The sequence below is a fragment of the Mustela lutreola genome, chromosome 15 (assembly GCF_030435805.1).
Source record: "Mustela lutreola isolate mMusLut2 chromosome 15, mMusLut2.pri, whole genome shotgun sequence".
Lineage (NCBI taxonomy): Eukaryota > Metazoa > Chordata > Mammalia > Carnivora > Mustelidae > Mustela > Mustela lutreola.
Genome location: NC_081304.1, coordinates 48,037,546 through 48,177,967, shown reverse-complemented (window position 1 = coordinate 48,177,967; position 140,422 = coordinate 48,037,546). Strand labels below are relative to the sequence as shown.

Here is a 140,422-nt window from a genome sequence, read left to right as displayed (position 1 = left end):
GAGTGAGCTGGGAGCCCAGAGAGGGTCCTGAGCACAGGAGGGTCTGAGGTTTGGGGCACAGGTTGAGGGAAGGAGGCAGGTATGGGGGCACTGAGGATGGTATTTTAGGAATCATCAGGGCTTAGTTGGTGTCTCCAGATTGAGGTCACCCTGGGAGTTAGTGTAGACAGAAAAAAAGACCCAGGATGTGCCCAGGGGTGCCCCAACACTAACAAAGAAAGAAGGAGGAACAAGCCAAGGACCACCCCTCCCTCACCCCCAGGGAACTGGGAGGAGAGATCACTGTAAGGAGGGCCAGCTTGTCGCACACCCACGCCATCCCACCACTGACGCCCGCTGGCTGGCCACTGATGTCTTCCCCTCCCTGTGAAGCCACCCCTGCCCCATCCCACCCAAAGTATCACCTGCACCACGCTGGGTCCCCCTCCCAGCTTACTTCTATAGAGCACTATAACTGCAATTGCGCTCTGTATTTGTTTATTGTCTGTCCCCTCCCTGTCTGCTTCCTGAGGCAGTAACTTTCTCCTTGCTGTCACTGCTATGTTCCCGGTATCCAGCCCGGGATCTGAACTATCACAGGAGACAGGAACTGGTTGGGGAGTACACTTGGCAGAAGGGAGAAATAGGTGGAGACAGAAGGCGATTTGCCACAGGTTACATGGAGAGGGCAGGGAAGGGATTTGGGTAAGGCCTGGGCTCCCAAGATCGAGATCCACCTAGCCCTCTTGCCCCGCTTCTGGACTTATTTGGTCCCTCTGGACTCCAGGGTCCAAACTCCAGCCCAGAGGCGGGCTGGGTTCCAGGCGGGCGAAGACCACGGCGCGATCTGGGAGCCGCCGCTAGAGGGCGCTGCCGACGCGCGTCGGCGCCCCGGGAGGAGCCCGGTGGGCTGAGCCCGCGGAGGAAAAGGGAGCAGAGGGGTACGGGTGCGGACGCCATGGGGACAAGGAGGCCAGAGTGACGTTATGGGCGCTCCTAGGAAGAGCTTTACGGGCTTGTGGAGGGAAGCAGGATGAGGACAGTCTTCCCACGAGATGAGTTTTTAACCCTATCCTGAAAAATATGTGGGAGGTGGAGTCTGAGAAGGACAGGGGGTTCCTGGTGGGGAGGAGACAGTAAAGACCCCAGCAGATCTCTAGGAACGGTTAAGTACAACTTGGTCAGGGGCCATGATCTGGTCAGGAAGGCATGAGCGGCCTCGATGGGTCTTCGAGCAGATATACTAGAAAAATAGAGGAAGGGCTGGGCAGGCTACCCCAGACCTGTTCACACCCAGGCCCCCTGGCACTTCCTGGGAGCATCAGCATTTAGACTTTTCTGGGTGCTCATGGTCTCTGTTGTGAGTGTGGGAACATTGGTGCCTCCCACAGAGCCTGGCAGGGGGGCAGACACCCTGGATGGCTTCACTGAGTGGCGAGGACCCAGGGGCTGCATCTACCCAGGCCTCAGTCTCCTCACCTGTAGAATTGGACTCCAGTGGAGATCTGAGGTACCCTCCAGGCCCTGGGTCCAAGGTCAGCAGGAGGGACTGGCTCCTAGGGGCCCACTCCCAGCAAACAGTCCCTAATGCTAGAGTTTCTGGGGGAAAATGTCAAGAATAATAAATAATAACAATGGCTTTGTTTGGTGTTTCTATATTCTGAACTTTTCTTTCTTATTTTTTAAGTTCATTTGTTTATTCATTATTGAAGGATTTGCTTTATTCCTTTTTAAGAAATTTTATTTAATTTTTAGATTTTATTTATTTGACAGAAAGAGATCACAAGTAGGCAGAGAGAGAGAGAGAGAAGGAAGCAGGCTCCCTGCCGAGCACAGAGTTCAATGCAGGGTTTGATTCCAGGACCCTGAGATCATGACCTGAGCTGAAGGCAGAGGCTTAACCCATTGAGCCACCCAGGCGCCCCCCAGGAACTTTTCTAAGTGATGTATGTATTTCTTCAATCAGTTAATGCCTCACAATACCCTGAATAAGGAACGATTACCAATTTCTTTTAACAAATGAAACAGACTCAGAGGGGGACATGACTTATCCAAAGCCACACAGCTGGGAATGAGCAGTCTGGGTCCCTAAGGTCATTTGAGTGTCTCAGCCCCAAAGCAGGGATAAAGAGACCCCAAACTCAGCCCTGCTCTGAGCATAGACACATATGCAGCTCTGGAGGTCTTCTCCCAGAGTGGGGCCCCCTTCATTCTGGGGACCGCTAAGCCCCAGAGCTCAGCTGGACATGTGTGGTCAGCCCTGGGTTGGGGGATGGTGGCTGTGTGGGCTAACATCCCAACTGACCACTCTCTGCTGTGTGATTCCAGGCAAGTCTCTTAGCGGCTCTGTGACTCAGTTTCCCCTTCTGTAAAATAAAGATAAGAAGAGCATCTCCTTTAGAAGATTGTTGTGAGGCGGGACGCCTGGGTGGCTCAGTTGGTTGAGCAGCTGCCTTCGGCTTGGGTCATGATCCCAGTGTCCTGGGATCGAGTCCCACATCAGGCTCCTTGCTCTGCAGGGAGCCTGCGTCTCCCTCTGACTCTGCCTGCCACTCTGTCTGCTTGTGCTTGCGCTCACTCTACCTCTCTCTCTGACAGATAAAAAAATAAAAATAAAATCTTTGAAAAAAAAAAAAAAAAGGAAGATTGTTGTGAGGGGGTGCCTGGGTGGCTCAGTCAGTGATGCCAGTGACTCCTGATCTTGAGGTCATGGGTTCAAGCCTAGAGTTTACTTAAAACAAAGGAGGGGGGTTGGGACGCCTGGGTGGCTCAGTTGGTTGGACGACTGCCTGCGGCTCAGGTCATGATCCCGGAGTCTTGGGATCGAGTCCCGCATCGGGCTCCCAGCTCCATGGGGAGTCTGCTTTTCCCTCTGATTTCTCCTCGCTCATGCTCTCTCTCTCACTACCTCTCTCTCAATAAATAAATAAAAATCTTAAAAAAAAAAAATAAAGGAGGGGGGTAATGGGAGGATAGAAAATATAGGGAGTGGGTGCCTGAGGGGCTCAGTAGGTTAAGCATCTGCCTTCATCTCAGGGATCATGAATAAAATAATAATAAAATAATTAAAAAGGATCTTCTGTGTGTTAACTCCCTAAATGAGGGCAGAAAGAGGGAAATACATACGTTAACATGGGGGCTCGAACTCTAACACCATCAAGGGCAAGGCAAGAAACATGAATGAGGGTGCTTGGGTGGCTCAGTGGGTTAAGACTCTGCCTTTGGCTCAGGTCATGATCTTAAGGCCCTAGGATCGAGTCCCGCATCAGGCTCTCTGCTTGGCAGGGAGCCTGCTTCCTCCTCTTTCTCTCTCTGCCTGCCTCTCTGCCTACTTGTGATCTCTCTCTGCCAAATAAAGAAATGAAATCTTAAAAAAAAAAAAAATGAATGAGTGAAGCCATCAACTTTAGGAAGGGATAAGGGACTATAACAAACAGAGTCTTTTTTTTTTTTTTTTTTTTTTTAAAGATTTTATTTATTTATTTGACAGACAGAGATCACAAGTAGGCAGAGAGGCAGGCAGAGAGAGAGGAAGGGAAGCAGGCTCCCTGCTGAGCAGAGAGCCCGATGCGGGGCTCGATCTCAGGACCCTGAGATCATGACCTGAGCTGAAGGCAGAGGCCTTAACCCTCTGAGCCACCCAGGCGCCCCACAAACAGAGTCTTATTCTACCTAAAAGGGCAGCCCTAATCAGAATCAACAGATTGTTGCCTTATGCAAGTGGGGGCCTTGAGCGGTCTGAGCTCCACTTTCCAAGGAGAAATGGGAATGTGGTGGCTGGTGGGAAAGGGGGGAGGTCAAGGCAATTGAGCCTGGCCTGGGAGTGATGGAGCTAGGGAGAGGTTGGGGAGGAGTGGCAGACACACCAGCTAACCCACCTATCTGCCATTCCTAATCCCCCGCTCTGCTGTTGCATTCCACTTCACAGAATGGAAAAGACACATGACTCACTTTCCCACTGTCCTTTGCAGCCAAGAGTGGTCCTGTAACACAGCTCTGGCCAGTTAGTCTTGTTGGGGGTGGGTGTGAGTTCTTCAGGATAAAAAGGGACAAATGCTTTCAATTAACCCTAAACTTAATCATTCCTCTTCCTTCTCATCTTAAATGTGAATGCTGATGAAATGTCAGGAGCCTTGGCAGCTATCTTGTAAAGAAGAGGGAAAAGTCAAGGGAAATGCAGAGACACCAGCCCTGACACCATCCACCTGGTAAAACAATGCCAGCCAGAGCTTATCTCCAAGTTCACACTCTTAACTTTACCAAGGATAGTTATTTTTTTTTTTTAAGATTATTTATTTATTTATTTGACAGAGAGATCACATGTAGGCAGAGAGGCAGGCAGAGAGAGAGAGGAGGAAGCAGGCTCCCTGCTGAGCAGAGAACCCGACGCGGGACTCGATCCCAGGACTCTGGGATCATGACCTGAGCCGAAGGCAGCGGCCTAAACCACTGAGCCACCCAGGCACCCACCAAGGATAGTTATTTGATAGAATTCAGAAGAGGAGGGAAAATGAGAGGCTGGACAGAAGTCAGTGGAAAGCAAAGGTCAAGGCAGAGACGTTTTGTTTGAAAGTAGATGTCGGAGCATGTTTTCATTATAACTAATACTTATTGAGTGCTCAGGAAGTGTGGGGCATAGGGATTCACACAGATAAACTTATTTCTCATCACAATCTTCTGAGCCAGGAGTGGCTTTATCTCCCACCATCCTCAGAGAATGTTGGCCCAGAGAGACAAAGCAAATTGTCCAAAGGTCCCAGAGCTACTAGGCAGGGGAGGTAGGATTGAACTCCAGTACACGGAGTCCAGCCAAAAATGGAATCTTGGACTCAATGGATCCAGTGAGAAAGGATCTGCCCCTCTTAGAGCCTCAGTCTCCCACTGTGTGAAATGGAGCTGATTGTCTCACCTTGTGTTGAGGCATCAGGAACCTGCCTTTCTGTGGGTGGCCCTGGTGAGGACCGAGGCAAGAGCGAATGGCATTAGGGTACGGGATGGGTGCTGAGCTGGGCCAGCAGGATGGACTGGCATCAGGCAGCCCCGCAGGCCAGGGGTGGCAGGCGGCTATCTGGTGCTGGGGGGTCAGTGAGGTCAGTGCTTCCCCTTCCAGCTCTGTCTCTGCCTCCCTCTGCCCCACCAGGAACCCTGCCAGGAGCAGCGGGCTACCCACTGGGGTAGGAGTGTGTAGGCAGGGACAGCTGGGGGCAGGGGACCTGGAGGGAGCAAGCTGGTCCTGCTCCAGGGTCAGCTGAAATGCTAGAGGCTCTGTGACCCCGTTGGCCTTATCTGGGCCTCAGTTTCCTCCTGTGTAAAATGGGACTGGAACTGCACCTTCACTACCTGTTGAAGATTCACAGATCATTGCAAGGCCGCAGGGCGGTGCAGGGAAGCGCGCGCAGGGAGCCCCAGAGCGGCGGGTGGGGAGGAGTGTGCGGGCTGTGCAGCGAAGGGGTCCCTCCCAGACTGATGTCACTCCGGGTCCGCCCCAGTTCCCGCCCCGAGCATTTCCGGGCGGCCTCAGGAAATACCAGACCCCCGCCTCCACGCGGTCCCTGTGGGACCTCGCGTCACCGCCCTCCCCCTCCCTCCCCGCTGAGCCGCCGGCCAGGTCCTCGCCCGCCCCTCCTCCACCTCTTTCGCGCCGGCATTTGCTCACATCTCCGTCCCAGGGGAATGCCAGCTTTCTGGGGGCCCGGCGGGCCTCGAGAGTGGAGATTTGCTCGCTGCTGCCATCCGAGCCTTCTAGATGGTCTGCATCTCCTTCGTCCTCCTCTAACTCTTTACTCCCGCGCTGGGAGAAGGCAGGTGGAGGGCAGGGCCGGGGCCGGGTTGGGGCACCGGGACTGGGCTGCAACACCCTCGAGGCAAGGCTGCTGTGATGAAGGGCGGGCAGGGGGGAGTTGGGGACATTCTGGAAACCCAGAAGAGGAATCAGCGAAGTAATTGGGGAAAGCTACCTGGAGAAGGTGACCTTTAAGTCTGGACTGGAAGAGCAAAGCGTTAACCAAGGATAAGTATTTCAGACAATAATTCATTTATTCAAGAAGGATTTATTGAGTACCTAGTTAGTGAGAGTGCTGGGGGGGGGGGAGTCCCTGGGGTTTGGGCAGGAGGCATGGTAGTTTTGTGCTCTTGTGGGTTTTGCACTGGGGGAGTCCAAGGAGGAAGGAAACTGGCCAACTGGGCACAGGGCTACTGAGGAAGAGGACAGGGAGGGTTGGGGCCGGGGTGTGTGTGCGGGGGGGGGGGGGGGGGGGGAGCTTGTACTAGTCTGAGGTAGGTGGTCAGAAGGGCTTCCCTTCCCTGAGGAAAAGGCATCAGAATGGCTGGAAGCATGAGCAAGGTTTAGCTAGGCAAAGAGGGAGGGTGGGGAGGCTCCAGATTAGTGGGGGGTGGACAGGAAGTGCAGGTTGGAGGTTGGGAAGACGCAGGAGCCAACACTGCCAGGTGGCGCCCGGACTAGTAGCTCCATTGGATCAACAAGGGCAGTGGATCCAGGGAGTGAAGTGCCTTGCCCAGGATCACACATGGTAGAGCCAGGATTTTCAGTCTGGAGTACAGGGGCAGGAGCTGCTAACCATAGGGGGCCCCATGGCCCCTTGAAGCCGACCCACCACTGCACACCCCTCTGGGAGCCAGGGCCAGCCTCCCCTACCTGCCAGGCAGGGCCTCCAGGGGCAGGTGCTGACAGAGGGGACAGCCAGCTGTCGATAGAAGACACTGCCCCGGGGGGTGCCTGGGTGACTCAGTGGGTTAAAGCCTTTACCTTCGGCTCAGGTCATGATCTCAGGGTCCTGGGATTGAGTCCTGCATCAGGCTCTCTGCTCTGCAGGGAGCCTGCTTCCCTTCCCCTCTCTCTGCCTGCCTCTCTGCCTACTTGTGATCCCTGTCTGTCAAATAAATAAATAAATCTGAAGAAGAAGAAGACGACATTGCCCTGGGACAGGCAGGGGCGGAAATCGCCGTGGGATGGTGGAGGCTGTGGTGGCCATGATGTGGTTTCTCCAGGGCCCCTGTGGTCACACTCAGGACCCTGTGCCTGCCTCCTGTGGTTTCTTCGCACACAGAGAGTCCTCCCCAGGGCTGGTTCTGTTTCCCAGAGCTTGGCCGGGGAGTCTGGATGGGACCCTCTTTAGTCCCTGAAGACCTCCCTCCCTTTCTCTCCTGGGATTGGTATTCATGTTTTGTAGAAAAGGAAACTCGGCTTCAGAGAGGGACAGTGGCTGGGCTGGAGTCACACAACAGAAGACCTGAGCCAGGAGCCCTCAGCCCTTGGCTCCCTGCCTCCCTCCCCCGCCCCTGGCAGTCTAGACGTCAGGCCTCCTAAAGGTGAGTCCTGGGATCCCATCCAAACAAAAGACTTGAACTTGAATCCTGTTCTGTGCATTTCTGGGGATTCCAAATGAAGACATTCCATCAGTCTTCAAACATTTGAGCTCCTACCCCAAGCCCGGACCCCTTGCGCAAAGGATGGGCCCTGAGAGTGTTATCTCTGACCTCCATTCATAGATGGAGTGGGTAAGGAATTGGGGTTCACATACCCTCTACCACCGGCTCTCTGTGCCCATTTCAACCTTCTATGCCTCAATTCCCTCGTTGGTGAGATGGGATCATGATGGTGCCTTCCTCATTGGGTTGGTATGAAGGTTAAATGAGATAATATATGAAAGAGCTTAGGAGAGGGGCTGCTATGGTGTCTGTCTGGACTTTGCTGCTATTATTAGGCACCTACTGCATGCTGTGACCCTGCACAGACCTGTCCCATCCTCACAGTCACTGATGAGGGCAGTATCTCCACAGCTCTTGTTCACAGATGGGAGATGGAGATCCCACGGGTGCTAAAGTTTGCCCAGAGTCTCGCAGCTGGTGAGACGTGGTGTCAAGACAGAAACCCAGGCCAGGCTGACTCAGACATCCCCCGAGGCCCTCTGCCAACAGGGAGGCCCTCTGCCAACAGGGCGGGTGTGACTCAAGTTTGCAGGAAGAGGGGGAGGAGGGTGGGGTAAGTGGGTGCCGAGGGGAATCCAAGGCCTCTGTTTTCTCAGAAGTAGAAGTGCGTTTGGTGAGGTCTGGTGGAGCCAAGGAGAAGCCAGTAAGGGACCCCGGGAGTCTCCTTGACTCAGCCAGCTTGACAAGACTGCCGGTAAACGCGAGCTCCGTGCAAGGGCAGCTTTATTTCCACCTGGGCCTCTGAGGCCCCTACCTGGGCTCAGTCCCCAGCACCAGGGAGGACATCCAGGCCGGGGAGTCCCCAGTCCTCTCTGGCTCCGCCCTAACCTGCTGGATGACTTCAGGCCCAGGCAAGACCTCTTAGGCTCCTCCAGTACCAGGAGAGGGAGCAGCTGAGAAAAGAGCCCCTGCTGGCCATCCTGCCCCTTTCAGAGGGGCGAGGGACGATAAACAAAGACATCAGTGTGTAACATAAGTCAAGCGGTGATGGATGGGGCGAAAGTCCGCACAAAGCAGGGAGGGGTGGGGGAGAGCGATGTGGGGGTGGGGGGAGAAGGGCACCATCCTGGGGGTCCGGGAAGACTGACCAAGCACTGAACAGGAGGGAACGCAGGACAGGGCATGTGGGTAGACATCTGGGGGGAGAGCATTCCAGGCAGAGGGACAGCGTCGGGGACACCCGTCTGCAGGGGGATGGCTGGGGTGGGGTGGGGCAGGATGGGCAGGGCCTTCTAGTCACGGGAGGGGCTGGGGATTGGATTCTAAGGGTCCTCCCAAGTCCTTGGAGGTTTCGAAGGGGGTGGCGCAATCTCCTTTGGAATTCCCAGCCACCTTCCCCTGCCAGCAAGTAACAGCGCCCCCAACTGGAGGGAGGAATCCGAGCTAGTCTGAGGCCTTTTTCCCAGGCTCCTGAGTCCGCTGTGTGGGGGGAAAGGGTGAGCTACAAGCCCCTCCCCAGGGGACCACAGTCCATTAACCCGGGGCTTCTATCACTCAACAAACATATTTAGACACTACCCCTGTGGCCCGAGCCTTGCCGGGGCCAGTATCAGCCCTCCCTCAAGAAGCTGCCAGACCACGGAGTGACAGAAACAACTGTGTCACCATCTGGGGCCAGGTGCTAGGAGGGTCTGCAGCCTGAGAAGGCCCTGAGCAGGGCCCGTGGCCATCACGGAAAGCCTCTAAGGCAGGATGCCTACCGAATCCTAAAAGCCTATCAGCATTCAGCCAGTCGACTGTTAGAAGGGGCCCGAGGGGTGGAGAGGGAACTCCAGGCAGGGGGAACAGCACACAGGGAAGCTCAGAGGCAAGAATGCGCAGGTCATCTTAAGGGACCCCAGATGATTAGTGGGCCTGTGATATGGGATGGTGGGGGAGCGGTGATCCCAGATGAGCCCAGACAGGGTAATGCCTTCCTCACTCTGGAGCTCAGTTTCCTAATCTGTTTAGTGAGTGATCAGAAGGAAGCAGGAGACCAAAGATGGGAAGGGACCTCATACTGGTTGGGCAGGTCCCAGCTGGCCCACTTGTCCCTCCTGCCTTTGTCTCAGTGTGTGGGAGGCTCTGATCCAGCAGCCTGGACCAAGAGAATGGAGATACAGTTTTGTTCTCATCCTTCTGCTTGGGGCCTCTCAGCTGAGAACAGTTACAAAAATTAATAGCAATATGGTTTTATATCCTTAAGTAGCATTTCCTTTGGATTAAAGAAAGAAGTCGAGAAAAGAGAAGAAGGGAGGGAGGAAATAAGGACAAGGAGGCAGGAAAAAAAATAGATTGGGAGATTTGGTGGTCCCTGGGACCATCCTGTTTCAGCACCAACATCACACAGTCAGGGCTCCAAAAAGGAAGGTTACCCCAGTGAGCGGAGGTGAGGCGAGAGAAGGCAGCAGGGAGATCTGGTCTAGAGATGCGGTCCACAGTGTCAGGATAGCCTGGTAGATCCTGATATTCCACTTGGCCCAGGGCCCCTTCCAGCACTGAAGCCTGCTCTTGCCATTCTTCCAACAACACTGACTTATGAGTTTCTGATTGCCTACTCTGTGCTGGGCCTTAGACTACATGATTTCCATCTGTCACCTGAGCACAGAGAAGCAGGCATTACTGGCCCCATTTTATAGGTAAGGAAGCTCAAGGTTCAGAGAGGAGAAGTGACTTGTCCAAGATCGCCTAGGTGGCAAGTCACCGAGTATGGATCCAAATCCAGGTGTCTCTGTCCCCAGGACCTATATTTTCAACCACTGACATGGCCCCTATAAAGGACCAGATTTGGTGCATGTCTTCGCAAAGAGAAGAGCATTCCCATGGAAAAGCTGGAGAACTTAAGTACTTCTCCCACATATTGCAAAAGGTTATTCCTCTCCACTTCTAAAAAATTCTGAATTCTCTTAGGGCTTCAATATGTTCATCTGTGAAATGGGCCAGTAACCTGGCCTGATGTGAGAGAATCCTGCCGGCTGATTCGCCAGGAATCAGCCAGGTTTGGGGCTTCTGGGACCAGTTCTGCACAGCTCTGTGCAGAGCGCAGAGCCTGACGCAAGGCTCAATCCCACTACCCTGAGATCACAACCGGAGGCGAAATCAAGAGTCAAGGCCCACAACCAATGAGAAAGCCCCAGCACATTTATACACACGTATCCTTTGTAATCTTAGGTAGAAAGGCAGGCGTTATCACTACCCTGTCCGCTTTGTAGTGAAGAAAACTGCAGCTCAAAAAGGCAGAGTGAGGGGGAGCCTGGGCGGCTCAGTGGGTTAAAGCCTCTGCCTTTGGCTCAGGTCAGGATCTCAGGGTCCTGGGATCAAGCCCCGAATGGGGCTCTCTGCTTGGTGGGGAGCCCGCTTCCTCTTCTCTCTCTGCCTGCCTGCCTCTCTGCCTACTTGTGATCTCTCTCTCTGTGTGTCAAATAAATAAATAAAATCTTTTTTAAAAAAAGATATTAAAAAAAAAAAAAGGTGGAGTGAGGTGTCTGAGTTCATGCAGCTGCCAAGTCTTTTGCCCCCAGGTCATAGGCATTCCAGATTTCTGTGGCTTCACCCACAGCACTGTCATAGCACTATTTTCTGCCAGCTTCACCAGGTCCCTCTGTCCTCTCCTGAATTCTCCAAGCTGCAGGCTCTCCACTCAAGGTACTCTGTTTTTCTTCTGGGGAACAAGGAAGGGGATCGGGACTCTGAAACTGGAGTGGAAAGCAAGGAGCAGAGCAGTGCGGTCTACGCACCTGCCCCTTATCTGCATGTGGGCTCTGGCAGATGTCTCATGATGTATGTGGCGCTCTGGTGAAAAACCCGTAGGACAGGAAAACTAAGATCCACAAGAAGGTGAAATTGATGAACAGGAGGTAGGACTTGGACCCTGGCTTTCTGACTGCCAATGTCATGCCCTTGGCATTGGAGGGGGCTGCACCCAGAGGGTCGAAGGTCATCTGAGTCTTGATTTGAACTTTTCGCCTGGAATGATTAGCTGATGCTGACAGAAGGCTGTGATGGCAGGCCAGGAGGGAGCAAGGCAGGACATGAGTCTCGGGGCCATGATGTCGTCTATTTCTTCCTCTCCGTATGGAAGACAGCAGTTTTTGGGGGGATACAAGCAGCTAGTGGTTTGCTATTACACGTAAAATGTGGTTGAGAGGGCACTAGATGAATACAACTCAGCTTTAAGGATGACTTTAACAAATTATTTATTCAGATCCAAATTGATATCAAGAACTCACAGAGAGGCACTCTGATTGGGTAAGTGTTGCCAAAGCTCTAAGAGGTTGGCTACGTTCCCTTCTTAATGACTTGAATGGAGGTCCAGGGTGGGGATGGCATTTCATTGATCTGGGATCGACAAGGTATCCCATAGGGAGTCTTTGGTCATGAGAAAAAAAAAAAAATGGATTCTGGTTAACTAAAGAAAAAAGTGGAAGGAAATTTCTTGGAAGGAGATGGAGTAGCTCAGAGAGTCAAAGGCAAAGCTTGGAAAGACCACTATCCAAGGCAGCTCCAGGATCTTAGAAGGGAGAACTGATGGGCGTGACACTACTGTGGGGTGTTCCATGAAGGAAGAACAGATGCTGGGCCGTTACTCCAATGGAGGACCCTTTCAGGAGGCAAGGATGTTAGCTAATCTTATCCAAATTCCCAAAGATGGCACCTGTGGCTGGCAGGTGAGACCAGACTGAAGGAGAGGCATTTTGCAAAGGTTAACTTCAAATTCTTCCTTGGCTCTGAGAACCCAATATAGGTTGGGGCTATCTGGCATCCCAGTAACCTTGAGACAAGACTAGGATTGACCTTTCAGAGCCCCTGTAAGGAGCCCGCAAATAAATTTACACAGGAGTGCAAAGACATCGATGATCAAGGACGCACATTAGCATTGTTTCTAGAAACAGAATGCAGGAGATAAGATCCCATTTCCCTAGGGACTGATTAAACACACTAAGCCATTATGAGTGAGGGAGTTCTTTTTATGTTTATATGGTAGAATCACCAGAAGATATGCCAGTAAGTGAAGGGGGCACAACACTGTGCATAGAGGAAGTTGCCCTATGTGCAGAGATTGTGGGGGGCAGTTTGCAGATACATAAGAACCTGTAACTAGCGAGAGAATCCATATGACACGGTGACAGTAGTGGCCTCAAAGGAGGGGGACTGCAGGTCTGGGTAGACAGCAAGAGGAAGATTTGTTTTTCACTGTATATCCTGACAAACGGTTTGAAAATTTTCTGTGCATGTCTGCAAAAAGACCAACAACACCTTTTATGGCTTTTATGGCTGACTCAGAGGAGTGTGCGATCTGGTCTCAGAGTCCTTAGTTTGAGCCCCACGTTGGGTGTAGAGATTACTTAAATAAATAAAAAATTTTTCTTTTCTTTTTTTTTTTTTTTTTTTTTTTTTTTTTAAGATTTTATTTATTTGACAGAGAGAGAAGGAACACCAGCAGGGGGAGTGGGAGAGGAAGAAGCAAGTTCTTCGGTGAGCAGGGAGCCAGATGCAGGGCTTGATCCCAGGACCCTGGGATCATGACCTGAGTTGAAGGCAGACACTTAAATGACTGAGCCACCCAGGCGCCCCCAATTTTTTAAAAAATAATAAACAAATAGACCCTTTTACTTGGACTGGTTTTATTTATTTAGTTAGTTATTTAAAGACATCAATCTATTCACTTGACAGAGAGATCACAAAAGCAGGCGGAGCAGCAGAGGGAGAGGGAGAGGGAGAAGCAAACTCTCAGCTGAGCAGGGAGCCCAAAACAGGGCTCGATCTTAGGACCTCAGGATCATGACCTGAGCTGAAAGCAGACACCCAACCAACTGAGCCACACAGCCTTCCCACTTGGACTGGCTTTAGATTTACAGAAAAGTTGCAGAGACCATTCCCCTTACCTGTCACTCAGCTTTCCCCTAGTTACCATATATTACCCTTATCCATTTGTCAGAACTCAGAAATTAACATTTGGGGGGCACCTGGGTGGCTCAATGAGTTAAGCCTCTGCCTTTGGCTCAGGTCATGATCTCAGGGTCCTGGGATCAAGCCCCATATCAGGCTCTCTGCTTAGTGGGGAGCCTGCTCCCCCCCTTCTCTTGCCTGCCTCTCTGCCTACTTGTGATCTCTCTCTGTCAAGTAAATAAATAAAATCTTAAAAAAAAAAAAAAGAAATTAACATTTGGTACAATACCATTAACAAGTCATAGAAATTGTTTGGATTTCACCACTTTTCCACCCATCTCCTTTTTCTGTACTAGAATCGAATCTGGGATACCACATCACACTGAGCTGTCTGGTCTTCACAATCTCCCTTTCATTGGTGAGAGTTTACTGGTCTTTCTTGTGTTTCATGATCTTAACAATACTTTTGAAGAGTGCTGGTTAGATATTTATAGGATTTGTGCACATACACTTTTAGGATTTTTTTAATTAAAATATTTATTTATTGAGAGAGAGAGAATGTGGGGAGGGGCAGAAGTGGAGGGAGAAACAGAGTCTCAGGCAGACTCCTTACTGAACATGGAGCCTGACGTGGGGCTCGATCTCTTGACACTGAGATCAGACCTAAGCTGAAATCAAGAGTCAGATGCTCAACCAACTGAGCCATCCAGGTGCCCCTAAGGATGATGATGATTATTATTATTATTTTAAGATTTATTTATTTGAGAGAGAGCTGAGGGGAGGGGCAGAGGAAGAGAGAAACTTAAGCAAAATCCATGCTGAGCACAGAGCCAATGCAAGGCTCGACCTCATATCCTAAGATCATGATGTGAGTCCAAACCAAGAGTAGGATGCCTAACCGACTGTACCACCCAGGCTCTTATCCCCAAGATTATTTTTTAAAGATATTTATTAAATACAAAAAAAAGGGAAGAAGATAGAAACAAAAAGAAAGAAAGAGAGAAATATGGAAAGAAAGAAAGGAAGAGAGAAAGAATGAATAAATAAAAGAAAGAAGAGAAAAGGGATAGAAAGACTTTGGGGTTTCTCTCCAAAGAAAATTTTGCTTGAAGCAACGGCGAATGTGCTAAGAAAGGCACAATGATGCCAGTCTGACCCAACAGCTCTAGTCACCTGGTTCCTAGGCTAGTCTGAACTGCTTTGTTAAGAATTGTTTCTGTGATACTGTTCATGATAATAGGTGCAAAAATCGTCAACAAAACAGTAGTAAATCATATTTGCCAATACATTAAAAGGATCACACATCATGACCTAGTGAGATACATCATTTCAGAGATGCAAGGATGGTTTAAGCACCTCAAATCAATCACTATGATATACCACATTAACAAAACACAGGATAAAAATGATGTGATCATCTCAGTAGATGCAGAAAAAGCATTTGATAAAATTCAATGGCCATTTATGTTAAAAACTTTCAACAAGGTGAGTACAGAGAAAACACATTTCAGCATAATAGAGGCCACATATGACAAACCCATTGCTAACATATTCAATGGTGAAAAGCTAAAAGCTCTTCTGGGGCTCCTGGGTGGCTCAGTCGGTTGAACATCTGCTTTTAACTCAGGTCATGATCCCAGGGTCCTGGGATCGAATCCTGAGTTGGGCTTCTTGCTCAGCAGAGCCTGCCTCTCCCTCTGCCTGCTGCTTCCCCTGCTTGTGTTCTCTCTCTGACAAATGAATAAAATCTTTTAAAAAAAAAAAAAGCTAAAACCTTTTCACTAAGATAAGGAGCTGGGCAAGGATGCCCACTCTCACCATATTTACCATAGTATTAGAAGTCCTAGAAACAGCAGTTAGGTAAGAGAAAGAAGTAAAAGGGATCCAAATTTGGAGGGAACTAAAACTGTCACTCTTCACAGATAACATGATATCGTATATAGAATACCCTGAATATTCCTCCCAAAAAACTATTAGAACTGATAAATGAATTCAGTAAAGTTGCCAGATAAAAAACACACAGAAATCTATTGTTTTTCTATACATTAGTAATGAACTATCAGAAGAGAAATTAAGAAAAACTTCCATTTATAGTTGCATCAAAAAAAGAATAAAATACCTGAGAATAAATTTAACCAAGGAGGTGAAAGACCTGTATTTTGTTTGTTTTTAGGATTTCATTTATTTATTTGAGAAAGAGAGAGTGTGTGAGAGAAACAGCACAAGCGGGAGGAGCAGAAGAGGGAGAGGGAGAAGCAGATTCCCTCCTGAGCAGGGAGTCTGATATGGGACTTGATCCCAGAACCCTGGGATCATGACCTGAGCCAAAGGCAGATGCTCAACTGACTGAGCCACTGAGGGACACCAGAAAGACCTGTATTTTGAAAACTATAAGACACTGATGAAAGAATTTGAAGATGAAACAAACAAATGGAAAGATACACCATATTCATGGATTGGAAGAACTAGTATTGTTAAAATGTCCATACTACACAAAGCAGTCTACAGATTCAGTGCAATCCTCATCAAAATACGAATGGGATTTTTTTCCCATAGAACTATAACAAAAATAGTCACAGGAATGTACTGTACAGCATAAGGAATAGTCAATAATGTTGCAATTACTTTGTTGATGACAAATAGTAACTGGACCTATCCTGGTGATCATTTTGTAGCATATAAAAACATTGACTCATGATCTTGTACACTTGAAATGAATATCATATTGCATATCAATTATATTTCCATTAAAAAAATAATTTTCTCTGTGGGATGACAAAGAGGGCTCCTGGCAGCTCCAGACTTCCCCAGTCCTTATTGTCTACAATCTCAGAAGCTGAGAGGGCCACTTTGTTGTTAATTTTAGGTAAAAATCTTGGAGAAAGTGCTCATTGGCTGGCTTGGATCAAATGCTCATCCCTGAACCAATCACTGTGGCCAGGGAGATGCAGCACTCTCATTGGCCAGCCAGGGATAAGCCTGCCCCTGGACTGATACTGGGGGCGGGGGGGGGGGTGCTGCTCTCCACAAGCTGCACCAGATAAAAGCACTTTTATTACTTTCTCTTGTAGGGGGAAGAGTCCCATGCTACCAGAAGCCAAGTAGCCAAGCTCTAACATTCCTAGCATGAGCATCTAAGGGCTACTAGCTTCTACATGGAATCACAGGTGGCTACTGTTATGGGTTGGCAGACCTGTGTGCCTGCCATCATCGAGATCAAGCTCACCACACTGCATCCATTGAAAATCCCAGCCTCCACTCACCCCTGTGCCTCCAGCTCTCTGATTGACTTATTTCACTCAGCATAATACCTTCTACTTCCATCCACATTGTTGCAAATGGCAAGATTTCATTTTTAAAAATATTTATTTATTTATTTGATAGAGATCACAAGTAGGCAGAGAGGCAGGCAGAGAGAGAGGAAGGGAAGCAGGCTCCCTGCTGAGCAGAGAGCCCCCATGAGGGGCTCAATCCCAGGATCCTAGGATCATGACCTGAGCTGAAGGCATAGGCCCCAACCCATTGAGCCACCCAGGTGCCCCGATTTCATTTCTTTTGATGGTTGCATAGTATTCCATTACATATATATATGTATATGTATATGTATATGTATATGTATATGTATATAGATAGATAGATATGTAGGTAGGTAGATAGATAGATAGATAGATAGATATGTTATATATATAGATAGATAGATGTAGATCTCTCACATCTTCTTTATCCATTTATCTGTTGATGGCCATCTAGGCTCTTTCTATAGTCTGGCTATTGTGGACATTGCTGCTATAAACATTCGAGTGCACGTACCCCGTCGGATCACTACATTTATATCCTTAGGGTAAATACCCAGTAGTGTGATTGCTGGGTCATAGGGTAACTTATTTTCAACATTTTGAGGAACCTCCATGCTGTTTTCCAGAGTGGCTGCACCAACTTTCTCACCAACAGTGTGGGAGGGTTCCCCTTTCTCCGCATCCTTGCCAACATCTGTCGTTTCCCGACTTGTTAATTTTAGCCATTCTGACTGGTGTGAGGTGGTATCTCACTGTGGTTTTGATTTGCATTTCCCTGATGCCGAGTGATGTTGACCTATGCCTCTATCTTCTCTGTGTCACACTCCCGCATACACAAAAATAAAAATAAAAAATAAAAAAACGGAGTGTCTTTTTTGTACTCTTCACCATTATAGAGGAAAAAGCTTGAAGATTAATAGCCAACAAGGAACAGAAACATTGTGTCATAAGGTCAGAAACTATATTTAAATGGATGCTATGTTTTTATTGTTGCATATGATGCCCTAGGGAGGAAAACTGATGAAGGCCATTGAAACTTGTTTATGAGGTGTAATGAGAGCTTTGGAAAAAAGACATTGTGTAATCCCAAGCAGAATGATCAGTTTATTGATTGATTTAGTAAGTAGTACAAGTATAAAAGCACAGAATTGTCAAAAATTTAAATGTGAACTGGAAATGAGGTTGATGATCATTATTGTCGGGAATCTAGGTATGGAGTAATGAAAACCCAAGTCAACCAGCTGAAAGAGGAAAGGGAGTTTATTAGAGTGGCGAGCATTGCTATATACCTCCCCAGCATCAGTTCCCCTCCCATGAGTGCCCCCCCCCCAGCTCTGGGGGTGAATTCCTCACCTCACATTTCCCACAGTTAGCTTGCTCATCAGCAGGCAATCCAAGTTCTCCTGATCACAGCAAGCCTTGAGTATTGGTTTGCTGGTTGCGAGAAATAGATTGTTTGCTTCTGGGTGGTAGGGCTACAGATGTGAGACATTGACCTGCTACCACCAATTTAGAGTCAGTCAAGACACCAGCCAAGGAAAATAACAACATGCCTTGGGGGCATATGGCATATGTGAAAGAAATGGAGCCAGAACCTTGATCATACTGTACCAGAAGCCCTTACTCTGGAGATTTTAGTTAAACGAGCTAATTGATTCCAATTATTATTTGATTTGATTGATTGATCCAATTATTAATTGATTCCAATTATTATTATGGTTTTCTATCACAATGGTTCCAACTGATGTATTGGCTTGTGTGCTAAAAAGTCCAGGGTGAAAGCTTCAGGAATGGCTGGTTCAAGGTGCTCAAGTAATGTCAGTAGAAATCTATCTTTTCACTCATCTCTGTGCTACTTTCATTCTCAGCCTGAGTCTCCTAGTGTGGAGCTGCTCCAGCTTTACATCCCAGTAGTTCAGCAACCTATGGGAAGAGAAGTGTCCTTTCAGTGGCTTCTACAAAAATCCTGGGCTTGAGTCTTATTGGCCTGTTTTGAGTCATGTGCTGGTTTCTGAGCCAATCACTATGGACAAGGAGGGATGCTCTGATTGGCTCAGACATTGTTATACACCCACCCCTGGAGCTGGAGTGTAGGGACAATCTCTCCCCTCAGCCTATTCAAATTCCTCTCAAGAGGTTAGCTTTGGAATCAGGAGAACCTGGGTTTTCCAGTACTGTTGCCTTTTAGCATTATGATCAAGGACAAATTGAATCTCATCTATAAAATGGGGATAAAGATGGTCTCAAAGTCAATCAAAGCTGTTAAGAGGAAGTGAGATGATCTATGCAAAGCATTTGCACAGTGCTCACTGCTTTGTTGTTATTACTATTACTGTTTCCTAACTCCAGTACCTCTACTTCCAGGAAGGCTGCCCTGATTACTCCCTCCCAGGAACTAAAGGAAATTTTCTCCCTGTGAGCTCTCACAGCTCTTCGTCTTATGATTTTCTATGCAGTGTTTCAGCTTGTGCTCCTGTTCATGATTCTTCTTTGCCCTTTTAGACTTCCAGCCCCTAGAGGAGCAGAAGCTTCACCTCCACATCTTAATAAGAACTAATGCTAACGCCCATCTAGGGCTGGTTAAAAAAAAAAAAAACAAAATTCAACCGAGTAAGTTTTAAAGGTCTACTGGACTTTTTAATTTTTTTAATTTTTAATTTTTTATTTTTTAAAGATTATTTATTTATTTATTTGACAGACAGAGATCACAAGTAGGCAGAGAGGCAGGCAGAGAGAGAGAGGAGGAAGCAGGCTCCCCACAGAGCAGAGAGCCTGACGCGGGGCTCAATCCCAGAACCCTGGGATCATGACCCGAGCCGAAGGCAGAGGCTTTAACCCACTGAGCCACCCAGGTGCCCCTCTACTGGACTTTTTTAAATGATTCATGAATTAAGCAGCACCTGACCTGGAAGCAGAGGGAAGCTCCAGGGCAGGTGTCCAAAACGGAAGGTTAAGTGGGAAACATCATTCCCACTTCACAGATCAGGAAACTGAGGCCTCGGGGGACCAGTGAGACAGCCAAGGTCAAGCAGCATATCAGTGGTAAGAAGTCAGCTATTTCTGGATTCCCAGCACAGGGCCCTTTCTGCTGGCCAAGGGATTTTGAATCTAGAGTTCAAACCTTCGGTGAAGATCCTTGGGACCTCCTTCTGCACCTCTACAGGGTGACTGTTACAGGATTTCTTTTCCCTTTAGTCCCCTTTGTTCTCGGTCATATGCTTTGAAGAATGAAGAGGTAGACCAGATGAAGAGTGCTGGGCAACAAAGCAAGGTTTACTGATGGATAGCTATCGAGCAATGGCACAAATGTCCCAGAGAGGGAGGGGACCTGATTGGGTTGCCACCAAAGTTTCTAAGTCTAGGGGTGTGTGTGTGGGGGGTTGTTTTATAATGATTAACCCTCCCTGCTCCTGTCATCCAGTCAGGGTTTTGTCATCTACCTATCAGAGGGGAAAGGGTGGAGGATTCCTTCTAGGTTGGTGTAAAATCCTTCTAAGGGTGGTTTCCTCTTAAGATGGGTTGGAGGGCAAAGGACACTTGTCCCCTCCTGCCTTTCTTCCCACTACCCTGCATTAATTCTTTTCACTCAGCATGTTCTCCTTCCTAAGACATCCCTTGGCCTGCATGGCCATCTCGATGCTTTTGGAACACCGCTCTGACGGGCCCCAGTCACTGCCTCATTATGCATCTGGAAGCAACCTCCAAATCCTAGTGAAAGAGGATTTTACCCCCATTTTGACCTCAAACATTCTAATTAAGTTCTTTCCAGCTTCTCTTAAAAGACCTGCAAAGCATCCCCTGGGGGAATGGAAGCTATCCCCTTCAAGCAATAAGGACTGCCCTGAGCCAGCAAGACCTCACCCACAGGTGATCCACTCCAAGACAGTGATGGATGGATCTTCTTTACTGCACACCTGCGGGGACCCACTGACCTTTGTCCTACATTTTCTTTGCATAAACCTGGAAGTATTTTCAGCACTTTGGAGACAGTTTTTGAGAAATGAGTCCACTGTCTTCCTGGTTTGGCTCAATGAAATAAATTCCTTTCCTGCTTTAACTGTGCTTGTCTCTCTGCCTTTGGATTTTGTCAGTGGCAAGTGATGGGACATGGTCTGTTTGGGAGCCCTGGAGCCAGGCGCTTGTATATCCCTGGGCTCTGGTTCCATGGGGAAGGGCGGATGAAGTGTCAGCTCCACCCCTGTGCCCTGGGACTGCTTTGGGTTTAGGCAGTGTCTGGCTTATCCTGCAGCCTCTTCTGTAAGACTGTTTCCACGCTCTGGACCAGAACCTGGATCTGAATCGCAACATGGCTGTCTGCTGCATCTGTTTCCTCATTTGGAACTAGGGGGACTAGGACTGCTGACCGACCTTAAGGGCTCATGGTGAAGGTGTAATCAGAGAGGGACCATGAAAGACAGTGAGATGCTTCACATCTCAAAGCAGTTTGGGAAGGAGACACCTCTTGGAGGAATGCAGGACTGTCCCCTCTGACCTTGCACTTGAGTGGTGGTCTTTCGGCCTCAGTTGGCCCTGCTCCACTCCCCAGCCTGGCTCTTTCTCCTGCTCTCCGATTTACTTCCTGGGTTGTACTTAAGATCATCCTCTCTCTCTCTCTCTCCCTCTTTTTTTTTTTTTTTTTTTTTTAAGTCTATTTATTTACTTGTTATTTATGTATGTGATCTCTACACCCAATGTGGGGCTTGAACTCAACCCCAAGATCGAGTGTTGCTTGGGAGGGAGACAAACCATAAGTGACTCTTAATCTCACAAAACAAACTGAGGGTTGCCGGGGGGAGGGGTTGGGGAGAAGGGGGTGGGATTATGGACATTGGGGAGGGTATGTGATTTGGTGAGTGCTGTGAAGTGTGTAAACCTGGTGATTCACAGACCTGGGGATAAAAATATATGTTTATAAAAAATATATGTTTATAAAAAATAAAAAATTAAAAAAAAAAAAAAAAAAAAAAAAAAGATCGAGTGTTGCATTGCTTCTCTAACTAAGCCGGCCATGCACCCCGCCCCCGCCATGGTCTCTTTATCTGTATCCAGGTCTCTCCTCATAATTTGCATGTTTATGTCTGCGACTAGGCAGACTTGTTAGCTGGGTGCAGAAGGCAATGGGCTCTACACGCGGGAAAATTGGCCTCGATGACCAAGTCCTGGCATCTCTCCGAACCTCAAATTCTCATCTGTAAGATGTGGACAATAAGACTGCTCACCTTGTGGGGCTGTGGTGAGGTTTAGGGCGGGCGCTGTTTAGTGTTTGTTTTATAATGGTCCAGCATCCAGCCGTACGTGGCTATTTAAGTTAATTAATTAAAGTTAAATAAGGTCTTAAAGATTCAGCTCCTTGGGTCACATTAGCCACATCCCAAGCGCTCATATGTGGATGGCACAGCTAGAGAACATTTCTATCATTGCAGGAAGCACTACGGGGCAGCTCCATCTAGGGAAAGCCCTAGAGCCTGCACCGGGCACCTACAGGGTGTGTAATTCATAGGAAGCTTCAGACTCGGGGGACAGGGATCATGGCTTCATGAAAAGCTCTCCTCTTCCAGAAGGCCCAGCAAAGAGTGAGTTGCAGCTTACAGGGAGTGTTGGACTGGTTGAGGGCCTTCTCCAGCAGAGGGGCGGGCTTGGGTTCCTGCCACGAGGCTAATTAACTATCCCGGTGGAGAAGGGACATTGAGCAGTGGGAGAGGGTTGCAAACCCTGGGGAAGAATTTCTAACATCTGGAACCACCAGTGTTGGTCTTTGTAGAGGAAAAATGGCCACGTGACTTCACAACTGCATTAGTCTCTGCGTTTCTCTCTCCTCATCCCCCCTCTCCTTCCCCTCCCTCTCCTTTCTTTCCTCCCATTCCCTCTGTTTCTCTCTCTCTTCTCCCCTTTCCTTTTGCTCTTATCTTTTTCCCTGAGAAAGGAAGTCTAGATTTCAGCTTGGAAGAACAGAAGGGAGGTCTTCATCCATTGGACTTCTTCATGGAGAGGAGGAATAGAAAGCTCAGAGAAGTGCAATGACTTGTCTAAGGTCTCTTAGTAACTGAGGGCAGAATGGGACTCAGAGACGCAACTTCCCGAAAACCAGAGCTTGGCAGAGTGTTAATGTCACCTGGGCCTCCTTAGAACACAGGCAACAGGGATGGCGCTGTCTGCCAACCCAGGGAGCTCTGAACCACACCCCAGAATCTGCTCTGAGGGGTTTCTGCTGATGCCACCCTGTCTGGAGTGGGTTAGTCAGCCGCAAGGTCCCAGGAACCTCTCCAAGGTCTGCCTCTTGTCCAGCTTCTTCTTCGACTCCTTTTGAGCCTTGCACAGAGCCTGGTGCCTCATGGGCCCTGGATGAACCAGATGGAAGGGGCAGCTGTGTTGCTTTTGTGAGTTTCAGGTCGTGTAAATTCCTCATGCGAGGATGACGGTGGGCCAAGGGCTCTCCATTTTTAGTGTTAAGGATCTCTCTGGCTGTCTAGCAAAGCCGATGCATCCCTTCTCAGAAAAATTTTTGAGTGTGTTTGATTGAAGAATTAACACACATACGGAAAAGGGCACACACCTGAAGTGTACATCAGTGAATTTTCACAAAGTGAACACACCTGTGACAACGGCACTCAGCTCAAGAAACGGAAAGTGACCAGCGCCCCAGAGCCTCTGGCCCCTTCCAGGCTCCACCTCCTGAGAGAAGCCCCTGTGGGAATAATGTTTTCAAGTGCACACTGCAAGGTTCAGAACGGAGTTTCCGAGCTGGTGGAGGACTCCGTGTGCGTGCCTGAGGGTGGGGAGATGCTTGTGGGAGTATGGGGTGGGGGTTTTGTGGGGAGGTGTCTGAGTGCGTGGGTTCGGGTATGAATTCGCGAGGGTTTGTGGGCGATTGGAGGGTCCTTGAGATGCATGCGTGGAGTTTGGGGGTACGCTTGAGGGATTTGGGCGTAGGTCGAGCGTCACCGCGGGAGTGTTCGGCACTCTGCGCGGGGTCTTGGGTTTGTGGGGGGAGGTCGCGGGGGCGGGCCCTCGGCGGGGGCGGGGCCTCGGCAGGGTGGAGGGGCGGGGCCGGCGGGCGCGCGCACGCCGCCGGCGCGCCCCCTCCCGGCCGCCATGTTGGCTGGTGTGTGGGTGTCAAACGGAGCCAGACGCGGCGGCGGCGGCGGCGGCGGCGGCGGCGGCTGCGGCGGCTCCGCAGGCTCCGCAGGCTCCGGTCGCTCCCGCCTCACCAGCGCTACCCGCGGCCGCAGCCGCGCACCCAGGCAGGCTCGGAGGAGCGGAGGTGAGCCGGGGCCGACGAGCCTCGGGGGACGGGAGCCGGGCCCCGGGACGCGGACCCTCCCCTCCCCAGGGCACGGACTCCCTCACGGCGCCGCTCCCCTCTAGCCAGCCCCCCAGAGCATGCACCCAGGTGCCCCAGCTGGGTCCCACTCAGGTGGGACCCCTTTCTTTCCCACCAGGCCCCGCCCCACGGGCTGGAGCATGGCCCCCTCCCCATCTGGATCCCTCTTTCCGCTGCAAGGACCCCCCCCCCCCCAATTTTCCCATCTGGAAGCTCTTCCTTTTACATCCTCCGGAGTCTGGGGCTCTCCTCTTACTCCCACCCCAGATCTAGGATCCTCCTCAGGCCCTCATCCTCTACCTTTCAGCTTGGAACAACCCCGCCCCACCTCCCCAGAGCACTTTCCTCCCCTCCTCGGGCCAGGCGCCTCTTTCCTCCCGAGCCGAGCGCGATCTCCCTCCCGCCCCCGTGCACCGCCCAGCCCCTGTTTCCTCCAGGAATCGGGGGAGGGGTCCTCTCTGTCTTAGGATCCGGTCCCGTCCTCCCTCACCTTCGGGCTGGAGCGGGGCCCTTTTCCCTCCCCAGGGACCAGGTTCTCCCTCTCCACCCCCGACCCCCACAGCACAGCGGGGACGGGGGCGGCAGAGCCTGGTTCCAGCTGCCTTTTGTTCCGCGTGGGATGGCAGAGACCCCGCCCGACGGTCCTGTTCGGCTAATTCGGGTGGGTGAATGGGTGCGTGGGGCCGGCCTTTTCAAGGAGACCCTTCCTCTCTCTGCCCGTGGGGCGGTTCCCCCTGAGCTGAGCGCGTTGGGAGAGGCTGGCCCTTCCTAGAGGAGTCCGTGCCAACAGGTTTTTGTTTGCGACCTGAAGTTGGCCCAGTGGCTTTGCGGGGAGGATTGGGGAGGATGGGGGCAGCTTGCTCTCCCCAGAAACCCCAGCAGGGGCCTGTGAAAGTCCATTCCGCCACTCAGGGGGCACGGCCTGGGGTCCCTTCACTGATTTGTCCAGGGGATGCATCTGAAATCCGCGCTTTAAGAGAGGATGGCTTGACCATGTTGGGCTTCAGGTGGGGGAAACTGAGGCCCAGAGATGTAGTGATTTGCCCAAGGTCATGCAGTGATACCGTGTCATTGCCAGAACTAGAAGCTTGGTCTCCGGGGTGCTCTGTCCACACATTTGAGAAATTTTTTTAAAGAGAGATCTTCAGGATAACACCCCCTCCCCCTTTTTATTTTTAACATTCACACAAGATAATGGGCTGGGAAAGATGTGAAGTATGAGTTCTACCTTTCTACCTCCAAAAAATGCCCTGTGAAAGAAGAGGTTGGAATAGGAGGTTAACATAATTGAAAAAGGTGAATTTTAATTACCTCCCCTCCCAATTACGTAAGATAATGAGGATTTGGCAGAAAACATGTACGTCTTGTAGCTCTAGATACCAGATGATAGGTACTGGCAAAATCATATACTGAATGCCGCACAGCAGTGATTGAGTTCGTACTGATAATTAAGTTTTCATCTGTATTTAAATGAACATCAGAAGGGACTACAGGTTTTTTTTTTTTTTTCCCTGACTTGTTCTTATTCCAGTGATTGTATTTGGGATCAGTGATGGTGTCAGAGAAGCCACCAAGATCTGCTCTTTTCTCTATCTGTATTTTTGCTTTTATATTTTTAAAGCTTACTAGTTTCTTTAGTTTTAATATGGGCTTAGTCATGTTACCACTGGGCTTTCTTCTGTAAGCGTTGCATGAGATAATACTGGCCAGTAAAGAGTTAGATAAAGGGCAAATTATTGTTAAGACACGATTCAGGATTGCATCCCACAGGGCCCTGGACCTAGAGCAAGTTTGGATGGTCCTGTGGGATGTACTGATCTCTCCCCCTTTACGCAAGCTTTTTGCTTCCTTGAACCTTGGGTGGTTTGATGGAGAACTCTGTCCCAGCAAGGTGTGTTGTGTAAAACACGGTGGCCGATGTGCAGAGATGTAACTTGCAAGTGATGATACCTAGCTTGGTGTATGCAGCCTTGGAAATGGCCCATCCCTTGTAAAAAAAAAAACAAGCCTTTGTAGAAGTATAATTGATGCCTCCTAACATAACTGTCTTCCCTGGTAAGGTGTGAATTTCCTAAGAGTTGGGATTCTGATAAGAGTCCTCCAAAAGTAGATGGAGGGTTTTTAGGACTTTGATTTGTTTTAATGGCTTGATTTGTTTTAATGGCATCAGAACTTAAAAGTGCCCCCCCCCCCAAAGATTGCATTAAGATGAGGGTAACTTCCAGTTCTTTGTGGACTAAAGTGCCAAGAAATTTTCGTGCACGGAACTGTCCTTTCATACTCCTGGAAGCGCATTAAAGTTTTTAAGGCTTTTTGGCAGTTGTTCCTCCTGTCTCCCAGGACCTTCCTATCATATTGACAGATCATGGATGACTGTGGTGTTTGTCGTTTCATGGCATGAGTACCTGGTGACCCTGAGCCTTGCAGAAATGAAAGGGTTTGGGGCGCCTGGGTGGCTCAGTGGGTTAAGCCTCTGCCTTTGGCTCAGGTCATGATGTTAGGGTCCTGGTATCGAGCCCCACATGGGGCTCTCTGCACAGCGAGGAGCCTGCTTTCTCCTCTCTCTCTGCCTGCCTCTCTGCCTACTTGTGATCTTTGTCAAATAAATAAATAAAATCTTAAAAAAGAAAAAAAAAAGAAATGGCTTGCATTTGGGGAACTTGAGGTTGGGGGATATGAGGAATTTTCTAGTTCAGACCCTGCCACCCATCTGTCTGCTGAACTCTCTTCATCTGTTCAGTTTAAAAGAACATCTTCTGTGTAGCCCTTGCCAGCCAGTGCCACCAGTGCTTCTCTCCAAGCCTCAGCGCCCCCCAGCAGTCTTTGGAGCAAGCACATAATCACTTGATCTCTGTATCTGGGGCTCTTGTGGCACTGTGACGTCTTGAAGGCCAGTCTTGCTCTACTTCTCCAGCACCTACCCCAGTCTCTGACACATGGTAGATGCTTAGTGAAAGTCTGAGATGTGGATGAGTTGCCCTGGGCAGGGGCGGAGGAGCAATCTTTTATTGATCCCCTACTACAGGGTTCACGGTTCTCTCTTGCTCTTGCAAAAACCACTACTGTTGGTCTAGCCGTCATGTGTCATATGGGTCTGTCATGTTACGTAACACACGGGTGTCATCGGCCACAGGCATATTATCCCGCTTCTGCAGTTGAGGAAGCTGAGTGAGGCTCAGAGGCTTAAGCCATGTGCTCAAGGTCACACAGCTAGTAAATGATGGGGCCTGGATTCGAATGGGTTTGTTGGATTCGGAGATATTCTTATACTTGCTTTCTCATTTGAGAAGCCAAGTTTCACAGAGACGAGGAAACCTACATCAAGGCCTACTGCAAGTTGATGGCGGACTGAGTCCTGTGGGACAATGCAACTAAGATTGAGGAGGGCGGGAGAGAGCACATTTTGTTTTTGTCAGCTACACTGTGAAATGACTGTTTATGTCCATCTGTTGAGTTTTTGAAAATTGACACACTTTCTGATCACTTTGTCAATGGAATTTTCTTTGGTCTGATTGAGCTTGTTCGCGGTCTCTAAGAATAGAAACTTACAAAAACAAATAGAGTGAAGTAAGTGTCAGCCCTTCAGTGAGTGTATTGAGTGTAATCCATCTATGGACTTTTTGACTAGATCTATTTTCCTGTCATGTGGTTAAGTTTTTTATGTCTTGAAATGCAAAGTTGTGTCAGCAGACTTTTTTAACGTCATTTCATTTTGTCTTCACATCAACATAGAAATAGGAAAACAAAAAAGGGCATCTGCACGGATCAGCCTGTTAAGTGTCCTTTTCTTATCTCAGCTCAGATCTTTAAGTGACCTATTCTTGATCTCAGCGAAATCTTGATATCAGGATTGTGAGTTCCTGCCCCCTATTGGGCTCCGAGCTGGCCAGGAAGCCTTCTTTAAAAAAAAAAAAACCCCACAAACAACCATATAAGATGGGATTACCCCACCCATCTTCGAGGGAGATAGAGACCCAGAGAGGTTAAGTAACTTGTGGGGAACTGGCACAGCTGGGAGTCAAACCAAGGCCTGGGTGATTCCCAAACCTGGCTTCCTACCCCATCAGCCCCTCTGTGTTAGGTATGCTTATCTAAATTATGGCCTACACTTGTGGTCTTGAAAATCACCACCAAGTCGATGTAGAAGGCTGGGAATGGCGAATGAGAGTTCTTTTTCCTAACCTAGGATCTGTGAAAGCCCTGTGGGTTGAATGTCAAGAGTTTAATGAACCACTTGAACTGATAGATGCCAGATTTAGGATTAGATTAAAAAAAAAAAAAAAAAAAAGGTTTGCCTCCTTTGAACCAGATCGGCAACATTGTTAAAATGCCCAGTGTACATGCATTGGATTCTTTCTGGTGACTCATTCCCAGCATCCCCAGGTGCTGGAACCTTTGTGCCTGGGCACCGACAAGCCTTCCTGTCGGTCAAGGCTGCACTTCAAGCGCTCTGGAGACAGAACAGGTAACTTCTTCTCTTTCTGTTCAAAGCAGTGCTAGGCAGCGGGTGCACAGAGGCCTGTAAATGAAGGGACCACCCCCCCTTCTTTTCATGGCAACCCCGCTGATAAATGGAACAGGGAAAATCAGGCTCGTCCTGAGGGATGGCTGACCGTCTAAGGCTGATGCATGATGTGGATTTAAAAGCATCTATAATTAATCACTTCTGAGTGCAGGCTTCAGCCTTCCTCTCACTCCCACCCCTCTTAAGCTAATGTCATCGTCGCATCACGGTGGCTCAGTAGCCGAGGGCACCAAATGGTACAGACAATTTGACTACAAAGGCCATGTGAGAAATAGCTTTGGATTCAGACGTGGGTACAAATTGGTCTCCTGGCTGGGTGGCTTTGAGCACTCTAATCACTGAGCTGCGTTTTCCTCCTCTCCCAAGTGGGGCTAATAATAACCATCTTGCAGAAGAGACTGGTGTTTCTCAGACTCCAAGCGTGCATTGGAATCACCCAGAAGTCCTCTTAGACACATTGCCGGGCTCCACCCCCAGAGTGTCTGAGTCAGTAGGTCTGGGATGAAGTCTGAGAAAGTACATTTTCAGCCAGTTTCCAGGTGCTGCTCACATTCCTGGCCCTGGACCCAGATCTGGGGACCCTGGCCCAGAGGACTGAATACGAAGGGGGTGCCTGACTGCTGGGATACTCAAACACAGCGGTGCTTTTCTGCCTCTGAAATGTACCTGAATCGCCTACAAGATGATGGCATGACCCTTGAGAAGAGAGTTTCATTTGTCAAAGAGATGTTTTCACATTTGTTCTTCTGTGATCAGAACCGGGACTGTGGTCCCAGGCATCATTGTGTGAGTTAGTTGGGGTGTGTTCGTTCATGAAGGGGCTGTAAGATGTCAGTGCCCTTCGGAGGGGCAGTAAATCTAGGATTCTGTTAGAAAAGCCAGTTCATCGTTCCCACACATCAACAAGACGTTCACTGTCAAGGCTTTTTAGAAATGCAGCTGAGAAAGGGCAGGGCACCAGGAGACTCCCACGGGGCCATTAGGGATGGCCACTGGTGTTAATGGAAGTCACTCCTCCTCCCTCCAATGGTTCAGATTGATTAAATATTCTTCGGTGTTTAGAGTTTGGTGGGGGGTATTGTTTTCCTCCAATAGTAATTATCAGCTTGTCCATCAAAACCAAAACTGTGTATGTGTGTGTGAGAGAGAGAGCCCTGACAGTTTTTGAATGTCTTCTATGTGCCAGGCCCTATGCTACTCCTCTTATGCACAATACTGAATTTCTGCCATCCTGCAGGGTCACTGTTTCTCTTTTTGCATATGCAAAAACTAAGGCTCAGAGGGGTTCAGCTGCCTGCCTCAGGCCACACAGCCAGTTAAGTTACCCCAGCTGGTATTCGCTGCCACCTGTGTCAGATTCAAAACCACATTATTTCCTCTCCCTCACTCTACAGCCCTGCCAGGTGCTCCCACTGCTTCGCTGTACCTGGGAGGTACGCGTTTTACAACAGATGAACAGACTGTGGTTCGGAGGGGTCAGGCTTGTTCCTGTGCCCCCAGCCAGTCTCATACCTATCCATCCGGTGTTGGAGCCTCATGAAGCTGTTTCTATGACAACCCCTCACCTCCCTGTCCGAGGCCACGGAAGTAAATTCAAAGACCTGTGTCTGCCTTGTTGCGTACAGTAGGAACCTGGGAGGACCCCAGCTGGGTTGGCTGGGAGGAAGTCTGTGTGGGCTGGTAAGGGTTTTTGTGTTTGCAAAACTGTGTTAAAATAATTGCCCAAATTGCTCTGAGGAAAGGGCTCATTTCTTTTTTACTCTGTAATCCTAAAGCTCTGCACATTGGCTCTGTAAACATGACACATGGGGATTAAGGACTAAAAAAAAGTCTCCTGGTTAATGCCGGTTGTTAAAACGTGATCGGGTTCCTGCAGAATAACTCGATAGTCTTAAAAAGTTCTACAAATAAAAATATAAAGTGTCTCCTTCCTCAGCGGGCAATTAACATATGACTTACAGCAACTGGGTGATTTTTCTGGTCTTAACAGTGTATGTGGAGGTTGGGGTGTGATCGCTTTCCCAAGGTTTGAAAATGGCCTGCAGCTCCCAAGCTAAGGAATGGTAAACAGCTATGTGTCAGTACCTGCCCCGTGCTCTCGGGAGGCCCGGGAGGTTTGGACTCAAATTTGTTGTTTTGTAAACTCTTTGAGGCTGAGGTGAATAAATCGTGAGAGCTAGAAGCTGGGCTGTTCAGAGTTTGCACCCTTCCCCTCCCTCCCCGCAAAAGTCGTAGTGGAGGAATAGTGACAGCCTGAAAAGTCATATTTTTACTTGAAAGCAACCTCTCCATGAGTGCCTGTTTGATATCCGTTGCTATCCTGGGGTACAGTGACTGTACTTGGGTCCAAAAATTTGGGAAACAGGACAAGGGGAAGAATTTTGATAGCGCTTTATGAGAAGCAGTCCAGTTGATGTAGACTTATGGGCGTCAAGTCAAGGACAATTTCATGACATTAGAGCAGAATATTTGAGGTCGGTGTCGGCCTGGAAAATATGCAGCATGTGGTCTCTAGTCAAAATGATGGGTGTAAATGAAAGGCCATGTTTCCTGCCACCGATTGAGAAGACAAAGTTAACGTTTGTGAGACAATTAGAAGCTGGTGGTTTGCTGAGTCGTGATTTTGATTCTTTGTCAGGGCATCGAGAATGGAGAAGAATCTGGAAGGGTCAGGGAAGACATCAGGGAGAAGGTGGGATTTGAGGTGGACCTCAGAGGACAGGGGACAGGGTCCAGGTACAGAAGACAGATGGGAAGGCATATCAGAAGGGGGGAACAGCAGGGGGCAGAGCTTGGGGTGGGTTGGGGCATCCCACATTCACAGAGGCAGTTCTGCTCTGTGGATGCCCGGTGGGAACAATGAGGACTAAGGTGGCCCGATGGCTGTAGACTCTGACGAGGCAGCGGCCCCGGGATTCGGTGCTGTTAGCAGTAGGGAGTTCAAGTGTTTGGGGAGGGACCCTGGGGCAGGGCCTGACCGGGCAGGTTGGTGAGACTGGATGGGTCGCAGTTCCAGAGAGAACACAGGTGTGTTTCAGCGCGAAGGGAGGTCCTGGAGCCCTGGTCTTTTCGGGGAGAGGCAGGGGCCCTGGAGGCCTTGGTGCTGGCTGGGAAGTGTGGATGGGACAGCCTTCAGGCCCACAGTTTTCCTCCTTGGCTGCACCTGCAGATCACGTGGCCTGAGAAGCTTTTTTAAAATGCTTGTGCTGGGGCCCCACCCCAGACCCGGGAGGGAGAGCCAGGAGTTTTTTTAGAAGTGCCCCAGATGATTTTCATGGTTTGCGTGGGCTGACAAGATGAACTGTGTGCTCAGGGGAGCCTCTGGGAACGTCAGGGATTAGAAGGTGGGAGAACAGTGGAGCCAGAAGCCTGTGCAGCGAGGAGATGTGGGGTGCTAGGTCCTGAGTTACTGTGGAGGAACTGAGGACAGGCTGCGGGAAAGAGGGAGGGGGCATCAGAGAAGGTGGAATCGTGCCAGGGACAGATGACTCCCCAGGCTGCTGGAGTGTGCTTTTGAGCTGCTTTGCTAGCGGGAGCTGGTGTATAGCCACGACTGTAAACCCCGGTGAGGGCAGGAGAAAAGATTGGGCCCCACCTGTTTGCTGATCCTAAAGATAGTTGTGGTTCAGAGTACCCAACTGAGGCAGATTCACTTTATCCGTGGACGATCAGAAGGGAGGTTTTACCCCGTGCATCTGATGCATGTCACCATATCACAACTTGGATGTTTCCAGAAAAAAATTAGTTTGTGGTCCAGTCCATCTTTAGTGTTTATTGAGCACCTATGTACTGTGCGCCGTAGGATGGGAATGCATCGGTGAAGAGCTGTGTGTTCCTGACCCGAATAGCTCGTGTTCTGCAGAGAGCTGCTCCTGATGGAGAGAAAGTAATGGCAGCCCAGGGAGGGAGGAATGGAAAAAGTGGTATCAGACCCCGAGAGTGAATCTGGGTGTCACAGAAGGCTTCAGAGGAGACGTTAGGTAGGAAGGAAAAGTGGGAGCTCTGGGGCACACCAGTGAGAGGCCTCCGGGCCAGAGAACTGCGCTGCTGAGGGCCTGAAGGGTGGCTCTAGCCTGGCTGAGCAGGGTGGGCGGGGTGGAGGGAAGGGCTGGATATGCGGCAGAACCTGCCCAGTGCTGAGTGCGCCCAGTCGGCCGTGGCTTGCGCACAACCTTTCGGTGGTTGAGTGGGCAGTGCTCTGGGTCCTCCACTTTGCCTCTGATCAGAGCAGCTCTGTGCCGCTCTGAATGTGGGAAACTAAAAAGAGCTCCTTTGAAAAGTGTTCCTCTGCTGTTTAAAAAAACCCAAAGTGATCTCATTGCTTTAGGTGCTGGGGAGTCACTGAGCCAGAGGGTGCTCTGTGGGTGGCTGGCTGGGGGGGGGGGTCTGGAGGCTTCCCCAGGGAGCTGCACAGCCCTCTCTTCTCCATGCTTGCAGGAGAAGGCAGAGTTGAGAAGGGTTCTCAGCCAGTCCACGATACTGTAGGCCAGTGTCTCAGGTCCTAGGTGAGGTCTGGGCATGTGCCTGCATTGCTTATGGCTAGCAGGTCCTCTGGGAATGGAGCTCCCGATGCTTATACTCAAGCAGCTTTTATTTTTCGTTTTTCTTGGTGAGGAAGCTTTATGCCCAAATGAGGCTTGAACTCGTGGTCCTGAGAGCAAGAGTTGCATGCTCTACCCACTGAGCCTGCTAGGTGCTCCAGGCAGCTCTGTTTCTCCAGAAATCCCTGGAGAATTTTGTGAGTGGGTTTGAAGGTAAGGTACCTAGTGGTTAACCCTGGGATGCGTGTCAGAGAGCTCCTGGGCCAGGCACTGTGCAAAGTACCCAGGAGATGCCCAGCCTTCAACTCTTCCTTGGAGTAGACTAGATGAAGTCGTCCGTGGGCCCCATTCAGCCCACAGATGTGTTTTGTTGGGGCTGTACTGTCCTTTTTTAAAAAATGAAATTTGGTTGTTGTATTAGTTTCCCGTGGGTGCTATAACAAATGATCACGAATGCAGTGGCTTAAAATAGTTGTCCTGTGAGTTAGACTTCCAACACAGGCCTCACGGGGGTAAAATCATGGTGTAGCCTGGACTGTGTTCCTTCTCGGAGGCTTTAGGAGAAGATCTGTTTCCTTGCCTTTTCCAGCTTTTACAGGGTGTCCACGTTCCTTGATTCATGGCCGCTTTTGTCTTCAAAGCCAGCAGTAGCTGGTCCTGTCCTCATACCGCATCACTCTGACACTGACATCTGTCTCCCGCTTCCGCTTTTAAGGATCCTTGCCATTACATTGGGCCCACTGGATAATCCGGGCTCCTGTCCCTGTTTTGAGGTCGGCTGATTAGAAACCTTAATCCCGTCAGCTATCTTAATTCCTCTTTGCCGTGTAACTGGGATTTGGATGTGGACATCTTTGGGAGGCCATTATTCTGTCTACCAGAGTCGCCAACATGAAAATCAGGAGATCTTACATAGCAATCCAAACTTGGAGATTCATTGACAAATCAGAACACTTGGCAGCCAGGGGCCTGCACGGTTGCCTGGCAACAGTGGGTCAGCGCCAATGTCGGCGCCATCTCTGGATGGGGTTTCGTGTGCCCGTTCTCCATAGCCCCTACCCCTCCCATGATGCCTCCTCATTTCCCTTCATTCCCTGGGCCCTGCTCTGGAGACCAGGGCCTTACACAGCGTTGGTCATGGACACGTCTTGGGTTCAGGGTGGTAGAGCTTGCCAGCCTCTCTGTTTGATGCCTTCCTCCTTGCCCTCCCTGCTTTAGACGTTCGCCTCACACCCTCCTCTGCCTGGCACACAGCCACCCCTTCTCTCCACGCCCCCCTCTCTGTGACCCAGGGCTCTACATTCCAGAGCATCTCTGATGCTATTTTCGGTGGTATCGTTTGTACCATAACCCCTTGTCTCCTGTCTTCTCCTTTTCTGGCACCCAACACTGGTACATTCTGGTGCCTTCCATTTGATGTCTTGCACTGGCATTTTTGAATAGCTAGTCTTTATGATGCATCTTTAGAACAGTATCCATCAGAAGTCAGGATCGGACAACATTTAGTCGAGCACCTACTACAGGCCACGCACTTTCCTAGATACTGGGAAGAGAACAGGGTGGGAGGGAGGGATACCTGCCTGGCCTCCCACCCCTCATCTAGTTCTGGAAGACGAAGGAGAAGGAGGAGAAGCAAGTGGATAGGCAATTGAAATTTTAGCCTCCTGTTGTAGCATCCTGAGATGAGATGAGAGCCTGGCAGCATCCTGCTTCCTTGGTGCAGGGAGGTGAGCTCTTTCTGCAGCGGTGGGGGTTCCATAGCTCTGTTAAAGGCATTCCAGTGAAAGATTTCCCTGTTTCCTGACCCTAGCTGATAGCTGAATTCGGGGCAGGTATCTTGGAGGTCTAGATAATGTATCGATTTGCAGGGTGAAGGATTAGGTCAGATGAGTCCATGTGTTGCTGCCTGGCAGTGGGAACTGGGGCTCTGGTTCTTTACCAGGGAGCCCTGTATGTGGCCTCTTGTGGATGGGCCTGCCCTGGTGACCATAAACTGTAGGGCACAGGGGGAGGGCCCAGGTAGAGCCACCAGAACTTGACAGCCTTGGAGCATTTAGTTCTTTTTACCTCTGCAGAGCATTATCCAGAATATGAAAGATTCGGGAATTGCTTGAAAACAAAGCACAACTTACCATTATGGAGAATTTCAATCATATAAGTATAGAATATCTGAGTGTGCTCATCTAGGATCCTGCCCCCTCCCCCCTCTTTGATTATTTCCAAAGCAAATCTCAGACTTACATCACGGATAAGTGCTTTGATACACATCGCAAGCAGATATGGGCTCTTTGGAAACTTGTTTTTAAGAGAAGACTGATCACCTGCCATCCTAATTTTGATTTTTGAATGCTCTGGGATTGAAGCTGACTTTCTGCACATGTGGAATAATGATGCACTTTTTAAAAAAGATTTTATTTATTTATTTGGCAGAGAGAGAGACAGCAAGAGAGGGAACACAAGCAGGAGGAATGTCAGAGGGAGAAGCAGGCTTCCCGCTGAGTATGGTGCCCGATGTGGGGCTTGATCCTAGGACCCTGGGATCATGACATGAGCCAAAGGCAGCCACTTAACAACTGAGCCACCCAGGCGCCCCAATGATGCATCTTTATACAAAATCTTAATGTGGGTTGAGTTTTTTTTAGCACTTCTATTGGGGCAAAACAATGATTTAAAAAAAAAAATTTTATTTATCTATTTGAGAGAGCAAGGGAATGGGCACGCGCAGCACAGGGTTGGGGCAGAGGATGAGGGAGAGAGAGAATCCTAAGCAGACTCTGTGCTGAGCATGGAGCCCAATGTGGGGCTCGATCCCACAATCCTGAGAACATGACCGGAGCCGAAATCAAGGGTTGGATGCTTAACTGACTGAGCCACCAGAACAATGAAGCATTTTCCCATTTTAATTTTTTTATTGTAAAATACATGTGACACAAAATTTACCCTGGTAGCCATTTCAAAGCGTTAAGAAGGGGCATTAAGTATATTTACGCTGTTGGGCAGTGGTTACCACAGTGTCGTTGACAGACTTTTTTCATCACCCCAGAAGGAAACCCGTACCCATTAAGCAGTTGCTCCTGATCCTCCCATCTCCCAGCCCCTGAAAAGGACTGATCTGCTTTCTGTCCCTAGGATTTGTCTGCGCTGGGCGTTTCACATGCATGGCGTCCTCCATATGTGACCGTCTGTGTCTGACTTCTGTCACTTAGCAGTGTTTTCCGGGTTCAGCCCTGGGGTCACGTGTGTCATTCCTTTTTATAGCTGAATAGTATTCCATTGTGTAGCTCGACCTCAGTGCATCTGCCTGTCTGCTGATGGACACTGGGGTTGTTTCTGCCTTTGGCAATTGTGAGTAGTCACCGCTGTAACTTGTCAGTGCCCACTTTGAAACGTGGTGATGCAGTGCACGGACCAAAAAGAAAATGTCATGAATAAGGGGTAGGAGGGTGGTCACTTCCTGAGGTATATCATACATAACAGCAAAGTATACTATGTGTAAGGGACTCAGAGGCCTCTGTTATTTTTTGGTTTTGGTGGCCATGAGGCCTGCTTACCAGCTGCCAGTCTTGGGAGCTCTGAGAGCTGAGAGATACCAGCAGTGGGTCTGAGGGTGAGCAGTGGCCTTTCTCTGCATTGGCATTGAGGGAAATGCTTGACTCTTTCCGCTCCTGCATTATGGGGACAGTCTCAGTGTTCTTGGTGTTTTCATGAGTCACTTCCTTTATTTCTCTACTTCAGTAAACAGCGTCTGTGCCCTTCTGTTGTCATGACAAGGCGCTGGTGTTCAGGGGAGCAGGCTAGGTATGTCGTGGTCAGGAAGACAGCGTGAACTTGGTGACATATTGTATGTGTGGACCTTGATTTCGGGTAGGCTTTTATTTCTAGCATGGATTTCAAGGGCAGCCCAGGATACACCCATTGCGGACCGGTGGGCACCCTTCCGTAGGCTGCCCTGTGGGGTGAGAAGTGGCATATGCTCTCGTTGCAACACGGTGTGTGTCCTTCAGAGGGTATCAGGGAGGTGTTCATCTCAGGCCCCAGGGCAAGGAAGAACTTCTGCGAATCTGCTTTATTTCTTGCTTGTGGACAGAGAACCCTCTTTGCTTTGGCCGTCAGGAAGCTCAGCTCAAAGTCAGTCTGTGCTAGCTCCGGTGTGGCCTGTACTTTGGGTTCTAACCCAGCACCCCCTCCTTTCCTCGTTGCCTGGATTTCTTTGTTGAGGTGCTTTTCATTGTCCTCTGGGCTTCTCTAAGCCAGTGGTTTTCTGCTTGGCTCCTATGTTTTGTCGGAATCGCCTGGGGAGCTGCCTTTTTAAAAATTTTTTATTTTTTTTAAATGCCATTGTTTGTGCCCCACCACCTTCTGTTTTAATTGTTCTGGGAGGGGGCCTGAGCCCAAGTATGTTTCCAAAGCTCCCCAGAGATTCACATGTGTGGGTTGGGAACCCGCTACTTAAGGCCATTTCATATTTGTTTAGCAAACAAGGGAGGGGGGGTAAATAGACAAGGAAGGAATGTGGGAGGACAGCCTTCCCCAGAGTAAGGTGGTTTAAGCTCAGAGATGCTGGGTAAAGAGGATTATGTGGTGTCCAGTGGTTTTCCTGCCAGTGGAACCAGTGGGACAGCTCCGAGGGACTTCTCTCCAGAACCACAGAGGCCCTCACTCCTGGACCAGGGTTGGGGAGGAGCCATGGGGATTTGACTCTGAAGATCTCAGGCCTGCCTAGGGGGTACAGCTTTTTAACCAGGTCTTTTGGGCCATTCAGGACCCACATCCCATGCTTGGGACCTAGTTCGTGCTTAATTTTGATTTGTATTTCAGTCTGCTCTACCAAAATAGACTGTCTGTAATACGATATTTCCAGGTTGATTTTCTTTTTTATCCTGAGTCTTGGAGAATATTTATGGTGCCTTTTTTAATGGTTATCGAAGAAAATTTGGAAGTAGGAAGGATCAGACTCAAACTTGACCTGTGGCCTTGTCACTGCAGTTGCTGTTAGTAGCTAGGTTTGTTTTCTCTAAATCATTGGTTTGTTTAGTACCCAGGGGTCTTGACAGTCTGTGCAACCATCACCAGAATGGTACAGAGCTTTCCCTTGAACGACCATGGTAGGAAGAGGTCAGCACTTCCTGTGGTTTGTCCCCTCCTCTGTTGCTGGGGGCAGTGGGGTCTGCAGCTCCCAGAGGTGTCAGGAGGCCGAGAGGGAACTCTGCTTTGCTGGCTGGAGAGGTTGATTAACCAGGTGGCTGTGGGTGAGGGCGGGCGGGGCTGTTGGTGATGGTGCTCAGATGGGGAAGCATGGAGGGGAAGCGGTCAGCCGGGAGGATGACTTCAGAGCTAGACAGGGGAACCAAGGACCTCTAGCACTGCGTGCATTTCAGAGACTTCTCTGGGCCTCAGTTTCCCCATCTCTGATGTACAATAGAGAGTAGACTAAGCCATACCTAATCTGATGCCCAAATGTTGTCTTCTGTTCTTAGGTAAGAGCAGCGGTCAAGCTGGCAGCACTTTTGTTCGCTGAATGTGACTTTTCCCTTTGGTGATGCTGAGCCCATAATATGTTGCTGAGGTGGGCATCAGCCTGTTCCTCCCACACAGTTGATTGCCACTGTCTTCAGAGGTCCCCAGAAGAGATAGGGTGCCTGGGTGGCTCAGATGGTTAAGCATCTGCCTTCGGCTCAGGTCATGATCCCAGGGTCCTGGGATCGATCCCCACGTCAGGCTCCCATCTCAGTGCAGAGCCTGCTTCTCGCTCTCCCACTCCCCCAGGTTGTGTTCCTTCTCTCGCTGTTTCTCTCTCTGTCAAATAAATAAATCTTAAAAAAAAAAAAAAAAAAAAAAAAAGGAAGCCCCCAGAAGAGGCCACAGGCTAGTTCCTTAGGAAATGTGTTTGCCTGAGGTTCACCAGCTCACTCTGATCCAGTCCAGAGAGCTGGTCTAGGTCGTGGTCAGCTCGCTCACTTCAGGGAGACCTGTGACCGGTCAGTGATGGTCATTTCCTTCTGGGGCCCTCAGCACTGGCATCACATGGGGACACCGGAAGGGTTTCATGAGCAGGTCTGCCGCACTGGGGGAAGGCCCCTGATTTCTCTGCCCACCGCTGTGATGCACGCCTGCCCTGTTCCTGAGCCATCCCCTGTGAAAGAGGTCAGCTCTCCCACAAGGCTGCCTGTCCCGGGAAGAGGGCAGGCCCTTGCTCTGTGCTGCATCCGGCTGGGGGCCTGGTGGCCAGGGGCGTGGCATGGGATAGACTCGCCACTTTGAGTTTGCATTTGGGTGCTGTGTCACACTACCGACTGGTGAATATTTAAGAAATCTTTTTGATAGAAACTTAAAAGTTATTATCAAGGTCTTTGTTTTTGTTCTTTTCAAATTGGAAGAAGGAAATCCATTTAAAATTTGAAAAGGGGAAATGTCTTCTTTAAGAGAAAAAACTCATTTTGTAACCCACTGGCTTCCAAATTGAGGCCTCAGAAATGAGATTTCTAAAAAACTGCCCTGTGAGGCTCATGGAAATATCATTTAAATCAGTCAGCCTAAGGTCATGCTCCTTCCGGGAGGTCGTGTGGAAACATGGTTTTGCTGCTGCTTTTGTTGAAGATGAGAGAGCGCACTACCTCCTTCACTTGGCATCTTTTGAGCACTGAGTCACTTCAGAGAGAAATTTCCAGACCAATGAGTATCACCCCTTTGAGGGCCAAAGCCTGTCCTCACTTGCAGCTTTTGTTTTCAGCTTTCCCCCCTTAGTTCTCCAGGGACCGAGAGAGAGGGGGAGAGAGAGAGAGAGAGAGATCGGCAGGGAGGAGGGCTGCCTCCTGGGGAGCTTGCACTCTCTGGTGGGTCTGGAGGGCTGGATGCCCCTTGCCCTGGAGGGCCTGGAGGAAGAGTCTCTCCTGGCCTCACCTCTCACCACTGTCCTCTCTCTGCTTGCCGCGCTCGGGACCGAGCCACTTATTTTGCTTGGAGTGTGCTCTGTGGGCCACTCGCCCACCTTGATCAACCCCTTGCCCAGTCCACACCTGGTCTGTACCCTTTGGGCTTCCACCATAAGGTATCAGCTGTGTTTCCTGCTCCCCATGGGCTGTGTCATGTGCCGTCTTGGCAGACGGAACTTGTGTCGGATCGACCCGCATGCCCCAATACTCTGCTGCTGCCTGGCTGGTCGCCGGTGCTGGGGACTCTCTTGCTGTTCAAGTTGTGGGGGCTCGTGGTTTCTTGTTCTTCCCTCCCTTCCCTTTGCCCCTGCTGATCAGAGAGAGACCTGTTCGGGGCCGGGCATGGGATGGAGTGGGGGTGAGGGGTAGGAGGGGTGAGTAGGGATGGGAGGGTGGGGATGGGGGTGCACGGATCTCTGGGCAGTGCAGGGGAGAGTACAGGTTGGAAAGGGGTGTGGACGGTTGGGAAAGACCACCATAGGCCATTTGCAGCCTTCCAGGTGTGAAACCTGCAGAGCCTGGCAGAGACTGTGGCAGGGCTGGCTGCTGGTGCCTGCCCTTGAGCTTTCCTGGGGTCGTGGGGGCTCTCACAGGTGAGCCAGCAGAGGAATGGAGGGCCCGGGTGACGCTTACTCCTGTCCTGCTGAGGCCACCAGCATCTGGGACCTGCTGGCCAAGGGCTTTGATATTGTTTTAATGAGGATAGGGCTTACTTTTTTTTTTTTTTTTAAAGATTTTATTTATTTATTTGACACACAGAGAGATCACAAGTAGGCAGAGAGGCAGGCAGAGAGAGAGGGGGAAGCAGGCTCCCTGCCGAGTAGAGAGCCCCATGCGGAGCCCAATCCCAGGACCCTGAGATCACGACCTGAGCTGAAGGCAGAGGCTTAACCCACTGAGCCACCCAGGCGCCCCTTACATTTTGTCCAAATGTTTCATTTTCTTTTTATGTTTTTTGGAATAGGCCACACATTGACATTGGTCTAAAATAAAAAGATACAAAAGTATACTTTGAGAGATCTTGTCCTTCTCCTCTGATGTCATCTACCTTGTTCCCCACCTCCTTTCTCCTTAATAGAAAACCCCTTTCAGTAGTTTCGATATCCTTCTAGTGTTCCTTTACACAAATAAGACAAACACAAATTTACAGACTTATATCCTTCCTTCTCCCTTTTTGTTCCCGCACCTAGCTCTTTGACCGACCACTGTAGCCTGGAGACTTTTCTATGTCAGTACTTGGAGAGTCATCGTCATTCTCTTTGAGCTATGTAGTATTCCCTTTTCTTGGAGGAACAAGAGTCATTTCCCTTGTTTTACTTTGTTTTCTGTCCCATCCCTTCTGCAGTGGCATCCATGCACCTACACCCAGTCATATTACCTGCATCCTTTCGGGCACCTGTAGGTGGACCTAAGGGTCAGGTCCCTGGGACATTGCTGGGGCGGGGGCGGGTAAACACGTTTGTGGTTTGATTGATTTTGCCCACTTGCCCTCTGCAGGGCTGGCTGCCGTTATACTGCATCAGCAACTGTGAGTGCCTGTTTCCCCACAGCCTCGCCAAGAGAACGTATAGTCAGATGTTTGGATTTTTGCCAACCTGACGGGTGTCCAAAGTAACTCCATGTAGTTTATTTTTGTTTGTTTGTTTTTTTGTTTGTTTGTTTTGTTTGCTGCTTGGAGTTCATTTTCCACTTGGTGGAAGGTGGGAAGGTGCACGGTTACAGGGCGTCAGGAAGGCTTGACAGTGGCTTTGATAGTAGGAGTGGGGTCCTTTCAACTTCCTTTTTGGTGTTTTGCTATTTTGATATACAAGAACCCAACTGCTTCTGCTCAATGTAGTTTTAATTTACATTTTTCTGAAGTGTTTAAAGACCATTTCTATTTTTGCGTGGACAGTTCTTTTCCCATCTTGAGATGGGGTATTGGTTGTTTATTTCTTCGTTTCTGTGAGCTCTTTTGGTTTTCGGAAGATGAGTTTGTTGTGTTGTGAGTTGTAAAAATTTCTCAGGCTAGGAATTAATTTCAGTCTAGCCAGACTTTTTCAAGCACTTCCTTCCCACCCCATCTCCTGTGTTTAAGGATTCAGACTGTGGCCTTGGGACAGAGTCTGGTCTCTGTTGGGACAGAACCACGACCCTGGCTTCCTTCCATGATTTTTAAATTAATTGACCACAGACACATTTTCAACATGAACATAAAATAGTGTAGAAGCATTTGGAGTCTGCGTGGGGATGGGCCACTCGATGCTGTGAAAATAAGCAGCCCCTCACGTGTCTGTGGCCTTACTTGTCCTCCTGCTCCGTGTCCGGCACGTTTGGTCATCATAGTCGTTCACGGGCCCAGGCTGATGGAAGCACCCGTCTGATTCTTTGTTATTGGTTAACGGCTTTGATACACAACTTATATACCATGCAGTAAAGTTCACTTGTTTGAAATGAACAGTTCAGTAGTTTTTTGTGTATTCAGAGTTATACAACCATCCCGCACAGTTGTATTTTACATTTCATCACTCTCCAAAACACCTCATATCCATTAAGCAGTCATCCCCTCTCCCCCTTCCATCAGCCTCTGGTCTCCTTCCTGTCTGTGTGGGTGGGCCTGTTCTGGACATTTCGTATAAATGGGATTATACACTATGTGACCTTTCGTGGCTGTCTCCTCTTCAGTGTATTTTCAAAGTTTCTCGTGTTGTAGCATGTATCTGTACTCCATTCCTTTTTAAGGCTGCACAGTTTTCCATTTTATGGCTACACCACATTGTCTTTATGCGTTCATCTGCTGACGGACAAAGCTCTTTCCACCTTGCTGTCATAAGCAGTGCTGCTGTGAACATTGGTGCACAGGTCTGCGTGTGGACATGGTTTCCCTTCCCGCGAGTAGATAAGGAGTTCCATCTTCAAGGCCTCTACCATCACCACCATTTGAGAAGGAAGTTCAGAGAATCACATGCTGGCTTTTAAAGTGTTTGACAGAAAAACGCCACATGTCACTTCTGGCACAATTTGTTGGCTGGTGCCATGACTGACCTCAGAGAGGGGTGGAGAAATGCAGAGGGACCTGACCTGGAAATACTTGGTGAGTAGAACTCATTACTATGTCGAAGAACAAGGGGCTTTTGTGGGACCCAGGAGAGTGATTCCCCAGGTCAGGGGACAAGTCAGGCCAGGAAGGGTTCATCAGTCAGGCGGGAGCTCCAGGGTAGAAATTACCTGGAACGAAATGGGTCAGCCTTGAAAGCTGGTCCATAAGAAGACCTCAGATCCTCCAAGGAGCAGCTTGGGAAGGAGTGTGTGATGATGGTATGGGAGAGGAGAAAGGCAGCCTCACCGGAGTAACCTTAAATCGGCCCAGGTTAAGGACTGGGCTCGTCCCGGGTTTCCACAGGGTGTGTTGTGGCTCTAGTAGGGGCACAGACGTCACCCCAGCTCATGCTCTGTGTTACTCAACGTCTCGTTTCTCACCTGTAAAATGCCTCCCCTGCAGAATTTGGGCAGCACAGAGTATGTGGTTCTAACATAACCCCTTGGCTGCCTGGGTGGCTCAGTGGGTTAAAGCTTCTGCCTTCCGCTCAGGTCATGATCTCAGGGTCCTGAGATCAAGCCCCGCATCGGGCTCTCTGCTCAGTGGCCGTCTCCAAGCCATCCCCAGGCCGTCCCCAAGCCATCCCAGGCGTCTGGTTCACGTTTTCCTTGTGAGGCATAAGTGTGCTGAAGAGCTGCCCTGTTCTCACGGCTGCTTATCCCCTGGGTGGTTGGAGGAGGGGGAGGCTTGGGTACTGACGTGGCCGGTGAGGATTCCAAGGCAAGTAAACAGTTCTTCCTCAGCCTCTGGTGCAACAGATTTATCAACTGGAGTATTTTCTGGGCCCAGGAGAAACTGGGCAGATTTGTGTACGCGCTCAGGCCTCCGTGCTGGAAGTGCCCCCTTTTATTATTTTTCTAAACAAATCAGGACAATGGCAGTGTAAACATTGTTTGAACAAAAGCATTTGGCTAATGAAGATAAAACCAAAAGGAAAATAACAACTTCAATTTCTTTTTGGCTTTTGTGTTTTGACATTTGGCAGCATACTTTAATCTTTTAAGAATTAGGAAAAAAACAAAAAAGATGGTTTGCAGACTGCTTGTTCAGTTTAGTGTGAAATTGACTCAGAAATCCCCCCTGCCCCATCAGCTGCTTTACTCTTTTTCTGAGTTGGCGATGGGTGGCAAGGGGCCACGGGCCTGCTAATGATGTGGACAAGCATGGCAACCAGTAGAAGCCAAAGCTTTCACCAGTTCTCACAACCTGTTCCTGTCCACTGTCTCATGGTGTTTTGTGGGGTACCATTCACATTTTCCAGAGAAAACTAAGATTCAGTGATGGGGCCAGACAGTGGTGGGAGAGCGGCCATCATTCCACTCTGCCAAAGTGTTATTTCTGAACTACAGCATTGACAGGTTGTGTTTTATATTCCGTCAGAGCATCTGGAGGTTTGGTGGGTGGGGGGAGGTACGGAGAGGAGCACAGGATGCCAGGAGGGGTGTTTGGAGGGAGTGTGTGAGCAGGTGGGCTGGACTTGGTGCCCTGTGGAGTCATTCATTCCTGTAGCAGATGTGTGCCAGGCACCGTGCCAGGCCCTGTGAGCAGGCAGCAGTGTGGAGACAGTCGGGGCCTCTGTCCCCCAAGAGCTGCAGTCCAGAGGTCATGGGAGGAAGAAGGAAGAAGTGGAGGGAGAGCCGGAAGCCCCAGCGGGCAGCAGGTGGTGGATCCTCCAGCAGAGGATCCCTGGTGGGAAGGGGAATTTGGGTGATGGGTCCAGTTTTGCCCTGAGACTGGGGAGGAGGTAGCATGTGCCGTGGAGCTATGGGGCGGGAAGTTCTGTGGGGCCTCCCTCACGAGGGTGTCTGAGCCACTGGTTGGTGTCACTAGGAGGAGGCCAGGCTCCTCCAGTCACCCGCTGCTGCTCACGGCACCGAGAAGCATGCTCCTTGCCACATCCTCTGAATGCTCCTCTGTCCCTGCTGATCAGCAGCACTCCCAGAAGCTTTCCCCTCTCCTGCTCTGGGGGTTTTCCTATGTCTTCTGTCCCCCTACCCCCCGGCCCTTGTCGGACTTTGCCCAGAGACTGCCAGCCTCCTGAGTTCTGTCCCAGTCCCTGATCTGCCTGTTCTCCCCAGATGCTCTCACATGCCCCTCTGAGAGGGACATGTGGATCCCAGTACCCCTCCCCAGCTCTAGGTGCCGGCTGCCACGGCTGCCAGTCGGCCTTTTTCATGCCTGTTTTGCTAGAACCTCCAGCTACGTTTGGTTGTTTGAAATGAAACCACCGGTTCTGGCTCTTTCCTTCTCCTGAAACTTGTAAACCCTTCCCACCTTTATCTTCCATGCAGGGAGCCTCTGTTCTCCTGGCTACTTCCACCCCCACCTGTTGGACCCCACACTGACATTTGGCCATCAGGGCTTGAGTCTCCTGCTCTGTGTTTATGTTTGAGGTCTCCTGCCCTTTTGTTGCCCTGCTACACCCACATTCAGGCCCCAGTTCCCTTCATCGCCTCCCTTGGGGTCGGTGTAAATCGTCTTCCGTCTAGATCACCCTCCCTTTTCCCCACCCTGGCCTTCTCACCCTGTGCTGCTTGGTCAGGATTCCAGAAATACTCTTCCAACAGCGTCATTCCTCTGCTCCCAAACAAAACAAAAGCCAGCTTCCGTAGCTTCGTTCCAACAATATTTCCTAAAATAATTTTAAGTGGTGCGCACTTGAACGTTACTCATTTTCACAGTTATCTTAGAAATGCTGTAAGACTATGGCAGTTGAGAAAGTTCAACATGGACTGACTGTGTGAACCAACAGGTCCACTCCCCAGTGTATGCCCAGGAGAGCTGAACATGTACGTCAGTGCAAACACTTGGATGCAGATGTTCATAACAACACTATTTGTGATAGCCGGTAAGGGAGGGGAGCAACCCAGACGTCCTCCAACACAGCAGGTAAAACATGTGTCCGTACGGGGGAAAATTATTCAGCCATGAAAAGGAATGAAGTACTGATACGTAATCAACACAGATGAACCTTGAAAAAACATTCAGTGGCAGAGCAAGACACTGAAGGCCAGAGATGGGATGATTTCCATTCATCTGTAATGTCTGGAATGGGCAAATCCCTAGAGACAGAACGTCTTAGAGGCCAGGGGAAGGGGTCTGCTCACGGGTAAGGTTTCCTTCTGGGGGTGATGGTCATGTTCTGGAATTAGCGTTGATGGTAGTTCAGCGCTGTGACTGTGCCCAGTTGTAGGTGTGAACTGACACTCGAAGACAGTGAGTATTATGTGCTCTTTGCGATACCTCAAAAATGAAACACGAAGGCCCCCCTCTTCCAAAATGCCATCGCAGTGATCCCTGATCTCGTCATATGTTGTTAAAGTGGGTATTTGAATTTAAAAGTAAGTGGATTTTTTAAAAAATTTATTGATTTTTTTTAATGATTTGTATGTATTTGTTAGAGGGAAATAGCACAAGCAAGGGGAGTGGCAGGCAGAGGGAGAAGTGGGCTCCCCACTGAGCAAGGAGCCCGATGTGGGACTCAATCCCAGGACTCTGGGATCACGACCCGGGCCAGAGCTTAACCAACTGAGCCACCCAGTTGTGTCAAAAGGAAATGGACTTAAAGAAAAATAGTAAACCGACAATAGTGCCGCGTATAGTAGGAATTCAGTGAGACAGTTCCTAAGACAGTGCCTGGCACACAGTGCATGCTGTGTGTTAGCCCCTGTTATTGTTGTTACCGGGATATGTTAAAATCTTTTATTTTTTTTTTTAAGATTTTTTTTTAAAATTTATTTGTCAGAGAGAGAGAGAGCGAGAGAGCGCGCACAGGCAGACAGAGTGGTAGGCAGAGGCAGAGGGAGAAACAGGCTCCCTGCCGAGCAAGGAGCCCAATGTGGGACTTGATCCTAGGATGCTGGGATCATGACCTCAGCTGAAGGCAGCCGTTTAACCAACTGAGCCACCCAGGCATCCCGATATGTTAAAATCTTGAAAGTGAATAAGCACAGTAGGCAAGTCCAGATTCTGTCGTGTGCCAAATGAAGCCCTGCAGCCTCCACCAGCCCGCCTGCCCCCGGACCCCGCACTGTCTCTGTGCTCTACCTGCATGGCCTTCTCCCCCCATACACAGGCTCGTACCTCTCATTCTTCAACCCCACTGCCTCAGATGCACCTGCCGAATCCTGCAGCCCGTCCTGATCTTCTTGCTGGAGCATGCCTTTGATCTACCCCCAGCCCAGACCAGAAAGCACGCCTTGTGCTTCCCTAACAGCAGCTCCCCCACCCCCAACCCCCGGGCCTGTGGGCATTGTTCTTTACACACTGAGTGTGTAAAGAGTGCTTGTTCAACCATTAATAGATCTGCTCCGTAACAATAAAATGATATAAATTAGGGCAGCAAAAATATTTTTAAGATATGCAGAGAGATTTGCACACTCTGTAAATGGGCTGAGCTGTTTCTTCAGCTCTCAGGAACATATCCGGGAACAGCTCTGCACATGTGTCCCAGGAGACAGAGGCACAGACCACACTTCAGACGTATCCGTGATGGCAGAAATTTGGAAAGAGTTTAGATGCCCGTGGATGGGACGGTGCGTGGGTCAGTTGTTAAATATGAACACGAAATGGGTAGACTGCAGCCCACCATATGGAGGAGCAATGTGGATGAGTCTTAGAAACTCAGCATTGAATGACAGAAACAAGCTGTGGAAGACTTACGTTATTTGGTTTTATAACACTTGTGGTAAAATTATATTTTTAAAAAAATACCAGGGACTGTAGAACTCAGAACCTGAACTGTGTGCCTGGGGCAGAGGAAGTAGGGAGGGGAGGGACCCCTCTGGGTGGGCATTGCGGTCATGCAATGCCCTGAGGAGAATGTGGGTGTCATGGGCCCCTTTGGTTTGTGTCTCACATGTGGTTTGCACTTAATCTTTTATGTGTATCCAATAGTACATAATAAAAATCGAAGCAAACAAGAGGAATAGCAAGAAGACATTAGGGCTGGCTCATGCCTTTTCTGGGGCAGACTCTGACATTTAAGAGTTAGAAGGAACATTTCCTCCTAATATATCCAGTCAGTATTGCAGAGTAAATAAAACACTGGGAATGTGTCCAGCAGAGGAGGAAGGAGGGAAATAATATTTTTATTTTGTACCAAAAAAGGAAGTTTACCTTTCAGCATTGCGACCTAGTCTTTTCTGAGTGGTATTTCAGAGAATGGCACCAATTTCAAAGGAATAATGTAGGTTTTTTAGGTTGTTCAAGTTGATGTGACTCACTTAGTAGGAGACGGGGTTACAGCCAAAGAGACATCATTTCTTAAAAATGTATTCTGAAGAATACATTTTTAAAAAAGATTTTATTTGTTTGACAGACAGAGATCACAAGTAGGCAGGGAGGCAGGCTCCCTGCTGAGCAGAGCGCCCGATGCAGGGCTCTATCCCAGGACCCTGAGATCGTGACCTGAGCTGAAGGCAGAGGCATTAACCCACTGAGCCACCCAGGTGCCCCAAGAATACATTTTAAAATTTGAATCCTATTTTATTTATTATTATTATTATTTTTTAAAGATTTTATTTATTTATTTGACAGAGAGAGATCACAAGTAGGCAGAGAGAGAGAGAGAGGAGGAACAGGCTCCCTGCTGAGCAGAGAGCCCAATGCAGGACTCGATCCCAGGACCCTGAGATCATGACCTGAGCCGAAGGCAGAGTCTTAAGCCACTGAGCCACCCAGGTACCCCTTATTTTTTAAGTAGTCTCCATTCCTAGTGTGGAGCCCAGCCGGGGGTTGAACTCACAACCTCAAGATCATGACCAGAGCTGAGATCAAGAGTCAAACTCAACTAAAGGCGCCCCTAAAGCACATTTTTAGAAATAGCTTTGGATTTTCTGTGGTATTTCCTGACTGGTTTCATTGTATTGCTGGCCTACAGTACCTTACACCTTTCAAGGGGAAGCTTTCTTTGAAGAGCATTAAAACCCGCTTCCTTGGTTGGCCATGCTGGTAGGAGCTGGGAGTGCCCAAGTCTGATCTGGGTGCAGCGTTAAACTGCTCTGGACCTCGGTATCTGCATGTAGATGAGACCTGAGACCCTTCTAACTCTAGCGACTTTGCCCCTGCTCACTGGGTCTGGTGAGCTGACTGGGGACAGGACCTCTAGCTCAACGGTAGCTTCTCCGCCGTCTTCTGGCCTCTTAAACATGTACGCAGGAGGCGCCTTCCTAGACTTGCAGCTTCAGCAGGGACAGGTTCATCGCTGTCACGACTTTGGGCGCTGGACTGGCATGAAGCCAGAAGAAATCCCGGTGTGGGACCAGATGCCAGAGGTCTGAGGTCAAATCCTGGTCCTAACCCGTGCTGGCAGCATAGCTTGGTCCGGTTCCCAAGCCTCTCTGGGCGTCAGCTTCCCCGTCTGTAAAACGAGGGTGGTAAGAGTCGCTCCTGCTCAGACCATTAGGAAGACTTCATGAGGTCACACGTCTGGTCTTGAACTTGCACAGCCGATGGTCAGGCCTCAGGTACTGGTTTGCTGGCTTCTCTTGAAGAGGCCTCTTCTCTTTTCCATTGCTCTTCCAATGGTATTCTGTGACAATTACTGGTCTCAAAGAATGAGCCCATCTGAGACCTTTCTGGGAAATGCCAGCCGCAAAGGGCAAGAGCTGGAATGGAGACCGCGTTTAACAGGTGGTCTGTGTGCTCAGGAGGGAGGTGGTTGTGCACCTCCCACCCCAGCAGACCCCAGGCATCCAGCACATTTCTCACCGAGAGGCTTCTGCGGCCTTTCCGCTCCCGCTTGGGGCGTTCTCTGTGTGTTGTCCTCAGGGACAGGCCGAGGAACATTGCTACAGATGCTGTCCCCTCGGTGCTGCCGGGGACAGGAGGCAGGCATTTGGACACCGATGGTTTGCCGTTGTCTGCCTGGGCAGCTGCTGGCTACAGCCGACAGGTGTGGACGCAGAGGCTAAGGATTGCTCATCGGCCTGCCTCAGCTCTTCCCACTGGAAAAGGAAGGATGTCGGTGCTTAGGGTCAGCCTGAGAAGCCCCTGTGTTAGCCCTCGCACACTGGCCAGCATTGCTTCTGAGCCCAGGCCGTCGGGAGTGGTCTCTGCTCTCCGGCTCTCCTGCAGCCCTGAAGGGTGCCGGCTTGGGCGACTGTCCACTCTCCTGACGTGAGCACCCAGGAGGCTTCATGTAGGGCAGTCTCTGCGGTGAGCAGCTGTTTTGAACTCCCGTGATAGTGAGCAAAAAGGGAAACGGGTCATTTTTCAGATTTTCTTTCTGGCTGCCCCTGGCTTTACCCAGTGCTCACTGTATGCTAGGCTCAGAGGAGAGCGAGGGGAAGATAGGCAGGACTCTGCTCTCACAGAGGTGGGGGGTCGGGGGCATAGGAGATAAGCAGGTACACAAGCCAGAAAATGCCCAGTAGAGAGCGGGGCTCTGCTGAGAATCAAGGCTGGTGACAAAATGGCGACTGGTGGCCCAGGGCGTTGTTGCTTAAACGTGGGCTCTGGTGAGGAAGCCGGTCCAGTGACAGTGGTGGGAAGAATGCAGGTGGGAGAGGCAGCAGGTGGGTGGGGTGTGTGGTGGGGGCCGGTGTGTGGGCCAGGGATTTCTGTGAAGTGACAGGGAACAGGCTGTCCCCGTAAGAACGAGAGTGATTGCAGAAGAGGGTGTGGCACATGGTGGCATCGAAAGAGTTAACCTTGGAGTCTCATCCTTCCCCACCTTAGCCTGGGCCCAAATTTAGGATAATTTTGGCCTCTCGGTTTTTTTTTTTTCTTTTGCTCAGGTGAGCCTGTCCTCTGGTCTCTGAGGCTCTGGCCTGACCGTCCACCACCTCCCTGCTTCTTGGGGTGGGGGGTGGGGGGCCCTGGGGACCCCTTGAGGGTCCCATGTATCTGGTGTCTGTGGAGGTTACTCCCCCCTTGCTGCGCACAGAAATCCGCCTCATTCCTTCATGGCCTTGGTGAGGAGAACCCCACACGACCTCCCGGAACAGCTGCTGGTGGCAAGGCAGAGGTGAGCGAACCAGTCATTTTCCTCCTGGCTTTGCTTTTGCACTGAAAAGGGTGGAAATACCCGTTCCCTTCCCACAAGGCTCCTCTTGGCAAGCTTGAGCTCCTTTTGAGAAGTGTTCGGTCACCGCCGTGCCTGAAACCGAGTCTGTGGGGTCCTGGCCGAGGGGACCCCTAGCTCACCCTCGCTTTGCTTCCCCGCGCTCTCTCTGGCTCCTCAGGAGATGGCAGCAGCCCAGGACTTAGTGCCATCACACTGACCAGCCAGGGCTAAATTAAGCCCGAAATCATGGGAAATCTAAATTTTCCCATGCAGCTTTGCATTTTTTTCAAATGTCTTAAGCTGGAACCTTGCACTGCTCGAAGTGTGACCCATAGCTGGGCCTGCCCCATGATGTGGGCTGGGTGTGGCTAGCTGTCAGAAGCCCCCGTTCTGTGGTCCCCAGTCCCTGGGTGGCATTGCTGTCTTATTAGTGGGTATTTCTAGTAACAGATTCACAACACGTTAGAAATAGAGACTTTCTAGCCCAGGGGTCACATACAAACTGCCTTCCTGGGAGAGGGAAAGGCTCTGAGGGATAGGCTTCACACTTCCAAAAGCCCGGGAAGCCCTGCTGTTTGGCCCACCATTGAGCCCTCCCTAGACCAAGAGGAACCTTGGCCAAAATTCTAGCCCTGCAGTCAGTGACCTGTGGCTGGGGTTGGCCAGAAGCTTGGGCTCCCCGTGACACCATGGAGATGGCAAGGGATTGAGCCATTTGTCAGAAAGAGGGTCTAGGAAATTGAAGGCCTTAGGGAGAGCAGCTGGTCTGCCTCATCATTTTAGAAGCAAGGAGGTCAGTCACTGGCTTGCTTGGTGCCTCAGAGAGCCCTGGTTTCCTGTCTCCTGATTCTGTGCATCTACAACACCACATTGTTTGCATTTTGGCATGATTTTTTTAAGAACACTGTCCATAATTGGTCACTTGCAAAACTACTTGGAAGAACAAAAGGGAGGGAGGGAGCAATAAAGAATTTTCTTTTTGGGGCACCTGGGTGGCTCAGTCGTTGGGCGCCTGCCTTGGGCTCAGGTCATGATCCCAGTCCCATAGCTGCTCAGTGGGGAGCCTGCTTCTACCTCTCCCACACCCCCTGCTTATGTTCCCTCTCTCATTCGTGCTCTCTGTCAAATAAATAATCTTAAAAATATTCTGTTCTTTTTTCCTTTATTGCATGTTTATGTATCGCCTTGGTCCAGCTGTCAAGGTGTTTGATCCTTGACCCTGCAGGGGAGGTATGGCTTGATACACCCTGTCCCTGAATCAGAGAGTGAAACTGTGTCAGGCTGTGTCAGATGAGGGTGCAGCCAGAATGACCAGAACAGGGCTCCTGACCCTGGTTCACGTGATACATACATATGTATGTGCACATATACACTTATTTATGAAAAGATTGCATTTATTTGAGAGGGGATGTGTGTGTGTCTGTGTGTGCTAGTGCACAAGCCAAGTGGGGGGAGGCAGAGGGACAAGCAGACTGTGCACTGAGCATGGAACCGGACACGGGGCTTAATCCCACGACCCGAGCAGACACCAAGAGCTGGACACCCATCCAACTGAGCCACCCAGGCGCGTTCCGCCTGCCCACTTCTACATGATCTTGAAAATGAGTGCATTTTAACACCTGCGTAATCTGTACCCACAGGCTGCTCTTCTCTGAGACCCCCGTGCTCGGGGCTCGTTGGTAAAGAAAGATGAAATTCCTCGTGTGTGTTTTCAGTCCTTCTGCGTCTGGAAAAATTAAGAACACGGAAAGTCGCAGGAGGCTGGCTGACTTGTTCCAGTGACTGTCAGGCCCTGGCAGAGGCTGCCCAGGAGGCTCTGTGTGGGAGGCCCACCTGCCTCGTGGGTGGCCAGGCCCTGCCCAGCATAGGGGCTGGAGTCCTTCACCTCCACCTGGTGGTAGGTTAACAGCCCCCCCCTTGGGGCATTTGTCCCCTAGAAGGGATCAAGGTGAGGTGCAGGGGCAGTTTAAGGGGAACTGCTTTATCATCTGGAAGTCAAGTATGTGTTTGTTTTCCCCCTACCTTTTTTTTTTTTTTTTTAAATCCCACTTTTTGGATGGTGATATAAAATTTTATTTCTCTGTTCAGCTAGTGAAGAGAACATTCTTTTTTTTTTTTTTTTTTTTGGCTGAGTCTCACCATTTTTCTGGTGGATGTAAAGGGTTTTTTTGTTTTTATTTTTGTTTTTGTTTTGTTTTTTCCTTTTCATTTCTCCCCCTGCATGAGTGATGGTTATTAGGCTCCGAGTTACTGGGAGCTTTTGGCTGATGCAGGCTGATAATAGTCCTTTCTTTTTAGTCTGAAGTGATTACTGTGGAGAAGAATGTGGCACTGTCCATATTGTCCTAACTGGACCGTTGTCTTCTGGAAAGTGGCTCGGTTTGGTCATGTGAGCTGTGGTCTCAGCCACCCCTGACTGAGCCTCCTTGTCATGGTCGTGGTACCCTTTTCCCCAGTAGGAAGGTGGAGATGTTTCCTCACTCATGGATTGCATGCGGAGGAAAGTGAAAGCCAACTAGGCTTGCATAGTGTTCCAGAACTTACTGTTTATGTGTGTCCTACGGTGACACCATGGCACTCGCTTCAGGATATTCAGAAGTCCCCACAGGCGCTTGGTCAGAGTGTCAAATCCCCTCAGTGCTGCCCACCGAGGTGCCATGTGTGGGGAGCCAGGAGCTTCTGGTAGGTGGCCGACTGCGGGCGGCCCTGGTGAGACTCTATAGGCGAGGCGGCGGTACCCCCTCCCACTGCTCTCCCTGTCATCTGCCCAGAGGAGAATTAAGTACACATGCAGTCATGGGAGGCCGCCAGGCACAGATCGTGTGGGCTGTCATCTGGGGGGATGATTGTCCGACCAGGGCGCTCGGTGATACTTACTGGTCTCGTCCGGACTATCACAGTTGGATCGGTTGACCCGTGACTGGTTCTGGGGAGTCAGGAGAGCTAATTGTTGCTGTTGCCTCAGAGCTGGCCCTGACCCCCGATGAGGGTCCCCGATCCCTGAAAAGCCACTGCCAAACCTTCTTAAGATGTGGCGGAGACCTCAGCAGATGGGGTGAGAATCATGCCTCCGCATCCCAGAAGCCCCGAGGGGAGGAGAGACCCACCTGGGCGGGAGAGAGCCTCCTTCTGCAGGGATTGGGGAACTCAAGATTTGGAAGGAATTTCCCCACCCAGTTCCACAAACCCCTGGAGCACATTTTGGTGGAATTCTTCTTGCCTCCAGGGGCACCACTCTGGCCTTGGAAGTTTTTGTTTAGTTTCTTTCTCTTGGCTGTTGCATTTAGCCTATTTCTAGTCTTCAGTGTGGTTTGAATTCTGGTTGTGTTTTCAGAGGTTTTCCTCCCCGGCTTGCCCCTGCAAATGTCACGATGCAGGTCTTGCTTTATCATTAGCCGCTCTGACAAAGGGTGATGGCCAGACCTTGGCTGGGGTGTCTGCATTTTGAGGAGTGACAAGCCTCCTTGGGAAGGACGCAGCTCCCAGGTCAGCCTGAGGTGACAGGTCAGGTGTGATAGAGGAGAGGCTGGTTGGTATTCCTGTGCTTCTACCTGAGGCCTGTTTGGAGGCTCAGGGGAGGCCCCCTCACCGTGTATCTGGTGTTTGGCTGTGCTCAGGCTTCTTGATCAAAACACGTCACAGCTGACCATGTTGGCTACTGCTGCAGAGACGTGCAGAAGTGGCTTCTGTTGCAGGTGGACCCAGCGGTTCCAGTCATGTTCTGTCTTGCTCCTATTCCTTCCCTTTGCTTGCTTTGGCGTCCCCTTTAGACTTAGGGAAACCTTGGGCCTCTGGTGGCTTCTGGCAGCTTGGGCAGCCGAGGCTGGACCATGCGCCTGACCCTGATCTAGCCCCCTGGGTGGGAGGCTGTGATACTCTGATCGGGGCTACAACTGCCCACCTTCCCCATGGAAGACCAAGGATCTTTCTGAGTCAAGGGGATATGGATGTTGCATAGGCAGAGGCAGCAGATTCCATTTCTAGAACAGAAATGAAATATTTCTTCGGCTTAAAGAAACTTTTCTAGTACTGGGGCCTGACTGTGGAAAAATGAGTGTTTCCTTTATACTGAAGCGACTGTGGCTTTTGATCCAGAGCTCCCAAGGGTCTTTTGGAAGGCCTGACAGTAATGTGCATCACCCATGATAAGACTTCCCCAAGCCAGCTGAAACGTTCAGTTTTGTTGCCGTTTTTAAAATTTTATCAATTCAGCGAGATTACTGGTGGTCATCACGTGTATCAGAAGCCTTGATTCTTAATAAAATGAATGATTAATACAATTTGGAACATGCTCTTCAGGCTGGAGCTGGAGTGGGGTAGGTTATGAGGGTCCCCTGGTCATACCATCCAGGGAAATAAACGGATGTCCTCTGGCCCCTGTGCAGAAGAATGTGTTGCTTTGAATAGAAATTCTAACTTGTCTCCATTCAGAAAATATTTAAAGTTGTAACAAAATTGTACAAACTTTATCACTTACAATGAAATAGTTCTACGTAATTCCTGATGATAGAACTCAATTTCTTTTATTTTTTTAAATTTTTCAAATTTCTTACTAGAGCGAGCACAGGTAAATAGGGGGAGGGAGATGCAGAGAGAATCGTAAGCGGGCTCCACACCCAGTGCAGAGCCGGGTGTGGGGCATGATCTCATGACTCTGAAATCATGACCTGAGCCAAAATCAGGAGTCGGATGCTTAACCAACTGAGCCACTCCAGTGCCCCAATGGAACTTCCATTTCTTAAGGCGTTTCTGGTTCTGATGTTCTGATGGCATTTGTCCCAAGTTGTTGGTATGTAATTTATGGAAATGAGCCCCCCTTCTTTTTTTTCCCCCTTTCTTTTTTGCTATCTTGGTCTTAAACCTTTTGTTTGTTTGTTTGTTCGTTTATAGATTTTATTGATTTATTTGACAGTGAGAGAGGAAACCCAAGCAGGGGCAGTGGGAGAGGGAGAAGCAGGCTTCCCGAGGAGCAGGGAGCCCAGTGCAGGGCTTGATCCCAGGATGCTGGGATCATGACCCAAGAAGAAGGCAAACGCTTAACCTACTAAACCATCCAGGTACCCCTTGGTCTTAAACCTTTAACAAAGTTTATTTTTCCCGTGATTTCTGCCTTCCCCATATCTGAACAGAAGCTCCTTATAAATGACTGGGTGTTTGGGAGCCGACCACAGCTTCCCTGGCTGGAGTCAGGAGCCCAGGAGTTAACACATGGTCCTGTGCTGTTTACTTCAGGCTCAGCTGGAAAGGGAAGAAAACTGGCAGGTTGAGAGGGAAAGTTTGGAAGGCAAAGCACACACACTGCTCAAAAAAGCAAAAACAAAACGAAACTTAGGTTCTGGAAATAGTACAGGGTGGATGCTTGAGGGTGGGGTGTGTTCAGGCCTGGCTTTTGGGAGGACGTGCCTGACAGATGTTTGCTGGGAGAGGAGATATTTAGGTGTTGACAGCCCAGTCCTGAGGTTGGGACGGGGGAGAAGTTTTAAAATGTGAAGAGCAAGGTCTGAGGTCCACGTGGACAAGTGCGACGGAGCCGCCCACGTCCCTATCTTCAGTTGGAGCCGCCTGGGAGAGCCTTGAGTGCATGCAGCCGGGGCTGGGGTCCTGCTGTCTGCTCCCATGTCACCAGCTTTTCTCATGGCCGGAATTGGTGGTGTCCATTTCCAGAGTCTCCCAGTGAGGTGCATCACCTGATTGGCCTAGAAAATGTTTTCGTGGAGGCGCCTTTGGTGTTCTTTCTCCTGTCGGGAGTTTCTTCTCCCCACATCTCCCCATTCTCACCGTGTGCCCATCCTGACAGCCGCTCTGGTTTATGATAGCTTTCAGAAAGTGGCAGGCAGCCATTCCAATTATACGGGCTTTATATATTTTTCTGACTATAAGAAATGTTTTATTACCTTTTATTACCTTTTCCCTTCTTCTTAAGGCCAAAACATTTCAAAGAGAGTGCTAACAGATGTCTTTGCAAGTTGAGCCTGTTAGAGAAAACCCCTGCCTAGGTCCGCAACCCTGGGTTCTCCGTTGTTTGGAATTCCTTTGCCAGCCTGTGTCTGGCAGGGCAGAGGGCACTCCGGCCCTTGATCAGAGGAATTGGTGCCTTTTCTTTGCCACTAGAAGCCCAGGAGGCTTGATGGATGCCCTGGCTGAGCCTCATGGCCTCCCCCTGACCTCTCCAGGGGAGGACACTAGGCTCAAGGTGGCTGGGCTAGAAGGGCAGCAGAGCCTGGGGCATTGTTTCTCCCTCGGGAAATTTTTTTTTTTCCTCATTATAGTTCTAACCATTTGAGGCCTTTTAACTAGGAGGACCATGTGCTGTCATGCTTAGAGCTGCTTCCTGACCTGGAGGAGGGTAACAGAGGACCTCTTCAGCGGTGGATCCCTGCTCCTCCTGCTTCTCGGAGGGTGGGATGATCATACCTGCTGCGCAGCAGATGGGGGGACAAATGGAACTGCCTGGTGGCCCCTGGGCATTAAGCACACCTGAATGTGACTCCTGATTCTGATGAGTATTTGCGCCATAAGTTGGCCGATGCTCATTAAAAATCAAAGGGTTCTTTTTTGCTTTCTGGGGCCCATCCCATCTCTGCCAGCGGCGAATGTTGCTGTGAATGAAAAACTGAACTGAAACAAATGTGCAGGTCACCATGAAAATCTTTATCCCTGTCCTTTGACAGGCTTTAGAGGGTTTATGAGAGGAGGCCGGATCCGTGGGGAGATGGAATATGGCCACCTTCCGCCGAAACCCCATTCTGCGGATTTGGATGGAGACAGAATTCTTGGCGTAGTTAAGGCTGGAGTGGAGGCCATGTTCGCCATAGCAGATGTATGGGTTGTCACCAGGATGAAATTGTATGAGCTGTCTCTTGTTTGTATGGTCATATGTGATAAGTAATCCTTGCGTTTCCTGTGGCTCTGCACCCCCCCCGCCCCCCCCACCACCCCAACAATTTATGTTTACTTAGTTATTTTTTTGATGTTCCTGTTGCCTGCCTGAGGCTTTAGAGGAGGAAGGAGGGGACCATCGGCTGTTTCCCTGGCAGAAGCAGCACAGCAGCTTGATGTGGAGAACGAGGACCACTGCAGGAGGAGGGAGCAGGGACTATCCCCCATCCCCCCACACCCCCCAGAGAGCTGCTTTGGAGGAGGAGACCTTAGTCAGCTTGACCTCGTGACTTGAGGTCCTCCTGCGCCTCATCTCTACCTTACTGGAGAGTTTTCATGAGCATGAAGTGAGGTAGAGTCTGGCCCAATGCTGCTTTGGCTGCTCCACAGCCAGAAGAGCCAAGAATTCGTCCAGCAGGTGGGAGTGGGGGATGGGCAAGGGGAGGGCGCTTGCTTTGTGTCCAGACTCCAGCTGTGCTGCTCTGTCTAGGGCAATCCCCGAGTCTTCTGGACCTCAGTTTTCTCATTTTATAGATGAGGGATAATCTGCATTACCCCACCCCACCCCCCTCCCACGCCAAGCCCTCCTCAGCTTTGAAGACATAACTGCGAGAGTCATTTCTAGCAGAAACTCCTTCCTGTGCCTGCCTTCACAGCCTCCAGCCGCCGGTGGAGTTGGTGGCTCAAGCTTTGCATCCTCAGACCCCCTGTGCCCACCTCTGTCCCCTGCCAGACTGTGGCCTTCCTGAGGACAGGGACACTTTTTTTCAGTCTGTTTCGTTAATTTATTCAGCACCATTTCTGTCCATGTCAGTCACAGTGTTGGGTACTGGGTGATCTCTGGTGAACAGGACAAAGCCGGTTGTCAGAGATGTGAACCTCGTGCTAGCCCAGTAAATGTTTCTTCTCTGGAGAGAGGGGATTTGCGTTTGTGGGGGAAGCAGGGGGGACTGGGTGGACCCGTTACTGTGTAACCCTGGGCCTCAGTTTTTCCCCTCTGAGATGAGGGGAGTAGGCTAGAACCAAATTTTTTTCTAGGGTTGTATGAGCTCAGGCCGGGTGCTGGAGACCTGGAAAGCCCAGCAGAGGGCCTTGGCTATGCTCTCTGCCAGAGTAGTTGGAAACCTTCATAAAAAGTCAGGAGAAAAGTGCTCACAGAAAACGTTCTGGGCAGGTAGAAACATGGTGGACTAAGGCCAGATGTTGAACAATTTCAAAGGCATAATTAGGCATCTTAGGGGCACCCAGCTGGTTCAGAAGAGTATGTGACTTGATCTCAGGGTCATGAGTTCGAGCCCCGTGTTGGTGTAGGAATTACTTAAGAAGGGAAAGAGGTATTGGTAGGCATTTTTTAGGTAAGCTACATCTGAAATGAGGGGCTTTCTTGCTCCCACAGATAATTTAAAATTTGTCAGGACCAAGTCGCCTCCGGTGTTAGGATTCTTCTGTCACTGGCTTTTGCTGCGCATGAAAATACAACCCAGAGCAGAGCCGTGCCAGTGGAAGTGTTTTGAAAATTAGAACAATGGTTAAAACGTTTACTTGTCTGCCAAAGGCTTGACCTCGAGTTTAGATTTTATTCACTGTTAACTTGTAATACTGATTTTGTTGTAATTTTGGAAAAGGTGGATCTCTTTCCTCCTCTGGAGGCTGGGGCATATCCATTCATCCCCGCACCCCTGATCCTGCCAGACCTCTGTATCTGCCTTTTACAGAAAGGCCAGAGCCAAGCCTCCTGCCATCCCCAGGGAGCTCGTGCTACAGGGAGTGTTTCTTTTTTTCTTTCTCTAGGTCATGGCTTCTGGCTTCTTGGACCTAAGGCTTCAGTGGAGGAAATGACTGCCCAGGCTCGTGCTCCACGCCTGTCACGGAGACTGAACCTTCGCAGGGCACGAACTTGCCCAGCACAGGAGCGTCTCTCTCTTTGAAGGGCTTGACATTTGTCACAAAGAAACGTGAAAATGGCGACTTCCTCTATCAGACGGCAAATGAAAAACATTGTGAACAATTACTCGGAAGCTGAAATCAAAGTGCGGGAAGCCACCTCCAATGACCCGTGGGGCCCGTCCAGTTCCCTGATGACCGAGATCGCCGACCTGACCTACAACGTGGTGGCGTTCTCGGAGATCATGAGCATGGTGTGGAAGCGCCTCAACGACCATGGCAAGAACTGGCGGCACGTGTACAAGGCGCTGACGCTGCTGGACTACCTCATCAAGACGGGCTCCGAGCGGGTGGCTCAGCAGTGCCGGGAGAACATCTTCGCCATCCAGACCCTGAAGGACTTCCAGTACATCGACCGCGACGGCAAGGACCAGGGCATCAACGTGCGTGAGAAGTCAAAGCAGCTGGTGGGCCTCCTCAAGGACGAGGAGCGGCTGAAGGCCGAGAGGGCCCAGGCTCTCAAAACCAAAGAGCGCATGGCCCAGGTCGCCACGGGCATGGGCAGCAACCAGATCACCTTCGGCCGTGGCTCCAGCCAGCCCAACCTGTCCACCAGCTACTCGGAGCAGGAGTACGGCAAGGCCGGAGGGTCTCCAGCCTCCTACCACGGCTGTGAGTAATGGAAACGCTCCCCACCCATGCCAGAGGGTGCTGGGCACAGACACGGAAGCGCTGGGTGGTGGGCAGGGTGGGTGCCCCTGGGCTAAGCCAGAGCTCGCATCTGTCCTCCGTTCTCCACTTTTGGCTGTCCGGACAACGGTGTCGGTGGTCTGCACCCATTTATGGTTGCAGGAGGGTGTTGGGTCCCTCGGCAGCTCTGGCTCAGGAGTCTCAAGACCTTCCTCTACCCTGTGGTCCAATTCAGGACCCCTGGGCAGGGCTGGAGCCCGGCGATTGGTAGGTAGGAGGAAATGGATGCTCCTTCTTGATAACCTGTTTCTTTAATCTGTTAAATGTTGTTCTGATGCCTGGGCTGTGGGTCTCCCGACTGGCCCAGGGCATCACTCTCCTTCAGCATCCCAGGGGAGGGAGACGGGAGGTCTCTGTCTCAGTAAAAGAGGGAGAAGGCAGAAAGCTCCACAGGGGTCCGTGTGAGCAAGGCCTTCTCCTCCGACATGGGGATGAGCGTTCTTGGTGATTTGCTTGCATGGCTGGGGCTGCTCTGGGTGGGGCTGCTCTGTTTGCTCATTTGTGCATGTGGGAATCTGAGGGGTCCTTACCCACATTTGGACAAGATTTCAGGGAAGAGATGTGGAGTTTAGGGCCTGACGGAAGCTGGTCTCTGTGAGCCGTGTGGGCGTCCTGGGCATTCACGAAAAGTGGTCCTGGGAACGGGCGCCCCTCTGCTGTCCCAGGGCAGTGTCAAGACAGGTGGCCTGTGCGGGGGTGGCACACACACTGTGTCTTCTGGCTGAAACAACAGAAGGCCCCCATACCACCTTTCTTTCTGGAATCAGTAACACTGTCGCCATAACAGCACATTTTTTTCTCATTTTAAGGAAGTTGTTTGTCGCCTGACAGACTCCCCTTGGCCCTTGGTTATTTGGTGGCTCTGTGACCAGGCCACCTATTAGTGTTTCCTGCTTGCAGGCTTCCGTGTGACACCCTACTGCCACCAGCAGCATTTCGAGAGATGTGGCAGCTAGGAGATTTGCATCCCCAAGGCAGACTTCCTGCCTCTAGGAATTCCAAATTCTTACGAAAGGCTCGAAAGGCTCGGAGAGGTTAGCATTTTTCTTGTCCTGTTTCTAGTTACTGTTGTTTCTCTCTTAGTTTGAACTGCTCTGTTGAAGCAAAGATTGTGACCTCCGGGAAACTGCCTGATACGAACTGTGACCTGCCTCTCCACCAGGGCCAGGTTGCCCCCCAAAATGAAGATTGCCCTGTAAGGAGGGAAGTTGTTTCTCTCATGTAGCCTCTCTGTCCCCCAGAAAGGCCCGCTGTGGGTTGAGTTGGTCTCAAGCTGCCTCTTTGGGAAGTGACTGCATCTGCACTGTCCTGCCATGGACAGCTGCTCTGCTCTCCACATCGCTTTTGTGGTCACTTTTTTCGGGAAGCCAGAGGATACAAAGCAGGAGCTGAGACAGCATCCCATTCATTGATAGCTTGTGGGACAGTCCAGGTGCAAGAGCCTGGGGGTCCAGATTGGGCTCCAGTCACAGGTCCTGCCGGCCTTCCACTGGACTGATGATGGATGCTGCCACGGTCCCAGCTCTCACAGTTTCCGGTTCCCTCAGACCTTGAGCTTGAGCTGCATGTTCAGGGTCAGAATGTGGTCAGCAGGCTGTTGGCCACCCCTGAGCACGTGGGGCTTCGGCCCCAGCCCACACCTTGCTGCTCCCACTCCCTCTAATGGCGTGTCTCTCTCTGTGTGTATGTGTGTGTGTGTCCCTGCCCGACAGCGCCCGAGGCCTCGCTGTGTCCCCAGCACCGCGCAGGGGCCCCGCTGGGTCAGAGTGAGGAGCTGCAGCCGCTGAGCCAGCGCCACCCCTTCCTGCCGCACCTGGGGCTGGCCGCCCGCCCAAATGGCGACTGGTCCCAGCCCTGCCTCACTTGTGACCGCGCAGCCCGAGGTGGGACGGCGGTTTGCTTTTCTCCTTCCTAGAAATGCTGGGCAGCTTGCTGGGGGTGTGCTTGTTGGGTCCAGTACAGCCAACTCTCTCCCTATCTTCTCCTGGGCCTCTCCATCCAGCCTCCTGCGGACCCAGGGCCCCATGTTCTTTTCTCCCTAGGCGCTCCCCTCTGACCATCTTTGTCACTTGCTATAACTTCTGCTGTCATTTGGCTAAGGCACGCGTGATTGCCCTTGCTTTTCCCTGTGTCCCCACGCCCAGAAAAATTGGAGGGGGCTCTGCTGTGGGCCAGGCCCAGGTGTGGTGGGGGCTGGACATCACTTGGCTTGTTGAGCCAGAAAAGTGAGATTGAAATCTAACAACACCGGGCAAAGCCGAGGGCCTCGGTGGACAGTTGCTGGAAGCCATCGTCCTTGATGCAGTGATTACGTGCCTTGATGAGGACAAAATGGGATTGTTCTCGCTTCTCAATTAACTGCCATCCTTCCAGAAATCCCCATTACCGTGGTAAACAGAGAGTTAGCTGTACTGTCAATTCTAGGTCACAGTGAAGATAACCTAATTCAATGGGTAACTAAAAGTGGGGCTTCTCTTTTGACTAATTAATAATGTATGGTGGTCAGAGTCTACAACTGTTGCAGGTTAAAGTGAAAACAGATTTTTTTTCCTGTTACCTACAAGAAAATGTTCCCAGTCCACTCCAGCCCCAGAGTGGGGCCTGGCTATAGAGAAGAAAGCTGTCTGTTCTCTTATGCTCCTACAAGAAGGGGCACAGATGAGGAGCCTTTGTGTGACTTCCCCGATAAGGTGGCTAGCTTTTATTCAGCCCTGGAGACAGTTACGGTTCATTCATGCCTCATTAATATTACAGCTCGTTTGACTTGGGTATGCAGGTGATCACTGGGTTTAGCTCTGGGGTGTTTTCCTTTGTGCTCCTGTCTTCCCCTCACCGTTTTATGTGGGATTTTGTACGGAGGACCAGCCTTGCTCCATGGAGAGTGTGGATGGTCACAAGTCTGAAGGCTCACACAGAGGCCTTTCAGGTACACACCGTTTCTTCCCCCAGGTCTCTGGGGGCTGTTTTGGGCAGGCTGCCAAGATTCCCCAGGACTCCAGGGTCGAGTCAGTAACTGGGGAGTTCTGTTTCAAGTCTTGGGTTCACTGGCGGCAGGTTGGCTTTCCTGGGACATTTGTGTATTAACCTCAGGCCCACCTGCCTCAGCCTCTGTGCCGTCCCTCCCGCTGTGGCTGGGAAGGACCGCAACATGTGTCACCGGATGGGCCTTGGTCGCGTCTGCTTCTCTTCCACTGGATACCTCCCCTGCACACACACGATGGGCAGGTGGCTCCAGGTACACAGCTGTTGGGCATGTCTCTCTTCCTTTGGTTCTGGCAGAAATGAAGGCAAAACGAGTAGGTCTTGTTTGACAATTTCTCATGTCCCAGAAGAGTTTCGGGTGGAGTGTTACACGGTGGCACCGTTTCATCCTTTACCTGGTTAATGCGTGGGTCCCTCTCCCTATCTCACACGCTGCTGGTCACCAAGGCTATTGCGGGAAGCAGGACCCTGGCCAGGGACAGCTTTCTGTTCTTCCTTGGCCCCTAACCAGGCGTTCAGTGGAAGATAAGTGCCGATTGTACACACAGTGGCCATTTCCTTTGGACATACCTGCTTGGAAGGCAGCAGTGGGGGAGTCAGGTGGATGCTGGCATTTCGAGAAGTGGTCTCCTGAAATGCAGGCTGCAATGTAGGGGAGACGAATTGGGGGGCACCCTTGGAACCCCAGACCCTGCAGGGGAGGCCAGGTGGGGTACTGGTGCAGACTCGGCGTGAGGGAGAGGGCAGATAGCAGATAGCTGAGAAAGGCCCTTCGTGGGAGAGCAGGCTCTGCAGGGAGCCTCCTCTTGCCTCGACTGCCGCTCTGACCCACAGAAATCATAATGATATTTGAGGGGACCTTCCTTTCATGTATCCTATCCATCTGATCTCCCGTGCCTCCTCCCTCCCACTTACCTCCCACAGACATCTGTAGATTTGACCTTGGAAACCTCTCAAATTCTGCCCCTTCATCTCTAGTCCCATGACCTCAATTCAGTGTCCACTTTCCTTGATTAGTTTCTTTGCTTTTAGCCTCCCCCATCCGTGTCCACCTAGAGAGTTCCTCTAGATTCCAGGCTCTCCCAGGATCCAGTGCAGACAACACCCCTCATGGTCCTTGGCTGGCATCTGACGGCTTTGATGTGCTGAGGTCTGCTGGGAGGGCTGCTTTCAGGCTCACTCTCTGCGGCCTGCCCTGGCTACACTCTGGCTCCCAAGTTCCCGCGTTCACTCAACAAGTGTGTATTGAGTTCCTATTGTGTGCCTAAGCACAAAGCACAGAGCCCCTCCTCATGGGAAGAGACACAATAAACCTAAGGCGTGATCCAGCACGTTCTAGGACGAGTGCTCTGGGAAGCAGCCCACAAAAAACAAACGACCCAGTCGAGCCTGGGGAGGAGGGAAGGTGGTCTGCAGTGTTAAGGACGGTGTCAGAATAAGCCCCGTTGAGAAAGTGATATTGGAGCAAAGGCTGAAGGGGGATGAGAAGTGTGCAGTGTGAAGGTTTGGAAGAGCATTCTAGGCAGTGCAAAGGGCTTGGAGTGGAGTGTGTTCAGGGGTGTTTGCAGAGCGGGAAGGCGGCCCCGGGTGCGGGGAGCTGAGTGAGGCAGAGTGGCCGGTGAGGTCAGGGCAGGGGTATGACAGAGGGTGGGGTGGGGGAAGGTGGAGGGCAGCTTCTCAAACTGCCTCTGGTAGGGAGCAGCTCTTCCAATTCCTGATAGGCTTAGCCTGATTCTTTATATCAGTGATTGGATGTTGTAGCAATGTTAGATTGCTCTAAAGCTTTTTGACTACTTTCTCTCACTGTGTTTTCTCCTCCAGCTGTGTGTTGGGTGGGGAAACCACCCACCTGACTCAGGTGGGTGATGGCGGGGGCTGTGGACCTCTTAAAGAGGAGCCAACAGGCTTGCTGGAGGACAGGATAGGGGAGAGAGCACAAGCACTGAGCCGGTGGGAGATGGTGGCTGTGAGTGGAGCAGGTTGAATGGCGTTGGGGTGATGTTCTGGATATGTCAGAGTGTTATTGGACATGCATGTGGAGGTATGGAGAAGGTCTGAGAAGTCTAGGGCCTGCAGGAGAATTCGGGGCTGGAGAGGCCTTCAGCTCTTTGGTCTCACCTGGCGTTCATGTTTCCTTCCTGTTCCTATATTCCCTGGAGCCCCAGCTGCCCTCTCCACCCAGCGCTGGGTCTGGGGCTTGCCTATGATGGCCGCCTGTGTGATGGTGGTTTTTTTTTTTTTTAAGATTTATTTATTTATTTATTTGACACAGAGAGAGAGAGATCACAAGTAGGCCAGAGAGAGAGATCACAAGTAGGCAGAGAGGCAGGCAGGGGGTTGGGAAGCAGACTCCCCACTGAGCAGAGACCCGGATGCAGGGCTCTGAGACTCCAAGACCACGACCTGAGCTGAAGGCAGAGGCTTAACCCACTGAGCCACCTGGGCGTCCCGCCTATGTGATTTTGATAGGTAGCTGGTGCTCAGGACTGCTGTGTGAAGGGGAGGCTGTGGGGCCCAGGGGGAAGGCCTTTTGGGTTGAGAGGTCAGGGTTTGCCAGAGACCATACAGACAGGGCAGCTGGCTTGGGTCGAGCAGGCTGGGAGACAACTGCCTGTTACCCACGCCACCCCCCACGGCCCACTCTGGCTCTTTCCCCCCTCCTATGTTCTCCAGAGCTGGTTATGACATTCGGCAGACTGTGGAGAAATTGCGGAAGTTCTTGGGGCAGTGGCCTGGGGAGAGGGGGCCAGTTAGAATGATCCCCTGAGTCCAGGTGGAGACTTGAATATAAGATTGCCGCTGTTCTCTTGATGCGCACAGTCCAGAGTCAGGACGGGCTTCCCGCTCGCCTGCTCTCTCTCCTGGGTCGGCCTCTGCGGATGGAGGCTGGCCTGGGAAGGAAGGAGTGCCCATCCCGGCAGCCCCCAGAGCCAGAGCCACACTTGCCTTGCTGCAGCAGGATCGTGTCCTGTGGTGCTGGGCACTCTGGATTCCTGGGCTGGAAACCAGCTGCCAGTGTTCCCATTCTTAGAGAAAGGAGAAAGCAACAAGGAAGACAGAATAGAAATGCTCTTTGACCTCTGATTCCCTACATGAATTGGAACCCACCTGAGAACCCAGAGCCAGAGTGGGCGGTCATGTGCTTTGTCCCAGGTCCCCGATGCCACCTGCGGCCACGTCTCAGGCTGTCCTGATGGGTCTGCTGTCTGGGTGACGCCTTTGGCTGATGCAGCAGCTTCCTGTGGTGTGGCTCAGCTCTGCTCCGTGCCTCCTTCAGGTCAGCCCGTCTTTCAGGCTGGGCATCCCTCACACAGGCCGGCACCCCCTCACATGCCGTGGATGGTGACTCCCTGAGTGATTACTAGAGATAACGAGCCTTTTGTGTATTTGTCTTGCTTCTCTCTAGAAAGGGTTGGAGTTGCCCTCCAAAATGCACACAGTGCCAGAGGCTTAAATAGATCCAAGGAATTGGGCCGAAAGGAAAGGTGAGAAAGTAAGAGAAGGCCAGAGTCACGTAGAGGGCTGGAGAGGGATCCAAATCTGGCTTTGAACTTCTCAGCCAGCAGCACGGAAGAGAACAAGTGCTCTTGAGCTGCTGGGCAAAAGTCTAGGATCCAGATCCAGATCAGCGCAGGAGGCCAGGTGCTCCCGGTGCAGGGGAAGATCGGGGCCCGAGAGGAGCCCTTGGTCTGGACTGCGTCCCCACAGCGGGGCCGCCACGCCGGGCCTGAGCCCACTCTGACAGCCTGGCCTGAGTCCAGGAGAGCTCCTGGTCTCTCGGAGTGGGGGGACATCACGGCTTTCTCCCTCCCTCCACACGCTCAGCCATTCGTAAGCCCATTAGGGAGAGTCTGAAAGCAACCGTTTCATGTGTGTGGGGGGAAGAGCCCAGAGGCGTTAGGCCTCTGGAACTCTCCGGGGATGCTGGTTCTCCACAGCAGGGGACTTCAGGGGAAAACCAGAGTCACTGCGGCCCCCAGCCCTGGCAGCCAGACTTTTGTGAGGGCAGCTGGAGCAGGTAAACACCTGTACATGCATTTTAATACAGATTTTTACATTTTAATTTTTACTACATTTAATTTTAGTACTTTTAATACATTTTAATTTATTTTATTTTTAAAAAAATATTTTATTTATTTATTTGACAGGGATCACAAGTAGGCAGAGAGGCAGGCAGAGAGAGAGGAGGAAGCAGGCTCCCTGCTGAGCAGAGAGCCTGATGCGGGGCTCAATCCCAGGACCCTGAGATCATGACCTGAGCCGAAGGCAGAGGCTTAACCCGCTGAGCCACCCAGGTGCCCCTACATTTTAATAATACAATTTAACTTAATACATTTTAAGGCATTTTAATACAGACTAGGCAGCTGAGAAAGGGAGGCCTCCGTAGGTCTGTTTTTGAAAACTTGAGGATGTGGGACTATATAATAACAATATGTTATTGTTTAAAAAAAATTCAAACCCAGCCAGCCTGTCCCTCCCGGGGTGTGGACTTGGAAGGGGCCTGGGTCAGCTGAGGCCTCCTGAGAGAGTGTAGGGGGAGGAGGAGGGGAGCGAAGCTTCCAGGTGCTGGGCTGGGTGACAATGCTCAGGAACCAGGTGGGGGACACGCCCAGGGCTGAGAGGTGGTTGCTGGCTGACAGCCAGATAATCGCCCAGTAGTTTCGGGGAAAGGCCAGGGACAGCCACTGGGTGGAAATGTTCCCAGCCCTCAGCGGCCTTTCACCTCAGATAGTTCTTCAGGTGGGACGGACTAGGAATCTGGTGGGAGATGGGATCCGGTTGACTTCCCTTTTGCTGGGGTAAACATGTTCTCTAAGTCGGGGACCCCTGCATCTTAGGCAGGCAGCCCGCCCCAGGGCAAAGGCGGGTGCCAGGCTAGCAGCACTAAGCTTACTCTGGAGCTAATCTCTTCGAGTGCAGATAGAATCACAGAGGAAGCTGCTGAGTAATGCTCGTAGTCCTAGTCCTGTGGGGGTGGCGGCAGTGTCACTGACACCCTGTCTGAGGGTTGACACCAGCAATGCTTATTCTTGCCACGAGGGCTGGTCCTTCGTGGGGTCTGAATGTGCCCCGTGAGTCAGCAGCTGCGGGAGACCGTCGGAAGGCCTAGCCATCAACCCTTCTCTGCTTTCCCCTGTGACTGGTCCTTCTGCTGCTGCACTTGCCCGAGGAGGTAGGTGGGGCACCTTGTTGATTAACCCACATCCACTCCGTCATAATGGTAAAGCTGGAATTTGAACCCAAGGTTCCCAGAACTCTGGTATTCCTACTTCCCAACAAAAAAGTAATGTTTAAATTGTTCTACAAAAGAGATGAATATACAGTGTATACCTAGTGCAATTTTAAGGTGGTTTAGCCCATCTCCTGTAATTTTTTTCTTACATTTTTAAAAAAAGATTTTATTTATTCATTTGACAGAGATCACAAGAAGGCAGAGAGAAAGGCGGGGGTGGGGGGAGGCAGGCTCCCTGCAGAGCAGGGAGTCCTATGTGGGGCTTGATCCCAGGATCCCGAGATCATGATCTGAGCCAAAGGCAGAGGTTTAACTCACTGAGCCACCCCGGCACCCGCACCCCCTTACATGGTTTTTGAAAGCAGGGAAACCTCTTTAAACTGTTGGGTAGTGGGGCCCAGGTTTTAAGGAGCTCCTGTGATTGTCAGCGTGAGACTGAGACACAGCTGTCCAGATTGCTGACGGGGGACAATTAGTGAAGGATCAGTGCTGACTTGTGCCATAGAAAGTTGAATTATGAATACTATATTTGTATCTGCCCGTTTTTCTTCAAAGCCACCTTTGTAGTAGAGGTAAACAGAGTTATGAGCTCTCAGTAAGTGGAGAATGAAACAGGAAAAAGGAGGTTTAAGTAGGGGTCGCTAACTGTCACACCTCTGTGACAGTGTCTGAGTCACGGCTGCCCAGTGGCTGGTTACGAATAGTCAGCCTCAAGGGGGCATTTAAAAAATAATATAAGCAGAAATAAGGAGGACTGTCTGAAGATAGATTTCTCTTGGTATGGGAAAGTAGACTGTGTAATGGACTTACAATCGCTGTAGAGTATGTCACTCTCTTTTATTTTGTCTTCACAGTACTTTTTACTATCTGAAATTATCACTCGATTTTCTGTGTCCCTGCACAAGAACACTCCAAGAGAAGGGCGCCTTGTGTGTGCTCAGTGCACGCTGCCCGACCCAGGAAAGGTGTTCAATAAACACTGAATGAATGAGCAGGGGCTAAATAAGAATTTATTTATTTATTTGAGAGAGAGAGAGAATGCACAGAAGCAGGTGGAGGGACAGAGGGAGAAGGAGAAGCAGGCTCCCCACTGAACAGGGAGCCCAACTGGGACTTGATCCCAGGACCCTGAGATCATGACCTGAACGGAAGGCAGAGGCTTGGCCAACTGAGCCATGTAGGCACCCCTGAACAGATGCTAAATAAACCTTAACTTTTCTCTTCTTTTCTTTTCTTTTTTTTGGTGGTATTTCTGTGTGTTGTGCTCCTCTCTCTTGATACCTGCCCAAGCATGAGCCTTAGTCTCTTGGAAATACATTTTATGGGCTTTTCCAGGAATAAAGAAATACTTTACGTCTTTGTGCAATAAGGTTGAGTTTAGCAGCAGTATAATTCATAGACACTAGTTTTTGTTCAGTAATAAAACGCTGTTCCTCTTTTCTGCCAGCTGCCTTTTCTCTTTTCCCTCAGGCACCTGCCCTCAAGCTGGCTGCCCTGAGTTTTTTAAATGTCCCAGAGCCCGGGCTACACGTCTGACCAGTGATGGCAGAACCTCAGGGATGGGCCCAGGCTTCACAGTGGGCAGAAGTTTCTGGTGATCACAGTGTGCGCCTGGGGCCGGGCACCACTCCTCCAGTGGTCTGTTCTGTGTCAGCTTTTGTGGAGCTGAAGCCTTCTGTTCCTCCCCTCTCTCCAACTGATGCCCAGTGCAGGGCCCTTTCAGAAAGTTGCCGTCAACAGGGGTTATTTGGACTTGGAGCAGCTCGAAATTGATGTTGTCTATTGAATCAGTGTCATCTTGCTGACTGCTAGTCTCCTACTGGACTAGCTTAGTCTAGCACCCTTGACACCAGCTCACTCGGTGGTCTACTTCTCCAGTACTAACTGGTAACCCAGTGTGGATGTGAACTAAGAAACTGCTGGTTTTTTTCATTATAAAAGTACCATGTAGAAAGTTCAAAAAGAAGAGAAATAGCCTATAATCTTATTCCTCAAAGACAGCTGCTTTTCACGTGTTGGCGTATTTCCTTACGAACTTTGTCCCGATCGTTTTCTTTTCCAGGATTGTACCCTCGCTAATGCAACTTTGAGTCCCTTCTTTTTTGTCTCATAATCCTGTAACGGGAGCATTGTCTCCCTTCCTCCACCACCCTGTAAACATTTTAACAGCTGCACTCGGCATTCCACTGGGTGGGGCTTCCTAACTCATCCTGGCCTGATGCTGGATGGGCCTTCAGTCCTCTAGCTTGCACCAAACAGGTCGGCTGTTTTCGGTGCCAGGGTACCACTACCTGGACCATGAGCACGGGGGGTTTCGAGCCCCCGGGTATGTGGTTTCGTCGTGGTCATCTTTCTGTGGCAGAGCACACAGGTTCGTGATGTAGAAAGGAACTGAAGGCCAGATCAGGACCCATATCCCCAAAGGGCAGCTGTCCTGATAGATCCGGGTCACACGTCTGAGCAGTGGTCCGTGAAAACAGAACAAATCTCATGTTTGTACTATGCAGACAATAGGACAAGATATGGTGCCATTTATAACCACATGGCATTTGCAAAGCACATTATTCAAAATTTTAAGTTTTTCTTTTTTTTTTTTTAAAGATTTTATTTATCAGTGGGAGAGAGAGTGCATACAAGCAGTGGGGAGTGGCAGAGAGAGAGAGAAGCAGGCTCCCCGCTGAGCAGGGAGCCTGACTCAGGGCTGGATCCCAGGACCCAGAGATCATGACCTGAGTCAAAGGCAGCTGCTTAACCGACTGAACCACCAAGGCGTCCCCAAAACATTGGGCTTTTTCTCTTGCTTATTTTGTAAGTCTGTGTGGGCCAGGGGCAGTGCTTAGTACCAAGGGTCTTACGTCACAGTCAGCCACTGAGGCCTTGCCCTTGGTGGGCTTCCCGTGTCGGAGAGACAGACACATCTAGGGTATACCAGTTGTGGTGTCTGGGAGGGGGCTGGCAGGGGGCTAAGAGCTTCTGTCCATGTGTCTGTTCGCACACTGTGCCTAGCGGGACGGGGCGAGCTGGCAGAGAAGTGGGCAGTCACCGCAGGCCGCAGGGATCCCAGTGTGACAGAGATCACCCTTCAGCTGACTCTTTACAGATCCCATGAGAAATAATTCAGTTGGCAGTCTGATCTTTTCGCCCAACTTCCTGTGTGCATTTTCCATGTCGCTGCATAAGTTAGCCTTAGTTTGACAGGTTAAGCCTGGAGTAGATTACTTAACTGCTGCAAGTTTAAGTCTTTTAATTGGTAACCTAGGAGTAAGGGTAGCCTCTCCTGGATTATTGTGTAAGTTACCTGTGCTGACATAATGCTGTGCACATACTCCCTTGCACAAAGGAAATGCACCATAAATGGATCATTTACTATCATCGTTGTCACCAGAATTGCTGTTTTCAGGTTCTCACCAGTGTAAATAATGCTGCAGCAAACTTTGGGCAGAAAGCATGCTTTTAAAAGGAGTCCTTAGGGGCGCCCTGGGTGGCTCAGTCCTTAAGCGGCTGCCTTCAGCTCAGGTCATGATCCCAGCATCCTGGGATCAAGTCCTGCAGTGGGGCTCCTGGCTCAGCGGGAAGCCTGTTTCTCCCTCACCCTCTCCCGCGGCTTGTGTTCCCTCTGTAGCTGTCTCTTCCTCTATCAAATAAATAAAATCTTAAAAAAGAAATAAATACCTAAAAATAAAGGAGTCTTTAGATTCAGTGTGGTCTTCAGTGTAGAGTCGCCGGCAGTGAGATGAATGGTTAAGTGTGAGAGTGTCCTTCTGTCTCCCGAAGCATTATAAATGCTTTCCGAACGGATCGTGCCCTTGTGCAGCGCCCCCCAGCAGGGGTGACTGTCCTCCGTTGACGGCTGCAGAACTTAATATGGGTACTGTGATTTGTTCTTTTTTAAAATAGTCACAAATTAATTTTTTTAAATTATATTTATTTATTTGACAGAGATCACAAGTAGGCAGAGAGGCTGGCAGAGAGAGAGGGGAAGAAGCAAGCTCCCTGCTGAGCAGAAAGCCTGATGTGGGGCTCGATCCCTGGACCCTGGGATCATGACCTGAGCCGAAGACAGAGGCTTTAACTCACTGAGCCACCCAGGCGCCCCACAAATTAATTTTTTTAAAGATATATTTATTTATTTTAGAGACAGTGCGCACACACAAGGTAGGGGGAGGGGCAGAGGGAGAAAATCTCAAGCAGACTCCCTGGTCATGGGGTTCAACTCTCACGACCCCAAGATCATGACCTGAGCTGAAATCAAAAGTCAGTGCTTTTCCAGCTACGCCACCCAGGACCCACAGATCATCATTGATTTCATAGATGGAAGTCACTGTCAGAGTACTCATTTTAAGAGAGAAATTCCGGGGCGCCTGGGTGGCTTAGTGGGTTTGAGTCTCTGCCTTTGGCTCAGGTCATGATCTCAGGGTCCTGGGATTGAGCCCCGCATCGGGCTCTCTGCTCAGCGGGGAGCCTGCTTCCCCCTCTCTCTCTGCCTGCCTCTCTGCCTACTTGTGATCTCTGTCAGATAAATAAAATCTTTTAAAAATAAAAATAATAACAATAAAATAATTAAAGAGAGAAATTCCATCTTGGTCAACATTTATGCTTCACCCTGGGCCTGCTTACAAGTTTGGGTGCCAGTGTTCACTCAACTCCATTGGGACCAAGCGGACTTCCAAGCACTGCCCCCCCCCCGCTTTCTCCCAAGCCTCTGCCTGGAGATTGGTGGGTGCCTGCAGGGCTCTACCCAGAGAGTGACTTTCACCACAACAGGAATGACAGGGACTCCTGGGAGAAGAGTAATGAGATGGGATTGCTCCCTGCCCCACCTCGCAAGCTGGTGATCAGGTCATGGAGAGCATTTCATCAGGAACCCAAAGAGAACAGCACAAACTTGCTCTTTTATTTCGAACAGAGGATGGGCTTTGAATCCCGCAGACAAATAAAAGGACTGCCTTTTGTCTCTGCTCCACCCTCCCCCAGCTCAGTCTCCAGCCTGGCCTGGGGAGGAACGTGGCCATTGTTCTGGCTCAGCCCCCTTCCACCAGGGTTTCAGCTTCCGCCTCTGAACTGGGGTTCACAGCACCACTGTCTCACGGTGCTGGAGAGGAGTGTATGAAATGTGCCCTTGGAGGTGGTAGCCGTTGCTAGTTTTCCCTGGAAACCCAGCCTGAAAACAAGCCAACAGGTGTTTGGACTCCTGCTCTGTGTCTGTTAGGACGCCGATGTGGCCCCTGTGTATGCAGAGCCTTGGGCCAGGTCAGGTTGGGAGGTGGCCAGACTGCAGGCAGGTCCACAGTGTAGAATACATAATACTGATTACAGAGGGTCAGAGAAGGCTACCTGCTCTAAGTGCCAGGGTGAGAGTCCGTGGGGATGGAGCCAGCAGGAGTCCTAATGGCATGATCCAGGGAAGATGCATTTGAGAAGGCGGCATTGGAGCGGACAGTTGGGATGAGGAGTTTCTCCTTTCCTGTTTGAAGAACAGCAGGAGGGGTACAGAGGCAGGAAGGAGGCTTCTAGGCCCAATGTGGAGGCTGGCAAGCTGGGTTGCCTGGGAAGAAGATAGGCTGGTGAGCAGCCTCGGGGAGGAAAGTCAGTCCTGGAGCTGAGGGGCAGTGCTTCCTTGCCCTGCGTGACGAGGGTGCCCATGTCTATGTGTGCAGGCAGGTGGTGGGAAGACCCTGAGGTTGCATCGGAAAAGCCTCAGACCATGACTGGGCATCGTAGAACAACACCCGTTTGGAGACCAGAGGTCTAATTAGGATCAAGCATACTTCCTTTGAATCCTGGAGGGGAGAATTCTTAACTTGCCTTTCCCTAGCTTCTGTTGGTGGCCACAGTCCTTGGTGTCCCTTGGGCTGGCAGCTGGCAGCACTCCAGCCCCTGCCCTCCATCACGGGCAGCCTCCCCTTGCCTGTGTGCGCATGCTCGGGCACCTATGACTCTTCCCCTTCTTGTAAGGACACCAGCCTTACTGGATTTAGGGCCCGCCCTGCTTCAGGATGACCTCATCTTAGCTAATCACATCTGCAATGACCGTGTTTCCAAAGAAGGTCGTGTTCTGAGGTACAGATGGTCAGGACTTCACTGGGACAATTCGAGGGACCAGCTCTGCCCACAACACCTACATCTGCCCCTTGCAGTGGCGGCATCACACCCCGAAGGCCTGCTTCAGTTGTGAGCTGTGCGCCAGGCTGGGCAGGGTCACAGATACTCTCTGTGGCCTCAGGCTGGACCGTCAGGAGCATTTTCAAATATAATGGACTCTCAGTGAAATGTATCCCGAATGCAGCCACTGCTCACCTGCAAAGCTACTATCCCGCCCCATGCTCGCACTGTCTCTCCCTGGGACCAATCAGATTGCATCACTGCTCATCATAGACCCACGTCCTCCAAAGCCCCTCCACGGGCCCTGAGAACCACTTGGCTCTTCCATCATGGCCCTCTGGGCACCCTTAGCCTTTATCAGCCTCACGGCCTCTGCCCTCCATCCCGAGTATAGCTCCCGCCTATCTGTGCCCGGCCTCCTTCCCCAACCCACACTGCTCCAGTAGCTCCGAATGGCCTGCCCTGACCTCTGAACACAGAGAGCCCAGCTCTCCTCTGCCCTGGGCACTCCGTCCCCCTGCTTTCTTTATTCCCGTGTCATCTGTCCTTACAGGTGCACAAACTCCAGGAGAATAGGGACTTCCCTCAGACCTAGAGCAGCACAGAGCCTGGTGGCCACTGAGTGTTACGACTGAGAGTCTCGCAATACTTTTAGGATGTTGGGCAAGCATAGGGTTTGGCCCTAAGACTTTGCTTTGAATTCATCTCTCTGTGAACAAGTCATTTAGCCTCTCTGGGCTCTAGTTACCTCCTCTGTGAAAAGAGTGGCATTAAAAAACGAGGCTGTAAGGGTCAGACTTGGTCTCTGAGTGACCTTGGGTGGGTCCCTTCACTTGGAGCCCCAGCCCTGGTCTGTAGGTAGGACTGAGGGTTCATCGAGATACTAGGGACTATCATGTGACAGGCACTGGTCTGATGCTTTCCACAGGTTAGCCCACTGGGTCTAGGACACAAGTACTCTGGCTCCATTTTGCAGATGAGAAAACCGAGGCTCGGAGGATCCTCTGCCTAGGCGGAGGTCGCGGGGTGAGAAGTGGCGGAGCCCCAATCCAAGCGCAGGCTTTCAGACCTGTTCTCCATGCTGGGCTGTAGCTTACTCGGAAAACGCCCAGCCCAGATCAGGCTGCAGCAAAGAGACGCGGCACGCATAACCGTGCTTTCCCGGGGCTAAGTGTCGGAAACGCGCGCCCACGCATAGTCACTCGGAGTAGGCATTCAGTGGCTTTCTGGGTAGAATCACAAGAAAATGTCAACAGCTGTTTCCTCTGGGGAGAGGAATGGGGGCAGGATGAGAGGTGTGGCTCCCGCTTCCTTTTATGCTGTCATGTTTAAAAATAAGTTACGGGCATCATCACGATCCACCCGTAAATACTCAGTATGTGTCTCCTCCCGAAGAGTGAGCGGCGGTGCCCTTATCCCACAGCCCCAATCTTGACCAGTACCCAGTCCATACTCAGGTCTCAACCAGTGCCCAGTCCATACTCGGGTCTCAACCAGTGCCCAGTCCATACTCGGGTCTCGTCAGTTGTCCCCAGCATGTCTTGCAGCTGATCTGTCTAAACTGGGGACCCCCCTCCCACCTGCCCCTGTTCCCCTGAGGACCACAAGTTTCCTCTGACTATCCTGTCCCTTTGGTCTGTCTGCAGCAGATGGTCTTTTTCTCGTGACCTTAATATGCTAAGAGACTGGGCCAGTTGTCCCATAGAGCATCCCTAGGTCTGGGTTTGTCCATCTGTCTACTGCTTGGTATGGTGTTTGGCTCTGTCCTCGCCCTGTTGTTCTGTGAGCCCGGAATCAGTCTAGGGTCTGGTTTGGAGTCAGATCAGAGATTTTGCCCAAATTGTCCTGGGATGTGGGTGATGTCATGTGACGGGCAGAGGGTGGCTACAGCATGGGGGGCTGTGGTTTGTCCCTCTGTCGTGAATTGTCACACACACACACACACACACACACTCTCTTTGGTCTGAAAGTGTTCTGACTGATGATACTGGATGCACTTTTCATCTTGTACCTTTTTGACTTTCCCAACCATGTGTTTATATTTTTTCTCTTTTAATGTGACCTGGGGTGGTCTGAACTTATTTCCTTATAATTTGCCTCAGTTGACTGAAGACAGTCTTTCCCACTCCTCCCTGTGAGGAGGTAAGATGAAGACCCTGGAGGGTCTTCCACGGGAACAGGTTTTGAAGCCTCAGCTCGGGCCAGGCTGCTGGGTGGGGGTGGCCGAGGTTTCACTGGTAACTCAGGAAGTGGCCCATAGAGCCACAGGAAGGTGTCACCACATCGAGAAAGATCCAGTAAGCACTTCACTGCAGTTCAGTGATGAGGAAGGAACTCAGCCGGCCGGGGAACCGGTTACTGGAGGGCGGAAGCTGGCTGTGGGCTCAGTGTCCGCTCCCCGTCTCCCCCCTTGAAGGACCATGGCCCCAGTCCCGTTCTCACGGAGGCCTGGCAAGGGCCAGGGTATGACGAGGTACCTATTTACAGCTTCTGCTGTGTAAGATGGGGAGTGGGAGTGCCAGACAGCTCCAGTCCCTAGGTAGTCTGGTGGTCATGGGTCGGAGCAGGGAGATGTGACCTGGGGCAAGGCCCATTTCCCGAGGAGAGCCAGCTGTGTGTTGGGCATCTCAGGCCCCTCCCACAGACCTCGTTTGTCTGCATTTCAGAGATGTGGGTATGGAACCAGAGAGGGCAGGACATTTATTTGCATGTGACCTCCCTGCTAGTAAGTGGCAAGGACAGGGTTTGAACCCTAGCATACCTGTCCGCAAACACGCCCAGGGTTATAAAAGGTGGCAGCAGTGTTAAGATCCAGATGGGGTCTTCTCTGGCCCCCGAGGCCCGGTGACCTTCCATTCTTCCCGAGGTTCAGCTCTGCCTTGTGCGCCCAGGATCGGCCACTCACCTTGTATGGGGCTCAGGAGTGCTTTATCCCAAGTCCCGCTGGTCACTTACTCAGAGCCCTTGCCGGTCAGGTCGTGTTTGGAGATGTCTGTTACCTTTTTTTTTTTTTTTTTTTTTTTTAAGATTTTATTTATTTGACAAAGAGAAACACAGTGAGAGAGGGAACACAAGCAGAGGGAATGGGAGAAGGAGAAGCAGGCCTCCTGCTGAGCAGGCAACCCCATGCAGGGCTCGAACTCAGGACCCTGAGATCACGACCTGAGCCAAAGGCAGACGCTTAACGACTGAGCCACTCAGGCGCCCCTGACTCCTTTAATCAGTGTGACTGCAGACGCTGCATGGTGCTTTCTAGGAAGACAGCGAAACGCCCTGAGAAGTGGTGATTTCCTATTTTCCTGTTACCTTGACTACTTCGATTTCTTCTTTTGCAATTGCCCAAGATTGCCCAACTGAAGCCTCTTTGTTAGAAAATCTTCCAGCCTTTGCTTGAGGGGTGCGTTTGGGAACCAGGGTCCCTCCTACAGCCCGGGGCTGGCGTGAACACCAGACAGGCTCGTCTCCCTGCGGTGGGAGGTATTTCTTGGTCTTCCTCTTAGCCTGTATTTGGAGGGAAAAGTTGGCCTTTGTAGGCTTTCCTTCCTCTTCAGCCCTTCCCCTGGGCTTTCTCAGCCCAGGTAACAGGCCAGAAAGCATCAAATTGAGGCCTGGCCAATGTTTCTGATTCTCGACCTCAGCAAGCGAGGACTTTGATGAGTTCCTCCAGGTGGGATCCGTACACAGAAAGACATCTTAGTGGTTGGAGAAGGATGATGGCCTGTGTGTGGTTCTGCTAGTGATTTGCCTACGCTGGCAGTTCCCAGTCTTCCCTCCAGGAGGCTGCCGGTGGGAAAACCGTTGCTGGGCCACCTGCATTTTCCAGGAGTCCCTGTGCACCGTGGACCTGCAACCCCTTGGAGCTGGGACAGGCTCAGGTTGGTCACAAGGGAGCTTTCAGGCCCGTCTCACAGGCATATCTGTGTTTACTGTCATGTATGGGAGTACAAGGGGCCCTTTCTGGGGCCAGGCTGCTGTCACGGAGGCAAGAGCGTCTCCGCGGGTGTTGCTGTGCGCAGCTCAGCTGATTCTTGGGGCTGATGGCTGTGAATTCTGCCATCTGTGGAACTGAGAGCCATACATCCGTTGACAAAAACCACAGCATTTAGGGGAATACCCTTTGTCTTTAATTTCCACATTGATGTGGTAAGCTATTTCCGCAAATGCTGGCTATGCATTATTCGACAGGCATCCATTAAGGGCAGACAGGAACACGTCCATTTGCATTTGAAGCCAGTCTGGCCTTGCAGATGTCAGAGGACAAGGGAGGCTCATTTCTCTAGAAGGTCCCTGTTGAGAGCCCCATCCCATTCATCCCTGGCAGCGCTGAATCGGGCCCTGTGGCGGTACAGCCAAGTGGCAGCTTCCCCTGCCAGGGCGAGCCAAGATGGGGCTCATTTTTCAGAGCCCCTTTTCGGGATATGGGATGGGATATAGGTCTTCTTTATGTACTCCCCATTTCCGTGTGGTAGTGAATGAAGGTGCCGAGTGTGCTGTGTTCGTTCTAAACAGAGAGTTCTGTGACGTGAGCTTCCAAGATCATCAGGAAGGAGGCTGGGAGCAGGCAGCCCGGTGGTCAGGGATCTGTGTGGGAGCCACAGTCAGCTGAGAAGAAGCCTCCAGAACCGTTCCCCGGTGCCATGCGGCTTCGGTCTCCAGCAGTCTGGGTGGGGACACCTTTGCCTCCAGGTACAGGAAAGCCCAAGACTTAAGCACTGTGACCCATCAGTGAGGCTTGGGCACAAAACCAGCAACAGCAAAAAAAAGGGGGGGTGGCTTTTGTCTTGGTATGTTATTAATGAGCCAGATTATTAAAGTGGACTTGACATGTTCTTACCATCTAGTTGTATTTTTAAAACAAGTACTTTGGAAAAAGCAATGTGATATAACTAGCCTGGGATTCAACTTGTCTTTCATCTTTGTCTTGTTCATGGAGCTTAGAGTAGATGTGGGGCAACTGTATGCTGGTTTGTTTGTTTTTTTCCTGATTCTTTGAGTTGACAGTAAATCACAGTAAATGTGCACTGTGCTTCATGACATGGGACTGTTCTGGATGAACTCTTAACAGCTGTATGTTTTGTGTGTTTGACACAAAACTTGTGCAAGAAAGCATTGCCTTTCACAGTCTCCTGCCCTGCCCTGCCCCCTGCCCCTTACAGCCCTGCCTGGTCCTCCTATGACCCTAATTATACCTAGTCCTCTTTTCCTGTTTTGTTTCCGATAACCAGAGCCTAGCCAACTGGAAACCTCACCTTCCAGGAATCATTCCTGACCTTATTTACTTTCTCCCAAAGAGGCAGTCCTAAGGAGCAAATTTGGATTGGAGTTTTAGGTGGGAGCAGCATTTGGGTGGGTGAGTGGTAATGGTTGCGTTTGCTGGAAGGGACATAATGAGAGAAGGAAGAAAACTGATACACACTTAGAGCATTTTCAAGCAAGTACCCATCTGCCACGAAATTGAATTCTCCATCTGTCCGTCCATCCATCTCTTCATGCTTCCGTGCATCTGGCCAGTGGGTATTTGCCAGCAGCTCTGCCAAACTTTGAGGATGGATGTAATGGTGAGAAGACAGGTGTGGAGCCTCCTCAAGGAGCGTACCTTCTGGCATGATCTACCAAACGGCACGGTAGGGGAAGTGCTGTGTCGAGGAGGGGCTGCTGACCCAGCACCAGTGAGGAGGGTGGTCCAGGAGGATCAGGGTGGCGGGGCTGAGCTCTGAGAACAGAGGAGTTGGCTGGGTGAGCAGAGGGGATGGCGTGTGTAGACGCTCATGGGGAACCATCGGAGGCAGTGGGACCTGGCTTTGAGAATTTCAGAGAAGCCGTGGACCCTCTCCTGTGGTGAAGGCAGAGGTGGCCCCGTGCTCCCAAAGTTTTGTGTCTGGTTTCTGGAGATACCTACACTCCCTGATGCACCAAAATCCCGATGGCCGTGTGAGCCCTGACGTTTTCCGTCTGGGGAGGCCCAGGCCGGTGTGATGAGTGTGAACGTGTAAAGATGCCTTTCTTGGAGGTATCCTGCATCAGCAAGGAGTCCACATCTCATCCCTTCAGTAAAACTGTCTTTCCAGGAGCTGCTTGCAAGTGTTGATACTAGCTAACTTGTTGAGTTGATACTAACTAACTATTGATAATAGCAAAAAAAAAAAAAAAGTGTTTTTCCCAAGTTGATGCAGAAAACAAAAACTTCCGGGGTTGCTGCAGAAACAATTGGGCTTCATTTTCCCTGGTTTTTACCACCATGAGATCCAAAGTAGATTCTTAAATGTTATGGGAATCCTGAGTGAAGTTCTTGGTCTAGCCCTGTGCTTGTATGAATGGCACTCTTTGATCTGGATGTTCAAGAGCAATACTTCTGATCTTGTAAAAAAAAAAAAAAAAAAGTAGTTTCTCTCTTTGAAGGAGGGCAGCTCTGCAGTTAAGACAGAGGTTCTAATCCTCCCTTGCCCTGGAAGGCCTCTTGCCTTGATGGCCGCCGGCCACGTGGCTTACATCCCTGAGAATCCACATGTTGGTGTTACTGGATTTTAACCTGGATGTACTCGCAGACCTTCCCTTTACGGCGCCCATATTGTCGGGTTTTGTGGGTGTGAGGTGGAGACAGAGTGGTCTGACCAGGTGACCACTAGCTCCAGCCTGTCCTGCGCATGTGGTGACTTTGCTTTTCCCCCACAGCCACTTCCCCGAGGGTGTCCTCTGAGCTGGAGCAGGCCCGGCCGCAGACCAGCGGAGAAGAGGAGCTACAGCTGCAGCTGGCACTTGCCATGAGCAGAGAAGTCGCTGAGCAGGTTGGTGCCAGGCAGGTGGGACTGCACGCTGGGGGGTCCCCAGGTGGGGCATGGGTCACAGCAGGGACAGTGACAGAAGCAGGCCCCGGCCTCATTGTTTCCCCAGATGGGACTGGGAGTTGCCGTAGCGGTGCTCGTGCCACCCACTGCCACTACACACCCACCCCCGGTCAGGGAGGGGGTCCTTTTTGTGGGCCAGTGGGTGAGCTGGTCACAGGGCTCCCCAGAAACACTGCTGTAGACACAGCCATGTATCGTGGTCCCTTCGTGCAAGGCATGTGGGCTCAGCCCCCAGGGAAGGCAGTTTGGAAGATAGGTCAGGAACATCTAAATGCTGAGAAACAAGGCTGGGAGGGAAAACTGCAGGTAGTGAGAACCCTTATGATGTTTCGACGACGGCTGTTTGTGCAGTTTCAATTTTTTTCTCAGTTCCTGTTTTTCTCTAATAATCACGCCTGCCTTTAGCATGGAGAAGGAGGGAAAGGCGTGTTGGAAATGACCTTTCAGAGCTGTCGTCCCTTTGGTCCCAGTGATCAGGTCTGTCCCTGCTGACCTTGGGCGAGGGAGGGTGGATGGAGTCAGGTAGCATGAGGCGCTCTGTCGCCTAGAAGTGATGCACAGACGCAGATATTAGGGAGAGTTGGACGGAAGTGGCTGATCTGTGTCGCTATAACTGGAACCCCCTGAACCTCAGGGGGGTGGACAGTTTCTGTTACAGCCTCCCTGTTCACAGTAGGGAAAGCCCAGCTGTTAGATCCATCCCTGTGGATGCCTGGCTCTGTCCCAGACGGTCCAGGAAGAAGGGGCAGGAGTTCAGGGACGGACAGACAGACAGTCAGAGCCCATTTTAGTCCATAACTCATCTCTGTGATTAATCATATTTGTAATAAGTAAAATGCAAAGAACTTATTTGTTTCATGATGACATAAAAGCTTGGACAGCCCAGTCTTCTGCATGGGGTGACTTCGCCTTAAACAAATATTAATTAGGTACAGGTGACCCTTAAAGAACACGAGTTTTGGGCTGTACAACTCCACTTAAGTGTGGATTCTTGTCAATAAGTACAGGGCTGTAAATTTATTACCTGTTTCTTAATTTATTAATAACATTTTTTCAGCTTAGTTTATTATAAGAACTCAGCATAGTCACACATACACAGAATATGCATTCGGTGACTTACTTGGGTTCCAGTCAGCAGTTGGCTCTTAGTAGTTAGGTTTTTAAGGAGTCAACACTTATATGTGGATTTTCAGGGTGGGGATTGGTTCCCCTAATGCCCGTGTTGTTGGAGGGTCAACTGTATAATGAATACTTTCTTTTTGAAATCCTAGAAATAAACATGCAGTGATAGGTGATTTGCACCCTCTTCCTGATTCCTTTCTGGGCTCTCAGGCTTTTGTATTTTACAAGGAGATGCATTGCTTTTTTAATTAGAATATAAAGCCATTTTCATTTTAAGATAAAAGCATTGTAGAATAAGTGTTCCCTTTCCCGGGACTTGGTGGTGTCTGTGCCCCTCCCCCCCCACCCATCTGCCCACTGGGACCCCAAAACCAGGGAAGCCACACGGGGCAGGGGGACGAGCCCTCTGGGCCACACTCGCAGGACAGAATAACTGTATTACAGGTTGTTTTCTGATCTTCCTTTGCAATACCGCGTGGTCAGATTTTGTTACCCATGTTCGCTTCTGGTGTTGCTTTGTTCTGTTGCACTCAGTGATGTTGTTACAGTGCCATTGTCCTCTGCAGGAAGAACGCCTCAGGCGGGGTGATGACCTCAGATTACAGATGGCCCTAGAAGAAAGCCGAAGAGACACGGTTAAGGTTCCCAAAAAGAAGGAGGTAAGCGCCTCATCCGAGAGGTCAGTGTGGGAGCCAGTCCCACAGTGGTTGCCCAGCGTCCAAGCCCAACCCACAGGGCAGGACGCCTTCTGTATACCCCTCCGTGATGAGCACGAGTGAGGGGAGGACGTGACTGAAAACACCCCCGTCTGTGCCGTTCCTCCAGAGGCTCTCCCGAGACCAGCCGGAGAGAAGGTGGGCGCTGGCAAGGGGCCTCTGTGGACTGGGGCCTCAGTTTCCTCCCCTGTACACCAGCGAGTGGTAGCCTTGTGGTCAGGTGACTGTTACAGGAGCCGAGTGTCTGGTGCTTTGGAACAGAGTCCTGGCACAGGGAAAGGCTCAGTAGTGCTGGGCTTCGCGGCCGTCATTAGCCTTACCCTGCACCAGGCTGCCCGCATGGGGCCTAAGGCAACCAGGACATGATTCTGCTCCCACAAGCTCCTCTGGTCACAAGACAGGCTCTCCCCAACCCCCATCACCGTGCCTGGGTTCTGGTAGTCTCCCATATCAGGGTGCCACAGGGTCCCTGACAGCAGCTCTGGTGGCTGTGGGAGCTGGAGGGCAAGGCAGGCCCTGGGAGAGGGGGCCTGGATAATGGCTGGCTGCAGGGGACACCCAGGTGGGTGGGTGGGGACAGCATTTTGGAGGGATGCTGCAGCCTGGTGCAAAGCCTGTGTTATCCTGGAAAATCCTGGGGCTCGATGTGGGTGGAGCCTCGGCTGTAGTGGGGAAGTGGGTGGAGCCTGGGCTGGGGTGAGGAAGTGGGTGGAGCCTGGGCTGGAGTGGGAAGTGGGTCCTTGGTGTGGTGGGCCAGGTGGGGCAGGAGATGGGAGGACATGGGGGCCTGCTCAGTTTCCTCTTGGCCCCGCCCAGAGGGCTTCTAGTCCCAAGAGGGATGGTATTTACTGCTAATGGCTAACTCATAGATATTTGCTGTTAACTGTAGCAAAGTAAAACCTGTCCCCTCTCTTTGTCTCAAAAGCATGGCTCCCACCCACAGCAGACTACTCTGTTGGATTTAATGGACGCCCTCCCCACCTCAGGCCCTGCTGCCCAGAAAGCAGAGCCTTGGGGCCGGTCAGCCTCAGCTAACCAGACAAACCCTTGGGGCGGGCCGGCGGCCCCAGCCAGCACTTCAGACCCCTGGCCACCGTTCGGTAAATACCCTCCTCATTTGTGTCCCCTGCCTGCCTGCTAGAGGTGTGAAGGGCCTTGGGGCCGAGCTTCCTGCTCTCTCACCCGGTAGAGGTGGGAGTGGGGTAGGTCTTTGGTGATGGGTGCCCAGGCTTCTCCAGTCCCCCTCTCAGGTGTTACCGGACTGTAACACCCAGTCCTGTCCTCCTGATGACTGTGGTACAGTGCTCTCCTGTTTTGAATGGTTTTCTGCTTCGGTAGAGGGAAAGCTGACTTCCTCTCTGCTTCCCACACACATCAGAAATGCTTTGGCCCTCTTCTGGGACATGTGTCCAGTCTCTTGGCCTCAGAATTGCACCCAGCACCCCAGGTAAAGAAGCTGTAAGACACAGCATGAAACATCTCAATCAGGTTACTGTAATTAGCGGAAATTTGGATGTGAGTACTGTGATCACTAATGAAAAGATACATTTGCTATCATTCTGCTTGCTTGTTACTTAAAGTAACAGTAAGTCCGTTTACTAGGATAAATGGATTGTTTTAAAGTTCCGTTTAATGCCACATGTAAGAGAATCTGTGGGAGAATATTTGCATCATGAGTGTGACACAATCAGTATAATCTGGGTAGAAATCTTGGGCATGGGGTTTCGTGATCGTTGGACGCAGGGCTTGGCCTGCGGGCTTGGTGGTGGCTTCCAACCCAGCCTGCTGCTCTGGGAGGTTCCCTCTGGGTGCTCCAAGCCCTGCCAGCCTCAGCTGATCTGTTTAGGAACTTGCATTTGTATATTTTGTGGCAACTTGCCTGTATCTCTTTGGGGTCTCTGTTTCCCCAAACTGGAACCATCTTCCGTATTCAGCTCGGTTCCCTGGATGTTTGCCGAAGTGTGCCAAATGCCAGGCTCTGTCGTGCTATCTAGGGACCCACACACAAACAGGTAATGGTCTTGCCTCAAGGTCTTGGGTGGGTGTGGGCAAGGTGGGTATACCAGCATCCTGGGATGGGACTTAGTTCAGGAGGCTGGCGAGCATGTGGCAAGGGTGTCCCCAGTGGAGGGCTGGCCTTGTGAGAGCCGAAGAGCATGCAGTGGTTTGGTGGGTGTGAGACATGCCATGGGGAGCAGGGGCGTGGGGTCAGGGCTCTGCCTACTCGGGGCTTGGCAGTCATATCCAGAAGGCTCTGTCAGTCCCAGATGTCCTTTGGCAATGCGGTTGGCCTCGGGGACCTGGGCAGATCCCCAGACTCCATTTGGCAGCAGCCCTCTGGGCCTGGAGTCAGACTGCAGGCCAAATGGCCTACAGGTCTCACTCACTGAAAGCCAGAGTCTCATGGCGGCAGGGAGCTTGGCGGTTCATGTGGTCGGTGGCCTGTGTGCTATGTCCCTGGGGAGCTTGTGGGCTAAAGTCTTGCTTAGCCTACATGGGGATAGCAAAGGCAGCTCTGGAAATGCCCACCTGGGCCCCTTCCAGACAGTGGCTCTTGACTTTTGTACTAAATCTGAAAATAGTTCCTCTGTAAGGTGCTGGCCTCCTTGAGTTATGGGTAGGATGTTCCTCAGGAAAGATTCTTGATCCCTTTCACAGTTGTGTAATGGGTCATTACGCAGACTGCACGTTTTTCTAGCGGCCAGGAGAGAAAGCAGTCCGGGTGGAAGCCAGAGGGGAAAAGGATTGAATTGTGCTGAGTCAGTGGCTGATGGGAGGTGGTTGGCGTGGGGCCTGGGGGTGGGGTGGGGGACAGACTTCCACTGTCTACCTTTTTTATACTGTTCCACTTAACTTACTAAGGGTGTGTGTTACCTGGTCAAGAGAGACCAGATTTACGAGTTTTCCATGAACGAGGTGGTTCTTCCCTTCCTTTGGCTGGTGGACGGTACTGTGTGCCTCGGAGCTGGGTGTCTTGATTGAGCCAGAGACTGGCCTCACGGGGAGTCTTCTGGTGGGCAGAGTGGGGCCACCTCTCGCTGTTGGGGTTCTCACACCGCTGCACGCAGCTGGCGCCCAGTGGCAGCTATCCCTCACCTAGGGGTGCTGTGTCTGTGGGTGGACAGTGCGGTAGTTCGTAGCCATTCATGGTACCGGGCAGCCCTCACTGCTGATTCCGGGATGTTTCCATCACTCCGTCCCCACTGAGCAGTCACTCCTTGTTGCCTCTCTGTCTGTCCTGTGGTAGCTACTGGTTTCTGTCTCTCGAACTGTTCTGGATATTTCAGACACGTAATGAAGTCGGACCAGATATGGCCTTTGTTTCTTTCACTTAGCATAACGTTTTCAGAGTTCATCTGTGTAGTAGCGTGTGTCCCTCTGTTGTTCCCTTTTTTGGCTGAATGATACTCCGTTTTATAGACAGACCACGTTGTGTTTAACCGTTTAACAGCTGATGGACTTCAGGGTTGTTTCCACTTTTTGGCTACTGTGAATCCAATTCTTTTTTTTTTTTTTTTTTTTTTTTAAGATTTTATTTATTTATTTGACAGAGAGAAATCACAAGCAGGCAGAGAGGCAGGCAGAGAGAGAGAGAGGAGGAAGCAGGCTCCCCGCTGAGCAGAGAGCCCGATGTGGGACTCGATCCCAGGACCCTGAGATCATGACCTGAGCCGAAGGCAGCGGCCCAACCCACTGAGCCACCCAGGCGCCCCTGTGAATCCAATTCTTTAAAGAGAAGATTGAAACCTAAATTTTTGAAATCTATTTTTAAATGGTCACAATGAATTTTAAAAATTGAGAATATGGTTGGGGAATATATCCATGGGGGTGGGGGTCAGCGTGGTTTAGACACAGCTAGTTTGGCATCTGTTGTCTCCTGCCCAGCCCAGGGCCCTCTCCTTGGTTCTGACACACTTTGCATTTTAACCAAGGACCTGGGGAGGAAACGGGACGCCAAAGCCCAGAGAGGCCGTTCATTCCTCTGTGGCCACAGGGCAAGTCAGGGGCAGGTTCGGTGCTTATCATGCCTTCTTGGACCACAGCAGAAACCTTTTGTGGCCAAGCAGGTCCTGGAAAATCACTTCCGATTCTAGGATTGAGAGGGAACCAGTGCTGACACATAAGCTTTTTTGCTTCCTGTATTTTCTGGGCCCTTGCTTGTACGTAGTTCAGGTCATACTGTATCTACAGTTTTACAAGTAGGTAGGAGTATTTCTGTTTGCACTGTGTGATGAGCGTTAGAGGCTCCAGTGGGACAGTGCTGGGCTGGGACACTGCAGCAGCTCAGGGCTGTCCCCAGAGATGGCGGCGTTCCTGCACTCTGCTTTCTCAGCTCTGTGGGAGGGTGGGAACCGCGCCTTCTCCTCCATCCTTCACAGCAAGACATGCTGTCAGACGTACCACAAGTCGCTAGTGAAACCTGCTTGGGTGTGTTTCCTGGGCCACCCCATTGCCCGGAAACACATTCATAAATTGGAAAGATCGAGAGTCTCCGCCTGAGCCCTGATAGTTGTGCCCTCTGGATGAAAGGAACACTGTTTGGAAAGCCGCTCTTTGTAGCCAGCCCTGCCGTTTCCAGTTCTTTCCAAGTGGCACTGGGAGCTGCTCTGTCAACCAGGCCTTGGGAGGAAGTGCTGAGGACTGAGAGGAGGAGGTTGGCGCCCACCGGGTCGGCTGGGCGCTTCCTCTGCTCCAGATGCATAAGCAGCCACCTGGAGAGACAGGGGTCCGAAGCCTGGTGATTCAGAAGGCCTTGGCCGCCACGGGCCCGCTTGCTCCCCAGGCCGGGACAGAGGCCGGCTTCCGCCCCGGGGCAGCAGGTGGTGTTGCTGGTTTCTTGGTGACCCCCACCCCTCAGTTCTGTGACCCCACCATGTGATGGCCCCCCTGTGCACATGAATATTCATATGTGAGACTTCGGAGGAGCTGGGCTGGCGGGTGAGGGGCCCCGGGACACGTGCTCACTATGAATGGGCCCACAGAGGACGAGGCCGGAAGCTGCTTGATCTCTCTGCCCTGGGTTCCATCCTCCTTTGCTCTCATTCACTCGTGCTTTCAACAAGCATTTATTTATTGGGTGTGTGGCGTGGCCCGGGCCCTTTCAAGGACGTGAAGGACAGAGCACAGAAGAGCCTTGCAGCAAAGCTACTGTCCATTCATGGAGGAGAAAGACGGGGGCCCGGGTCCCGCGGCCTCACTGTCAGCAGGCGTTCACTGGGGGCCTGCTGTGTCAGCCCCCGCTGCCGCCTGCTTTCCCACAGCCCTGCTTAGCTGGGCAGTCAGCCCCCATGGGAGAGCCCACGTAGCCCACGTTCCCTGTCTCCCCCAGGTTTGAGGGGAGCGAGGTGCCACGTTGTGGTCTCCCATGACTTGTGGCTGCCGTGGAGCAGACAGCATGGTGGTCCGAACGCACGTAGGTCCCTGCCACCACCCGTGGAAGCCTGCCAAAGCTCCTCAAGCCAGCGCTGCTTATCCAGGGCCATCTGGATGACTGGCCAGGGTTTGAACCAAGGGCATCTTTCCTTCCGTGTCCAGAGCTCCCTGAGCGTGGCAGCGCCGGCGGGCTGGGGCTGCTTTCTGGGCCTTTGCAGGATTCACAGCTCTCGGCCGCACTGTGGGTTTTGTTGTTTGAGCAAGTTCTCACAGGGAAGCAGGGCCTGTGGGAAGTCACCGTAAGGCTCCCGAACAATGTTTGGGTGGCATTGCGCAGCAGTAGGGGGCTCTGGGTAGTAGCCTTGTCTGCAAGCCACCATCTCTGGGGACGGCCCCGGCCGCCGGGTGGCAGTGCCCAGCTCAGCGCAGTGCCGGCTTTGGGAGGAGGCATGAAGGTACACACAGCATCGGCGGCCTCGCAGGTCGCAGCGTTTGGGTGGGTAGAATACTTCCAGAAAGATGGCAGGACTTCGGTTCGGCACTTACTCATCTGTGTTTGTGAGCTTGGGGAATAGCTAGCGTGTTTGGAGCCCTGTTGTCTGAGAGAGGGTCTGGATACAGGCCAGAGCTGCCCTTGCACATGGCATGGCCCGCGTGCGGAGGCCAGGAGGGTAGCAGCCGAGGGCCTGGGCTGCCTGGGTTCCCGTGAGCCCTGGGTGCTTACTTGTTACCTTGGTAAATTCCTGTGTGCTGTTGAACATGTGCTTTAGGCGTCGTGCTCGGGAAGACACGGTCCCCTGGTCTACAGGACTGCCTCACCTGTCCTGCAGTCACTGGCCCCTGGGACCCCCTGTGCTGACTGCAGTGGATACATTCTTGTGTCTCTCACAGAGGCTGGACCTGAGCCTGGGCCTGGGGAATGCTGGCCAGCTGTTGCTCAGGTAGAGCAGGGTGACTCCGAGGACCTCCCATCTGGTGGGGGGCAGGGCTGGGCCCCGCTGGCCTCTGTGTCCAGCTGGCCCTCTGATGGTGGCCCCCACTTCCAAGAAGCCTTGGCCCGGCACCTGAGTGTGCAGAAACTCAGCGGCTCTCCCTTGCCCCGGCTGCCATTCTAGTCACCTGGGGAGCTTCTAAGACTCCAGACGCCCAGGCCCTGCCAGAGTATGTGTGTATGAAGGGAGGAGACGGTGTGTTGTCCTGACATCCCTGCAGAGGTTCCTGAGGATGACCACAGCTCAAAACTGCTTCTCCGGGGCCTCTGAACGGCCTGGTGAGGGACGCGCTGTCCAGTCCAAGGTGTGGGAGTGCTCTATGCACCATCAGAGGCCAGACGGCTCCCGCCTGTGGGTGTGTCTCACGCCTGATGCAGGCAGTTACCTGGAATCGTCCAGAAGACGCGATCACTGAACTCCAGTGTTCAAGGACGCCTTGCTGGAGGCGGTTTGAGCATAAGAAGTGCAAAGTCCCTCCAGCCCCGGGGTTCTCTGGTTCCCCCGACCCTTCAGGGCTTCCCTTCAGCCCCCGCTTAGCGGCTGAGAGTCTTGGGTGTGGGAGGCCCTGTTCTGAGCCCAGGGAGCGGGAGCTGAGTGGGCCAAGCAGACCCGGCCCAATTCTGTGAACTACTCCCTGGCTGGGGAGACAGAGTCCCACACGAGCAAGAGCAGGGGGTGCGGGCCATATGAGGGGCTCAGGGCTGCTGGGTGGCTGTGGCCTGAGGTCGTGTGGAGGCTGTAGGGTGGCGATCGTGCCTTCTCACAAACACACACACACACACACACACACACGCATGCGTGCACCCAATCCCTCCACATCCGCAATGGTTTGGGGAGGCAGTCCATTTAGGAAACTGCCCTGCAGACAGCTTCAGGAGAGACGGAGAACTTAATGTACTGGCTCAGAGATCATCACCAGGACCCTACCTGCTGGGCCCGGGACCTCTCCCCTCTGGCCTCAGAAGCTCCAGGTCCTGCTGCCTTGGGGCTCCCTCGTGTTCCTCCTCCCCTCCTCGTGTTCCTCCTCCCCTGTGGGGCAGCCCACAGTCCAGGGATGGGGAGGATTTCTCAGTAGCCCCTCCACCATCCGGGGTTTGGGAGTGGGGCGTTGGGAGCGGCAGACTTGGCAGGATGACGTTAGCTGGTGGAAACCCTCCCTTTTTGCCAGAGCAAGGTCATTTCCACTTGGACTGGGACTTGGGAGTAAGCGAGGGGGTAATTCTCCCAAGGAAAATCAGGGTGTCTTTCAGGAGAAATGGGGAACGGTGCTGGAAAGTGACCCTGGAGTCCCCTGACGAGGGCGAGGAGGGAAGGACAGTCGCTCTCCCACAGTGCCTGGTGGTCAGGGCTGCACAGGAATGCCTGTGAGACTCCGAGCCGTGTCCTTCCGGTGCGGGTGAGCTGGCGGGGGAGGAGGTTGTGGAATGGGTAGCCGGCGTCTCCTGACACAAGTGCGTTCAGTTGTCGCGGTTGCTGGTGAGCAAGGGGAGGCTGCAGAAGCTGTGTTAACAGCCCCGCTCTCACAGGAAGCTCGAAGCAGCCTGGCCCAGGTCTTTCTGTGGACCTAATCCCAGGGCTTCTGCACTGCATCCCAGACAGCTCTGAGCACACAGCCCATCTCCTCCCACTCCTGCTCTCTCCTGGACATAGTTTCTACTATGTTTTTTGCTCTAGTTGATCTGCAGAGCCCAGGCTCTGTGAGGCACCATGTGGGGACAGAGCAACAGCCTGCCCCACAGTGTGATTCCAGCTGCTAGGCCCTGTGTCATGCCCAGCAGAGGTGGGCCTGGGGAGAGCAGTTGCTGTCACTGTGGCTCTGTGTGTGGTTCTGAGAAGACCAGGAGGGAAAGGTCACAGCAGCTTCTTGAGGGAGGCAGCTATTTCTGGAGGCCTCCAGAGCGTTTTGGGTTTGAGGCAGCAGCAGCCCCTAGTCCTCACAGGAGTTGACAGGCTTACGTGTCCCAGGGATGGTGGGAATGAACATTGCAAGTCAGAATCTGCCTTGGCCCGTGTCCAGCTCCCAGCGTTACTGCGGTTGCAGTGACAAGTCTGGGAAGTAGCAAAGGCAGCCTGTCCTCCCCTTCCCTGTACCTCTCCCACTTGCTGTCAGCCAGAAGTCAAGGTGGCAGCTGATACAGGCTGGACAGGCCCACTCTAAAGGCACTCAGCATCTCAGGGGCCAGAAGAGAAAGCCAGCACAGCAGAACGCCTAGCAGAGGCTTCACATTTCTGAAAGTCAAGGACCGTCCTCCCCACATGTCCATCCCCTTACACGGCTGCTAGGGGTGCTAAGAGGGGCATGCCCAGGAATGGGGCTCTGGGCTATGGGTCCTCCCGCAGGCGTGGGGAGCATCCCTGGTCTTCTATGAGACTGGCAGTCACTGCCCTTCCTACCTGCCCTCTCTGAGCCTCGGAGCTCAGCCACATTGTCTCCGGTGCTACCCTCCCACCTGCAGGGGAGGGGCCCACCTGTGCCCCGAGGAGGGGGTCACAGCCCAGGGAGACTGTGAGGCACACGAGTGCTCTGAAAGAAGGCTGAATGATTCCAGGAGTTAGTGAAGGCAAGAAGAGGGAGAAAGATCGGACCTAGAGGCCTAGAGGCCACAGGCAGTGGACGTGCCCTTTGGTGCATCTGGGGAGCGGTTGGGAGGTCAGCGTGGCGGGGGAAGCAGAGGCAGAATGAGGACATCTAACACACATTCTCTTTGGAGTTCCAGAAGAGTTGAGGTTTGAAAAAAGAGTGATTGAGGGTTTTTAGGTTTGCAGCAAGGCGCTACTGCTCAGATCCAGGAAGCCTAGTGATTTGTAAGCAGGATATAATAAAAGAAGTCCCCACATGCTAAACCCACAGGGGGTGGACGGTCCATGGAAAAGGGGCGGCAAGCCCCTGAAGCCCATGGGTTGAGATCTTCAGGGGACTGGAAGAAAAACTGTGGCCTTGGATTCCCTTCCTAGTAAAATCCTCTTTCTTTCAAGAATGATGGTAAAATGCATTTTATTTTATTTTATTTTAAAAATTTTATTCATTTATTTGACAGAGATCACAAGTAGGCAGAGAGGCAGGCAGAGAGAGAGAGGAGGAAGCAGGCTCTCTGCTCAGCAGGGAGCCTGATGCGGGACTCGATCCCACGACCCTGAGATCATGACCTGAGCCGAAGGCAGCGGCTCAACCCACTGAGCCACCCAGGCGCCCGGTAAAATGCATTTTAAATCTTGAAACACCAACAAAACAACCGTGACCCTCCAGAATTGTATATTCGATGAAGGTGTTCCCTAAGAAGGAAGGTGAAACGCGACATTTCCAGGTAACAGAAATGTTCCCAGCTCCTTATTGAGTCTTGGGGGTTCTGGTTATCCTGGCTTCAGCCAGGAGGTGGCCAGGAACCCACACAGGGTCACCTCAGTAAGCAAGAGATGCTTGTAGTGCCTGGTCGCTTAAGAAATGACAGGGTTTTTGGGAATTCTGTGCCAGGAGTGGGGGTGTGCAGACCGATATGTATATTTCATAGTATTTCACCACAAGTAGTGAGAATGTAGCAATTTGGGCAGCATGGTTCATGAGGTCATGGATTTGTTTCCAGTGAGGGGAGCACACACGTTTCGAATACTGGCAAAAACTTGATCGTATGCTGCGCGTAAAGGCTAGGAGCCTCAAACCATTTCTGGAAATTGGGAGCACCCAGAGCACATTTTCTGAGCGTAATACCCTCGACAACAAAAAGAAAACTAGAAAAACTCCATACACTTGACACTTGAAAAACACTCCTGAAATCTTGACTCAAAGAAGAAATGATAATGCAAACCAAATATGTTGAGAACCAAAAATATTAAGGTAAATACACTTATTTCAGAATTCGTGGGGCGCCTGAAATGACAGTGTGAGGGGAAGTGACAGCTTTTCGGCGTTTACATTTGTAGCATTCTAAAATGCCTGCCACCCAAATAAAGTGGAAGAAATAAAACACGGATAAGAACAGAAATCCATGCATTAGAACAGACACACGATCATATCCACAAAGACAGATGTTGGTAATTTGAAAGTGTAATAAAACAGACAAATTCCCTGGCAAGATCAATTAAAAAAATATAAAGAGGGGGCGCCTGGGTGGCTCAGCTGGTTAAGGGTCTGACTCTTGATCTCAGTTCAAATCTTGATCTCTGGGTTTGAGTTAAAGCCCCACACTGGGTGTGGAGCCTTCTTAAAATAGTAAGAGGAAAAGCACAGACACTATGAGGAGTGAACCACGGGAACATAACTGCCAAGAATTCCCGTGGAGTGAGAGGCTGTTTGATCAACTCTGTTCTTACAAAACCCGAAAACTTAAAGAGGATAAATTTAGAAGGAAAACTTAGCAGAGCTGGCCAAAGAACAATAAAAAATCCCAAGGTAGGGATCGTGCTATAATCATTAAAGGCATTGAGTCAGGGCTCAAAAATCCTCCCCACCCAGCAATCCACCCAGAGGGCTTTACCTGGCAAATTCTAACACATTCAAGAAACAATTCCACCTTTATACAGACTCCTTCAGAGGGTAGGAAAGTGGGGAGTGTCCCTCCTGGTTTTATGAGATGAGCATCACCTTACCACCAAAACCAGACAGGACATACCATGTGAGAACAGACCTGCCAGGCCACCCCTAGCCATGAGTACAGACGCAAAAAGCAAAGACAATTGCAAATCCAAACTGAAAAATATACAGATGATACAGTACATGATGAGAAGCTTTGTTCACAAGGAACAGGTCCTTAGAAGACGTATACTTCACAGACCAAAAGAGAAAAATTGTGCTGTCATCTTAATAGGGCCAGAAACCAGTTGGCAGAATTCATCAGCCGTTCATGGCAAAAGTCCTAGCAAACTTGGAGTGATGAGGATTTTCCATGACCTGATAAAGGGCTTCCAGAAGGAAGAAAGCCTACAAGTGGTAAATGCAACTGTTTTAATTTAAATGGTTGAAAATGGATCCTGAAGAGTGTTTGAAACAGAGACACTGATTTTGCACACTCATACTTTACGTTGGGACTGGTGGCCCCAGCCAGCACAGTGAAGCAGGGAAAGAAAAGAAAAAGTATAAGGACTGGGGAAAATTAGACCATCATCATTTGCCAGTGATATCATCATGTACATAGGCTATCCAAAAACTCACATAACTCTGTTAGAATCAAGAGGTATAAGAATCCTTAGAATAAATGATTTGCATTAATTTTAATTATTAGGTGAGCATTTAGTAAGATTGCAGGCTGCAAGAATCAGTGTATAAAGTTAAATTTTTTCTGTATACAATAAACGAATAAAAATGAAAATTTAAAAATATACCAGTCCTGGGATGCCTTTGGCTCAGGTCATGATCCCAGGCTCCTGAGATCAAACACTGCATCAGGCTTCCTGATCAGCTGGGAGCCTGCTTCTCCTTCTGCTGCTCCCCCTTCTTTTCTGCTTGCTCTCTGAGATAAAATCTTAAGTGTGTGTGTGTGTGTGTGTGTGTGTGTATACTTAAGTCCTTAGAAATAGGCATTACAGAAGTTATGCAAATGAATCCTTTATAGAAATAAAAGATTAAAATAATATTTTCACTGACATCTTTCACTTCAAATCATTCATTTAAAGAAGGACTTAAGTGAAAGGAGAGATGTCCTGTGACTTTGGTTTTTTCGGAAGACTTGCTGTTAGAGTGACAAGAACTTACTTCAAACTGATCTGAGATTCAGTGCAATTCTAACCAAAATACCAGCAAGGTTTTTGGTTTTTTAATTTAAAAAATTTTTAAGTTTAATTAATTTATTTGACAGAAAGAAAGAGCAGCAGCAGGCAGAAGGAGAAAGAGAAGCAGGCTCTATGCTCACCAGGGAGCCCAACGTGGGGCTCGATCCCAGGACCCTGGGATCATGACCTGAGTGGAAGGCAGGTGCTTAACCAGCTGAGCCACCCAGGCTCCTGCCCCCAACCCCAAGGTTTTCTTTCCTTATTTTCTTTTTCATTTTTTTTTTAACTTGACGTGATTTTAAAATGATTATGGAAGAGCAAAGGGCTGGAAATAGCCATGTATGCCCGAGGAACAAGATCGAGGTATCAGGTACCAGATAGCTGTTTTTATTATGATAAGAATATCCATGAGGATAATCCAGAAAGCACAGGGGTGAAAACAGAGGGGTCAGTGGATCCGAAGGGAGAGCCCAGGAATGAATCTGTGAAGCCAGGACTTGTGGAGGCGGCAGTGTGTGCAGGTCAGTGGGAAAAGAGTGGTAGGACGACTCAGGGTAGGAAAGCATGAGATCAAATCTGTATTTTGTGCCATATGCAAAAATCAGTTGCTAATGGGGCAAACGCATGAATGTGCAAGGCAAACTGTAGATCTTTTTGATGTTGCTATAGAGGAAGATGGTTGAGGTGTAGGGAAACCTTTCCTAAAGGTCAGGAAAAGCACAAATTACAAAGGAAAATACTGATAGGTTGCACCCCGCTCAATTTCAGATGTCTGCTCATCAAAAGCTACTTTAATTTAAAAAAATTTAAAAAAAAATTTTTTTTAAAGATTTTATTTATTTATTTGACAGAGAGAGAGATCACAAATAGGCAGAGAAACAGACATAGAGAGAGATGAGGAGAAGCAGGCTCCCTGCTGAGCAGAGAGCCCAATGCGGGACTCGATCCCAGGCCCCTGGGATCATGACCTGAGCCGAAGGCAGAGGCTTAACCCACTGAGCCACCCAGGCTCCCCTTAAAAATTTTTAAAAGATTTTATTTATCCATTCGTCCGAGAGAGAGAGCAGGAGGGAGAGCTCAAGCAGAGGAAGGGGCAGAGGGGGAAGCAGACTTCCTGCCGAGCAAGGAGCCCATTGTGGGACTGGAGACCAACGTGGGTCTCGATCCCAGGACCCTGGGATCATGACCTGAGCCGGAGGCAGCCGCTTAACCAACTGAGCCACCCAGGTGCCCCCAAAATCTACTTTAAGGAGAGAAAAGAAAAGCCACAAATTGGGAGGTAGTTTCCTTGCTTTTGTAACCCAAGTAAAACCCTATTCTCACCTATTGATGAGAACTCTCAAATCAAGAAGAGAAAGATAAACACCCAAAGGAAGGCAGAGAAAGATTGGGATAGGTGCGAATCACAGAAGACCCACAAACAAAAATGACAAGAGGCATGGTCTCATTAAGGAACAATGAAATGCAAAACAAAACAGCCTGGTGACCTTGCACTCCCGCCAGATTGTAACGTGTCAGAAAGTGAGCAGGAAGCTTTACTGAGGTTAGGGGCCAGTCGCTGGAGTGCCAGGACTTGTGTGCACACAACGTAAGGCACGACCGCGCAGAGGGGACGGAGCCTCACTGGTACGAGTGCACAGGACAGGAGAAGAAAGAACAGCACCACCAAAGCAAAACCAAGCCAGTACCTTCAGCAGACTGACCAGCTGTGGTTCCTCCCCGCCCGACCCCCGCTAGACTGGAAGGTTCTAGAGCAGGAAAAGGGAACAGGTTTCAGCTGCATGTCAACACAGCTGAAATCTCCCATATCAAGTGCGTTGTGAGCAAAGCCGGTCACACAGAATGTGTGCAGTGTTTCCATTTGTGTAAAGTGAAAAAAGTGGCACAGCTGATCAGTAGTGTCTCAAGGTGCCTCTGCAGGGTAGAACCAGAGGAAAGATTAAGGCGGGGGCTAACACAAAGGAAAGATTGGGCTGACAGGTGTCATGAAGCGGGGAGGCCCTTCTGCTCCTTGAGAGGTGGTGGTGACCTTTAAACACTGGCTGTGACTTTCCTCAAAGAAAGGCGAGGCATGCCTGGGGCGCGTATGCACTTAGCCTGAGTAAGGCCTTCATCTACATGTGACAGATGAAAGGTACGCACAGCTGGATGGACACCGCCTGTGCTCACGTGTCCCTGTTATACTCTCTTAAAAAAAGGCCAGTCATGACCCCATAAACTGGTTGGTCACTCACTGGCTGAAAACACTGGCTATGCATGTAGGCGTTTGTTTACTGTTCCTCACACCGTCCTCATCTGTTTTATTTGCCCTCTATCAAAAGCAGAAACCACTCAAAGCAGGGGGGTACTGGGCGCATCCGGCGCCCACGGCTGCAGCGGCGGATGCCCGGGCAGGGCTCGCTCTGTGGAGGAGGAGGCTGGCGGACTCTGGGGAGGCGGGTTTGAACGTGGCTTGGAGCTCTGTGCGAGACCACGTGTGGCAGCCACTTGGGAAATTTCTCAGCTGTGTGCCGTCTGGTACCTTCCCAATAGTCTGGGCGCAGCATACCCCACCCCCAGGGTGGAAGCCCCCATGGCTGTCAGTCCCGGCCTTCGGCTCAGTCCAGCTTCGCATGCCTGGGGCAGCAGCCTTAGTTAGGGTAGCTGCCTGTCCTGAGATGGTGCAGACCCGGATGTAGCTCACGTGGCCCAGTATCCTTTCCTTTCTCACCCCGGCTGCCCAAAACTTTCTGAGGACGCAGCTGAGCCTACTCTACCTTCCACAGGTGCCAAGCCAGCTGCCTCTGTTGACCCGTGGGGTGTGCCCACTGGTGCCAGCACACACTCCGGCCCAAAGGGCTCAGACCCCTGGGCAGCCCCGCAGCAGCCTGCCCCCAGGGCCGGGAAGACAGCAGACGCCTGGGCTGCAGCCTCGGCCACTAAACCCATCTCTTCCTCTGGTGAGACCTCGCTCTGCACGGGCTCTGAGAGCCCCTTTGGACACACTGCTGTCCCCTGTCCTGGCTCCTCGGCATGGGACCTATGGTGGCCTGCTCTTGCTATCTTTGTCTCTGCGGTTTTTGTCCCCAGCCTCCCCGCCAAACACCACAAGTGCCATAAGCCCACTGCGAAGAGGGAGCCCACAGGGCCTCGGGGCACCTGAACCGCCATCCAGAGGGACTTCTCTAGGGCACCTGGGCAGGCTGCATTCTAGGCACTCCTTCCAGTAGCTTCCTACGGGAGCCATCCACGTCACCAAACCTGGCTCAGAAGTCTCTTCCCCCGCATGAGCCCCTCCTTCAGTTTGGGGTGGGGCTGGTGGGAGCAGTGGCAGGCAGACGCCCCCACGCCGGGTTGTGGGAGGCCAGGATCCTTGGCTCAACCCCTGCCCAAACCAGCTGGTGACCTCGAGCTGCCCTCTGGCTCTCAGTTCTCCCCCAGGAGCAGGGTTAGCGATCCCTCCCCCGCCTGCCGCCAGCAGCCCTAGGTTGTAGACGGGGAAGCAGAATCATGGGGAACTACACCCGCAGTCACCAGCCTCTTGTGTTCCCCCAGGGGCCTTTGATCTCTTCAGTAATCTGAATGGTACCATTAAAGATGACTTTTCTGAATTTGACAACCTCCGGACTTCAAAAAAAACAGGTATGTGAAGGTGGTGGTTGTTTCTATAACGTTCTGTGCATTTGACCAGTCCAGTTAGGGCAGAAATAATCAGCTTTCAGAACCTCTCAATTTTGCGCATTTTTTTTGTGTCTTGATCTTGGGAGCTGTGAGTGGCTGGTTGCAGGAATTCACACATCAGCAGTGAAGAGGCATGCAGTTGAGAATTTTTTTTCACTCTCTCCTGGTGTTGGGCCTATGCTTCTGGTCTCATTCACCTCTGGGTCTCGGCCCCACCCCTGGGCCCCTCGAGGTTGCCTGCACAGGTGCCCCACCCACCGCCGCCTCTCCAGCCCAGCCTGGGCCCCCACCGCCCCATCTCAACTGCTGCCTCCATATGCCTTAGTCTTCCCAACTTCCCTCTCGACATGGTGCCCCTTTTCCATACAGCACCTGCTCTGGGCCCGGACAGGGTATCTCTGCCCCTACTTGATCATCCCAGGTTGTGGCTTCCACCCAGTCCCTGTCAGAGCCCCAGCCCAGTGCCTCTGGGCTGCAGGGTATCAGGGTGGGGGACAGAGAGTCCAGACTGGGGGAGGAGGCCAGGGACAGAGCCAGGCTGCCTCTGTCCACCTCCAGGCCACCTCTCCCAGCCACATGGAGCAGCTTCTCCGCTTCTCCTTGTGCCCCCGCCATGATCTCCATCTACCCCTCCACCCCCTCACCTCCCTCTCACCTCCCCTGGACTGCTTCCCCCAGAGGCAGCCATAGGCCCAGCTGGCCTCCCATCTGAGGTCCGTGCAGCCTGACCCCTGACCGCTGCTTGGCCCCCTCTCAGCTCAGGGGTCCAGAGGCAACTTAGAATGTGCTGCTTCTTGGGGTCTTTCTTTTGCTGCATTAAACAAAATTCTGGAGCGCCTGGGTGGCTCAGTGGGTTAAGCCTCTACCTTCAGCTCAGGTCATGATCTCCGGGTCCTGGGATCGAGTCCTGCATCAGGCTCTCTGCTTGACGGGGAGGCTGCTTTCCCCTCTCTCTCTCTGCCTGCCTCTCTGCCTCTTTGTGATCTGTGTCTGTCAAATAAATGAGTAAAATATTTAAAAAACAAACAAAAAAACGCCCAAAATTCCATGCATCTCTTCTGCAGGCCGGAGTGCAGCCTCGTGGTCCTTGACGACCCAGGTGTGCTGCAACGAGAAGGCAGTGTGGCCCTATAATGTGCACAGTCCTTCTGTGCACTTGCGAACACTCACCACCAATTCTGGAACTGTTTCCACTGTAGAAAATTTGGAAAAGTGTATGGAAGAAAACGGAACTCCTCTGTAAACCTCCCTCCCCTCGCCGCTGTGTTGCCTTCCAATGCTTTTTCTGAGCTCTGCTGACACGGTCTTTGCTTTTCTTCTCTCTCAAGAAATTCATGATCATTGTAGAAAATTGATAGTGAAAACACACGACATACGTCTTCTGTGTGCGCCTGGCCCGCAGCCCTAAATACCATCCCGATATTTCTAGAGGACCGGGCCGTACGCACTTTTGCCAACTGCTGCTCTTCCCGTGACGTGATCCGGCCCTCTTTCCCCGTCACTAGGCCTCCTGTCCCTGCGCTCTGGGTTTGCGTACACGAACAAGGGTTCTTTTTTTTTTTTTTTTTTTAAGATTTTATTTATTTATTTGACAGAGAGAGATCACAAGCAGGCAGAGAGGCAGGCAGAGAGAGAGGAGGAAGCAGGCTCCCTGCTGAGCAGAGAGCCCAATGTGGGGCTTGATCCCAGGACCCTGGCATCATGACCCGAGCTGAAGGCAGCAGCCTAACCCACTGAGCCACCCAGGTGCCCCCACAAACAAGGGTTCTGTACACTACCCTGTGGCTGACTGTCCCCGGCCAGGTCTGTTGGAAACAACACTGCCGTGGACATCCCCGTCTTCTGTGTGGCGACACTGGTCCCCCAGAATGTATGTGTCTTTGCACAGGACGCTGCTGGGGTTAGCAGTGTTGCATGCGGGTCTCGGGGCCATGCCCTCTGTCCTCACCATGCCCTTGTGTGTTCTTGTCTTGTAGCTGAGGCTGTGGCCTCGCCTCCGTCCCAGAACAACGGAACTACAAGCCCAGACCCCTTCGAGTGCCAGCCCCCGACCTCCACCTCGAGCAAGCCCAGCAGCGCTCGGAAAACACCCGAGTCCTTCCTGGGCCCCAATGCAGCCCTAGTCAACCTGGACTCGCTGGTGACCAGGCCAGCCCCGCCAGCCCAGTCTCTCAACCCTTTCCTGGCACCAGGTATGCTTGCTTCCTGGGGCTCCCTCTGCTTGTCTGCCCTTCCTGACTACGGGTTTGGGGCTAGCCTCCGGCCTTGACCTCTCCTCCACTTCTCACCTCTCCTCCGAGAATCTTCCTGCCTTACCCAGGAAGCATGCCCGGAATTCCTGGGCCTCTCCAGGGCCTGGGGGTCGGGGCATGAAAGCTGACGTGTGGTTGCGGGGATGGGTGGGAAACAGCCCCACCTCACTGTGGAGACCACTGAGCAGAAGCTGCCCCAGACTTCGTGCCCTGGGCCAGGGAGACCCTCCAGCAAGCACCACTTGGTCAGCTGCAGAAGGGCAGCGGCGGGGAGAGGAAGAGCTGGGGTTTGCTGCCCAACATTCCCCTTTCGGGGGGCCCTTTGCAAGGGGCCCACAGACCCTTCTTTAGCCATTTGAGGTGCCAGATTCTGTCTTTCTGGGGCTGGGAGCCCTGCCCTCCCACCTCTGTATCTAGCCTCCCTGCCGTTAGGCTCCGTCTAAATGCCTGTTCTCCCCCTCAAAGGCTCTGTGGACTGCAAGACAAGCCCTCCTGCCTTGGCTTTAGAGTCCGGGGTCCCTGGGGCCATGGGCTCCCCAGTGTGTCTCATTCAAGGCGTTCAGTCTGAGAGCCTCCCTCAGACCGCGGAATCTGCGGCCCCTCGGAGGACCCTGCAGAGATGGACCCCGGGTTTTAGAAGTGCTGAGGGTGGGGACTGTAGCCAGTCCCCGTGGTCCTGAGCGGGGCGAGGACATGGTTGCCCCTCACTCCCTGGGTGGAGCCGGATCTGAACCCCGTGTCCCAGCCAGGCTAGCTTGCCTGCCTGGGGTCCCGCCATCCCGCTACGGGGGGCTCCCGGCACCTCCGGGTTGGCTCAGCTCTGGCGGGGCTGCTCTGCAGCATTAGGAGTGGTGCTGGTGCAGGAACGCCAGCTGTGCCCTCAGCAGAGCCTGCCTACCCCGACGGTGGGCTGGAGAGCGGGCAGCATCTCCTCGGGGAGGCTGGGGGTGCTCCTCGGCGGGCAGCCTGTGTGCTCAAGGGCTGGGCTGCTTGGAGGCTCCATGCTGGTGGCGCTCGGGGGCTTTGGCAGAGCACCAAAGATGTTTTTGCTAAAAGCCAGGGGAGAAAGCCTTAACGATGTGTGGTACTTTCTGGAAACGCTGGTTAAGACAGAGCTGCCTCCACTTCTTGACTGCAGGGCTTCTCAGAGCCTTAGTCTTGCCAGCCCTCAGGTCCCATGGTCCAGGGTGGAGGCTGGCACTCTCTGGCCGCATGCTGAGGATCCTCGCTCCCCGACGGTGCCCCTCTTTCCCGGACACCTGGTGTCACAGAGCTTGACAGACAGATTAGGGGAGTGGGGCCAGCTGTTTGTTGCTGAGGGAGACATGGGGGGCCAGCTCTGAGTAGGCACGCTCCTGGCACTGCCTCAGTCAGGCTTGGTGACTCCGGATGAGCCACTCGGCTTCGAACAGCCTTGGTCTCTTTGACCAGACGCTGGAGATGCAGGCAGGGGGCACGTGTGCCCTGCGTTGGCTGGAGACCGGGGCTCTGCAGAGCAACAGGCACTACGAAGCACCCCGTCCCCTAGAGGTGCACACGTTCTACTGGTCACACCCGTCTCCCGCCCTTGGACTTGGGGGTGGGTCTGTTCTGACGCAAGCCACTGCCCCACCTCTTTCCCAGGTGCAGCCACCGCTTCGGCCCCTGTCAACCCCTTCCAGGTGAACCAGCCGCAGCCGCTGACGCTGAACCAGCTGCGGGGGAGCCCTGTCCTGGGGACCAGCACGTCCTTTGGGCCTAGCCCAGGTGTGGAGCCCATGGCTGTGGCCTCCATGACCTCCACGGCCCCACACCCGGCTCTGGGGGCTGGAGGGTCCTCCCTGACGCCACTTGGCCCCACCGCGATGAACATGGTGGGGAGCGTGGGCCTTGCCCCCTCTGCAGCTCAGGCCACCGGCACAACCAACCCTTTCCTTCTCTAGTGCCAGGGCTGGGGCCCCACCACAGAGCGCATGCCCAGAGCCTCCGTGCCTGAGGACGCCGAGCAGGGACTCTCGATTGTGGAATGGTGTCCAAGAGTGGGGGTGTGGGTGTTAGGGCTTTCCAGTTCTGGCTTTCTGATAGAAGGGTTGTCTGCACAGCCCTGACCCGTCAAGCAGCGGCAGGCCTGCTAGACGTCAGACGTGGGTCTCCACGCCTTCTGAGGCTGCCCACCCGCCTGTCCCCAGCCCACTGCCCGCGGGAGGGGCCCAACCCAGTGGCATCCCCACTTCCTCCCGAACGCCGAGGTCCTGGTCCTGGAGACCGGCTAGCTCTCTGGGGCCCAGGACGAGGGGGCGGGAGCTGTCAGCATTGACCTCACCCTGAGCCTCAGCCTGAGGGCCTCTGGGACGCTGCCTGGCCTAGGCCTAGGAACGCCACCGCTGTGTCCTTGTGACCCACCCCCTCCAGCCCTAGCAACACCCGAGGCGGTCCCAGGTGTGGATGGAATGAAGCACGGCTCCGTGAGATGCTGACCTTCTGGGGAAGTGATTGTGCATATTTTATTTTTCTTTGACTCGTGTGTGAGTTCAAAGCAAACCCTACCACCGCGGAACAACTCTTAAATTAAATCCACTAGAGCGAGCTTTAAACTAATCTGAGCATAACCCCTGCCACATGGCTCTATGCTTGTATACGTTTGCACATAATTTGTTTAGTACAGTTTCATATTTGAGTTTGCAGAATTACCTAATAGTCTTTTTTTGGCTAATATTTTTATAACGTGGTTCTTATTTAACTGTCTAGTTTTGATAGAATTTACCAGGTCTGGCTGAATTAAGATACTGGCACGTGTCATGTGAATGGTTTAAACCCTCTTATTTATGGTTTTAACTCTAAGAAAATTTAAATAGGAAGCAAAAAAAATGCCTTATGGGGGGAAAAAAAACTAAAGCAAATTCTTTATAGGGAAAAATACAGGAATTTGATTACACAGAAAAGATGATGTTTATTTAAAAAAAAAAATCTACAACAGCAACAACAACAAAAACCCAGCCTCCAGTTGCCTTTTCCTTTCTTTTACTCCCTTTTTTGGTGACTTACCCAACAGATTGAACCACAGCCTTCTGGGCTGGATCCTGAGAGAGGCTGTTTTTCTTACTGGTACACCAACATCAAGTTAAAGGGAAAAAAATCTGATGGATGGATGTGACTCACCAGTTTTTATCTGCTAATTCCCTTTTATAACTGAAGGCATGCACGGATCAACAAGGACTTCCGTTTCCGGTGCAAATTGGAAACGGAAGAGGCATCTTGAACCTTGTGTGTCTGTGATCCTCTCTGTCTTAATCCGCACTCAGGGTAAGGATGGGGATGGCGTGGAGACTGCGGGCGTCTTCAGTGCCCACGGCTCCCTGGGGCCAGCCTCCTGCTAACTCCAGACACACACTGCAGACTTAAAATTCTCATCATCTCTTACTTCGGAGAGGAAGAAAAAAAAAGTCATTCTCACATGGATTTTTAACCAACATGCACTAATATTACCTCCCTTTCCCAACTCCCTCCTTTCCTCGCCCCACCCGCCACTAGAAGAAAAGTATGAATTCATGAAAGAGCAGAAAAGACGTGCTTCTCCCCAGGGAAGGAAGCCCCCCTCCCCCCGCCCCCGCCACACACACACCCAACCTGCCTCCGGTCAGGTCACCTTGCCTGTGGGCGCTGCAGTCTTGCTTTCCACTGTGGACTTCACCCCAACTCCAAGGCAGCTGACCCCCCGGTGTTCCTCCGCTTCCTGTGGCCTGTTCTGGGAGGAGGTCAGACCCTGAGCAGGGCACAGGCCTGGAGATGAGCAGGCGGAGTCCCAAACAGCCTTTTCTGGCCTCTCCTGTTTCCTCATTTTAAAAGCTCACCCATGCCGCTCCCCAAGGCTGTCCCCCAGCCGGAGGAGCCACCCCCAGAGCTCCTGACCGGCCATGCCTCCACCAGAGCCGGACAGCTGGGGCTGGACCGCGGGCTGGAGCCCGCCCTGGCCTCCTCCGACCTGGGGGAGCATGGGGTCAGGGTGGGGCCCAGCAGGTGGCTCCCCCCCGGGAGGTGCTTTCACTCACATGGTGCGAGCCCGGACCCCTTCACAGGCCAGTAGCCCAGACCTGACTACTGCGTCGGTGATTCTTTTTGTAAACAGTCAAGAGCCCTTCCTGACTTGACTTCGAGGCCCCAGCATTCTAGCCACTGGGCCGCCGAGGCCCCACAAGACCCACTGCGCCCCCTCTCCCCACCCCCTCACACCCGGGCACAGGCCTGTCCCAGGCACCTTGTCCCTTGTTGCCTGCTGCACTGATCATGAAGCTGCCGGCTGCTGCCACACGTGTGACACACGTGCCGTCATGCTCCCTCCTGATGGGCACCGGGGTAGGGGGCGCCGCCCAGCCGTTTTCTCAGTCCCAGGGGCCGGTGGCTGGTTTTGAACGTGTGTTGACTATTGATACTTATTTACTGTACAAATATAATTTATCATTTGTATCATGATGCGGTTTCTGGTTGTGTCCTTCCTCGCCCGCGTCTCTGTCTCCCACCGGAGACGGGTGGGCAGGAGCCGATCCTCGTGCCTGTTTGAGCCTCTGTGGACAGGGGAGGAGGCTGGCTGGGAGGCAGCCCTCGGGGCACCACGACAGGTGGTCGGCAAGGCACGGGCCTTGGTGGGTGGGTAGGTGCACCTCCCCACCCGTGGACTTGGGATCCTGTGATCAGAGGTGGCACCACAGTGGAAGGACAAAAACTCCTTCCTTTCCAGGCAGGGATGGAAGAGGTGTTTGGACAGCAGGAGGATGTACGGCAGAGGCCAGCACAGAGTGGGGAAGGAGGCCTGGGGCGGCCTTGCGGCTTTCCGCTTGAGAGGAACCCCCAGCTCTGGCCTCTGGGGCTGCCCTGGCCGCCTGTGACCACTCAGGGAGCAGAACTCAATAGGCCTGGGGAGGGTTTGCCCAAGTTGGGAGCAGTGGGGCCAGCCACTCCCCGGACAGGAGAGGGGGGCCTGTATGTCACGGTGCCCTAGGCTACATTGCCCTGTCAGTGGCTTAGCCATGGCGGTCTGCGCTCACAGAGTCTGTTACCGTGTAGGTTGGCTCTGCTTCTGTGGGCAGGGAATGAGTGAGCAGTGAGAAGTGTGTGAGGTCTCGTAGGGGGCCAAGGCGGGCAGGGGCTTTGACCGCCTCCCTCACCAGCACCGGCTCCGGGGGCGGCAACCGGGAGCAGGGGTTGGGGGAAACGCAGGCCTCCTTGGTGCCCCAGGGGCCGGGAAGTGGGTTAGGGTCACATACGGCTGGTCTCTGCCACAGCTGTCCTTCTGGTCACCAAATACTGATTTCATTCCCCTACAGGTGAAGCATATCCTTTCCCCCAAGGGAAGCATTCTAGGGTCACTTAGAGAATCACAGGAGGTCACACGTGGTGGTCTTAGGCGACAGTGTTTGTGGATAGATGTTACACAGCAGTAGATAACAGGCACACACATAAAATTCTTCCTCGCTGCCTTGCCCCATGTTTTTTTCAGCTCCCTGGTCGCTCCTATTGGGGCCGTTGGGATAATGGTAGGAGCGAGCTTAACTCCTGAGATCTGATGCTTAACCAGGTGGCTGAGTTGCTTGGCCTCATGAGAAGTTTTTACTAGAACTTGAGTGCTTGAAGCATTTTTCCTTCTCATCTCTTCCCATTTGCCTTCTGGACCCAGTAGTCTCCTTTCTCAACCTTTCGAGGCTCCCAAAATTTTGGATTCTCTATTTCTGTCATTTGGCCTTGGAAACGGGCCTTTTCTTGCCTGAGCTCACTGCCTTCCCATGCTGGCTTTCCAGATGCAGCCCGCAGCGGCCAACCCGCCCCATGCATCATATCACCCACCTGTGCCTGCCCCTGGAGTTGGCCCACCAGGCACAGAACCTAACTCCCACGTTGTTGGCACAAGTCTTACCTAGTTTTGTGCTCGCATAAATGGAGCTTTCCTGCCATCCAGCCTTTTCTCTGTGCTCTGCCTGCCTGTCGCTCAGCTGCTAAGCCAATACCACATTCACTCGGTTTGGGATTGGGTGATGGCAGAAACCCACTCCTGATTCCAATTTCCGTATCAGACCGGAACACTCTGCGGAAACCACCCCCGAACTCTCTGTGGCAGAACGCAGTAAAAGTAGTTTCTAAACTGCCCAGTGGAGACATTCCTGGCTGTTCCTGCCCTGTTCCGTCTTCAAGATGTGCTCTCGAGGGTCCCGTGGGGAAGGATGGAACCATCGACCTGGGGAGCTTTGTGTCAGACCTCTCAGTGCTGGACAGCCTTTCAACCCACCTTTCTTTGGCCAGAGCTACTCCCAGAGACCCACCTGGATACAAGGGGAATGGAGTCTTATGAGCATGAGGGGACAGAATGGACGGTGGGGGGTGAACTTGGGGCCGCCCACCTTGACTGTTCTTCATGTGGATTGTCCCAGGTCTCCACCCTGCTCCCCATGCAGAGTGCCCGCAGCCTTCCAAGTTTCTGTCCTCCTGCCTTGGCGTGAGGTGGCTTCCTGCAAAGGCGGTAGCCTTCTAGACCCTGACCGGGCATTGGGCACACATTGTCTGAAACTCAGTGTGTAGTACACTTGAGATCTGTGCGTTTCAGTCCACATTCGTGGTCCTGCAAGAGACACAAATGACGCCCACAAACAAATACAGAGCTCCAGTCACGGGCACGCATGCTCCAACGTACTGCTGTCTGTGATTCTATGGAAATGCACTAAAACCAGGCTGGAGGGAAGGAGGGATAACACAAGTGTGGGAAGGTGGCAGACTGCACGATGGCACAGAAGGAGAAGGGGGTGGGACCACTCCATCAGAGGTGCTGGCAGGCTGGGCCTGACGGGACAGAGGTTTCTGGACAGCGGCGGGAGCTGGCCGATGGGCACGGCATGGGCAAGGATGGGGGGCAGGGGGCGGGGGGGCTCAGCCTTTCAGAGTTGCAGGGGAGAGAGGAGGGGGCCCAGGTTTGGTGGAGGCCAACTGCATGATCCTGCCAGGTGGGAAGCCCTTGATGGACGGTGGGGGGAGGAGTGGGAGCAACTTGAAGGCATGGGGTCTCCTGGGACCTCAGGTGGGACCATAGCGTCTCTGGGGGGCCGGACATGGTGGTGGAACAGAGGAAGCTCCTGGACTTTTTTTAAAGATTTTATTTTTTTCAAGTAATCTCTATCCCCAGCATGGGGCTCGAACTCACAACCCCAAGATCAAGACTTGCATGCTCCACCAGTTGAGCCAGCCAGGCAACCCTCTTAGGTCATTTCCATTTCCTCATGAGCCATTCAGCCAAGGGTGAGCACTACTGGAGATGCAAAGAAACACAAGGTGAGGCCCTTTCTCCGAAAGGTGAGGAGAGCTGGAGGAGGAGAGATGGGTCTGCCTGCTGCTGTGAGGGAGCCCTGGCTGTGGACTGAGCAAGGCAGTCCTGGGATGGCCACTATGACTGTGCCCCGGCCAACTGATCACTGTCACAGGCCTGTTGGGTGAGTAAAGAGGGACAGGGGCACAGCAGTGCAAGATGGCAGTACCTGTAATGACCCCTGTGAATTATAAATTGGGACAGGAGGAAAGGGAGGGAGGGGCTGATGGGCAGCCCAAAGTGGGGACAGGTTGTGGGGGGTCTTGCAGGGCCCTGAGGCCATGAAGGACTGTTGGTACGAGGACCACGGGAGAAGAACCACCAGGAGGGGACGCAGATGGTTGGGGTTCTCTTGGAGGCAGTGCCGTCACTGATAACAAGAAATAGGTGGTGGGATGGGTGGTTGCTGAGGGGCAAGGCCAAGGTCATCGCAGGGGAGGAGGCGAGGAAGAGGTGTGGACGGTGGTGGTATCCTCAATGGCCGGAGTAGAAACCCCAGGGGAAGGCGGTAAGGTCTTCAGTGGGCTTTGGTAGTTGGTCACCGGCCCTGGGCGTCTGGGGAGCTGGGACGGGGAGGTGGAGATGCCAGTGGATTTGCCAGACGCAAATCCCTCCAGCCCCAGGGTCCACGGGCTGGGGCAGCAGAAGAGGGCCGTGAGGGCCAGTGTGGGCTTCAGCACAGGACCTAGGTGGAGGGAACTTTCCATTCAGAGAAGAGGATCAGAATCAGGAATGTTGCACGAGTCGCAGAGCACACAGGGAGCTGGCTGGGAGGGACCGGCTGGGCCGCACAGACTTCCGGTGTCCAGAGAGCTAAGTGAGAGGAGGGGCGGGGCAGGGTGGGCACAGTGCTGTCGCAGGGCAGGGTCCACGGATGGCCAGGGCAATGGGGGGGGTGGTGGCAAGGCTGGTGGTCTTGAGGCTGGGCGGCGGGCTTCGTGGCTCCCATTGAATCGAACAGCCCCACGCTGGGGATAGATATTACTTGAAAAAAACAAAATCTTTTTTTAAAAAAGATGCAGGTGGAGAGCAGATCAGGGGGCTGCAGGCCCCGTGCCCGGGGGAAGAGTGGGGACAGGCTGGGAGGGTGACTGCCACAGCAGTGCCGCGGGGACCTGTGTGTGGATGGCTCCACTACCTGTGTGCTGAGCGCTGGATGCTGGGTGCAGGGGCCCACTCTCCTCTCCTGCTGTGAGCCCAGAGAGCTGGGATTCCAGCAGCTTCCGGCTTCTGGGAGGATTTCAGCCCTGGCGTCTGGGCTACGGGGGGCCTCTCCCTGCGGCTTCCACCGATCTGATTCTCTTCTCCTCGCACAAGGGCCAGGTGCTCCTGAGCCCCGAAACCTTGTCATCTCCCTCCTGTGTTAGGGAGGCGTGTGGGGAGGGTCGCACAGCCCCAAGCAGGGCTGAACCAGAGCTCACAACCCAGGTGGCTGTCTCGTGTGCCTCTCCGGGTAGCTTCTCTGCCCTAAGCAGTATGGGGTGGGGGACAGGTCCTGGTCCAGCTCAGGGGGGCAGGCAGGCCGGCCCCAGTGACCTGCTCCCAAGGAGTGGGGAGCAGGGCCGAAGGGAGGGAGAGGAGGCAGCTCCGGGCCTGGGCTCTGGAGAAAGTGATGCTTTATTATATAAAAATCTGACCCCACCCTCCTAGCCCCTCCGAGGCTGCACATCAAGCAGCTGGATCCCTGGCCAGCTCTCCAAAAGGACAGCCCTGTGTTCTCTGGCGGCGGCATGGCCAAATTCAGTGGCTGTGGCCGTGGCCCAGTGCGGGCCTTCACCGGGGGATGCCCTGGGGCGGGCTGGGCCCCGAGGTGCCCTGTGTGTCAGGAGGCCCAGTGTCGTAGCCCAGCTTCCTCATGTCCTTGGTTACCACGTTGAAGAGGAGAGTGACAAAGCCCTGTGAGCGCACGCGGGTCACTGAGGAGAGAAGGTGGTGTCAGCCAGTCTGTTCTGGGGTATCTCAGCCCCAGCAGTCTCTCCTGTAAAATGGGAATGGACCATGCCCCCACAGGGAGGTATGGGGGCTGCACCAGGAACCGACAAACCTGGCAGACCCTCTACATTCCAGCCAGGCCCAGGTGGGAGCAGTGCTCGGGGGAGAGGCCTGGGCTGCTCCCACAGTCCATCTTGTGCATGGCAGGTCCCCGGCTCCCACCCTGTTTCCTAGGGGTCCACCCAGTCCCTCCCGGGCTCCAGCTTGCCTGTGGGGAGGGGGCGGGGTTGAGGGGATCAAGCTTTACCTTCTCGGCCTTCACCCTGGGCCACCACCTTGGGGTCTGTGTACTCGGGCCGGCGTCCCATGAACCAGCTGGGTGGACAGGAGGACACGGGGTGAGCAGGTCCTCGGCCTGGCTATCCCTCAGACCGGAGACATGGGCTTCAGAAACCAGCAGCCCTCCAACCCCTGCCCCAGGGCCCGGCCCTTCGCAGAATCTTTCCACACCCCCGCCCTCTGCTGGGGAAAGGTGCGGCTGGGTGCCGCAGGTAGCTTCCACGGAGGCTCAGCAGGCTGCCCCCCAGGCCTGAGGTGCTCTGTGCCCCACCCCTCCTTGGCTGCACACCAAGCTTTCCCATCACGATCCCCTGTGGCTTTGAGGGAGATGTGGGGCTGGGGGCACAGTGGGAACCCAGGTGGAAATCCCAGAAAGGGGACAGCAGCTGGGGACGGGCAGTGTGACCCCCCCATCCTCCCGGGGGGAAGACAGGCCCCATCCTGGAGTGGTGGACAGAGGGGCCGGATCTGGGCTCTCCACTTTCTTTTTTAATAATGTGGGATCCAGGACAAGTCCCTTCCCATCTCTGAGCCTGAGCTTGGCTTCCTCCCGGCGGTACGGAATGAACTCCCAGAGCTAGAGGAGAAGGCACTCTGGCAACTGCTGGGGTAGGGGGGACAGTCATCCTCTTATTCATGGCTCTCGCTCTGAGGTTCAGGTGCCCCAAGGATGGGCTCGCTCCGTGGTGCCCAACTCGATCCTCTCACCCCAGTCACAGGTGCAGGGGTGCGGCCCTCCCGGGGCCCCGACATGCTAGCTGTCCACCCATCCCTCCCAGGAGCCTGGAACTGCAAACACCCCCATCTTCCAGAGGCTGAGAGCAGGATGGGCACATGCCCGAGGCCACAGGCAGAGAGGTGCGGGCTGGATGCTCTGGGCTGCTGTCCCCGGGCCTGCCACTCCAGGCCCCACAGCCTGTCACAGCTCCTTCCAGACCAGAGGCCACGCCTCTGCCAAACCCACAGGAGCCCGAAACAATCCGGGTGCACATTCCCCGCGGGGTGGGCCAGGCAGGCGGGGGTGTCACCGATCCAGGAGCACCTCCAGCCTGTGCTCTGGGGGTCCTGGGGAGGGGGGCGGGGGGGAGGCCAGTGATGCAGCTGGGGGTAGTGGAGGCCCCACCAGGAAGGAGGCCCCTCGGTCTGTCTGTCGAGCTTCCCACATTCTCAGAGCAGGCTCCGCCCGGCCTTCCGGCTAAAGTGGCTGACCTGGGAGGGCCAGGAGGCCTGTGCTCTGCCCCAGCACCCCCACCCTCCCCATGGCTGCCCAGCACCCTCCCCCACCAGCAGCCCCTCCAGCTGCTCGCTGGAGTCTCCTCTTGGCTCAGGCCACCCGGCCTGGACCAGCCCCCTGGCCCCTGGGGTGCAGCCTCCAGCGAGGGCACCAGTGTCCCCTGGGTGCTGCCTGGGGGTGGGGCTCCAGTCTGGCTGATCCTGGACAAAGCAGTGACTGCCCCCTGCTGTCTGTAGGCCGTGTGGACAGCCAGTAAGGGGGCTCATTGGCTCCGAGCCTCGGGAGGGGGATGGGAGGGGAACTGGGAATCTAGGGTTCTAGCCAGGGCTGGATGGCAGGCCACTGTGTCTGTGTGCCTCAGTTTCTCCATCGGAGGAGGGGGGCTCTCCACCTTACAGGCAGGGGAAGCAGCCACCGCTCTGTCCTGAGGTCTCCAAGGACAGGCTGTTCAGGGTGGAGGAGAGTGTCCAGGAAAGAGCTGAGGCCAGGAAGGACCCGGTGGGCTGGAGGACATGCGGGCAGGGGGTAGGGCTGGAGGTCAGCAGGACAGGAGAACACGGGGTCTCCCAGCACCCTCGCTAAAGCTGATCCTAAACGCAGAGATGTGCTTGATGTGTTTCTAAAGCAGCGTGTTTAGGAAAACCATTTTTGTCGCTCTGTGAAGGCTGGGTGGGAGGCGTTGTCATGGGCTGGATAACGGCCCTAGCAGTCCTTGTCCCTGGAACTTACCAATGTGACCTTATTTGGGAAAAGGATTTTTGCACATCTGATTAAAATAAAGATCTTAAACATGGGGGCGTTGTCCTGGGTTATCTGGGTTCATCCTAAATGCCCCCTAAGTGTCCTAAGAGGGGGAGGGAGAGGGGACACACACAGGGGAGGGGGTGACACGTGAGGTTGCACACGTGACCACAGAGGCAGAGACTGGAGCGATGGGCCCCAAGCCCAGGCAGGCCGCAGCCAGCAGAAGCTGGCCAGGAGCAGAGGCTCCCCAAGAGCCTGGCGGGGGGTGCAGAGGTGGCAGGAGGAGTGCGGCCCTGCGGGCGCCTTGATCTCACCCTACTGATACTGGTTTTGGACTGTGAGACAATTAAGTTTCTGAAGCCACTGAGTTTGTGGTCGCTGGTTACACCAGCCCCGGGAACTAATACAGGGCTGAGGGGAGGAGGGCAGGCAGGGGGGCTGAGCAAAGGCTGGCCTCTATGGACAGGCTCTGGGAAGATTTTGACCAAACCACTTTCGGTCATCAGATCATCCCCCACTGTCCGGACTGCAAACACACGCCTTCCCCAGGGGAGGCTGCCCACTGCCCCCAGCTGCTAGCCTCTGGCACTGGCAGAAACACCCAGAAACTTGTCCTGCACGGAGACCCTTTCCTCAGAGGGATGTAGCCCTGAGACCCAAGGTTCCCTTGGAGCTGTGAGGTGCCGAGCAGCACGGATGCCGCGGCCGGGACAGCAGCGTGGGCTCAAAGCCCTTAACCTTCCTGTCCCAACTAATGGACCTGGCCCCTATTTTCCTGACAGTTCCGCAGGTGGGTGTCATCCCGTCTAGCTTACAATGGCCCAGGGCACCTTCCCATCATGGGGGCTTCCCAAGGGCCTTCGGGGGGGCAGGCACCCACATTCTCCCCTCCAGGCCTCAGAACTCAGTGACGCCTCCTCTGTGAGGCCCAACACTGTCCTGCCCTGTGGGACTCTGGCCAAGGCTCACCCTGAAACCACCCAGGCCTGCGGGGGGTCCGCTCGTCAGCTGCACCTGGGCACCCGGGTAGCCTTCCTTCCCTCCCCACCCCCATCCTGGCTGTGAACAGAGGGCTCCTGGCCGACCTGGTGGGGAGCAGTGTGGGGCTCGCAGCCAAGCTGAGCGGACAAGAGTCTCAGTCGCCAACCTCGAGGCAGTTGGCCTGCCCTCTAAGCCTAGATGTGGATGTGGTAAGGGCCAAGAGGCTCCCTGCCTCCCTGGTGTCTCCCCCACACTCCCCTTGCTCACCACCCACTAGTGACACCACATCCATGCTGCTCCGAGCATACTAAGCCCATGGACTTTGCACCATTTCCTACGCCTGGAATGTTCCTTCCCCAGATCAGCCACACTGGCCCTTACCTCCACTCTACTTTCTGTTTGGATGTCACCTCCTCCAGGAGGCCCCCCCACCACTGTATCCTCCTGTGTCCTTTTTCATATTTTAATATCCTATTACATCGTGAGCATCTCCCCATCTGTCGAGAGCTTTTGCTCTGCCCTGGCACTAAGACCAGTAATGGGGCACAGAGTATAAAGGTGCCCAGCCTCATGCGGCTGGACCAGCGGCTGACCGGAGCCCACAGCCCCTGCTTCCCTGGGCCCCAAAGATGGAGCAGATGGGAGACCCGACGAGGTTACCCAGTGCAAGTGAGGGAGGACAGGGACCCCCCTCCCGCCCTCCACTCTGACTCCCTAGGTCAGAAGCAGGCGCCAGCAGGAGGATTTCGAAACTCACCTCGTAAACTTCTGCAGTTTAGACGTGGATTCGGGGACAAACATGGGGATGGTCCTTTTGTGCCTGAAACAGATGTTTTCACGGACAGATGTGCTGAGTAACAGAAAAGTGGTGGGACTTCCCGAGCGTCTGGTGAGCAGGAGCGGTCCATCAGGCAGCACCAAGTCCGAGCCAAGCCCTACCCGCCCCCGCTGTGCTCACTGCGAGCAAGGTGCCGGAAACGGCCCAGGGTCCCCTTGAGCCTGGCATCTTGTCAAGGCTCGGGATGATGCTGGGGTAGAGCCATCACTCCTGGGGCCCTGTCCCCCACATCTCCAAGGCCCGGTTTGGAAGCCCTTCCTCCAGGAAGCCCTCCTCCATTCCCTGCACCTTCCCCCCGCTGCAGCCCCCTGCCCTAGTCCTGCCCACCAAGCCTGGGGTCCTGGCCCTCACTACCCCAGCCCCACCTCCTCTCCACATGCCTCCCCCCACATCCTGCGCCTTCTGTCTCAGCAACAATACTCAGAACATTTGGCCGTTCTACTCTAGGCAAACTCCCGTCATCTACATCCCAGAACCCCGTCTAGAGCTGTCACTGCGTCTCTCTGTGTCTCTACTTCTCCGACAGCTCCCGCTGCCCAGGCCCCAGGGGACGCCAGCACACTTCCAGCCTTGCAGCAAAGTCTGTCCCAGGAAAAGCCCTGCTGGGGGTGCCCTGGTCCTAAACCAGCATGGCCCAGCAAGGGACGGACTGTGGCCCAGGGACCCAGTCAGAGCCAGAACCCACCTGCCAGGTGAGAAAGGCACGTGCACTGCCCCGTAGCCTCGAACCACATCGTTCCCAAACACGTCTGGTCCGTATACACTGAGCACAATCTGCGGCCCTTGGGAAGAACAAGACAAGGGGTCAGCAGGTGGAAGGTGTAGGGCAGAGAACAGGAGTGGACACTGGACCCCTCCCCCTTCTCCACTAAGGGCTTGTGCTGACCCAGAATCTGGGGAGGCAGGCGGGGACAGCGGTGGAGAGCGCAAGTGGGCGAGGTCCTTGGTGAGGACCAGATGCCTTGCAGATCCTGTGCCTTGACAATACAGGTAGGACCCCCGAAGGCACTCTTCTCCTCTGCTCAAGGCACAGGGACCCAGCCAGGAAGTGAGCAAAGGGGCCGCTTCTTGGGAGCCTCCTTTCTGATACAGGCGGTCAGATTCAAGTGTGGGCTTCCAAGGTTCGCAGCCCACAGGGCCTGGCTTTGGGGTGCCGCAGGGGAGGTCAGAGGGAAAGAAAGACCTTCCTCACCATTTTCCTTTAAATGATCGCTGATCCCACCAGTTCCCTGTAAACATGGAGGTACACTGGGTCCTTTCTCCAGGGTCAGTCTATTCATCCTCTGAAGGCAGGGGAGAAGTTGCTGCCTGGAGTGAGGCAGGGAGGCCCAGGAAACCGGGCTGCCAGGCAGTAGGACGAGCCTCAGGCCATCGGACAACTCACCTCCCAGCCTCTCAGGTCCCTCATCTCTAGGCCATGTCTGTGCCCTGCGTTAGGTGCTTGGTGAGCCTAAGACACGGGTTCGGGACCCTTCCCATCACTCCCCCTCCCCCAGAGGGAGCCCCTATTCTGACTTGAAGAAAGTACTCCTTGTAAGCCTTTCCTGCCAAAGAAGGCATCCCAACATGGTTTCGATTTTACCCACTTTTTTAAGGGTTTTAATTTTGAGAGCAAGAGAGCGAGCGAGTGAGCGAGCACGGGGAGGGGCAGAGGAAGAGAATCCCAAGCAGACTCCAAGCTGAGCCAAAACCAAGAGTCAGACACTTAACCGATGGAGCCACCCCAGTGCCCTGGTTTTACCCATTTAAATGAATAAATAAAACCTTATACAAATGGAATTGTAGAATCTCTGTATTGGTACCCAGCTTCTTTAATTCAACGTCGTGTCTGTGAGATTGTTAAGACTGTGTCATGTAGGGGATGTCACTCGTTCTCAATGCTAGAGAACATTCTGGCTCTGGACAGACCAGGAGAACAGGGTTTGCTCCGGTGTTGATGGGCATGTGGGCAGTTTCTCCTTGGGGAGCCCCCAGGTGGTGAGGCTGGGCTCTTGTTCAAGCCCTTGCCCCCTGCACGCACACGGTTCTGCTGAGCACACGTCCCAGGCACCCTCACACCCGCCAGGCCTTGGAGTTCCCTTCACACCATGTCCTTACAAAGCGGGGGTCCTCAGTTTCCCTGATTGGAGTTATTCGGGCGTGGGCACGGGTGGCAGCTCACCACAGCTTGCCTTCACCTTCACTGCAATCTTTCTCACTGAAGTAAAGCCCTTGCTCTGTTTCTCAGTAACTCACATGCCCTCCTCCGTGAAGGGACTGCTCGCCCTCTTGCCCTATTTCTACCAGTCTTTTCCTCATTGATGTGCAGTGTGTATGTGTGTGAATTCCGTGGCCTGTCTTTGCAGCTGTTACATTATGATATTATAGTAAAGAATTTCTTTTTGATATATCATTTTTGAATCACATGTGTGCACAAAAGAAGACAGTCTATTTATTTTCATACAAAAAGCCACTGGTTTTTGTCTGTGTATCTCCTATCCAGCATTCACGCCAATTTATTATTTTAGTAACTTATCTGTGGGTTATTTTGCAAATTCTACACGCATAATGTCACCTGTAAAAAATGACAGTTTTATTCTTTCTAATTCTTATGCCTTTGTTTGTTAGCAACAAGGAAATTGTTCACCATTTCACTTAGAAAAGCTAATGTTTGCTCTAAGTTTTTTGTAGATAGCCTTTATCAAATTAAGAAAGTTTCCTTCCAGGAGCCCCTGGTGGCTCAGTTGGTTGGGGATCCAACTTTTTTTTTTTTTTTAAGATTTTATTTATTTATTTGACAGACAGAGATCAGAAGTAGACACAGAGGCAGGCAGAGAGAGGGGGGAAGCAGGCTCCCCGCTGAGCAGAGAGCCCGATGCGGGGCTCGATTCCAGGACCCTAAGATCATGACCTGAGCCGAAGGCAGAGGCTTTAACCCATTGAGCCACCCAGGTGCCCCACAACTTTTTTTTAAAGATTTTATTTATTTGATGGAGAGAAAGAGATCATGAGTAGGGCGGGGGCGGTAGTGGGAGAACCAGACTCCCCACTGAGAAGGGAGCCTGATGCTAGACTTGATCCCAGTTCCCCGGGGATCATGACGTGAGCTGAAGGCAGACGCTTAACTGACTGAGCCACCCAGGCACCCATGGGGGTCCAACTCTTGATCTCAGCTCAGGTCATAAGTTCAGACCCCACAATGGGCTCCATGACTTTAAAAAAAAAAAAAAAAAAAGGCAAGCTTTCTTCTATTCCTAGTTTGTCAAAGTTTATCATGAATGGATGCTGAATTTTATCATCGTTTCTACATTTATAGGGATGATCGTGACTTTCTTTCTTTTTAAAGCAGTGAATCACGCTGGTTGATTTCGGATATTATATAAGCTTTATATTTCTGGAATAAACCATACTTGTTCATATGTTATCCCTTTTACATCCTGCTAGATTAGGCTTATGAATATTTTATTTGAGAGTTTCTGTAACCATGTTCAAAGTCAGGAACGATCCGGAGCTGGGTCGCAGCTCCCAGGCTCCACCAAGCGCTCTGAGGTCTCTGTCCAAGTTGCAGGGATTTTCCTGGTTTTTGCACCCTGAGCCCAGAGCAGCTGTCAAAAGCCTCCATCAGCCTCTAAGTCACCTCTGGGGGAATCAGTAAATACTCTCGGGGCGATGTGAGTGGGATCACGTCTCTAGATTTCTATATTCTCCAGGATCGTGGCCTGGTAAATCTCTAATACTTTGCTAGCTCTCTGAAACCTTGGAATAGTTGTGTTTTGTTTTTGCTTTTTACTACTGTATTTGCCTCTGCGAGCCTTCCTCAGCAGCAGGAGATGGCCCACTATCCAGTGCCCTGTCCCAGGAAGCCTATGGAAGCATTCTTACTCGTGGATAATGACAAGGAGGACTACCAGGCAGCCCCTGCTTCGGAAACCCTGCAAGCCTAGACCCCAAGCCACATGCAGCAGAGAGGCTCAGACTGTGGAATCAGATGGGCCTGAAATCCAATCCATGCTCAGCTGCTAGATATAAAGCCAAAGGCAAATGAAATCACTTTTGGGCCTCAGTTTCCTAACGTGAGAAAAGAAACAGAGTGATCTGTCCACCACATAGGCCGAGCCCACCTGGGCCACAATGGCCACAGGCTGGGGCCACACTGATACTCTCTGAGATTCCTAAAGGTCAGCTCTGTCGCCTGTCCACGAACCGGGTTAGGGGTGGTGGGGGAGGTGGAGGGAATCGGCCAGGTGGCAAGAGAGCAGAGGATGGGGCTGTCGCAAGGGCCCAGGGGACGAGCAGAGAGGAGCTGGGAGCGGATGGCCATGGGGGCACCTCCCCCCCGCCCCCACCCGGGTGTCCCTGCAAGGCCCCTGCAGACTCACAGCCGTAGGGGTTCGTGCTCTTGAAGGTGACGTCAATTGGGAAGTTCCACACCAGCGCTCGCCGCACATCCTGGCTCTTGGACGTGATCTGTGAGATGCCCTCCTCCAGACCCTGTGGGAACAGGGACGGCAACAGCTGCTGCCCGTGCTCCGGCTGCCACACCGCTCCCCCGACCTAGGTGGGCAGTTTTCCTCACTACCTTCTGCCAATACGCTAACTTCCCATGACCAGAACTCCAGGGCGCTGGGGCAGCTCCTGAGCCTCTCCGGGTTTCGCTTCGTCGGATCTGGCTTCGTGAAGAGCCAGCCCGGGCCTGGGTTCTCGCCCCCTCACAAGAGCAAGCGGTCACAGGTCATGTCCCTCTTCTGTCACGGTCACGTATGTTGGTGCACGTGTGTGTGCGAGCTTCTCTATCAGGAAATGAGGCTGGCCCTATGTCTTCCTCCACCCACCAACCCATTTGTAGCTCCCCTGCCAAGCACAACTCCTGGAATGAGCTGTGCACACTCTCCGGCCCCCATTCCTTCTCGCTTCCCTCTCGAGAACCCACTTCCATCTGAGCACAGGTGCCCATGCTACCGAAGAGCTTTTGGTGGGGAGCTCCAGGGACCCCAGGGTTGCTGTATGTGCGGACATTTCTCCCAAACCCGCAGCCGGTCCTCACCTCTGACCTCCAGAGCACCCCACCTCCACTGCCAACCCTGCACCCTGGCTGGATGTCTACTGGGAACCTCAACCACCACACATGCTGGACAGAGCTCTGGAAAGTTCTCCCAGATCTGGCTACCCAGTCTTCTCACTGAAAGGCAGCTCTGCTCCCGAGTGCCCGGGCTCAGAAGCTTCATGTTATTCTTAACTCCTTTCTCCCATGCCCCACATCTGCCCAAGAGGAAACCCTGTTGCCTCCACCTTCACAATATATTGGAAATTCGAGCACCTGCCGCACCCCCAGTGCTGCGCCTCATCTACGTGCTGTCTTTGCTCCTCTGTTTCTGGGAACTGTCCAGGGTCTCCCTCTCTGGCCCTTGCTCCCCGTCTACTCTGGACACAGAAGCCAGAAGGAGCTATGGAAAACACTAGAACACTAGGCAGGTCATGTTCTCTGTTCCAGACTCTCTGAGTGGGTCCCATGTAACCCTGCATGAGGCCGTGGTCCTTACTCTGACTGACCGTGTCCTCCACGGCCTGACCCCCCCACCCCCACTTCAGCTCCTGCCACACTCCTCCCTGCTCATGCTCCTTGCTGGCCACACCTGCCTCCTTCCTGTTCCTCAAGCGCCAGGCACAATCCCGCCTCAGGGCCTGTGCACCTCTGCTCCTTCTGCCTGCAGAGCTCTTAACACAGACCTGCACATGGCTCCTTCCCTCACTCCATTCAGGTCTTGGCCCGAAGTTACCTTCTCAGGGAGGCCCTCCCCAGCCCCCCTCACCTAGATTCTGGTTTCTCTCTATCCTCCATACCTCCCTTCCCAACTCTACTTTTTCTTTGGCACTTTTTACTAGAACATACTAGAACACTGGTACGTATTGTCTGTCTCACTGCACAAGGATGTGCGCTCCACGAAGACTGGGACTCTCATCTAGCTGTCTGGGGGAGACAGATTACTCTGAGCCCAGTCTTGCAAGGAGAGCTTCTGTTCTGCCTTCGGACTCCCCAGAGTCCTCCCCGTGGGCTAGAAGAGGGCTGGAGGCTCTACGGCCCACATGTTCCTCTTCACAGCCATGTGCAAGCTTCCGGGACGGGGCACGTGAGCGAGTGCAGCTTTGATCTGGGAGCCCGCTGATGGCTGCATTCCCCACTCCAGCTTTACCAGGAACAAAGTCACGCTTGGAACCTCCCTGAGCTCAGTGTCTACCTCTGCATGGGTTCTGAACTGGGACTGAAAGGGGAAAAGTAGACACCTTCAGAAACCCCATTGGTCATGGAGCCTGTTCATAAGGGACGCCCAAGGGCCCAGCTTACCGCCGTGGGGGCCCAGTCCTGGCCATACACAAAGCAGTACTTGCAGTAGAGATCATCGTACTCTGGAAACTGCAGGAAGAAGCACACACAGCTTGAGATTACGGAGACCCGTAGTGAGGCCAACGTGTTGACTACGTAAAGGCAGCCATAGGAATTCTGAGCACCAGGCACCTGGAGTGGGTCTAAGAAACAGCCAGGGCTGAGGACACGGGGTGCAGCATAGGGACTGGGGCCCCAGATGTGGGAGTCCAAGGTGCAGTCCCAGGCTGCTACTGCCATTGAGCCTTTGCCTGAGTTCTGGCTTCTGTCTGGCATGCCCTTCCCATTACTCCATCTGGCAAACTCCGGTTCATCCTTCAAAACTTACCTTCCAGGGAGCCTGTCCTAACCTCCAGGTTGTTTTAAGCACCCCCTGCCCCCTGACCCCTGTCCTGGCTTTGTCAACCCCTGGTCCTCCCCTCTATCAAAGCTCTAATGGTTTGTTTATTTCTGTCAACCCCATTTGACTGTGAACAGGGAACAAGTGTGATGACATTTTTTTTTTTTTTTAAAGATTTTATTTATTTGACAGAGAGAGATTACAAGTAGGCAGAGAGGCAGGCAGAGAGGCAGGCAGAGGAGAGAGGAGGAAGCAGGCTCCCTGCTGAGCAGAGAGCCCGATGCGGGACTCGATCCCAGGACCCTGAGATCATGACCTGAGCTGAAGGCAGCGGCTTAACCCACTGAGCCACCCAGGCGCCCCGTGTGATGACATTTTTGTGTCCCCAGTGCCTGGCACAAGGGTGGGCCCAGAGGAGGTCTGAGGGAATGGTGCCAAAGTGAAAGGATGCTATTGGGACATGAAACCTACAGGGACCTGGAGCTCAAGGCCTGGAGAGAGGGAGGGACCAGAACTGAATAGGAGGCCCCAGAAGGCGGGCATGGGTGCTGACAGTGCACAGACGTGATCCAGCCCAGCCAAAGGCCCCTCATGGGACAGAAGAGACGAGGGGAAGGTAGTCGTGGACACTAGGCCAAGGGGCAGGTGGACAGGGTGGGAGCACGGGGACATGAGCCCGAAGAAACAGGGAGGCATGAGAGACCCAGAACTTTACCCAAACCAGTTCACCTAATCCTCACAATAATACAATAAACACCATCTTCCAACAGTCTGGAAGGGTAATACATCAAAGTTTTGGCGGCAGGCAGATCTGGGTTTAAATCCCAGCTTTGCCGCTCCATTTGGGCAAGTGTTCCCATCTGTAAAATGGGGATGCTAGTAATATCCACTTCACAGGATTGTTTCGAGGACCGAATGAGCAGTGCTGCAAACAGGGCGAATTCATGGTGAACATACCTATCTATCTCTAACTATCTAGGACCAATGGTTCTTACAAACTGTAGTAGCGTCCCCTTCTGTCAAACTGACCAGACTCTCCCAGGATCTTTCCCCCACCACCATCGTGGGATCAGATTCACCAGATTACCTCCGTTCTGACCCAAATTCAAGGATCTGAGAGTTCAGAGTGCAGAGCACTAGAGGACCGAGGCCCAGCGTCCCGATCGAGTATCGGCTTCCCGCCTTACACCCGCGTTAGGTTCCTGCCCGGGACTCCACAAGCAGGACATGATCCGAACGGGGTCTCAAAGGCTTGGCCGAGCGTGTCCTCGGCACGAGCTCAACCTCTCGAGATCGGCTTCCACCCGCGCACATCGGGGCTGAGTTTTCGCAGGAAAGCCTGTCAAACGCTGGTTCCCCTCCCCCGCCTAACCGTGGGAGACAGAGGCTCGGGAGGAACCACGCACCTCTCCGGGGCCACGCGGCAGCCCTGGAGGTCGCGGGATGGGCCTCCGGGGAGAGTGGGGTAAGGCGGACGAGGTCCACGGCCGCTCACCTGGGCGCTCTCCACTTGCCCGTTGACCATGAGTAGGAAGACGCTGGGACCCGCCGCCGTCATGGCCAGGCTAGGGGCTCCAGGAAAGGACCAAGGTTACGCGCAGGGTTACGGAGAAGCTCCGGGTTGCCCTGGAAACCGACGGCGTGGCGCGTGGGACACGTTTCTTGGGATGGGACCTTCGCTAAAGCAAGCGTGCATGCCGTAGTGCGCAGGCGCAGCCAGCGGCGGCGGTTGGGGCTGGGCCCTCGGAGGGCGGGGCTCCGCAGCCCCACCCCTCTCCGGGGAAGCTGGGGCAGTCCACGAGACCCGCGTCGGAGCGTGGGCCTATTGCGTGGAACCTAGCCGCGCTGCGGGATCAGGCTACACCTCCTCGGCTTCGGCCCCGCCAGCCCCTAAGCGCAGAGGCGCTCCCTGACTCAGGCCGGTCGGATACCAAGTGATACAGATGCCTTCCGCCACGAGATGGCGCTGTGGTGCTACCAGGAGGATTGAGTAGGGCAAGACTGCGGGGCGCAGGTGCAACGCCACCTCCGCGAGTCGGAGGTAACGCGGGAGGCCCGCGAGGGGCGGGGCCGCCCGGGTTCTGGAGAGTCCTCAGCTGGGGCCCAGCAGCTGCTTGCGCAGGTCAGAGGGATGCTCCCCTGGGGCTTTTGAGAACCCCTGCCCCCCCAAAATTTATTAAACAAACTTGAGAGGGACCTCAAAAAAACCTTTAGTCCAAGCCACGGCTCCTGCATGTGAAGGGGGGAAACTGAGGCCCACGGAGGGCTTAGCACCTGGCATCCCAGCCATCCAGCCGTGGGAAGAAGAGTGAGCCTGAGTCCACTGCTCTGCCAAGTTAATGTTCACATGACAGTTACTCCCTGGCTGCCCCGAGTAGGTCATAGCTTATGTTAACACCTGGATTCTGTCCCTCTTAGCACTCACCATGGTTTATATGACTCGAGCTAGTGCTTGGCTCCCCTCCCCTAGACAGCCTGCCTGTTCCAGGAGCCCAGGGGCCACGCTGATCTTGTGTTCTGGTTTCGGGGCACATCGGAAGCCCTGCTAACGGTGTTAGATGAATGAATGAAGGAGAATCACAGAGGGGAGGTGGCTGGGCTACAGTCACAGCAGCAGGGAAGTAGCTGAATCAATGTTCACTGCCAAGACTTCACAGACTAAAGAGCCTCAATGCCTCCTCTGTCTGGTCCTGGGCCTGTTCTTGGCCATGGTGTCCAAAAATGGCATTAGAGACCTTAGCTCTGATCCAGGAAATGAACGGAGGCACAGGTGTATAGATTTCCAGGAGCCCAGGCCCCCATCAGGGACCCCAGGTCATGATGTCCCTGCAGCAGCCAGTTGCTAACTTGGAAGCAGGCCAGCGGGCTCCCTTCAGACACCTGTGCAGGAGAGGGAAGGAGGAGTCAAAGTCAGCCCAGACTGACCAACCACTCCGAAAAGGTGAGCAGAGATAACGGATTGGGGGAGGGAGCTGTGGGCAGCCAGGGTTCACACGTGTGACGGGAGATGCTGAGGTTGTGGAGTGCAGATGGGTGCAGGCCCCAATGCGACCACACTTGGAGCTCAGAGCTGGGGTGGGAGTTTGCCTTTCCAGGGACTTGGTCATATCCCTTACCCCACCCCTCATACCTTCTTTCCAGTTCAAATACTCTCTCCCACGGATTCTACCACTCTTTCCTCCTTGTGGCTTTTGAGGTTCAGTATCATACAAAAGTCGGTTGTCAACAAAATGCTTGTGATTATCAAATAACCAGGGCTTCCAGTAGTTTATAAGCCAGCTGTGTCAGGGGCACCTGGGTGGCTCAGTCGTTGAGCATCTGCCTTCGGCCCAGGTCATGATCCTGGGGTCCTGGGATAGAGCCCTACATCAGGCTCCCTGCTCAGTGGGGAGCCTGCTTCTCCTTCTGTCTCTCCCTCTGCACCCCGCCCAGCCCACTAACCAAGTATATGGAATGGGAGGCCCAGGATTGGGTGGGAGGATGGCCAGGCCTAGCTCTCCCAGGTCTGGTAAGCTTAGGAAGGACTGCAGGGGAAGGGGCAACTCGAGGCTTGCTCAGGGCCCAGCTGGAACCCTTATCACCAGTTTGGGGAAGAGGGTGGCAGGGGGCTTGGTGCCCTGGGAACCCTCAGGCAGGCACCTACAGGTCTGGAAGTCAGGGTGGACGCTGTGCAGCAGGGATCTGCTCTGGGAGGGTGGGGTGGGGGGTGGGGGGGTTATGGGGGGCAGACCCTCAGCCAGGACTGACATTCAGATTTGCCCATTTCCTGCCCTTCCCTGAACATCCTCCCGGACACTCCCCACTCCCCCCTGCCTCAACTAGGGCTCCATCATCTCCTGCGTTCTCACAGTCCTCCCAGGTCCCTGGGGAGGGGACCAGGAAGGTGCCCAGTGCCTGCCACGGGGGCTGGAGGCTGACTCGGACCTAGTTGGGTGTCCGTGCTCCCCCTCCCCCCTGCCTCAGCTGTTCCTGGGGCTCGGGGACTGTTGGGATTACTGCTTCCGCAGGTGCCCCAAGCTCTTCCCTGACTGCCTGCCTCACCCCGGTCCGGCGCCCCCTGCTGCCTTCAACTGTCCCAGGTCTCCACTCCCATCCTGCAGAAATTAGCTTCAAATCCTTGGGCCCCTGCAGAGCTGCCACAGGAGGAAGGGGTGAGGCCGGGTGGCCAGAGGGACAGGCTGCACAGTGATGGTGGCCTTGGCCGCAGGGCCAGGGCCAGGCCACCAGAGCCAGGCCGCCAGAGCCAGAGCCAGAGCCCTCACACCCTCCCGGGGACATGAGCAGCTCCTCCATACGGGACATACTCTCGCATGAGGCCCTGGACCCGGGACGTGTAGCCTTCCTCTTTCTTATCTGGCCCCCCACCTTTCCATCCAGACCCCTGCTAAGCTCTGCAGCCCCCCTCCTACCTCTCACCCCTCCAGCTGTAAGTCAGACTGCCTGCAGTGTGATCCTGTGTGACTTGGAGAAAGCTACTCAACCTCTCAGAGCCTGTTTCCTGGTTACACTCAGGGAGGTCGTGGTCAGGATTAGATGTGATAATGTAGGTCAGATACTTAGAGCAGACTGAAGCTCGATGTATTTGAACTCTTCTTGTTATTAAAAGCACTTCTTGGAATACTCATGCTCTTCCTTCTATCCAGCACATCATCTCTTTCCTGCCCATCCAGAGAACTCCTATTCAACCTTCAAAGCCCATCTCTGTGAAGTCTTCTCTGAACTCCTTTCCCCAACCTCTCACCATCTTCCTCCTGGGCCGAATTCCTCACCCTCCTCCCTAGAAGTTGGTTGTAGGAAGGTGCCGCTTCCAGTTGGCGACGGCGACGAGAGAAGAATTGGGCACAAACAAGTCAGCTGCAAAAGACTGGGAGCAGGGGACAACAGTCGAAAAGGACTGCTGCCACGAGCAACTCCACAGTCTCACTTTTATTAGATAGAAAACAATAGCCAACAGAAGGACTGATGAAGGTCACACGTTAGTCACGTCTTGCGGGCCAGCAAGGAGGAGGGCAAGGTTTCTAGTTAACCAAGCACATTCAAAGGACTCATCTAACGAACAACGAGGGCTTCTGGGAAGAGAAAGGAGCGATCACGAAAAAGGGAAGCAGGCGGTTTTCGTTCCACCCTGAGCTGACCGGGCGTTCCCGGGTGCTCGGCTTCCCTGAAGCAGGCGGCGTTCTGCCCTGGGCGGGCCAGGCGTTCCCGGCTGCCCGGCTTCGGTGAAGGGGCGGCGTTCCGCCCTGAGCGAGCCGGGCATCCCCAGCTGCCCAGCTTCACGGTCGTACATCGTCCTTCTCCCCTAAGACCCGTTGTCAGTATCAGTGTTTCTTAAGGCCATATCTAAATGTGCTTGGCAACTAGTAAAATCCTCCAGGGGTTACAGTTTAAGTAACAAATTGTTCTGAGGGGCAGCAGCAGGCAGGGTATCCCGCTCTGCTTGATTTTCTCTCGAGACAGGGAGCTCACTCATGACTGAGGCAGCTGGGTCTCATTTAGGTAGCCCACCCTGTCCACCTGGTCCCACCCTCAGAGATGGAGCCCCATCCACGTGGAACTCCTCCCTGCAAACTTGTCACTATCGCAAGCCTGGGTTAACAGTTTTTAGAGAATGTGGACTCTCAGCCCTCAAGGGATGGGTGGCCCCGCCCCCTGTCCCAGCCCCTTTCCCGCAGCCCCTCCCCAGAGAGCAGCAGCACCAGCACCACCAACATTTACACAGCCGGCCCTGCGTCTCATCCATCCCAATGGGGTCTGGCTTCCTCCGTCACCCCAGGACATTTCACCTCTCTGGTGTCCCCTCCCCACCACCCACACAAGGCTCACGTCAGTGGGCAAAGGGGACGGTGCCTGGGGAAGAGGCCTGGATGCCGGGGGTTGGAGGGGGTGGCAGGTGTCCGGCTTACAGACCCAGGCCCATCCCCGTGACTTGGGCCAGGGGCTCCTTCCCGGGCTTGCCTCCCATCTCAGGGGACAGAGAGGGCAGCTGCCACAATCCACAGCAGCAAGGAGACTCCCACCCTCCCTCTCCCGACATCTCACGGAGCTCTGGGGCGCCCGCATTGAGGCTTTCTCACAGCAACTCCACGTGCTCCGTGCCCCCCACGCCCCTCTCCCCCCATTAATGACAGGGCGCCTGAGGTTCAGAGAAGTGAATGGCTCGGCCAGATTAGTGTACTGGAGGCTGAGTTGGATTCAAACCATGGTCTGGGCCACTCCAAGTCCCTATATCCTTCTTCTCCTAGCCCTTATAGGTCACCTCTTCCTGGCTCAAGCTCTCAGTTGTTCTGCGGAGGGGCTGGACCCAGAGATGCAAAGTTAGGTCCTTTGTGGCCCGGCAGGCCCCCCTCACCCTCTGTCCCTCCTGCGGCTGCCCCACCATTCCCTGCCCCCCAGCTTTACAGTACTGCACCCCTGCACGCACACTGCCTTCTTGCAAATTGTATGCATTTATATTTCATTGAGGTGGAATTCACAAACATGAAAGCAACCATTATTTTGAAGATTTATGTGTTGGAGAGAAAGAGCGTGTGTGCTCACACACACAATGCCGGAGGCGGGGAGCAGAGGGAGAGAAATAAGCAGACTCTGTGCTGAGCCCGGAGCCCAACACAGGGCTCGATGCCACGACCCTGAGATCACAACCTGAGCCCAAATCAAGAGTCGGACGCTTAACCAACTGCGACACCCAGTTTCCCCTAAAGTAACCATTTTTAAGGTAAAATTCAGCATACCCTGTTGTCTTTCCACATGCTGTTCCTTCATGCCTGAAATAGCCCTGCCCCCTTTGCTACCTGAAAGCTTCTAACTGAACAACCTCAAGGTCCAGATAACTGTCCCCTTCTTCTGCCTGCCTTTTCTCAGGACCCCTCAGCCCCTCGGTCACAGTCCCACCACAAAGAGGCTGTGGTCTGACTTGGTCTGGACCACACTGAGAACTCCGTGAGCGCCAGTGGAGGGAGGGCACATCGGAGCCCTTGTTGGATGACCGTGTGAACGGGTAAATGAGTGGAGGTCTTTGGGGGACCTTTAGGGGGCAGGCCTGCAGCCTTAAGGACCAGGGCTGAGCCTGCAGGTTCCAGCCAGAGAGAGAGTGTAGATTCAAGTTGGGGGGAGGGGGAGAAGACTGAGGGACCCCAGCCTCCAGCAGCACAACAGAATCATCAGGGCTGGGTCTCGGGCAGAGACCAGCATAGAGTGTAGGGCCCTCAGTTTCCATCTCCAACCTGTCCCCCGTTTCGGTATGACCCTGGGTTAGTGATTGCCCTATTCTGGACCTCAGGGTCTGCATTAACAAGAGAAGGGCATTGCCCGAACTTCTTCATTCTCCCATTGAGTCCTTTGAGAGGCTGGGGAAAATCCCTGTCCCCTTCAAACCTGACCCTGGGGATGGGGGATGCTCTCAATCCCTGAAGGTCAAGGGAGGAAGCGGCTGGAATGGCTTCTTCCAGGAGTTAACCAGTAGAGGGAGCTATAGAGACGTGAGTCAGACAGCACTGGGTTCTAATTCAGATTCTGGCCCTCAGTAGCCGTGGGAGCTTGGGCTGAGGGCTTTGTGGCCCTGAGTCTCGGCTTTCCAGGCACTCCTCTCTAGCGGGGCACAGTAAGTGGGAACAGCGTCTCCACGGTGAAGACGGTGATGTGATTGGAGCCCATGTTGCTTGTAGACAAAGTTGACTTGCTGGCCAAATTCTAGAAAACACTGTAAGTCTTTAAAACCTTTCATCTTTATGGGGCGCGTGGGTGGCTCAGTGGGTTGGGCCTCTGCCTTCAGCTAGGGTCATGATCCCAGGGTTCTGGGATCGAGCCCTGCATCAGAATCTCTGCTCAGCAGGGAGCCTGCTTCCTGCCTGCCTCTCTGCCAACTTGTGATCTCTGTTGGTCAAATGAATAAATAAATAAAATCTTTTAAAAAAATTTTTTTTAACTAAAAACCTTTCATCTTTAATCTGGAGTTACACACAATGGCAGCCAAAGCCAGGCAGGGACCCGAAACATGCCAGGAGTTCACACGGTGGCTACGTGGTGTGGCGGTGAGCCTGGCTGGAGCAGAAAACTCAGCTGGGGCTTAAATACATCGAGGTCCTTTGTCTCGAACATCCAGACAGTCCTCAACTGACAGCGTGGCTTGGCTCTGCCATCAGGGGACCCAGCTTCTTTCTAGCTTCCCTCTCCACCTTCTTTCCATGTGGCTTCTGTTCGTAACCACGAGATGGCCCATTCAGGTCCAGAGGTAGTGCCATGTTCTGGGCAGAGGAAAGGGGCAAAGATAAGGGGGTTCCGGCAAGACTTGACACATAGACAGGACAGCCTCTACAAGCCGCTGACTGGATGAGGGCTTTCATACACAACCCGTTAGCCAGCCCTGATGAGGGAGCAGGAAGCTGGCTGAGGACAAAGCAAAAGCGGCACCTTGCACCCCCTCTCCACCCGCTCCCCTCGGTAATATGTGTAACATTCCTCAGGCACCCCTGACTGCCATAAACAAGAAACAAATAGTTAACTTGCAGAGATCACAATCCTGCAAGACAGGAATCTCCCAACTATCTTGATGTTAATGGATTGCTAAAAGACAACATTGATTTTCTGGCACCTTGTAGGCCCTCTTTAGCATATGAAAACTCTGTTGAAACCTCCCTTTCCCTCACCTTCCCCGAACTGCAGGGTACATAACCTGCCATCCCTCACAACCCGGGGCAGCAGCTCTTCCTGCCCACGGGTCCTGTCCCCATTCTTTAATAAACCACCATTTTGCACCAAAGATGTCTCAAGAATTCTTTCTTGGTCATCGTGATAAAGTTCTAGAACCTAGGTGAGGTTCGGTGGGCTGAGGTCCGGAGCCGATGACCAAGAAAGAATTATTGAGACATCTTGGGTGCAAAATGGTGGTTTATTAAGGCACGGGGACAGGACCTGTGGGCAGGAAGAAATGCTGCCCCAGGTTTTGAGGGATGGCAGGTTATAAACCTTGCCGTTGGTGGGGGTGTGAAGGGAAGGGAGATTCTTGGTGGGGTGTTATGATCCTGCTATCATTTACATTCCCTTCTACCTCAGTCTCCTCCAGTTTATGGTGGGGAGGAGACATTAGGGCTTCAGGAACTGAGTTATTTGCCTCTGGAAATTTGTGCTATTGATAAGGTAACTCCCTGTTTGTAGATCTCTAGGACATCTGTAGAGCAAGGGAGATTCCTGTCCTGCAGAATTGTGATCTCTGCAAGTTAACTATTTATCGTTTTATGGCAGTTAGGGGTGCCTGAGGAATGCTACACATATTACGGAGGGGAGTGGGTAGAGAGGGGGGTGCAAGGCGCCAGCTTTTGCTCTGTCCTCAACCAGCCTCCTGCTCCCTCATCAATGGGCTCCGGACCTCAGCTCACCGAACCTCACCTAGGTTCTAGAACTTCATCAGCCCCACATCACAGGGCACATCTAGCTGCAAGGGAGTCTGGGAACTTGAGCGTTTCTCTGTCCAGCCTCCCCAGTGTAGGACAGCAAGGGACAAGTCAGTTAGAATGAGTGTTGACTTAGCCAAGTCCTCACTTCCATCAAGAACCATGCCTGTTTCTGTGCATCAAGTGCATCTCCACTTCTAGCTTCTGTTTACCTCCTCCATTCAAAGGCCTGGGCTGCCAGAAGTATTTCTCCGTTTTAAGAAAGCAAAAAAGCTCAGGCGTGGAAATAAGCAAGGAAATGATGGGAGCCACTTCGCCTCAAGCAGTTGTTGAGGATGGGGGCTGTGCTTGGAATGCTGAATGAGTCTTGGAATGCACCAACCCATGCAATCAGATGATCAATTGATCAAAACACGCCCAACCAGGGGGCCTGGGTGGCTCAGTGGCTTAAAGCCTCTGCCTTCGGTTTGGGTCATGATCCCAGGGTCCTGGGATGGAGCCCGGCATCAGGCTCTCTGCTCAGCAGGGTGCCTGCTTCCTCCTCTCTCTCTGCCTACTTGTGATCTCTGTCTGTAAAGAGAATAAATAAAATCTTTAGGAAAAAAACGAAAAACAAACAAAAAACATGCCCAACCAACCTGCGGGGACACCTGCTGGTGGGTCACACCGCTTCCTGCGGACAGGATACCAGCCTCGGTTGTAAGCCTTTGGATCCACAGTTGCTGCTTTAAAGACAGCTGGAGGGGCGCCTGGGTGGCTCAGTCCTTCAGGCAACCGCCCTGGGCTCAGGTCATGATCTCAGGGTCCTGGGATGGAGCCCCGAATCAGGCTCCCTGCTCAGCGGGGAGTCGGCTTCTCCTCTGCCCCTCCCCCTGCTCGTGTTCTCTTTTCCTCTCAAATAAATCTTTTTTTAAAATGCTGTTACAGAATAAACCCAACAGAATGTAACTTGGTATTGTTTGTTGGCTCTTTTTTGACAGACTGTTGAAATTAAACGCATTGGAAGGGGCAAAAAACACAAAAACAAACCAACTTGGGTTTTCACTTGTTAACATGTAAAATCACATCGTAACCGGTAAAAGATCGGGAGCTATGTTCTTACATCCTATGAGGCCGATAATAAGTACTTCTGACTGTTCTGGGATGTTGCTTTCTCATAGCTACAAAATGGGTTGCGTGGGGTTCCCAGTGCCACTTTTAGCAAGTGCTTTCCCATCCGTTCAGCCGCCTGATCCCCGACAATAGCCCTGGAGTTTGAAGTCGGCAGCTCCCTCACAGGGAACAAAGCCACAAGGCTCCAAGACCCAGGGCGCCACACAGACTGCACAGTGGGGTGGGAGGGGGCTGAACTAGAATCCCGCCCGCCTCTGGTGGGCTGGGGGGCGTGGCCTCGGTGGGGCGGAGCAATTAGCCCCTTCCAGCGGAGGCTCGCAGCTGTTGCAATTGTTCCCACGGAGTATAAAAACTGAACACCAAGGTCATGAGAGCCAAGCCTTACCTCTCATTCAGTAGGTATCTACTGAGCACCAGCGTACTGTGCTGGGCGCTTGCCATTAAGTTGAGAGCAAGACAGGCACCCTCCGTGTCCTCGTGGTTTGACTGACTGGTGCCCGGGGAGACAAACAACTCAACAGATGTCACAACGGTGTGACACAGGGATAACTGCTAGGGAAAAAAATAAATAAATAAAACAGGGTAAAGGGCTGGGGTGGTGGGGGGACTTCCAGACAAAGCACAGTCAGTGCAAAGGCCCTGAGGTGGAATGCACTGGAGGAACAGAGAGGCAGCCTGGAGCTGGCTCATGCTGACTTGCAGTGACTCACAAGAGACAATTGTGCATAACTCGGTCTTCAGGGATGTCATGTAGGCAGCATGAAATCAGCCACAGAGGGAGTATTTATACCGTGGAAATTGGCAAATGCTAAAATCAGGGCTTTTGAGTTAAAAAAAAAATTTTTTTTTGAGAAGGTTCCACACCGTAGTGGAGCACAATGTGGGGCTTGAGCTCATGACCCTGAGATCAAGTCCTGAACTGATATCAAGAGTCAAACACCTAACTGAGCCCCCCCCACATTCCATGGCCTTCGATGTTTTATATTTTATTTCCGTTCTATTTTTTTTTTTTTTTCCAAGAGCCACCTCAACAGCATAGCACTGGGGTAGGAGATGGGTTTAGAGAGCTCACCGGGGCCTCCGAAGCGGTGCAAAAAAAAGAAAAAAAAAAAAAAAGGAAGAATGTGAAGTGGCCTGGGTTTTACCAGAGTCTGGGGCCACCATGTGAGGAAAAGACCATGGGTGTGTGTGTTGGTGGGGGGTGGGGAGCTGGGAGGCTGGGAGGAAGCAGATGTGCCCATCCAGGTAGGATTGCCAGATTGAGCAAAGAAAACTATGGGATGTATGCAGTATTTCGGACACCCATAACCAAAAAGCAAATGGTTGCTTATCTGAAAGTCTGAGGTAACTGGGTGTCTTGTGTTTTAGCCGCAGCCCTGCCTGAAGGACCAGGCAAGAGGAGGCTGTCCATAGCTGATTCTGGAAGGCTTGCTTCCCCGGTCCCTGGGTGGAAGCCTCACTTATGGCCATTCACCCCTCCTGGGGTGTGCAGAGCAGAACCCCCACCAACCTCCTGCTGACCCAGCCCACACTCCAACTGACCCTGGAACCCTGGATCTGTGCACACCCGCAGCTGTTTCCTCCAGCTTTCCCCCAGCAGATCTGATGGGGGACACTGAGCAGGGAGCAGATCCCAGATGGGTGATGGGGTTGATCTGACAGGAAACCAGGTGAGCTGCCGTCTGCATCCTGGGGATGCAGACCTCGGGGAAGCTGGTTCCTCTACCTCCTTCCCTTCTTCAGGAGAGGGGAGTGGAGGGCTGCGTGATGGATTTGTCCTCTGGGAGGAGGAAGCTCCCGCAAGGGACATGATCTGTTTTCCGAAAGGTCTCTTGGACTGCAGTGCAGGGACTAGGGTATAGGAGCAGGAGAGGAAGCCAAGAGGAGACAACCACAGTGGGACTAGGCTGTAAGCAGGAAAGACGGCGCTTCTCCTACTCTAGCTCCCCGACTCACCCCACTCTAGCTCCTGTCTCCTGCCTCTCAACTACACCTGCCTCAGGGCCTTTGCACTTGCCCTTCCCTCTGCCCGGACTGCTCTTCCATCAAATCTCCACAGGGTTCATTTCCTCTCCTCCTTCAAATCCTTGCTCCAATGTCACCATCTCTGTCTGGCCTTCCCTGATTATTCTATTGAAAATTATACCCCCTCCCCGCCCCATCAGTACTTCCTACCTCTGTCCCCTGCTTTGTTTTTCTGCAAGGTGACTGTGACCTTCTAAGACACTGTATAATTGAGTGGATTGATCGTGCTGCTCTCTTCCAACCAAAATCTGAGTTCCTCAAGGCAGAGATTTATGTCTGTCTCACATCCCAAATCCCCTGAACTGGGATTTTATTTATTTGAGAGACTCACCCCTAAATGGTGTCTATCTGGCTGGCATGTGCTAGGTGCTCTGTATCCTGGAGTCAATGACTGCAGTTTCGGATTTAGGTCTGTAGGAGGTGGTAGATTGGAGGGGTAGATGGGGGGGGGGGCAGGGAGGAGGGAGACAGAGGGATTACAGGTGACTCCCAGGTGCCTGCCCTGGATAGAGGTACCATGTCCTCTGGATGGGGAGCCAGTGATCATGGTGTTTGACACAGGAATTGGAGGGCTTGTGGGGTGTCTGTAGGGAGATATCTGGGGAGCCCTGGCCGTTGGGTCTGGAGCCTGGGGAGAGGGCCAGGCTGGAGCAGGGTTCAAACTGGTCAGTGTAGAGATCTCAGGGAGGAACAGAGTGTGGAAAGGACAGGCGCCCAGGCTGAGCCCTGAGATACCAACATTCTGGGGAAGGACAGAAAATTGGGGGGAGGGGAAATCAGGAGAGGGGAGTTGCTATGAAGTTGATGTTCCTGATGACATTCCTCCTGGGTTGGTCTCCCCAGCAGGCCTGGGATCTTTCCAAGGACGGAGCAAATACAATTCTCCACCCCACACTCTGGGCAATCACAGGCAGGCCTGTGACTGACACAGGAGTGTCCTGGGCTGGGCAAGGTCAGCCTCAGTGTGTTTGCCCAACTACTGGTTTCCCCAGGGACCACAAAGGATGGCAGCCCCAATGGTGGGACTCCAGACACTGGGACAGCTGTGATGATATCCACCACCCCCCCAACCCCAACATCCCCAACCAGGTCCCTGCAGCTTGGGTAAACTAAGTGGTGGAAGCAGGGGTGAAGAGGGGTGCCCAGAAGCCACAAATGACCTCCAATTGCAGCTCTCTGGCCATGAGGTCAGGCCACCCGCCCAAGCCTTTGGGAATCAAGGATGGCACCTTCTTGGCAAGCTTCCTGTCCTCCCCTCCACCCAAACCACAGGGAGCTCACAGGCCAGCCTGGGGGAGTGTGTGTCCCTCTCCTGCGGGGGGGAGGGGCAGGCTTGAAATTCCCCCAGCCACACTGAGGTCTAGCTCTGTATCCTGTGTCCCGTGTGTATATTTCCATTTGGACATGTCCTTGCATGTGTATATTTCTTGTGTGGATGGATGTGTCTCTGCTCGCCTCTGTGAATGTGAATGCAAGTGTGCATGCGAGAGAGTGTCCCCACACCCCTGTGTGTGTGTGTGTGTGTGTACATAGCAGTGTCTGTGTCTTGTGAGTCCCTGCGTGTATAAGTATGTCTGTAAGCCTAAGTGGATTGGGCACCCATGTGGGCCCTGGGGGCTGACTGCTGGTGTGCACGTGTGTCACAGCATGATTGTGCATGGCCTGTGGGGCTTGGCAATGCTGGGGATTGGAGGGACAAGCTGGAGCTGCCAGCCAGCACCAGCCTCACTTCCGGCCCTGCTTGTCGCTGGGGAGACACTAGGCTCTGGGCCGTGCTCAGTCTTGGCAGCTGCTACCTTTTGGAAAGAGCTTGGGAGTCCCAAAGGCTGGGAGAGATGAGGAGGATGGTTGCACTGGGGAGAAATGAACCGCAGATGGGGGGTCTAGACCCTGCCCGGGCTGCCAACCTTCAGGGACCCCTAGAAGAGGCCTGTCTTGGTCTTGGGCACTAGGACACCTCCCACCTGCCCTTGTGCGCAGTAGATCTGACCTTCCCCTTTTACCTATGAGTTACCTACTCAGTACCTGCTCTCCACTTCTCTTCCAACAAACCCTGATTTGGGGGGCCACAATGTGCCTATAGATGCACATTGGGCTTCTTTCTTTCTTTCTTTTTTAAGATTTTATTTATCAGAAAGAGAGAGAGAGCCAGAGAGAGCACGCACAAGCAGGGGAACAGCAGGCAGAGCAGGCAGAGGGAGAAGTAGGCTCCCCGCTGAGCAAGGAGTCCGATACGGGACTCGATCCTGGGACTCTGGGATCATGACCGAAGCTGAAAGCAGCTGCTTAACTGACCGAGCCTCCCAGGCATCCCTGTACCGGGTTTTTCAGCCTCTCTTGCACCTGGGGATAGCCTATGACACAGTTCTAAGATGTAAGTACACATCTGCCGGGGGCTACCAGGAAGGCGTTTGCTCTCATGATGATGGACGACAGATGTAGCACCGTGTCCTTTTGCCTCCTTTATTCTGTCTGGAACTTGAATGGGATGGCTGGATTGCAGCAGCTGTCTTGCAGTCATGAGTTAAGGGAGAGAAAATGTCATGAGGACGATCGCAAAGTGAATAGAGTCTTAGTCCCTGACGAGTAAACCAAGGCCAACAATGTACTTTGGATTTCGGGGTGCTTGGGTGGCTCAGTCGGTTGAGCGTCTGACTTAGTTTTGGCTCAGGTTGTGATCTCACAGTCATGGAATCAAACCCCTCGTCAGTTTCTGTGTTTGGTAGGGAGTCCGCTTGAAGATTCTCTCCCGTTGTCCGTGCTCAAGCCGTGTGTGTGCACAAGCACCTGTTCTCCCTCAAATAAATAAATACGTCTTTTAAAAAGTAACGCAAAGCACTTTGGATTTCTCATGATGAAAGAAAAATACATCTTCATGTGTTAAGCCAGGGTTGGTGGTTTTCTGTTAGTTATGATCTGGTGCAATCATAACTGATCTTTCCAGGTTGAGATGGGAGAATGGGCCACCCTGTCCCGCCCCCCCCCACCATCAGCTGTCGGCCCCTCCCTCCCCGTTCAGAGTCCTTCCCACCTCCAGCGGCTGCCACCATTAACACCAGGGCCTGGGTTCGAATCAGGCCTAGAATCCGTTATAATTTAGACCAATTCTCCAGTCTCTCGGAGGGACTCCTTCCTGAGTGATGGGAGAATAGATTGCGACCCTCAGGGTACTGAGATTCCGAGAGGGCTGAGCCTACCCTATAGTCCCAGCTGAGGGGATTACAATGCCCCCTCCTCACTGCTTGTGCTCTCGCTCTCTCTCTCAAATAAATAAGTAAAATCCAAAAAATCCCAAAGGAGTCAGATGAATTTTGAGGTTTTTCAGTGATCATAAAACTTATGTTCACACTATAGTCTCTCTCTCTCTCTTTTTTTTAAGATTTTATTTGTTTGAGAGAGAGAGACCAGGAGAGAGCATGAGCAGAAGAGGGACAGGCAGAGGGAGAGCGCTCGACCCCTGGACCCCGGGATCATGACCTGAGCCGAAGGCAGACGCTTAACCAACTGAGCCACCGAGGTGCCCCTATACTCTAGTGTCTTAAGTGTGCAGTAGGGTTATGTCTCCGAAACGTACATGCCTTCATAAAAAAAACACTTCATTACTGAAAACTGCTGACTATCCTCTGTGTTTTCAGCGAGTCCTAATCTTTTTTTTTCTTTAATATTTTATTTATTTATTTGACAGAGATCACAAGTAGGCAGAGAGTCAGGTGGGGGTTGGGGGGAGCAGGCTCCCTGCTGAGCAGAGAGCCGGATGCAGAGCTTGATCCCAGGACCCTGAGATCATGACCTGAGCCGAAGGCAGAGACTGAAACCACAGAGACAACCAGGCGCCCCACTAGTCCTAGTCTTTTTCTTGGTGGAGGGTCTTGCCTCAGTTTTGATGGCCACTGACCTATTAGGCTGGTGGTTGCAAAAGCCTTGGGCGGCCATAACAGTATCTTAAAATAAGACAACAGTGAAGTTTATTGTACTGATCGACTCTTCCCTTCACGAATGATTCCTCGGTAGCACGAGATGCTGTGTGAGAGCAACGTAGCCACAGAACTTCTTTCAAAATTGGAGTCAATTGCTACTGCCCCTTGGAACAATTTGTTACTTAAACTATAACCCCTGGAGGATTTTACTAGTTGCCAAGCACATTTAGACATGGCCTTAAGAAAAACTTATACTGGCAACAGGTCTTTGGGGAGAAGGATGATACACGACCGTGAAGCTGGGCAGCTGGGGATGCCTGGTTCACTCAGGGCTGAACGCCGCCCCTTCACCGAAGCTGGGCAGCCGGGAATGCCCAGCCCGCCCAGGGAGGAACACCGCCTGCTTCAGGGAAGCCAAGCACCCCGGAATGCCCGGTCAGCTCAGGGTGGAACTGAACGAAATACCACCTGCTTCCCTTTTCCATTATCGCTCCTTTCTCTTCCCAGGAGCACCCGTTGTTTTTTAGATGAGTCCTTTGAATGTGCTTGGTTAACTAGAAACTTTATCCTCCTTGCTCCTCCGCAAGACTTGATTAACGTTTGACCTTCATCGGTTCCTCTGTTGGCTTTTGTTTCTATCTAATAAAAGTGAGACTGTGGAGATGCTCGTGGCAGCGGTGTTTTCGACTGTTGTTCCCTGCTCCCAATCTCTTGCAGCTGACTTGTTTGTGCCTAATTCTTCTCCTGTCGCCGACTGGAAGAGGCCGTCAATCCTCTCAAACTCCACCACCGCCATCTTTCCAACTAACTTTACAGAATCTTCTAAATCCTTTATTGTCATTTCATCAGTCTTCACCAGGAGAAGATGCCGTTTCAGGAAACCATTTCTTGGCTCACCCCTAGGAAGCAAGTCCTCATGTTTTCCCATTTTATCACGAGATTGCTGCCATCCAGTCCCAAGTTTGAGCTCCATTTCTTTTTTTTTTTTTTTTTTTTTAAGATTTTATTTATTTATTTGACAGAGATCACAAGTAGAAGAGAGGCAGGCAGAGAGGGAGAGGAGGAAGCAGGCTCCCCGCCGAGCAGAGAGGCTGATGTGGGGCTCGATCCCAGGAGTCTGGGAACACGACCTGAGCCGAAGGCAGAGGCTTTAACCCACTGAGCCACCCAGGCACCCCTGAGCACCGTTTCCAGTTCTTGTTGTCTTGCTCTTTTCCACCAGATCTGCAGTTACCTCTGGCAATGAAGTCTCGAACCTCCGATTTGTTAAAAAACAAACAAAAACCAAAACAACATACTATCCAGGAGGCACGATAAAGCAAGGGACGTATGTACTACCTCCCCAGGCATCACCTGCCCAATGAGAGGCCACCCCAAATCGTGGCTGGGACTGCTGACTACCCCCACTGCCACAATGGGGGGCCCCTGGAGGTTGTCTGAACATATATTTTGTTCTTGCCTTTTTTTTTTTTTTTGAGACTTGTCCTCTAAGACTCTTCTTGCCTTTTTTTTTTTTTTTTTTAAGATTTTATTTATTTTTTATTTGACAGAGAGCATGAGCGAGAGAGCACAAGCAGGGGGAGCAGCAGGCAGAGAAAGAGGGGGAAGCAGACTCCCCACTGAGCAGGGAGCCAAATTCAGGGCTCGATCCCAGGACTCTGAGATCATGACCTGAGCGGAAGGCAGATGCTTAACCAACTGAGCCACTCAGGTGCCCCTCTTTTCTTGCTTTTAATGTATGCAGGAAACAGTGGTGCAAGTAAGATGATAGCATCTGGCACTCGGACTGTGCTGAGGCGGGCATTAGGGAATGGTGGGGACGGCGGTGAACTGGAGAGCCCGTGCCCTTCTGGGAGGGCGGGGGTGTTACTGCTCAGTTGCAACCCATTATTGCTATTCGTCAATGCAGGTCTGAGGCTGCCAGATCTTCTGGTTTTCTGGAAGAAACCAGAAATCAGGATTTTTATGAGGTACCTCCCTATTTTTAACATAGGCAAATAATTCCGGGCTTTAAAAAAGCTCTCTGTGAGTCATTCCCCCATCCTGCTGGTAAGTCTAAACTGGTACAATCTCTAAGGATGGAGTTTCAACATTAACGATTAAACTTATAAGCGCAGGGGCGCCTTGGTGGCTCAGATGGTTGGGCGTCTGCCTTCAGCTCAGGTCATGATCTCAGGGTCCTGGGATCAGGCCCATGCTGGGCTCCATGCTCAGTGGGGTGTCTGCTGCTCCCTCTACCCCTCCCCCTGCTCCCATATGTGTATTCTCTCTCATTCTTTAAAAAAAATAAATAAAATCTTAAAGAAAAAAAAAAAAGGAAAGCAACAAGTGTTTGCGAGGGCGAGGATGTGTAAAAATTGGAACCTTCAAATATTGCTGGTCAGATAATACAAT

General features: G+C 52.4%; 2 protein-coding genes across 7 annotated transcripts; one reads left to right on the top strand and one right to left on the bottom strand.

Moving 5' to 3' along the window:
• The first annotated feature begins 23,709 nt into the window (after positions 1 to 23,709).
• EPN2 (epsin 2) lies at positions 23,710 to 105,940 on the top strand. Of its 5 annotated transcripts, XM_059149985.1 has the most exons (12): positions 23,710 to 23,853; positions 59,669 to 60,433; positions 62,224 to 62,394; positions 81,501 to 81,613; positions 83,362 to 83,454; positions 84,437 to 84,611; positions 84,890 to 84,958; positions 85,446 to 85,523; positions 98,345 to 98,518; positions 99,114 to 99,200; positions 101,216 to 101,431; positions 103,115 to 105,940. In XM_059149985.1, the coding sequence occupies exons 2-12, from the start codon at positions 59,839 to 59,841 to the stop codon at positions 103,411 to 103,413; spliced, it is 2,070 nt and encodes a 689-aa protein (XP_059005968.1). In that variant the 5' UTR covers positions 23,710 to 23,853; positions 59,669 to 59,838; the 3' UTR covers positions 103,414 to 105,940. The 5 variants fall into 5 exon arrangements, with proteins under 5 accessions (XP_059005968.1, XP_059005970.1, XP_059005972.1 ...); XM_059149987.1 differs by lacking the exon at positions 84,890 to 84,958; XM_059149989.1 differs by lacking the exon at positions 62,224 to 62,394 and having other exon boundaries at positions 23,711 to 23,853.
• Positions 105,941 to 110,414: 4,474 nt separating this feature from the next.
• B9D1 (B9 domain containing 1) lies at positions 110,415 to 123,268 on the bottom strand. 2 transcript variants are annotated; one of them, XM_059149991.1, is made up of 7 exons: positions 123,080 to 123,260; positions 121,206 to 121,274; positions 119,242 to 119,353; positions 115,569 to 115,665; positions 114,803 to 114,865; positions 111,055 to 111,122; positions 110,415 to 110,731 (listed from the first exon to the last, which is right to left on the bottom strand). In XM_059149991.1, exons 1-7 carry the CDS (start codon positions 123,140 to 123,142, stop codon positions 110,589 to 110,591), a joined length of 615 nt encoding a protein of 204 aa, XP_059005974.1. In that variant the 5' UTR covers positions 123,143 to 123,260; the 3' UTR covers positions 110,415 to 110,588. The 2 variants fall into 2 exon arrangements, with proteins under 2 accessions (XP_059005974.1, XP_059005975.1); XM_059149992.1 differs by having other exon boundaries at positions 110,592 to 110,731; positions 111,055 to 111,166; positions 123,080 to 123,268.
• Between the last annotated feature and the right edge of the window lie 17,154 nt (positions 123,269 to 140,422).

Bases quoted from the DNA above. Each gene is read 5' to 3' on its own strand.
- EPN2 (XM_059149985.1), top strand. From the start codon at position 59,839: ATGGCGACTTCCTCTATCAGACGGCAAATGAAAAACATTGTGAACAAT. The intron at 62,395-81,500 runs GTGGGACGGCGG...TTTCCCCCACAG, and splicing joins TTGTGACCGCGCAGCCCGAG to CCACTTCCCCGAGGGTGTCC. The intron at 101,432-103,114 runs GTATGCTTGCTT...CCTCTTTCCCAG, and splicing joins CAACCCTTTCCTGGCACCAG to GTGCAGCCACCGCTTCGGCC.
- B9D1 (XM_059149991.1), bottom strand. From the start codon at position 123,142: ATGACGGCGGCGGGTCCCAGCGTCTTCCTACTCATGGTCAACGGGCAA. The intron at 121,275-123,079 runs GTGAGCGGCCGT...TTCTTCCTGCAG, and splicing joins GGCAAGTGGAGAGCGCCCAG to TTTCCAGAGTACGATGATCT. The intron at 115,666-119,241 runs GTGAGTCTGCAG...GTTCTTCCCAAG, and splicing joins GAGCACGAACCCCTACGGCT to GGCCGCAGATTGTGCTCAGT.